General features: G+C 39.2%; 6 protein-coding genes across 7 annotated transcripts; all 6 read left to right on the forward strand.

The window, feature by feature from the left end:
* Nucleotides 1–16,738: 16,738 nt before the first annotated feature.
* hepacamb (hepatic and glial cell adhesion molecule b) lies at nucleotides 16,739–24,612 on the forward strand. 2 transcript variants are annotated; one of them, XM_052106978.1, is made up of 7 exons: nucleotides 16,739–16,910; nucleotides 19,493–19,834; nucleotides 20,608–20,889; nucleotides 21,042–21,135; nucleotides 22,022–22,110; nucleotides 22,664–22,734; nucleotides 23,660–24,612. In XM_052106978.1, exons 1-7 carry the CDS (start codon nucleotides 16,823–16,825, stop codon nucleotides 23,984–23,986), a joined length of 1,293 nt encoding a protein of 430 aa, XP_051962938.1. In that variant the 5' UTR covers nucleotides 16,739–16,822; the 3' UTR covers nucleotides 23,987–24,612. The 2 variants fall into 2 exon arrangements, with proteins under 2 accessions (XP_051962938.1, XP_051962947.1); XM_052106987.1 differs by having other exon boundaries at nucleotides 22,025–22,110.
* Nucleotides 24,613–29,075: 4,463 nt separating this feature from the next.
* Nucleotides 29,076–39,018, forward strand: ccdc15 (coiled-coil domain containing 15). The gene is made up of 10 exons (XM_052108863.1): nucleotides 29,076–29,466; nucleotides 30,406–30,555; nucleotides 30,990–31,163; nucleotides 31,280–31,396; nucleotides 31,475–31,639; nucleotides 32,841–32,948; nucleotides 33,212–33,315; nucleotides 34,323–34,520; nucleotides 34,683–34,831; nucleotides 38,728–39,018. Exons 1-10 carry the CDS (start codon nucleotides 29,269–29,271, stop codon nucleotides 38,826–38,828), a joined length of 1,464 nt encoding a protein of 487 aa, XP_051964823.1. The 5' UTR covers nucleotides 29,076–29,268; the 3' UTR covers nucleotides 38,829–39,018.
* A 2,995-nt stretch (nucleotides 39,019–42,013) lies between these two features.
* slc37a2 (solute carrier family 37 member 2) lies at nucleotides 42,014–54,153 on the forward strand. The gene is made up of 18 exons (XM_052111937.1): nucleotides 42,014–42,596; nucleotides 43,229–43,310; nucleotides 43,497–43,587; nucleotides 43,805–43,883; nucleotides 44,868–45,003; nucleotides 45,455–45,531; nucleotides 46,367–46,533; nucleotides 46,932–46,969; nucleotides 47,891–48,028; nucleotides 48,450–48,540; nucleotides 49,525–49,587; nucleotides 49,714–49,799; nucleotides 50,499–50,547; nucleotides 50,875–50,948; nucleotides 51,137–51,215; nucleotides 51,788–51,885; nucleotides 53,042–53,106; nucleotides 53,738–54,153. Exons 1-18 carry the CDS (start codon nucleotides 42,538–42,540, stop codon nucleotides 53,751–53,753), a joined length of 1,488 nt encoding a protein of 495 aa, XP_051967897.1. The 5' UTR covers nucleotides 42,014–42,537; the 3' UTR covers nucleotides 53,754–54,153.
* A 1,780-nt stretch (nucleotides 54,154–55,933) lies between these two features.
* On the forward strand, nucleotides 55,934–65,458 carry pde9ab (phosphodiesterase 9ab). The gene is made up of 20 exons (XM_052106572.1): nucleotides 55,934–56,008; nucleotides 56,551–56,687; nucleotides 58,376–58,446; nucleotides 58,553–58,630; nucleotides 58,749–58,792; nucleotides 59,122–59,176; nucleotides 59,309–59,379; nucleotides 59,466–59,553; nucleotides 59,918–59,999; nucleotides 60,102–60,176; nucleotides 60,303–60,389; nucleotides 60,504–60,608; nucleotides 60,706–60,788; nucleotides 61,312–61,468; nucleotides 61,690–61,803; nucleotides 61,899–62,003; nucleotides 64,133–64,261; nucleotides 64,351–64,446; nucleotides 64,651–64,720; nucleotides 64,815–65,458. The coding sequence occupies exons 2-19, from the start codon at nucleotides 56,619–56,621 to the stop codon at nucleotides 64,699–64,701; spliced, it is 1,560 nt and encodes a 519-aa protein (XP_051962532.1). The 5' UTR covers nucleotides 55,934–56,008; nucleotides 56,551–56,618; the 3' UTR covers nucleotides 64,702–64,720; nucleotides 64,815–65,458.
* A 5,105-nt stretch (nucleotides 65,459–70,563) lies between these two features.
* Nucleotides 70,564–78,733, forward strand: oafb (OAF homolog b (Drosophila)). Its single transcript, XM_052093258.1, has 4 exons — nucleotides 70,564–70,940; nucleotides 75,355–75,489; nucleotides 76,027–76,207; nucleotides 78,349–78,733. The coding sequence occupies exons 1-4, from the start codon at nucleotides 70,728–70,730 to the stop codon at nucleotides 78,609–78,611; spliced, it is 792 nt and encodes a 263-aa protein (XP_051949218.1). The 5' UTR covers nucleotides 70,564–70,727; the 3' UTR covers nucleotides 78,612–78,733.
* Nucleotides 78,734–78,902: 169 nt separating this feature from the next.
* pou2f3 (POU class 2 homeobox 3) lies at nucleotides 78,903–121,520 on the forward strand. Its single transcript, XM_052093247.1, has 14 exons — nucleotides 78,903–78,966; nucleotides 97,410–97,502; nucleotides 97,900–97,956; nucleotides 99,890–99,924; nucleotides 104,653–104,754; nucleotides 112,851–112,956; nucleotides 113,075–113,163; nucleotides 113,745–113,918; nucleotides 115,471–115,612; nucleotides 116,016–116,149; nucleotides 116,429–116,593; nucleotides 116,721–116,763; nucleotides 116,867–116,981; nucleotides 120,505–121,520. Exons 2-14 carry the CDS (start codon nucleotides 97,484–97,486, stop codon nucleotides 120,542–120,544), a joined length of 1,221 nt encoding a protein of 406 aa, XP_051949207.1. The 5' UTR covers nucleotides 78,903–78,966; nucleotides 97,410–97,483; the 3' UTR covers nucleotides 120,545–121,520.
* The last annotated feature ends 376 nt before the right edge of the window (nucleotides 121,521–121,896 follow it).

Here is a 121,896-nt window from a genome sequence, read left to right on the forward strand (position 1 = left end):
GCACAGTAAGCCGCCACACATTCTGTTCAGCTGCTGTGTGCGGCAATCAGAGCGATTTGGCCATTCACCCTCTAACATTACGCTTCAAAGCGTGGGAAGATATTCCAGGGATATCCGAATGGGTGTTAAGCACAATAAAACAGGGCTATTTGCTACAGTTCGATCGCCGCCCTCCTTGCTTCAGAGCTGCTCGAAACTACTGTGAACACGGAAGCAGCGTGCATGCTTCGCTCAGAAATAGCAAACCTTCTGTGCAAAAGGGCCATAGAGAGAGTGCCGCCTCCCTGAGCTGAAGTCAGGGTTTTACAGCCGTTATTTTCTTGTCCCCAAGAAAGACGGCGGCCTCAGACCCATATTAGATCTCAGGGTTTTGAACAAAGCGCTTGCAAAAGACCGCTCAAAATGCTTACAACCAGCAAACTCCTCGCAAGATGTGCGCCAGGGGGACTGGTTTATTTCTCTCGATCTGAAAAATGCATACTTTCAGATTCAGATAAATCCCCATCACAGGCCATTCTTGAGATTCGCCCGACGGCCAGGTTTATCAATACACCGCCCTTCCGCTCGGCCTGTCCTTAGCACCTCGTACTTTCACGAAGTGCATGGACGCTGGCGCCGCACTCCCTGCGGAGTCAGGGTAATTCTGAACTATTTGGACGATTGGCTGATTTTGGCACAATCACATACGGAGCTTCTGTCTCACAGGACAGTTCTCCTCAGTCATCTGAACAGTTTGGGCCTTGCAGTCAATTGGACCAAGAGCTCACTACAGCCCAGTCAGGCAATTTCCTTCCTTGGAATAGAACTAGACTCAGTGGCAATGACGGCTCGCTTATCTACACAGCTGCGCGCGTGTGCAGCGACTAGCCGCGTCATTTCAGATGAACAGCCTCACACCTCTGAAGAAATTTCAGAGAGTGCTAGGCTACATGGCCTCAGCCGCAGCAGTACTTCAGCTGGGTTTACTGCACATGCTCGCTTCAGCATTGGCTAAACACCCGCTGCCTCGCCGGCTTGGGCCACAGGCCGCCAGCCCATCAAGGTGACTCAGACCTGTATTTCAGCTCTGCAGCCCTGGACAGTGGCCGAATGGTATCAGCGGGAGTGACAATGGGAGCTGTGTCTCGCTGAAAGTCATCTCGACAGACGCGCCCAACACGGGTTGGGGCGCGGTCCGCGAGGGCTCTCCGGTTTTCGCCTATGGTCAGTTCAGGAAAAGCTCCTTCACATAAATTGTCTGGAAATGATAGCGGTCGAGTACGCCGCGGCGCTTTCTCCCGGTCATTCAGGGTCACCACGCCCTGGTCCGCTCGGACAACAGATCTGTGGTATCCTACCTAAACCGCCAGGGCGGTGTCAGATCCAGGAACCTCTTCCATCTGATCTAAACGCATACTGAGTTGGTCCCAGTGCCACCTGCGCCGCTGAGGGCGATGCACGTGCCAGGCCACCTGAACGACGGCCCGACAGACTGTCCAGAGACAATATTCCCCAGGGAATGGTCCCTGCACGCCAAACAGTCCAGACGCTATGGCACCTATTCGGCAGAGCGGAGATAGACCTCTTTGCGCCCAAAGAGAACTCTCACTGCCCAATATTTTTCTCGAAGCGAGGACGCCGCTGGCCCAGGACTGGCCCAGACGCTCGCTTACGCCTTCCCTCCCGCCTCGCTATTGCCACAGGTAATGCAGAGGATCAGGGAAACGGCCACTCGGTGCTCCTCATAGACCCATGTTGGGAGAATCAGACATGGTTCCCGGAGCTTACGCAGCTGTCACTGACAGCCGCGGGCCCATCCCAGTGAGAGCAGATTTCCTCTCAAGCTCAGCGGCACAATCTGGCATCCCCACCCAGAGCGCTGGGCGCTGCATGCGTGGGTGATCAACGACTACCCGCCGCTCTGCCAGAAGGAGTAATAAACACCATCATACACGCAGATCCCCATCCACGCTCAAAGTGTAGGTGGCGGCCGCTGCGGCGTTCGGGCTGAACCCCTGCACGGCCAGTCATGGGGTAAAAACGAGCTGGTCATCCGCTTCCTCAGGGGAGCTAGAAGGATGAACCCCCGCGCTCCCATCGGTTCCTATCTGGGATCTTTCTATAGTTCTCGAAACTATGAAAGCCCCCTTTCGAACCACTTCAATCCGTGGATTTGAAATACCTTTCACTCAAAACCGCTTTTCTGACTGCCCTGTCATCAGTCAAACGTGGGGAGACCTTCACGCTGTCTGTCAGCGCCATGTGTCTTGAGTTTGGACCAAGTGACTCCAAGGTCATTTTAAAGCCTAAACACGGCTATGTTCCCAAGGTGATCGGTACTCCTTTCAGAGCACAGGTCATTTCCTATCGGCGCTGCCAGCACCGATAGCGAACGCGACGCCAATCTCCTTTGCCCAGTCAGAGCACTGAGATTGTATACTGTGCGCCCGCCGCTTCAGACGCTCTGAGCAGCTTTGCTTAGTTCGAGGGCGCACCAAAGGTCTCGCCGCTCGAAACAGACACTATCTAGATGGATAGTGGACGCTATTGCTGCTGCATACGCGTCAAAAGATCTGCCATGCCCGTTGGGCATTAGGGCTCACTCCACTAGAGGCATGGCATCCTCGTGGGCATGGTCCAGCGGGATTTCCATTCACGACATATGTGTGGCAGCGGGATGGACTTCCTCCACCTTTGTCAGATTTTACAATATGGAAGTGCCCGCTCTGCAGGCAAAACTACTAGCGGTTTAATCACGCTACAGCTCCCCTGGTGAGCTGCACTGATGGGACACATTCCACACAGACCAGCACCGCCGCTTTTCGCTCCCTTCCCACTATGTGCTTATGTATTACACAATCAATGACCCGCATTCTTGCCGGCCAAATATTATTTCCCCACTCATAAGGGCTCCCCGGTCCCCCTTAATTCCCTGGGGCTCATACAGTGGATGCTTGATGCGCACGGCGCTGACAATGAGTTCCCGTGAGCGTAAGCTAGCTTACGCTAATAGGAGAGAACCTCTCGTGAAGAGAACGTGATCGGTTACCTAACGTAACCTCGGTTCTCTCTAGATGAGGGAACGAGTATTGCGTAGCCGGCCGTGCTCGCGCCACTAGCTGACTTTTCGCTTCAGTCAATGAAAACCAGGGTTCCAGCCTACGAACTACGCTTATATGCACTCTAGTCACGCCCATTTTGGCGGGCTTTGTTACAGTGAGCGCGCGGACGCCTCTCATTGGATGCGAGTTCGCCCAAGCTCGTCTATAGGCTGCAGCAGTTGCCGCAGAGCAACCTATGAGCTCGCTAGCTAGCCCGCTCAAGGTCTGCAGCCGCCGCGACTGCGTTGATAATGGATACAAAAATTAAGGATAATTTTTTGGCTTCAATATCTCAGAAAAGATGAATCTTTCCGTAGCGTAAGCTAGCTTACGCAATACTCGTTCCCTCATCTAGAGAGAACCGAGATTACGTTAGGTAACGATACGATTTTTGTTATTAGCAATGGAAAGGCAAGGAATGCCTATTCTTGATATAAAAATGTACATTTTAACTAGTAAAAAACAATTACTGACATCTGTAACTGCATTTTTACTAGTACAATTTCACAATGATCTTTCATTCACTCCTATTCAAAACACAATTACAGATATCTATAATTTCTTACAAGTTGAAATTAAAATTTCACATATCAGCAATGTACTACTTACTTGTAAATAAAATATTTATGATGTCAATAATTACACTGTTTCTAATGCAAATGTCCATTCCTGATAACAAAAATGGAATTTCTAATAAAAAATGCTCATTATTTATATCTGGAGATTGATTTTCACTATGTTTCACGATAATTTTAGATATTTGTCATGTGATTGTTACTAGTAAGAAAGCATTTTAAGATGTTGTAAGACTCTTTAATCCATTTCCAGATATCTGAATGACCAAATCTGTTGAAATACATGTAAAGAATGGCAAGCGCTTTTGACTTTTAATCATTTGCAGGATATGAATTGTTGATATCAACAATTCAATTTTCATTAGTTAGAATGCTAATACTTGAAAATATCAGTAATTACATTTGCACTAGTAAAAATTTTAATTGTTGACATAAAAAAGTTATCACTCACAGAACTACACATGAAATCTAAAATGTATTTTCCAATAGTAAAAACTGTAATACTTGATATTTGTAACACAATTTCTACAGATTAAAAAAAATCAATTGCTGATATCGGAATGGATATTACTACTAGCAACAATGTAATTATTGTTATAAAAATATTATTTTTACTAGTAAGAAGTACGTAGCTGACACAGTACTTAATATGAAATTTCAACTAGTGAGCAATTAATTATAGATTGAATAGGAGTGAATGACAGATTATTGAGACATTCTACTAGTGAATTACAGATATGAGTATTTTTTTAATAGTTGACATTCCATTATTAAATAGAGTATTTCTGCAAGTAATGATGTCATTTTTGATATCAAGTGTTTTACTAGTTCTAATATAATAACTGTATTCACTAACACTAATTTATTTGCTGATGTCAAATATTCAGCATTGTAGGTATCTATAATTCATATCCTGCACATGATTAAATTCTGCATTCTTTTCCTTGACATAATGACATATCAAACAAAAAAAAAAAAAAAACTATTTTCTGTGCTTAAAATATTCTACAAGAGCCATTCTCAGAACAGGCAGATAAGGGCAGAGAGTTTGCATCAAAGCAAATCACAACTTAAGGAATTCATCATAGCAACAACTCCAGCATGTCTGAATCCACGAGCTGTAACTGAATCTCCACTCATGCGTGTTTTAGCTATGTATGTATTGAGCTGTGGGATGAGAGCCTTAAGTTGCTTTGGAGCCTCTGAGGCCACTTAACGCCCACGTTTTCTCCCACTCGCGTTGACACGTCCAGGGACTCAGCCGGGGGTGGGAGAGTTATGAAATATGATTTTTACGCAGGTTTCCAATGGCAACGCAGACAAAATCTGCCTCTATGTTGCCTCCTGCTTCTGTAGGTTCATGTGTTTGCTTTTCATCTCTGTTTTGTATTGGTAATTATGCTGTTTGTTTACTACATAAAACATTTAGTTCATCATCATGCTGACATATGAGCTTGTTAATGACAAGAAGTCATTACACATGCACTGACTTATATGATGGAAAATGAATTGATAACATCATTGTCTTAATTACTCCCTTTATACAGGTATATAGTCATTCGTGTGAATTGAGAACATAAATGTGAATTTCACTTTTGATAAATTTCTCTTATCTTGCTTTCCTCTGGAGTGTGTGTGCATATATATATATGTGGAAAGATATTTCCATTTGTTCCTTTAATTAAATGCAGGGCTGTTTCTAGAAGCGGTATAAGCAGCCGTTTAGGGCCCCTGAGCCACCAGGGGACCTTGCAAAGAAAGGTTGTTTATTTATTTTTTTTTAATATACTAAAAGCCTACACCAAGCAGAATTTTGCTTAGGGCCTCCATATGCTCAGATATGGTCCAGATTACAAGACAGCAAATGTGGAAACACTAGCAAGGCTATCCTAGAGAAGGAGGGTCAGATTTGGTGCATTAAAACCAGCGGATGGCAGCACTGTACAAACATGCCCAATGAAACCCAGCTTTATACATTAAATGTTTACATTAATTGCATAAAAACAATTATGCATAATATGACATAAATGACCATAAATGTCTAACCAAAACCGTGACTAAAGCTTTGAAATATAAGACAATGTTAAGCTGTGTTTAATCTGACTGTGTAGATTCAGAACTTTAAATGGGAACAATTACTTCAGTGGTTCTTGGTGGACACAAATAGAGTCGGGCAACTTTTGCGCAGTGTTTAAATTTTTTTTAATATAAATGACAGCATGAAACAAAGGTTTTAAAGGGGTCATGACATGAGGAATACATTTTCCCTTGATCTTTAGGTATTCAAGAGTAATAAAATCATACTGTACGCTTCAGAACCGTTTTTGATGCAATCAAATTTGTCCTGCAAATCAAAACAATTGCCAGGATTTTACAAGATTTAACAGAAATTTCTTACAATAAAATCCTTTTTTCAGTATTTTACTGCAAAATCAATGCAGGCTGGTCATTTTCTGTCACAACACAGAGAAAAAAATACTATTGCACTGCATTATGGGAAAATTGTGTTTCATTTGAAGTGACTTTTATGGTGTTTACTGTTCCATTTGGATGGGACCTTATCTTATTTATATCTATAAATTTCTCCCAGTTGGTGCAATTGTGTTTAAGAACATACTTTATTGTACTATGATGTTATATATGAAGAAAATTAGCCAATTTAGTAGTTGACTTTGTGTCAGAACATCATGTATAAAGTACTCCATATAATGCATTTGAAAGTAAAGAAATATTATCATTTTAAATGAACAATGAGGAAGGGATGTTTGCAAAATTAGGCTATAATATGGTTGGTATTTATCACTTATTAAATTTGATCATGAATTAGCATACAAAACTCAATGATGGTGACAACTAACAATCACTGTAGATAACAAACATAATAGATGATCTGTGATTCTACAATGAAGCACTGCTACATTACAGTAATTTCTTGGTCCTGTTGACTGTGAATTCACAGTAAACAGTTGTCTTTTAATTGTAATACTTGTATTGTAGAAATAATAATTGTAGAAATGCTACTGTATAATATACTGTGAAAGTCATGCAACTAGTAGCCAGGAATTTACTGTAAACTCACACAACCAATTATTTTAAGTGTTTAAAATAAATACAGTTATCTAAAGTTAAGCAAATTATGTATTGGCATTGTGAATAAATAGCATAATATTTCAATAAAAATATGTTTTAAATTCAATTTCCGGTGACTTTGTTCTGTAATGTCTAACCTTCACCTGTTCTTCCTTGTTTTTCAGAGTTTTATTGTACAGCCTAAGACCTGTTGTCAGAACTGAATTCTTCCACTCATTCCAAAACAGAAAGTAAACATGCTAAATAGAGAGCAAAACCTTTCTCGACTACCTACATTTGATCAGTTGGATGACATGTCCTGAAGTGTGACATGTTACACACCACATAAAATCAGGCCTGGCCCACCCAATTATGAATTAGGCCCACCTTGGAAACCCCACCCCCACCCACCCTTCTAACTGTTTGGCCAACCCAATTATGAGTTAGACCCACCTTGGCAACCCCACCCCCACCCACGCTTCTAATTGTTTGGCCCACCCAATTATGAGTTAGGCCCACCTTGGAAACCCCACCCCCACCCACGCTTCTAACTGTTTGGCCCACCCAATAATGGGTTAGACCCACCTTGGCAACCCCACCCACACCCACCCTTCTAACTGTTTGGCCCGCCCAATTATGAGTTAGACCCACCTTGGAAACCCCACCCCCACCCACGCTTCTAACTGTTTGGCCCACCCAGTTATGAGTTAGGCCCACCTTGGAAACCCCACCCATACCCATCCTTCTAACTGTTTGGCCCACCCAATTATGAGTTAGACCCACCTTGGCAAACCCACCCCCACCCACCCACCCTTCTAACTGTTTGGCCCACCCAATTTTGAGTTAGACCCACCTTGGCAAACCCACCCCCACCCACCCTTCTAACTGTTTGGCCCGCCCAATTATGAGTTGGGCCCACCTTGGCAACCCCACCCCCACCCACCCTTCTAACTGTTTGGCCCGCCCAATTATGAGTTAGACCCATCTTGGCAACCCCACCCCCACCCACCCTTCTAACTGTTTGGCCCACCCAATTTTGAGTTAGACCCACCTTGGCAACCCCACCCACCCTTCTAACTGTTTGGCCCGCCCAATTTTGAGTTAGGCCCACCTTTGCAACCCCACCCACCCTTCTAACTGTTTGGCCCACCCAATTTTGAGTTAGGCCCACTTTGGCAACCCCACCCCCACCCATCCTTCTAACTGTTTGGCCCACCCAAAAGGTCCTATGGCAACCTTAGTGCTGGAGCCGGGCCTGTCATTTATGATATTTCATTATTGAAAATGATTTTAGAACAATACATTCAGATTTTATAACCTCATATTTATAGCTAGATTACATTATTTGTATTGAATGTATTTATGAACAAAATATGCATACAAAATATTAGCAGTTTTAAAAGAATAATTTGTTGTCCACTGCATAGCAGGAGAATTGAATTGCAAAAAGGTGATTAAACATGGTAAAAAGTGGAGACCAGTTGCAGCACCTAAAATATAGACATTATAGGCTTATAAAAATAATCTAACATCTTGATGCTGACAAAAGAAAATCCATTCTATTTGTCAAATATTTATTTGTAAACATTATTCTAAAATTTGTTCTAAAAGTAGGTGCCAGGGCGCCATGCCATGTTATGTTTAATAAAGGTGCACTCAGTAATTGTTTTTCACCAATAAAATATGTTGTACACCTTAAAGAATGAATAGTCATTCTGAAACATGTATTTAAGGTTATTCCAGTTATATCAGTAACCTTTTAAAAGCAGATTTATTCTATATATAGAGGGTTCCCTCATGGGGTCTGCCATGTTATGATCGCATGACCAGCTGCATACTACTTGATAAAAGTAAGAGTGAAAGGGTGTAATATCAGGACACTAATTCAGAATGGGATAGTTCACCCAAAAATTTAAATTTCACTCATTCCTTCACCCTTATGCCATCCCAGATATGTTTGACTTTCTGTCTTCTGCTGAACACAAATTAAGATTTTTAGAAGAATATTTCAGCTCTGTAGGTCCATACAATGCAAGAGAATGGTGACCAGAACTTTGAAGGTCGAAAAAGCAGCATAAAGGTAACCCATGCGACTCCAGTGGTTTAATCCATGTCTTCTGAAGTGATGTGACAAGTGTGGGTGAGAAACAGATCAATATTTAAGTCCTTTTTTTCACATTATTTTTGCATATCACCACCTACTGGGCAGGGAGGAGAATTCATAGTAAAAAAGGATTGTTCCTCAGATCTGTTTCTAAAAATCTTTGTTTGTGTTCTGCAGAAGAAAGAAAATCATACACATCTGGGATGGCATGAGGGAGTAAATAATGAGAGAATTTAAATTTATGGGTGAGCTATCCTTTTATTCTGAATTAGTGTCCTGATATAACATGCTTTCACTCATGGATTAAACTAATCATGGCTGACTGTGAGAAGTACATTTCTACAATGACACTGGTAACTGAACACTTCTCGGTTTGAATGATCGTGCATCATGCATAACAAATTACAGAGCGCTGTTAAGGGTTTACAAAGGGTTTTATTAATGACTAATAATAATATTTAATTTAAAATGACAAATATATTGCAAATCATTTAAATGCTTTTAGAACAACATGTATAAAAAGGGTGAATTCATGAAATATCTACAGTAGTGAGCTATTTTACCACACATTCAACATTAAAAATGTACCTTTATGTAAAGTGGACACAAATTAAGATCTTATTAAGGAGCTGCAACATAAGAAACGTTTGGTTACGTATGTAACCTCCGTTCCCCGAGGGAGGGAACGACACGTTGTGTCGGAGAAGCGACACTAGGGGTCTCTCTTGAGCGCCGATATTCACCTCTGACCTATTGAAAGGGCCAATGAGAGTTGGCAGTCAGTATGTGCATACCCCGCCCCCGCATACGGGTATTTAAGCGGGGCAAATACGGAAGTTTAGTCAGGATTTTTCTGAGGAGCCGGAAATGGTCCGGCCACAACAGTGGCTCGGTTCAGCGACATGGCGGAGGAAAGACACAACGTGTCGTTCCCTCCCTCGGGGAACGGAGGTTACATACGTAACCAAACGTTCCCCTTCTACACTAGGGGACCCATTCCAATCTTGCCATGCGCTGAACCGTGTACGTTAACCGCTGATACAGAGGCGGGCAGGGATTTCATCCAGTGCCGCGCATCGTCTGTACCTGGCTGCACGTACCCTTCCCCAATGCCCCATAAGAACATCGGAATCCTTCTAGTTACCCTGGAAGGGGAACAATGCGATGTTTGCCAACATGGGAACGGGCCAGCCTGGCTGGGCCTCTTTTCTCTCTATGTTTCTCGCATAGAGCAATCACGGCCGGGGCCCTTACACGCATATAGGGAAGGGGGTCTTACCCAGACCCTGCGGAGACCACACCTGCCCTTTTTCTCGGGGAGGAAAAGTGGTAGACACGTCACACGGCCGTCTTAGGGCTTGTGTGGAAAGTATGGTGCGGTGGTAGATCCAGCCTCGAAAGGGGGGAGTTGCTACAGCACGGCGACCGGGGCAGCTGTAACTGCCTAAGGGAGACACGGGGGTCCGCTCGTACGGGGACAGAACTGTGGAATTACACACAGGGGGAGTCCGAGCAGGAGGCCTTACCTGCGGAGCACCTATACCAGTACAGGGTAGCCATCAGGGTACCCGCAGTGGCTTGGGTCGGCGAGTTCCTCCGTTGAACCGCGGACCCGGAGGGCTGGGGAGGAATCGACCAGGGTCCCGACTCGGAGTGGGGCACCCTGGGAAGAAGGCGCACTACTTTACCTTGACGTCAGGAAAAGGGCGCTGGCACAAGCGATCCACCTGGCCGGTCGGTCTATGTGTTACCGAGTTCTACGGGCTCGGACCTGACAAAACACGAGACGCAACCGACTCAACGCGGAGGTTGTAAAACCTCGCGAAGGTGTTGGGTGTTGCCCAACCCGTGGCTCTACAGATGTCTGCTAGGGAGGTGCCCTTGGCCAGTGCCCACAAGGACGCAACACCCCTTGTTGAGTGAGCTCGGACCTGCAAGGGTAGGGGCACGGCCTGGGTGTGATAAGCCAGTGTGATGGCGTCGACAACCCAGTGGGCGAGCCTCTGTTTGGAGACGGCATTCCCATGAGGATCAAGTCGTGCTTACCCAAAGACTTGCCGTCTACAGGATCGTGGTGGGCGGCAATGGCGGCAACATACACCTTGAGGGTGGACAGGGACAGCCTCCTGTCCAGCCTCTCCTGTAGGAACAGGAGCACTGACTTGATCGTGCATCTCTGCGGGTCTTGGGTTCGGGAAGAACACCAATCTGCGAACAAGCGCCACTTTAGGGCGTAAAGGTGCCTGGTAGAGGGGGCTCTGGCTTGGTTGATTGTATTCACAACGGTCGCCGGTAAGCCGGCTAGCTCTTCCGCATCCCGTCCAGGGACCAGACGTGGAGGTTCCAGAGGTCTGGGCGCGGGTGCCAGAGCATGCCCCGTCCCTGAGAGAGGAGGTCCTTTCTCAGGGGAATTCGCCAGGGAGGAGCTGTCGCGAGAAGTCTGAGTTCCGAGAACCAAGTCCGAGTGGGCCAGTAGGGGGCCACTAACGTCCTCGTCCTCCCTGACCTTGCACAGCACCGGTGCAAGAAGGCTCACTGGGGGAAATGCGTACTTGCGCAGCCCCGAAGGCCAGCTGTGTGCCAGCGCGTCTGACCTGAGGGGAGCCTCTGTTAGGGCGTACCAGAGCAGGCAGTGGGAGGTTTCCTGGGAGGCAAACAGGTCTACCTGAGCCTTGCCAAACCGTTCCCAAATCAGCTGGGACTTGAGTCACTGCTGGCTCCATAGGAGGAGATGGCGGGCGAGTTGTGACATATGGCGGGAGCATACGCCGAGCATGCTGTCCGATCTCACGAGGACATGTTTGTCCCGAACTAACGGGAGGAACTTCCTGAGAGCAAGAAGGATGGTCAGCAACTCCAGGCAATTGATGTGCCAACGCAGCGGGGCCCCTTTCCAACGGCCCGCTGCTGCATGCCCGTTGCACACGGCACCCCACCCGGACCGGGAAGCGTCGGTTGTGACCAGAACGCGTCAGGACACCTGCTGCAGGGGCACTCCTGCCCGTAAAAAGCAGAGGTCTGTCCAGGGTCAGAGTGTTTTGAGGCAGGCGGGGGTGATCCTTACCCGATGCGTGCCGTGGTGCCATGCTTGTCTCGGGACTCGAGTCTGGAGCCAGTGCTGGAGTGGTCTCATATGCATCAACCCCAGCAGCGCGACCGCCACGGAGGACGCCATATGCCCCAGGAGCCTCTGGAAAAGTTTTAGAGGGACCACTGTGCCTGGCTTGAAGGAAGCGAGGCAGTCCAGCACCGACTGAGCACGCTCGCTCGTGAGACGTGCTGTCATTGAGACTGAGTCTAACTCCAACCCGAGAAAAGAGATGCTCTGAACCAGAGTGAGCTTGCTCTTTTCCCAGTTGACCTGAAGCCCCAAACGGCTGAGGTGCCGGAGCATCTGGTCTCTGTGTGTGCATAGTAACTCTCGAGAGTGTGCTAGGATGAGCCAGTCGTCGAGGTAGTTGAGAATGCGGATGCCGGCTACTCGTAGCGGGGCAAGGGCCGCCTCTGCGACCCTCGTACAGACGCGAGGGGACAGAGACAGGCCGAAGGGGAGGACTTTGTACTGAAACGCCTGGCCGTCGAACGCGAACCGTAAGAAGGGTCGGTGTCGTGGCAGAATTGAGACGTGGAAGTACGCGTCCTTCAGGTCTACCGCTGCGACCCAATCTAGATGCTGAACGCCAGCCAGAATATTTCTCTGTGTGAGCATTTTGAACGGGAGTTTTAACAAGGCCCGATTGAAAACTCGCAGGTCCAGGATTGGTCGTAAGCCGCCGCCTTTCTTGGGTACAATGAAGTAAGGGCTGTAGAAACCCTTCCTCATTTCGGTTGGAGGGATGGGCTCTACACGCCCTTGGCTAAGAGGGTTGCGATTTCGTGCGCAGGGAACTGGCATGCTCGCCATGTACTGCGGAAAGCGGACGCCCTGAAGGGGGGGCCGGAGCTGGGCAAACTGTATTGCGTAACCGAGTCGAATGGTCCGGTGCAGCCAGCGTGATGCGTTGGGAAGCGAAAGCCACGCTTCCCCGCTCTGCGCTAGGGTCACCAAAGGGACGAGTATTTTGGACGTACCCGGCCGGGCCTCGCAGCGGGGCGGAACAGGTAATGCAGCGTCGGGCGGCTTCGTTGCGGCCTGAGGCTGAGGGGCTGAGAATAGACTCAAAGCACTTACCTTGCTCCGCGTGCCCGGCAGGGGGCGGGTTCGTGACTGAGGAGGAGGTCTGATGTTGGCGTGGGCAGGCGGAAGGCGGGATCGCCGCGTCCGGTGTACCAGGACTGTCGTAATCTGAAAGCAGATTGCCGTGAGAACGGCATTTGCGGGCCAGGTGACCCAGAGGCAAAGGAAATAGCTCTTTTATTGAGAATGTGGGTACCACAGCCCCTGTCAGGGGGCCACTAGGGTGGCCATCGTCTGTCCGAGTGCCTGCGCTGTGGCCTTCATCGCTCTCAGGGCGAGGTCGGTCGCTGAACGCAGTTCCTGCAGCACATCAGGATCAGGTCCACCCCCGTGCATGTTTCTGAGAGCTTTGGCCTGGTGGACTTGCAGGAGGGCCATCGCATGCAGGGCGGAGGCAGCGCGTCCAGCCGCACTGTAGGCCTTCGCGTTGAGCGAGGATGTTGTCCAACAGGGCTTGGATGGGAGTACGGGGCAACCACACCAGGAGGTAGGGCTACCGGGGCATAGATGTTACGCAACTGCCCTATCGATCTGGGGAATCGCACCGTATCCGTGGCGCTCTCTGCCGTCGAGGGTGGAGAGAGTGGAGCGGGTGGCACCTAGACGAGCGGAGAGCGGGGCTCTCCACGTAAACGTCAGCTCACCATGCACCTCCGGGAAAAACGGGACCGGGGGGATGCAAGGCCGCGAACGGCGCGCTGCCCCCAGGAACCAATCATCCAACCGCGAAGGCTGTGGGGAGGACGGAGGTTCCAGTCGAACCCCACGCTCACGGCGGCCCGGGAAAGCATGTCGGACATCTGAGCGTCGGCCTCAGCCTGGGCCTGCTGGCCCGAATGCGGCAGTCCAGGGGAGTCCTCGGCATCAGACACCGCACTCTCCGATGCAGCGGCGAGCTCATCTGCTTTGGACTCGGGAGGATAGACGGCCGGGCCGTGAGGCGAGCCGCTATCGCCGCGAGCTTGGACGGGGACCAGCGAGCGTGTCGGGGAACGGGAGGTTCGCGGGAGGATAGATGGCCGGGCCGTGAGGCGAGCCGCTATCGCCGCGAGCTTGGACGGGGACCAGCGAGCGTGTCGGGGAACGGGAGGTTCGCGGGGGGCTACCCGGCGAAACCGCACCCGCTGCCGCCCCCAAATCGCCCCCAGCGCCAACCGCATCGTCCTCAATCCCGTGGGAAGAAGGAGCAATGCGGGGTGCGGCTGGGGTGGCTTGCCTTCTGTTGAAAGCAAGCCGCGACCGCAACGTGGTCATGGTCATGTTCTCGCAGTGAGAACATGAACAATCCACAAACGCCGCCTCGGTGTGATCGCGGCTTCTACCGCATCCAGGAACGACACAGGGGTGGAAGGGCATCTTGAAAAAGACGCGTCCTGAAAAGGACGTTCAACGCCGCTGTGTTTGCTCTTTTAGAGAAATTTGCTCTTTCAGGGAAATTTGCTCTTTTAATACACAGTGTGTGTGTGTGTGTCTGCGCTGTCGAAGCGCTCAGGGGCAACAATGCACGCCGTGCAAAGTAGGAGAAAGCTGCTGTTGTGCGCCGTCAAATCCAACAGCAAGCAGATCGTCAGAGAAACGGGAACGTTCAGGCTTCTGTATTCTCGCAGCAGACTGCAAACAGACCATCGGTTCCGAAGAAATTTTCTGACTAAACTTCTATATTTGCCCCGCTTAAATACCCGTATGCGGGGGCGGGGTATGCAAATACTGACTGCCAACTCTCATTGGCCCTTTTCAATAGGTCAGAGGTGAATATCAGCGCTCAAGAGAGACCCCTAGTGTCGCTCTCTCCACCTTGTGTCATGAGGCTTTATTATATTCTGTGAATGAGCATAAAGACCTGAAAAGTGTTTTTCAGAGGACATTAGGTAATTAGGACTGGGTAAGTTAGGACACCACTCACAGTAGCATCATTGTTTTGACATCAACATGACAAGGAAACTGACAACATTGATATAAACACAAACCAGGATGTAGCAAAATGAAAATCCCTTCTTTTTATCTCACTATAAAAGTCTATATTTGCTGCATTGTGACATAAATGATGTATTATGCACTTTATGATTTTGATTAATATAAAAGTATGAATAAGTGTATTTAGTATTTAGTTATTCAAGTTGTTAACTGCATATTAATGCGATTTAAAATTGTATTTATTAGTTATTAATGAACACCTTTGCAAACCATTAACAAAGGGAACATTCATGTAAAGTGTTAACAATCTATTTATTTGAGACTGCATTAATTAGTCAAAGGAATGTTTATTTCTGAAATGCAATACACAGTCAGGCTGTGAAGCAACAGCCAACAACAATCCACCCCACACACACATATCACCACCATCCCTTACACACACAGACCCATTCTGTGACTTGAAACATGCCATCATGGTGCATTTATTGTGTGAATGTGTGTGCACATGCATGTATGCAGGGTTGAGAAGGTTACTTTAAAATGTATTCCACTACTGATTACAGAATACATGCTGTAAAATGTAATTTGTAACGTATTCCATTAGATTACTCAAGGTCAGTAACGTATTATAAATACTTTGGATTACTTCTTCAGCACTGGCAGATTTTTTCACTTTTTCTGACTATAAACAAGTAAACAATGTAAGAAAATAAACATCACTGTAAAAATGCATTCTTTGAAAAAAGCCTAAATATCTTATGCAGTTTTGCTTCTCAAGAAAATGTATCTTGTTTTCTGGGTTTTTAGATATTATTTAAAGGAAAACAATGTTAAAATTTTATGAAGAATAAAATTTTTGCAGTACACCTTTTCCCTAATATAAAATTTCTCATTAGAGAAAAAAAGAGTATGCTCTAACGTGAATTTTCTTCATAGAGTGTATTATAAAATATAATCGCTCCTGGTAACAGATGCATGTAAAAGCAAGAAATAGCATTTTAGCTTAGCATAAAGCTAAATGTTCACATGACAATTTACAAAAGGTTAACTATTTTTTGCCACTCCAAACTTCAAAACCCCACAGAATGTACACAACAACAACCTTTCTGATTGTATGGGGTTTCTGTTCAAATAGAATGAGGCAGAAAATATATTATTTGTAGCTTTCTATACACTGTTAAAGGCTACATTGATTAGCATTTCCTGTAAAATACCTTAACCATATAAAACATCGGTAAGCCATGTAATCGTGTATTTATTGGATTTATGTTTCATCTGTCAAAGTGTTTCTGTTTTTTGTTAAGTTGTAGAAACATGATGTAGCTCCTCTAAGCTCCCAAGAGAAAGTTCTCCAATGACGTCATATCCACCTTTTCACTCACTCACAACAGTGTGAAATCACTCTGATAAATGACATCAAAAAAATCATAAGAAAGTGTTTCAACGTTGTTCAAAAGCTCCACGGATCACATCATTTATATGGATAAATGTTTGCCAACTGAATAGACTACATTTTAAATTTAAAAAATTCTATAAAAGACAAAGTTATCTCTTCAGTAATTAAAATACTTTTTGAATGTAACTGTATTCTGATTAGCAACTATTTAAATTGTAAATGTAGTGGAATACAGCTACTAATATTTAGCATTTTAAATATGTAATCCTGTTGCATATATTCCGTTACTCCCCAACCCTACATGCCTGTAAGTGTGAGTGCATGCCTGTATGTGTTTGTGTGTGTTTGATGTGTGTGTGTGTGTGTGTGTGTGTGTGTGTGTGTGTGTGCCAGCAGCCATGGCATAGCCCAGCCTCGCGAGGAATGGCAGTACTGAGTTGGAGGACGTGCTCAGAGTGAGAAAATCATGCTAATTGTTTGGGGAAGACTGTGAAAGTTAGACTCAAGATGAAGGCAGAAAAATGGGCTTTCTCTTGGTCAACAGCTGCTATTACAGCACCACTGCTCTTGATCCTTGCCGTTATGATTCACTCAGGTAAGAGTGTAGGGTAACTTTTTATGTTATGAGCACTGTATTGTTGGCTTTGAAGAAGAGCGATGGGGTGGGAGTGGCTGGACATTATACTGTAGAAACATTTGGAGAGCTTCATTATTGTATGTTTTGAATGAAATGTCTCATGCTATTCATGGATTTCAATGTCATTGTATACATGTCAAAGCATATGTCAAGCTGTTGGGGCTTTTGTAATTAATAGGCAGAAGAAAATAACAGTAAAATATGTTTTTATATATATATATATATATATATATTACATATATACATATATAAGTGTGGCTTAAGTGTCCAAATATTTTAGGGGGTGTTGACTTTGTAAATATGGTTATTTAGTCCTAGATATTACATGTATCTAAAATATCAGATATACCACATACAAGACATATTTTGAATATCCAAATGCCATTAGAGTGTGATTATTTTAACCCAGAAAGTTTGATAAGACCTATGATGTGATATTGTGCTTTGAATTGTCTCAATAAAAGGACCAGTATTACTAGTTTAGTGCCTTGCTGGATGCATTCAGCAGAGAGGAGATACAGTAACAGCACTAAGACTATGAGTTACTAGAAGGACTTCATATTGCTGTTTACAGCATAATGAAAACCTAGTAACATCCTCTGCATCATGACTACTTTGGAAGCTGTTTTGTGTTGTACAATTGGCCGATGTTGTCATCAGGAGCCCTGTGTGTCGCTTTTCATCTAATCATACTGATTGTTTGTTGCTCTGTGTGTCCTTTTCATGGGCTGCTAGGAATGAAATTGGGCTAAACAATACAAGCTTTTGTGTGCTCATCTCTGGCAGGCCTTTCGCACTGTAAGCTGTTACCAGGGAGATGGGCTGTTTCCAACAGGCTTGCTCCAGTATCTTTGGTCTGTTAGTTATCAGACAAATGGATAAGGAATCACTACTGCATTACACTGCATTTAATTACATTACATTATTTAAGCTCATTCTGAGATATTGATTACTAATTTCTCTTGTAAAATCCTTACAGATACAAAATTGTGAAGTGGTCAACCAAAATGTTTTGTTTTTGTTTTTTTGGTCAATGCCATTAAATAATAATACATAATACAATTTAATGACAGCAAATGAAATGAGTATAGAACTGATAAAATGTAATAATCAGTTATTCTCGGGGTCCTGGGTAGCTCAGCACGTATTGACACTGACTACCACCCCTGGAGTCATGAGTTAGAATTGAGGGTGTGCTGAGTGACTTCAGCCAGGTCTCCTAAGCAACCAAATTGGCTCAGTTGCTAGGGAGGGTATAGTCACATGGGGTAAACTCCTTGTGGACATAATTAGTGGTTCTCGCTCTCAATGGGGTGTGTGGTAAGTTGTGTGTGGATCACGGAGAGTAGCATGAGCCTCCACATGCTGCGAGTCTCCGCAGTGTCATGCACAACGAGCCACGTGATAAGATGAAGTGGAGGCAACTGAGACTTGTCCTTCACCACCCGGATTGAGGTGAGTAACCGCACCACCATGAGGACCTACTATGTAGTGGGAATTGGGCATTCCAAATTGGGCATTCCAAATTTTAATTAAAAAATTAAAATAATAAAAATGATCAATTATTTTACTTAATATTAACTCAAGTATTCTTAAAAAATACAATAAAATAGAAAGAAAACTAATGTTGTTTGTTATCTATTCAGGGCCCAGGCTGTCAGTAGATTTTGAATGCAAAAAAACACAATCTCTGTAAATCATCCAAACAGATACAGTTAACAGCCAATGACAAGAATCTAAAAATGATTGATTGGAGCTTTACTTCTCTGTTTCTCCTATCAACATGCTTACAGTGTGATCTGAGTCATCTAAAAGGAGCTGTCTAGGAAAAAAAATATTTTGAAGAAGGGTGTTTTGGGATATGCAAATTGTCTGGTATGTACTGTAGGTTTCAGTACTGCCCTGGCGATTGGATCTAGCAAGTATTACTGTGGCTTTTTTATGCAATAGATTACAGTGAAGTCAGAGAATGCAGTGAGAGACCTATTCAAATGAAACAGCTAATTTACACAGACAAGTTAAGTGCAGTCTTTCCTTTGAGTGGGGGAAAATAAATGATAAGGGTAACGCTAAAACAACCAACACTGATTGGCAGTCAATAACAGTACACTACCAGTCAAAATGTTTCTTAGGTCGGACTTACAAAATAATATTGAAGGAATAGTCTGGGTTCAATACAAGTTAAGCTTAAACGTCAGCATTTGAGCAATATTGTTGATTGCCTGAGAAAAGTATTGCAACTCATCCTGCCTTGTCTTTACAAAAAAAAACTAAAATGGAGGATACAGTGAGGCATTTACAATGGAAGTGAATGGGGCCAATATTTGGAGGGTTTAAAGACAGAAATGTGAAGCTTATAATTTTATAAAAGCACTTGCATTAATTCTTCTGGTTTTTGTGCAGTTAGTCCATGGTATGTGTAAATGGTGAGCATTTAAATTTGAAAGTTTAAGGGGTTTTTAACATGTTTAGAACCCATAATATTCCTTCAATCTTATAAATCAATTGTTTTACCTTCGAAGATTGTTGATGTTTCACAGGATGTGTTATGGGGGTGAACATCACCAGTTTGGAGACTGTAATCAGAGGGTCAGTGGGTGGAGAAGCTCTGCTCTCTGTCCGATATTCAAGCACCAGTCTGGATCCTCCTGTCATCAAATGGCAGCTGAAGAGGGACAAACCCATTACAGTGGTCCAGTCTATCGGCACAGAGATCATCGGTAACCTGCGGCCAGAATACAGAGACCGTATCCTTGTTTTTGAAAATGGCACACTGCTGCTCCATAACCTCAGACTGTCTGATGAGGGTACCTATGAAGTGGAGATCTCCATCACCGATGACACCTTCACTGGAGAGGGCAGCATAGAGCTGACGGTTGATGGTAAGATCCTAGGGTTTTTCAACAGGCGAAAGGTTTGGAGAAAACCAGAAATTGTAAAATCGTAATGGGTTAAATGATAAAACAGTGAGTTTGGAGATTATGTATTACTACCCTTACAAAACGGTAATGTCTCCTTATGACAACCTACCATGGTACAGTGATGGTATCAAATAATATGGTATTTTGAGATGTACAGTCGTCCCAAAAGGTATTTTTAAACCTAAGCCACAAATTAAAAATTTACACTATGACCAAAATAATGGGGACACCCAACCACCACATTCATATGTGCTTGTTGAACATTTCCTTTCAAAATCAAGGCATTAAGAAAATGACCCATCTCCAAACTGTTGACTCAGCGCTTGAAGCACACAAATTGCAAGAATGTCATTGTATGGAGTAGCTATAGGAAAGAGAGCTCATAAACAGAAACTACTGGAATAGCCAAACCCATTAATATGAAAGGGGTGTCCATAGACTTTTGATCATATATTGTTTGTGTATTGCATTAGATGACAAAACCAGTGTGGACAACAAACAAATGATACTAGACCTTCTCTCAGAGTTGACTTCTTTTCTGAATCATATTTGTAATAACTTTTGTAATAATTCGTCTCAAGGTGATTTTTAATGGACGTAAGTCAGCACCGTAACAACAGGTGTAGGGTTAAGATTTGCCTGATATAATGCATATATTCATAAAAATTCATTTTCTAATGCAGACTCCACTGATACCCTAAATAATCTGATTCATCCTGATCAATACTTTGCAGAGCCTATCTCAAAGCCATATATTCACATGGTCACCTCCTCTGTTCTGGAACTGACAGAGGATTTCATGCTCAACTGCACTCACGACACAGGAACCAAGACCACCTACAGCTGGACAAAAGGTGGCAAGCCATTACTAAATGAGACTCGCCTGCTCCTGTCCGCTGATCAGAAGGTCTTGAACATCACACGCGTTCAGATGGTTGATGATGATGTCTACAGTTGCATGGTGGAGAACCCTCTTGGTAGCATGAAAAGCCTGCCAGTCAGACTAACAGTTTACAGTAAGAATAAGGAACATTTAATGAATCATTCATTAAAGATACTGTATTGCACATTCAATGTCTTTTTATAAACTTAGCTGGGGTTTTTTTTTTTTTTTTGGTTCATTGATTCCTAAGAATCAAAATGACTGAAAAAATACTCTTGTTTCCAGAAAGGAGTTCCCTTTATATTATACTGTCCACAGTGGGCATCTTTCTCCTCATCACTCTTGTAACTGTGTGTGCTTGCTGGAGGCCATCAAAAAAGTAAGAACCTCTTTTTGTCCTCTCATTCCGTATTCTTTCTTACGTAAAGGAGTAGTTCACCAAAACACATTACACAGAACCATTATCTGGATCTGTATTTGCATCCATTGCAGTGGCATAATTATCTATATTTTTATTTGGATATAACCGGATGTGGGTGGGGCTTAAACTAAATGAAATCATATTAACTTCACAGACTCGTCATTGCATTGTAAATTTAGATATGTTTATTAAAAAACATCGCTTAAACCTTGTGTTTGTTTGATAATAAGTCTAACGAATATTTGTTTCTGCGCTGCGCACCTTAAACGTGGAAGGCCATCTGATTGAATCTTGAAATCATAGTTTGCTTGTAAAGTTTATACTTTATTCATATTGGCTTAACGGGCTTAATGGACATTGCATTGTCATTTTAGATATGTTTATTTAAAACATCGCTCAGTCTAACGATAATTTTTTCTATTATTCTGTAGAATTTGTTATTCGTTTTGAAGTCATTATTTGTGCCTTTCCGTATAAGGTTTTCGGCTTTGGGCATATCGCTGGTCATCTCACATCTCAAAAGACACAAAAAGGGCCATAATGGAACCTTAAAAGTAGTTTACTCATATGACTTTATATTTAAGTCTCCTGAATGTGATTTCTTTTTATAAAGAACATACAGAAAGTCGTTATTCACTGAAAATCTACCCCTCCGTGGCAGCTTTCAAATTGTCCTTTATGCATATTCAAACTTGAGTACCACGTATAAAAACAGCATACAGGTTTGGAACAACATGTGGGTGGGTAAATAATGAAATCATTTTCATTTGAATGGGAACTATTCCTTTATGTTAACATAAATATTGGTATGAATAAACATGTTATTGAAAAATACTTTCATTAGCAGATCAAAAAAGAAGAGGTCCAAAACTATGTTACCAAGATCCATTCCACAAAACCACCACATCATATATCATGACGTTAAGCCAGAGGGTACGTAATCAATTAATTATTCTCTTATTTCAAGACTTTCATGAAAGTTGTCATCCACTGGGCAAATATGCTTACTTGGATCCAACATTTTTGAGAATTTGGGTTCCTTGGGCAATTTAAAGTCAACATGAAATCTAAATGAACCCTCTTTACTCTCATAATATATGTTTCTGGTTGTATTGTAAATGATTCATTGGTACCCCCATGTAATCTTGCATCAAAATATAATGGCTGACGTCATTAAATACTCTTATTTTCCAACCCCTCCCTTCTAACCATCATAAAGAGACAACTTTTCAAAATACAGTCAATATCCAATAGATAAAAGTCCCTACATTGTTAATGTAACATTTTGGGAGTAAAATGGGCTGCAAATGCCATATTTTGTTGACTTTAAACAGCATACTGCACCTCCAGAACCCAATATGAAACATTATTCATTTCATATGGATCTGCCTTCAAAGTGTTGCCCAGAGGACTTTTCATTGGCAATAACATCACAGCATGTTATATGTATACATTGTAATGTGTTGTTGTTCATTTATATATCTAGATGATATCATCCCAATAATGACTGATCATGAGCGTAGGAATCCTGTATCACTCTACATCCTAAAAGAAAAGGTACCTATATTATGATATTATTATTTAGCTCACTCTCACGGCACATCCAAGTTTAAAAATAGACTTACAAAGAGATAAATAGTCCATTACCTCTACAGAGCTGTCTGTGATTCAGAGAGCTAAAGTTGAACCATCTTGGAGAGAGTGCTTCAAAAACAAGGATTTCTTTGTATTTTATATTAGTATTCATGTATTCACCACATATTCCAATATAGAATAGGCTAGGAGATTTGGGGGCATATTTTCACATTATAAGAATGACCAGATGTCTTGACAACACAAAAGTGCCCGATTATAATGAAAGCTTGTAGGCGTGTGCAGACTGTAAATGCATGCACTTTACAACCTTGGGATTCTCTTACTGGTGAGCCAACATGTGAAACATGCTCTTCTAAAGGAAGCTTGTGATTGGTTACAGTGCTCTACCTCAACCAAAAAACACATAGTAATAGAAACCTATAATGCAACAGGAGTAGACCTAAATGTAACGCTGAAAAAAAGAAATTATGATTAGTTAATCACAGCATCCATTTTTATATTATCTTACTAATTTTGCAGCCCTATGACACTGATATTAGATCCAAAGGGTGAATCTTACGAAGAAATGTCTGGGTCATATTTCACCACAAAATCAAAAAGAAAAAAATATTTAATAAATTTTACAAAAGGATTAAAAAGAGTAGACCCTACTTTAGGGTCATTAAGTTTTTTTTTTTTTTTTTTTTTTGCATTGTGACATTATTTTCATCATCAGAATTTTTTTGACAATCAGCATACATAACAGATGCTGTTGAAATGTAGTTCCTGTAACGTAATTTACAATTTAAATAAGTACAGTATCATTTTTCCCCACATTATTCAAATTACAGAGAAATACTTAGTATTTTATATTAATATTCATGTATTCACCACTTGACACCTTCAGGATTCTCCAACTGGTGATCCAACATCAACATGTGAAAGGTGCACCACTAATGGCAGCATCCCTCCAAGCTACAGCAGCTCCATGCCTCCTCCATCCGACGAGCCACCAGCACGCACCTCTCGCAGATACCCTCGCACTCCCACTAAATCTCCCCCGGCACACCGCCGCCGGAGGAAGGGACACAGCCAGAGCCCACCAGCCCCCTCTCCATCTCGTAGCCGAGGCTCCAGTCATTCTTCTCCACCGCCTGTGCCCTCTTCTCCAGCCAGAAAGCCTGAAGATTCATCCACCACTCCACAAGAAAGCAGAGGCTCTCCAAAAACATAGATGCTGATGTACAGACCAAGTCTGGTGAGCCCACATGCTGCAAAGAGACAAATATTGACCTGCACAAATACATTTGCATTAATGTATGTAAATACACAGTAGCCTATATGGTCCAAAGCATTACATTTCAGATTTGTTTTTCTTTGTTGAGACACTTTTTATTCAAATGCACTTTGTGAATGTTCAGTTTATCTAACATGGTAGGGTATGTTCCCTGTCAGAGATGCCTGGGTAATGAAATGTGATTATGTTGGCTTGACAAAGCAATTTTTCAAAATCCTAAACCCCACTCCTAGTGCGTTTAAGCTACATCCACAAAACTCAGAAATCAGCCAGATAACCCTAACAACCATCTAGTAACCACACAGAACACCTTAACAACCAGCTAGCTAGGCCTATATTCCTCAAACCTCAAATCTGTCATCAAATCACCTAATTTGGTGCTTATTCAAACTTCAAAATGTTGTACACTTCCAGGCAAGGCTTTGTCAAGCCAACAGTCAAAGTTTGTCTTGACAAACAAACTTTCCATGTCTGTTTTATTTTGGAAAATGTAAATGACAAGTAGAGTTCAAGAGTTGATCTGTAATGAAGATGGTAAATAAAATCTTGAGAAAGACCTGGAAACTTTCACTCATATGATGCGGTTTTGTGCAATGTTTCTCTCCTGATAATAATCTGGGCATTATGTAACCATGTCTCTCTAACTGAAGTTCATACTGTTCCTGAAAAGGCAGAGACAATGTGCTTGCTGATTCACACAAAACACACAGTGGGCTCCTTGTTAAGCATGGATATGGCCGTAGAGAGCAAGCATTGTCAAGGGTGCAGTCTGTTCTTGTGTTGATTCATACCCATAAATAATTGTATAAATTGAGGATAGAAACACAAATAACACAGTAAAACTGTACATTTTAATCCAGTTCTTTTTTACAACAAAAACAAACAAAAAAGCAACTGGCAGCTATTGTTCCCATAATAATTATATAAAAAATACAGTAAAATGTAAACAACTTTACAGAACAACCTGTACATTTTACAGTTTAAAACTGTTGTAATTTACATACACAAAAAAAAAAAAAAAAAATTTAACCAGTAAACCCAACAGCCCTTTTCTGCTGGGATGTAATTTTGATGCCTGTATATTTTCCGGTGCAGTACCATCGTTTATGTTATAAACAACTTAATATATTATCACATAGTTAATCACATAGTAATTCCAAAAGGGGATATGATGACATGAAGTTCATCAATAGTGTCTCTTCCAGGAGCAATGACCAATAAACATGCTCAGTGTAACTCACATAAACACTAAATACCATCAGGGTAACACATGTAAAATTTAAATAAAACAATAAACATTAAATAAACTACATAAAATAGAACACAGAACACTCTAAAGTACATAACTGATATAAAAAATTATAAGAAGCATATGTATTCCAATAAAATTTAATGAAATGTAATGGGTCACACAATAATTTACTCTAAAAAGTACATGTTTGAAAACATAATATACATTTTTGTCTTTAATTATATTGGAAAATAATACTATTTACACCTAAAAAAAATAATTTTAAAAACATTTTACCATAAAACTACTAAATTGCATTATTACATTACAGCCATGTCTTTTTAAATATATTAAAAATTTTTACCATATATGTTAAGGTAACTACTCACTAACCAATTTACGTTGTTCACAAATGGGTGTGTGCGGGCATGTAAGACGGCCTCTGTAGCACCCCCATTTTCACCTACAGTCACCAAACTTTCATAATTACAGTCATTAGGTCCGCCAAACAAGAAGTTGGTCATTTTTTATTTTTTGGATATTGTAGTCTCTGAACTTTTAAAAACTCCTCCTAGGTGATTCATGTGACTATCCCCACATTTAGACAATATTATGCCAAGATATTGAAGATGCTAAATTGCGAACAGATTTTGATATATGGAATGGTGTTGCCATGGCAAGGCATTAAATTGATGGCGAAAATTTGGAAACAGGAAGTGTCTCATATCTTCTGTGAGCAATGTGCGATTTTTGACTATTTTGGGTCATGCTCATAGCACCACCACCTAGCAGCAGCAAGTGTGGCTCTTAGAACAGACCTTAAAATAGTCTTCTTATATTTACCCTTATTGCTTCAAAATTGTTTAGAATAATGTCAAATGCCAAATACATGTTTCCATCTTAAATTGTTTTCCAAAAACCACTGGGTGGAAATGACCCATGGTGCTTGGGCCCATCATCGCTGCTTGCAGCTATGGTTATTATTATTATTATTCTTTTTTCAAAGTTTTCTGTACTTTGGGGGTGCTTAACATGCGTGAAAACTCTTGACATTTTTCACACACATCAGAGTCGTCTGGCATTAGGGCTGGGCTAAGTTGCAGGTGGGGGCGTGCAGGGGGGTCACTGTAGCATATTGGTAAATATAAAGTTCTCATAAAGCTGAATAAATTTCATATTCACAGTCATTTGCTACGCCCTACAGGAAGTCTGCCATTTTGGATTTTCTGAAAATCACAGGGACTTTACTTTTAAATACTCCTAGGGGATTCATGTGACTGGCACCACATTTGTGCAACATCATGCCAAGACATGTTAGATGATAAATTGTGAACATCCATCCATCCATCCATCGTCAACCGCTTATCCTGTGTACAGGGTCGCGGGGGGCTGGAGCCTATCCCAGCTAACATTGGGCGAAAGGCGGGGGACACCCTGGACAGGTCGCCAGTCCTAAATTGTGAACAGATTTTTGATATTTTGAATGGTGTCGCCATGGCGAAGCAATACATTTGTGGTGAAAAATAGGAAACAGGAAGTGCCTTATATCTTCTGTGTGAATTGTGAGATTTTGATAAATTCAGCTGTATGTTTGGTAATGAGGGTCACAGTCATAGCACCGCAAACTGGCAGCAGGAAGTATGTCACTTTTAACAGACTTTGCAACAACCCTCTTGTGTTTACATGAATTGCCTCAGAATTCTTTAGAATAATGTCAAGGCACTGCTGATGTTAAGGAATATGTTATATCTTAAATAATATAATTATTATTTGACAATGCTTTAATTGTTTGTATTCCTTTCTTTCTATGTTTGGGTGTTTTTGAGGCACTTGGCATGCTTAAAATTTCATGAAATTTTGCGCACACTTCAGAGTCATCGGTCATTAGGACTGTGTGAAAGATCGCACATAGGCATGAACGGGTAGCTCTGTAGTGCCCCCTTTGAAAAGGGCATGTAAAGCTCAGGAGGAAGTCAGACATTTTAGATTTTTTTTATATTTTTTTATAATATACTTTTTTTATATTCCTCTGAGGGTATTCATGAGACTGTCACCACATTTAGACAACATTATGCTAAGACATTGAAGATGATACATGTAACATAATTTTGATGTATATTGAACAGTGTTGCCATGGCAAGGCATTACAGTAATGGTGAAAATGGTAAACAGAAAATGTCTCATATCTTCTGTGGTCAGTGTGTGATTTAGATCAAAATTGAGACGGTGTTTAGTTTTGGGGGCTAATCATATGGATGTGACGGGTCATGGCCATAATACCGTCACCTGGAAGCAGGAAGTGTGGCTTTTACAACAGACTTTGAAATAGTCCACTTATATTTACTCATATTGCTTTGAAATTGTTTAGAATAATGTAAAATGCCAGATGCATGTGTCTGCCTTGCATTGTTTTCCAAAAGCCACCGGGTGGAAATGGACCAGTTGAGCATGGGGCTGTCATCACTGCTTGCTTCCTTTTTAATGTCTCAATATCTTTGCATTAAATTTAGTAATCCAACAGCAGAACAAAAGCTGTAAATATGTCCGTGGCAAATACTGAAAGGGCTTGTATATCTTTTTTTTTTTTTATTAAATTTTTTGGCACTTTTTGGCCTCTCAAGAAACAAAAAAGTTGAAAGACTTTTTCTACAGATTGGGTGAGAGCTTCCCCTCTCTTTTAGACTTTGCATTCAATTTAAAATATAAAACCAAGGTGCAAGACCTTTTCTCATAACTAATGTTTTAAGCTATTTTTGTGTTTACTTCTACTCAACTTGTCCCAGTGTCAGTATCAGAGTGAAGTCAGTTCCCTTCAAATTCACACAAGTATCCTAGCATTGTGGAGTTATGGAATACATGTAACAGGATTAAGTATAAGTATAAGTAATTATATTCCACTACAGTTACAATTTAAATCATCGGTCATTAGAATACAGTTACATTCAAAAAGTATTTTGATTTGCATTTTATTGTTATTTGTTTCATTTAATATTTAGTCCTTTCAGATGGAAAACATTTATACATATAATTGATGCGATCCAAAGTGCATTTGAACAGCACTGAAACACTTTCTTATGATGTGTTACATTCATACGAGCAGACAGAGAAGTAAGTTTGGAGCAGAAGAAATAGAAATAAACCTTGTGTAAATTGTCAGCTTTATGCTAAGCTAAAATGCTATTTCTAGCCATTTTACGTGCACATGTTACCAGACACGATCATATTTTTTTATAAAGAAAACTTTAGATCATAATAAAAAATTCTAGTAGCCTAAGACCTTTGATGTTAGGACAAAAATCGTATTCTTGATAATAATCTTTGTATTGTTTTCCTGTAAAAATATATAATATTCCTTAAAACTATATCAATTAAATTTAGCTTGTTTTAGAAACAAATCCGCATAACATATTTAGTTTTTTCAGAGAATGTATTTTTAACATGTGTATTTTGTCTTACTGTACTGGCAGAGTTTTTATAGTCAAAACAAGTGAAAAAATCTACCAGTGCTGAAGAAGTAATCTAAAGTATTTAGAATACATTACTGACCTTGAGTAATCTAACGGAATACGGTTTAAAACAGGTATAGGATTAAATAATAATAAACGTGGAACAAAAAAGTGCCGGTATTCTTTTCCCCATCGAACTCAAATTGAAAAGCACAGCAGGCGTGGCCAAATTGCTACACCATTTGAATGACGCCCTTTTAGACGAATGAGGTCTTATCATTTTACAAGCAGTAGCCAATTCGAAACGGGCGGGTCTGAAAATGGGTGAGCTTCTTTTAGCGTCATTGACAACGGAGTTACAGGAGTTATTACGCTAGAAAGATGAAAACGTTTTAAATTGCTCTGCATTTCGACGAAACACTCTTGCGTTAGTATAAGAAGCTGTGCTTTTTTTCTCTCAATGGATTGATCTAGTTATGGTCTGTAAACACTAGAGTGACCACTGACTGTGAGTTATCTACAGCAGCGAGTGTTGTGAGAAAATGAATCAACCTAGGACAGCTAGAGAAAATGTCTTCTCTTCGATAGCACAAAGAAACATCGTAAAAGACAATAAAAAGATAACTTCAGGAAACAGAAGAAAGGCCAAACATGTGAAGGTTTTGGCAGAGAGGAATGCGACTGTGGTGCCTGTGGGCGCTTGGGTAGAGAGTGCAGATGAGTGTCAAGAGCATCCCGGGGTAAGATATCGCAATGAGCTGTAACTGAAGCATGGTGCTCACAATGTCAGTTATAGGCCTACTTGCAGTGGTCAACGTCCAAGTCTGAGACCACATTGAAAAATGTAATTTATTTAAACCTGGAAATAAACAAAGAAGTTTTCATATTTGAACACTTTAAATTATAGAAAAGTTCTATTGTAAGATGAAGTAGAAATATTTGGGATGTTTCACTATTTCCATTTGCACTGCACTGTGTCTAGGTCTAATATCAAATTGGTGAGCAAATTTGTAACACTGAGGATATTAAAGGAATATTCCTGGTTCAAAGTTAAGCACAATCAACAACATTTGAGGCATAAGTAATTCACCACAAAAATTAATTTTGACTCGTTCCTACTTTTCTTTAAAAAAGCAATGAGGCTCTTACAGTGGAGGTTAATGGGGGGCCAATCAGTAAACATTAAAATACTCACTGTTTCAAAAGTATAGACACAAGACGTAAACAATATGTGTTAACATGATTTAAGTGTGATAAAATCACTCACTAACCTATTTTGTGTAAAGTTGTAAACACTGTAATTCCACTAAAATGATGATTTAAACAACTTTGCTGCTCAAATAATACACGAGTTTTAACAGAAGAATGAATGTTAGTGCTTTTATAAAATTACAAGCTTCACATTTCTGCCTTTTAAACCCTCCAAAAATTGGCCCCATTCACTACTATTGTAAGTGCCTTACTGAAACTTCACCTGTAACCTTACACTTTGTCACAAATGCTGTCAGTTGAGCTTAACTTAGATTGAACCTGGAATACTAAGTTAACTCCTTTCTACAAAAGGTCAGATTTTTTTTGTTTATTAAAGTAGTAAATTAAAGCATTTTCACTAGTGGTCTCAGACTTTTTTACACTGATGCATGTATGGCGTAGTGTAACTAACCATATGTGTGAGACAGATTCGTGCCGTGCTCACAGAAGAGCTTCTGGAAGAGACCCGACGAGAGAAAGAAGACAGTCTGCGCAGATTCCAGGATGCAGTTCGCAAACGGGTCTCTCAGCAGGCCCGTCTGCGCAAGCAACAGCAGTTGCTGAAATCATACGAGACCGTAAGAAATGTTTGTTAATGGGACAGTTCTGTAATTTACTCACCTTCATGTTGTTTCAAACCCCATATGAATTTCTGTCTTCCATGGGACACAAAAGGAGATGTTAGTCAGTATGACGGTCTCAGTCACCATTCACTTTCATTGCATATGGAAGTGAGTAGTGAATGAGGCTGTTATTCTGCCTATCATCTCCTTTTATGTCCCATGAAAGAAAATTAGAAAAGGTTTTTGGAACAACAAGAGGCTGAGCAAATGATGACGGTACGATTCTTTTAATGAGTAACAGAAGATGGTTTTATTGTTTGATTATCAAACACTATCTTAGATATTTGACTTGCAGGCCAGTGTAATGTCCAAATTTGTCCACTCTCAGAATTTAGCACAGTGATGGCAATCATTGTCGCATTTGTGTGAAGCTATCTTCATTTTTTTAGGTTGAATGCGCGGGTAGAGTATTTCAACAAACCAGCAAAGCAGCCCAGAACCTCACACCTCAAAAAAATCTGTTCCCCTTCTGGGCACATGGGGAGCTAGCTATTTGCAGTCCTAACTCTCGCTGTGCCAGTGATCAGCTGTCGTCTGTCATCTCCAGTCAACATACACATCATGTAGGAGTATTTACTGTGTCACAGTACGAGTCATTTGCATTGACATGGATTAAACTGTATACATGTTTTTGGCAATATCTAGATGTAAAATGCTAATTTCTTGTCACTTTTTCCAGGTCAGCAAAGTCATGAAGCAGGTGAGGCACAGACTAGCTGCCTGTCAAACCATGCAAGATGGAGATGAATTATCACAGCTACCTGGTGGGATATGGAAAATATCGCCAGCAAGGGATGTGAGTCATGCATGATTCATTTTCTGGGACTTTGGCCTGTGTCTTATTTTTAATATATTTGCCTTTTGTTACAAACAGAAACCTGAATCACACATTTCAGGAGATGAGAAGGATTATACTGAAGGTGCAAATGATGCAGGAGAGGAAAATGAGCAGGATGAGTTTCCACTGGCAGGACAACATGATCAGCTTTTTCATTTAAACTGCCAAAGAAACAAAACAGTAACATTTCAGAATGATATGGTGAGACAATCTTCTGTTGGCAAAGTCTACATTTTTTAGCTAATTATAGTGTTTTCTGTCATGAACACTCCAGTGTTCTAGCACGCTGGTCTATAGAATTAATTTAAGATGTATCAGCCTTTAAAGAAATAGTTCAACCAAAAATGTATCTTATAAAACAGTTCTGTCATCATTTACTCACCCTCATGACATCCCAGATGTGTATGACTTTCCTTCATTTGCTGAAGTCAAACAGAGATTTTTGGAAGAATATTTCAGCTCTGTAGGTCCATACAATGCAAGTTAATGGTGGCCAGAACTTTGAAGCTCCAAAAATCATATCAAGGCAGCATAAAATAATCCCTACAACTCCTGTGTGTAAATCCATGTCTTCTGAAGTGAAAAAGGACTTGAATATTGATTTGTTTCTCAACCACACCTATCATATAAATTCTGAAGACATGGATTAAACTACTGGAGTCTTATAGATCACTTTTATGACTCCAGTGGTTTAATCCATGTCTCCTGAAGCAATTTAATCGGTTTTGGGTGAGAACAAAAGGTAACTCCTTTTTCACTATAAATCCTTGTTTCAAGCATGATTACACTTCCTAGCACTATCTAGCGCTCTTCGCATGCTACAAGCACTATGCAAGTGTGAAAGTGGAGATTTATATTAAAAAAGGACTTAAATATAGATTTTTTTTTTTTTTTTCAATCATATCACTTCTGAAGACATGGATTAAACTACTGGAGTTTTATAGATTACTTTTATGCTGCTTTTATTTGCTTTTTGGAGCTTCAAAATTTTGGACCCTGTTGATTTGCATTGTATGGACCTACAGAGCTGAAATTTCCTTCTAAAAATATCTGTTTGTGTTCTGCAGAATGTAAGTCATACACATCTGGGATGGCATGAGGGTGAGAAAAAGATGAGATATTTGTTTTCATTTTGGGGAACTATCTTTTTAATGGTCTTGTAAAAAAAAAACAAATTGTGGTTTGTTGCTTAAATGATCCCTTCTGGTCCAAGCACGCACTTGGCTAGAATATGCTATAATGTGGACTAGACGTTATGCAAACAGTAAAAAGTGTCTTGCTCTGAAGGCTTATCTCAACTTCAAATGTGGCTCGCCATCTGAATCAGATTTTGACACAATATGATGTTTTACAAAACTGCCTTTGATGTTCATGTACTGTATATGTGTTGGTTTGACTTCAGGCAGATGAGAAGAGGTTCAGAGAGCCATATCTAACTGGATCCTGTACAGACTACAGATCTGCCCAAGTGCTGTGGCCACATGAAAATCAGGAAGAGCTAAAGAGGCAGGTAGGGAATCACACCTTATTCAGCTTGGTGTCTCCTCTTTAAACTTTTGTCAGGTAGTCGGTTGTATATTTTCTATTATTAGAGACATGCTAAACTTATTTGAATGAAGAAACAAAGATGTTGATCAATGTTGTCTTCAATGTCTTTACTACTTTGTAAGCATAGTATGCAACTAAAAAGAAAAACAGATTCACATGTATAGTTTTTTTATTTTATTTTTTAAGTTGCACAGTTGTTTTAAAGGACAAACTTCATTGTTTTAGAGGCAGTCTCAGTTCCTCATGCATCGTCGACTCTTTATGGACATTGAGAGAGAGCAAGTGAAGGAGCACCAAAAATACAGGAAACATCTGAAGAAAACTGCTAGGTTGAACCTCACCACATGCTCACGAGACTCTTACATTTACATGTTCCTAAACTGACTGCTACTTAAAAGTCCCAACACTGTCTATTTCCATCCCTTTTCGCATGATTGTTGCTCACTTCTCTTTTGTTTTCTCTTCTGAACTAGTCAGGCTATGATGCACAGAAATTTACTTGACTGGCTAGTTTCTGTAAAATGATTGAGGTCTGAAATACACTACCAATCAAATTTTCGACACACCCACTCATTTACTTTTTTGAATAATAGAAAAGACATCAAAACTGTGAAATAACACAAATGGAAATGTGGAAATTATGTAGTGACCAAAACTGGTATACAAATTAAAACGGATCCATTTGATTAAAAAAAAAAATACATTTAAAGGGAGAATTCCCCCAAAAATGGAAATGCTCTCATTATTTAGTCATGCATCCCAGATGTGTACGACTTTTTTTAAAAGAATATTTCAGCTCTGTAGGTCCATAAAATGCAAATGAATGGGGTCAAAAAAATGCATAAAGTCAGCATAAAAGTAATCCATGTCTCCTGAAGCTCTTTAATCGGTTTTGGGTGAGAACAGAACAAAATGTAACTCCTTCTTCACTATAAATCCTTATTTCAAGCTTGATTACTCTTCCTAGCACCATCTAGTGCTAGTGTAATCAAGTTTAAAATCATGATTGTGCTTAGATAGAGACTGCTATGGCAGGATGTATAGTGAAAAAGGAGTTGTATTATGGTCTGTTCTCACCCAAAAATAGATTGACGACATGGATTGTCGTATGGATTACTTTTATGCTGCATTTATGTGCTTTTTGGAGCTTCAAAGTTCTGATCACCATCCACTTGCATTGTATGGACCTGTTGAGCTGAAATATTCTGAACTATTCCTTTAAGATCATGAGAAACATGAATTCAGTTAAGTGTGTTAAGACTGCCAAGAACTTAATGTTGAGCCTTAAATTATGCCATCTTTGCTTAGAAACGGAGTAATTTTGTGCTGTGTGTAGGATTAAGAATGAAAAAGAACAACTCAGGAAAGCAGAGGAGATGAATATGGAGAGGCAGCGACAGCAGGAAGAACAAATAAAGGGGATGGCTGAGAGGGAGCGTTTGATTTTGGAGCGATTAAGACTAGATGAGGAGGAGGCGGCGGCAGTGGAGGTAGAGAGAAGACACGGGACAAAGAGAATTAAAGAAACTAAAAGGTATATACATTAATCATCCAGTATGAATGATCTTGTTATGAGTATGTTCATCATTGCACTTACCTTACTGTAAACACAGCATCAAATCTGTTGTTCTACATCGTAAACATGATGATTTTTTTTAAATGCTATGATGGCTTCTGTTCTTGTGTTTTTTGACAGGTATGTTGATGCCGTGCAGGCTCTAATAAAAGAGAAACTGGAGAAGGATAAAGTAGAGCTGCCCCCTCTTTGTTGCTGTGGAGATACTTTCTGGGATTCCCATCCTGAGACCTGTGCCAACAACTGCGTCTTCTACAACAATCCAAAAGGTGAATTGCTTGTTGTGGTGGAAATTCTGTAATAAAAGTCTCAGAGACTGAGGTGCCTTTCTAATAAGTATTTAATAAACACACTTGTAAGTGGACTCATTCTCAGGTAATTACTTAGTATATAGTATTAACATTTCTATTACACTTGTTTAGACAAAAATGGCATTCAATTGTTTTTATTTTATTATTAAACATGTATGACATGCAAGAAGAGAGAATTCAGTCGCTCCTTAAAGTTGGGCTCAGTGAGATAATTGCTAAACCTTTAAACCGAAAGAAATGCATGCTTAAAAGTCATGTACACTCACATGAGATGATGACTCTTAGAGAAAAAAGCTGCTTTATTTTGCTGGGTGCACCATTTGAATTCTAGAAAAGTCTTCTAAACTGTGAAATAACACAAATGGAAATGTGGGAATTATGTAGCGACCAAAATTGGTATGAAAACCAAAACTTAAGTGCCTTTAGATTCTTTAGATCAAAAGCTTTTTTTAAAAGGATAGTTCAACCAAAAATGAAAAGGTTCTCTTCATTTATTCGGACTAATGACATCCCAGATGTGTATGACTTTTTTCCTTCTGTTGAATACACAAAGATTTTTAGAATAACATTTCAGCTCTCTATGTCCATAAAATGTTAATTAATGGGGTCAAAAAAATGAAGCTCCAAAAAGCTCATAAATGCAGCATAAAAGTGATCCATAAGACTCCCTGAGCACTGCCATGTTCGATTTACAGTCAGGTCCATAAATATTGGGACATCGACACAATTCTAATCTTTTTGGCTCTATACACCACCACAATGGATTTGAAATGAAACAAACAAGATGTGCTTTAACTGCAGACTTTCAGCTTTAATTTGAGTGTATTTACATCCAAATCAGGTGAACGGTGTAGGAATTACAACAGTTTGTATATGTGCCTCCCACTTTTTAAGGAACCAAAAGTAATGGGACAGATTAACAATCATAAATCAAACTTTCACTTTTTAATACTTGGTTGCAAATCCTTTGCAGTCAATTACAGCCTGAAGTCTGGAACGCATAGACATCACCAGATGCTGGGTTTCATCCCTGGTGATGCTCTGCCAGGCCTCTACTGCAACTGTCTTCAGTTCCTGCTTGTTCTTGGGGCATTTCCCTTCAGTTTTGTCTTCAGCAAGTGAAATGCATGCTCAATCGGATTCAGGTCAGGTGATTGACTTGGCCATTGCATAACATTCCACTTCTTTCCCTTAAAAAACTATTTGGTTGCTTTTGCAGTATGCTTCGGGTTTTTCCATCTGTACTGTGAAGCGCCGTCCAATGAGTTCTGAAGCATTTGGCTGAATATGAGCAGATAATATTGCCCGAAACACTTCAGAATTCATCCTGCTGCTTTTGTCAGCAGTCACATCATCAATAAATACAAGAGAACCAGTTCCATTGGCAGCCATACATGCCCACGCCATGACATTACCACCACCATGCTTCACTGATGAGGTGGTATGCTTTGGATCATGAGCAGTTCCTTTCCTTCTCCATACTCTTCTCGTCCCATCACTCTGGTACAAGTTGATCTTTGTCTCATCTGTCCATAGGATGTTGTTCCAGAACTGTGAAGGCTTTTTTAGATGTTGTTTGGAAAACTCTAATCTGGCCTTCCTTGTTTTGAGGCTCACCAATGGTTTACATCTTGTGGTGAACCCTCTGTATTCACTCTGGTGAAGTCTTCTCTTGATTGTTGACTTTGACACACATACACCTACCTCCTGGAGAGTGTTCTTGATCTGGCCAACTGTTGTGAAGGGTGTTTTCTTCACCAGGGAAAGAATTCGTCGGTCATCCACCATAGTTGTTTTCCGTGGTCTTCCGGGTCTTTTGGTGTTGCTGAGCTCACCGGTGCGTTCTTTCTTTTTAAAAATGTTCCAAACAGTTGATTTGGCCACACCTAATGTTTTTGCTATCTCGCTGATGGGTTTGTTTTGATTTTCAGCCTAATGATGGCTTGCTTCACTGATAGTGACAGCTCTTTGGATCTCATATTGAGAGTTGACAGCAACAGATTCCAAATGCAAATAGCACACTTGAAATGAACTCTGGACCTTTTATCTGCTCCTTGTAAATGGGATAATGAGGGAATAACACACACCTGGCCATGGAACAGCTGAGCAGCCAATTGTCCCATTACTTTTGGTCCCTTAAAAAGTGGGAGGCATACAAACTGTTGTAATTCCTACACCGTTCACCTGATTTGGATGTAAATACCCTCAAATTAAAGCTGAAAGTCTGCAGTTAAAGCACATCATGTTCGTTCATTGTGTCATTTAAAATCCATTGTGGTGGTGTATAGAGCCAAAAAGATTAGAATTGTCGGCCGGCAGAATATTACTCAATTTATCTTAATAAACTCCTGTATCAGAATGCTTTCACTCATGAAATAAATGAATGATGGCTATCTGCGTATATCTAATTTCTTCAATGGCATCAGTAACTGGAAACTTTTGCTCTTGTGTAATGCTGCATTTACACCACTAGGTGTCAGAGCAACATAAACAAAACATACTGAGTGCACTAGGGGTGAGTAAAAAAATAGATTTCCCAATGCATCACAATCTTCATTTGAACAATCTCAATATCGATTCTTAAATCACAAGATCAGTCTTTTACTCTATGAGCAACCCTCCACTACAATGAGTGGAAATAACTTGCATTAGCAACCAAATTTTGTGCTTTGCGACTAAAATGTATTTTGGCAACTGACAGGTAAATGTTAACATTTCACTCAGCAGTAATTGTGTATTATTGTGGTGGAGTATTCAGCATCGACATCTTTTCACATCGTGTTGAGAGTAAAAGTTATTCCGTGTAATGTGTGTCCAAAGAAGAGATCCACGCGACCCATTTGTCATTGAATAATGTCTCTTCAAAAACAACTAAAAAGAAACATTTAATTCTAATCACACATAGGGCAGATGAGATGCACCATTCGAGTCCTCTCTCGTTAACATGCGCTCATTTAAAGACTCCATTTACAGAAATGCCGTCTTTCTTAAAGGGACAGAGCAGGTTTTAACACATGTTCAACCAATCATTGTAAATACCTGTACATAGTACAAATTATGTTATTAAGCCATAAACGTATAGCAAAGAGTTTATATGCAATATCATATTTATTGATTGAATACATGGATTTGTAAATTTTTAAAGCTATAATGTGACCAAAATGATGAAAAACAAATAAAATATAAAGTTATTATTTTTGCAATGTACCTAATTCGAAGGTCCACCTGTATAATTAACAGCATTGGCTGGATGAGTATTCCTTTCAACTGTAAGCAAAGGGGACATAATTACTGAAATATACCCACATTAAGCAATATAGAATCACATTTATGTGGTATTGCGCTCAGATGCCTCACCTACAGTGAAATCTCATTAGTCCAAAATCCTGCTCAACATAATTGTTTACTCCGATACTTTAAATATGTTATGATTGGCTGTGATTTGTGTTGCGTCCAGCAGCATTTTCGCTTTTAGTGTGAACAGGCAAATCATTTTTTGCTGGCACCTTGTCACGTCGCACCTAGTTAGGACACAGTGTTACTCACAGTAGCATGACTTGACAATCAGTACGTGCGGGGTCTCTTTTGTTTTTCCATATTCCATGACATGTCTTAACCTATGAGTATTTTTACAAGACGTTTTGAAGCGGAATCATGGATTTAATTTATCATAGATGCAGCCTTACTTTATAAGAAGAGCAACCAGTTATTCAATCATTTTGAATATTTTCTTGGCCACTTTGCCCTACTTTTCTTACATTGGCCAGGTTTTGTAAATTGAAAAATGTGCACTCAAGCACTTGTTAAATGTATATATTGGTAATATGTTTAATTTTTTTTTTCTCCCCTGGCAGCATATGCTCAAGCTCTGCAGTCTGTCCTGCTAAGCTGTGACATGAAGGAAATGGGTCTTGAACAGTATGCCTCTACGCACATCCATTTTCAAAGGAAATGATTTGTTGTCATCTCTTGAGACATTAATAAAAATTAACACGTTTTAAAATTGGACCGCCACAAGTGTTATATGGCATTTACTTACTGTGTACATGGTGTGACATTTTCTGATTGTTTTTTAAATAAAACAAAATACCTCAATGTGACATTTTTAATGTTTTCCTTAATAAACTTGTATTTGATCTATCTTATAACTGCTGTACATTTTGAGAATAAATCTTATTGAAATGAACTACCATAATAACAGTGTTGGGTGTAATTGGATTACAAAGTAATAAGTTACTGTAATCGAATTACTTTTAGACACAAAATTAGTGTAATGCATTACATGTTTTAATTCTTGTAATCAGATTACTGTTACTGATGTTCAATACAAGTAATTTCTTTTAAGTAAATTACTTGGTTTACAAATTTTTCTAAAATAAATGTACATGTATATATATGTACGTCTGTTTGCGTTTCTGTGACAGCTGAAGAGTGCGACAACGAACAAGAAAGAAAATAGACATTTTGAATTTGAGTAGAAAAACAAATTGAATTGTTTTAGAAAGTAACTTAAAAGTAAATAGTAATGTGATTGCTTTTTCAATGAAATACTCTATAAAGTAATCTGATTGTAATTTTAGAGATGTAGTTAGTCATTTGTAGTGGATTACTTTTTTAGTAATTTACCCAACACTGCAAAATTATCATATAAATGTTTTGCTAGCATTTATTTTTTGTGTGAAAATATGTGGCTTAACCACTGTAACTCACACAATGACTTATTCTCTACATTACATTCATGGACTTCTCTTTTAAATACAAAAACGTTTGACAAGGTTGATTGTTCTTCTCTTGAATGATAGTCAATGTAAACCACACGTTTTGTCCGTAAGTGTCTCTGGAAATAAGGAAGTGTTAATTTCCTTTTCAGACTCAGTCCTAATTTCCAGTCAAAATGTTATTTTAGTTTGAAATATAACATTTTGTAATGGAAACAAGCAGAAAACATACTTTTTTGCACTATATTAGCATGTGCACCTTTTGACATTCAAAAAGTTATTTATTTGTACTTTATTTGTTTTTCAAGCAATGTAATATTGGTGAATTCAACATTTGTTTTTATAGAGCATGTCAAATATGTTCTGAAAATCACACATCTAATACTCTACCCTACATTATATCTATATGCTGCAGAAATAGAATTATGGCAGCATGCTAGTCAGAACGAAGCTTATGGCCTCTGGAACTATTTCACTTGGTGGAAGCATTTTTTATTCTGATTATTAGTATTAATTAATTTATCTTTGTCTTGAACATTGGTGTCTTTTGTCTGCTGTTTTAAACTTTGCCAACGTTTAAAAAAAAAAAGACAATGATCCACATGAGGGCCGGGTGTTACAGTGATTTTAGCACAGTTAAGGAGTGTTTGCCTGTACTAAAATTGTTGCAAATAAAACCTGCAGAATTAAATAGTTATTTACAGTTATTTAAGTAAATAAAGACTCATTTTTATATAAAATATTTGAGTAGTTCCAAATGAATTACTGATTATGTTACATTCAACATAATTAACATTGTCAGAGAAAATAATCTTACATTAATTGCAGTTCCTGCATAACTTTATTTTTATGTTTCAGTGCTATTTCCCCACAGGTTTTACATATGATTCAGTTATTTATAAAATTTAAGAAATTCGGTTTACAGGGGTCCTGGGTAGCTCAGCGAGTATTGATGCTGACTACCACCCCTAGAGTCATGAGTTCGAATCCAGGGTGTGCTAAGCGACTCCAACCAGGTCTTCTAAGCAACCAAATTGGCCCGGGTTGCTAGGGAGGGTAGAGTTACATGGGGTAACCTCCTCGTGGTCGTGATTAGTGGTTCTCGCTCTCAATGAGGTGTGTGGATCTCAGAGGGTAGCATGAGCCTCCACATGCTATGAGTCTCTGTGGTGTCATGCACAATGAGCCATGTGATAAGATTGACTGTCTCAGAAGTGGAGGCAACTGAGACTTGTCCTCCAACACCCGGATTGAGGTAACTGTGCCACCACGAGGACCTACTAAGCAGTGGGAAAAACAAATGAAGAATTGTTCCTCCAATTCACAGAACATGAAGGGTTATTTTGTTTTATTATTTAATAGTGTAGAGCTCTTTTTTGTATTATTTGTATTTTTTACATTTTGTAGAACAATACACATGTAAACCAAAGACATCCACATAGCAGCAGGGGTACAAAGACAAAAAAATATATATATATATATATATATATAATAATATCTTAACAAATTAAATAGTACATTTATATATATTTTTTTTATTATTAAAAAATTTAAGACAAAAGGAAATCAGTTATAAAAACCTTAAAGGGATAGTTCACAAAAATGTTTTAATTCTCTCATAATTTTCTCACCCTCATGTCATCCCAGATATGTGTAACTTTCTTTCTTCTGCAGAACACAAAAGAAAAATATTTCAGCTCTGTAGGTCCATACAATGCAAGTGAATGGGTGCCAAAGTTTTGACACTAAAAAAATAACATTATGGCAGCATAAAAGTAAGACTCCAGTAGTTAAATCCATATCTTAAGAAGCGACATGATAGGTGTGGGTGAGAAACAAGTCGATATTGATGTCCTTTTTCACAATAAACTCTCCTACCTTCACAAGAAGAAGAATGTGAAAGTGAAAGTGGAGATCAACTGAGCAGGGAGGAGAATTTATAGTAAAAAGGTCTTAAATATTGATCTGGCTCTCACACACACCTATCATATCGCTTCAGAAGACATGGATTAAACAACTGGAGTTGTGTGCATTACATTTATGCTGCTTTTATGTGATTTTTGGATCTTCAAGATTTTGGCACCCATTGATTTGCATTATATGGACATACAGAGCTGAAATATTCTTCTTAAAATCTTAATTTGTGTTCAGCAGAAGAAAGTAAATGATGAGATCATTTTCAGCGGGGTGAACTATCCCTTTAAGGATGCATGTAATGTAAATAATAGCATATGTTACTTGCCTGTATGTGTTGCACTACTAGCAGAAGCGCATCTCAATCTCATTTGTTAAGTACGATGTCTATCACAGATATAATTTTAGACTCAAAACATATAAACACATCAGATGTCAGTTGAACACGTGAAGGGTTAATTACAGCTGATGATTGAAGCCCTTGTGACGTAACGTTGCATCACATGTTCACGCCACAGATAATCCACAGTGTTCCGAAGAGTGGAAAACAGGAATGGCGGCGATACACCTTTAACACGTAAAGCTGAAGATCAATGAATGCTCATGTGATGTTGTAGAACAGACAGAAGGGTATTAATAGCCGCCGGCTTTAGACACAGACGCACCACCGCGAAGGCAAACATGGAAATCTTTAGAAATTCAGAGCGCTTGAAAGTTTTTCCAACTCTGGAATTAGGAAATAACAGCACGTCTTAAATGGGAAACTGACACATCTGGATTAGGATTGCCGGCTTCCAACGAACATGGTCACTTGTAGAAATGAACGGGATCGTTAGTTCTGATTTTATCAACTTGTTTCGTTGAATATTTTAATTGTTCTTGATTTGAGGTCGTGGCGAGTGTTGTAGTTTAAAAATTGCGTTTTTAGAACTCTTACTTGAAATGGAATGTTTTATTAAAAATCAATAACGTCGGACAAACTTTACGAAAGCGTTTTTTTGCAAAGATACAAACAAAGTTAAACCTGTAAACATGAGATCTCCATTGGCCCCGGGCATCAAACTCATCACCTCTTTCTCTAGAGACGGCTGGTAAGTAAGCCCATGTTAACATATAACTCATTCTGCATGCTAAATACAACTAATATTGGCTTTGATGCTAGAACAAGAGAAGGTGCTTGACCCTTCATCATGAGGGCTTTTATTTTAGCAGACATGATTTTTGATTATGGTATAGATGTTTAGCACCTCCTAAAATTTGGTCACTGCTCATCTATAATGTTTTCAATCAATGCCAGTTTACATTTCAGCATTTTCAATACACATTCCAGCATATCAAAACCTGTGTGTATATACACAGTCACGTTTACACATTCTCAACCATTGTGGATGTGTTCCAATAATGGGAGATCAGGACTATTGCTTGAAATAAAGTCAGTACTTTGACCTAAATGTTGCTGGTTTCACTTTTGCAAAGTGCATGGAGCATAAGCTCTGTGTGCGTTCCCCGCAGGAAATGTAAAAAGATCATATAGTTGTGTGTTTGTGCTCAGTGAGGCTGTTTTTTCCTGTAAGTCACGTAATGTGGTTTCATTTCTATCACTGGGTGAGTGTTTTATTTAATGCAGCAAATGCCTCCCAAGTTTCTCCAGCTGTAGATTTAGAAGCTCTTGCTCATGCTACTGCAATTTTGACTTTTTTTTTTTTCCTCCCTTTTGATTTAGGTACCGATTCTCTATCCTCATCCTCACATTTGTCTTCTACACCAGCTACCACCTCTCTCGAAAGCCTATCAGTATTGTTAAGGTAATACAAATTCAATGACCTCGAATCTAAACACTAACAGTCTGAGTGATTGCAGCTCTGCCCTGAAAACAGATTTGTTTTGCACGTAAATTACATGATTGCCTGTAATTTCATAGTACATTACGCTCCGTAAGGGGCTGCTTGTGTCAACTTCATTATGATAATTATGTATTTTTGCATTTGCAGAGTCAGCTGCATAGAAACTGCTCTAATGTCATTCATCCAGCAGACCTCAACATTACTGACAATGACACCTGGTGTGATTGGGTCCCTTTTGGTGAGTTTCATTCTTTTTCTCTCACAGTGAGCAGGATGAAGGCGACTGGGTTAAGGAACACAAAACTCCATAAGATGTTGGTTAATGGAGAAAAATATCCTTGAGAGAAACCAGACTCACTGTGGGCCTCACACAAATATCAAATTACACTGAGGTTTCCTAAAAACTCTAGCAGTGTGTTACATCCATTAACTCGTGTCTCTTTTTCTCAATATAGACCAAAACAATTACCTCAATCTGTTTGGAGTGCTGGACAACTGCTTCCTCGTTACATACGCCATCGGCATGTTCTTTAGGTATGATGTTGACGTTTCTTGGTTATGAATGTCACTGTACTAAGATGTTGTTAAAATCACTTCAGAAAAAATCACTTCAGAAAACAAGTCAGGAACCCATTAAAGGGATCGTTCACTCAAAAATGAAAATTCTCTCATCTTTTTCCTCACCCTCATGCCATCCTAGATGTGTATGACTGACTTTCTTCTGCTGAACACAAAGATTTGTAGAAGAATATTTCAGCTCTGTAGGTCCATACAAGTCAACAGGGTTCAAATCTTTGAAGATCAAAAAAGCAGCATAAAAGTAATCTATAATTCTTCAGTGGTTTAATCTATGTCTTCTGAAGTGACATGATAGGTGTGGGGAGAAACGATTTTTTTTTTTTTTTTACCATAAATCTCCACTTTAAAACAGCTCTCTTAAGCGCCTTTTTGTTTTTGTAATTCGCATTCTTCGTCCATATCACCACCTACTGGGCAGGGAGTAGAATGCCTTGTAAAAAAGTACTTTTTGTACTTATATTGTAATATTGACCTGTTTCTCACCCACACCTGTCATATCACTTCAGAAGACATGGATTAAACCACTTATAGATTACTTTTATGCTGATTTTTTTTTTACCTTCAAAGATTTGGTCACCATTCACTTGCATTGTATGGACCTACAGAGCTGAAATATTTTCTAAAAATCTTTGTTAGTCATACACATCTTGGATGGCATGAGGGCGTGTAAATAATGAGAGAATTGTCATTTTTGGGTGAATTATCCCTTTAAATTTGAATAAAATGTCCATAATTTTCTACCGGATTTTACACTTTCCAAATCAGCCATTCGAACATGCGATGACTTTCCGGAGCGGATTTGATTGTAAATGTGTAAAAAGTTCCTTTTTGTGTTATCCTTTACAAAATGTTGAGATGCCTCTAGGCTTTTATTGTCAAATAAACAAAAACTAAAATGTTTGTTGAGGTATAACACCTAGTTGTAAATTGTTCTGACAGTGGGATGTTTGGAGAACGACTGCCCCTGCGCTACTACCTGAGCTCTGGGATGATTCTCAGTGGGCTTTTCACTGCTCTTTTTGGTTTGGGTTTTTACTGGAACATCCACTCACTTTGGTATTACTGCCTTGTTCAGGTAAGATGCATGCCATCATCTGTTCCCAATTTGTGCAACTATAAACCAGTGATTCCTAAAGGATGAGCTGCTCTGCTCAATAAAAACAAAAGACTATAAGGAGATCAGAATTCACCCCCCAAAAAAAAAAACAGAAGTGATTCTTCTCTTGTAACACATTTTACACCAGTAAATAATTCACAAAGTGAAATGTAATAACCCATAATGGATGTGGATAAGTAGAGAAGACTATTGGTATCATGTCTTTTGAAGTTTTCTTTTAGCCCAACATACATATTTATGTCCCCAACTTGTTATTTCACAGTAAAGAGTCACGAGTCATGTTGCTGTTAGTCACATGGCTAGCGCATGACGGCATCAGGAGAGGATTACTTTGCTTCTTGGACATGTCAAGACCATGTGTGAGTCAGGCTCTCTGATTGCCTTATTTTTTTCTGCCCTTCCTTTGCAGGCCTTAAATGGGCTGGTGCAGACTACGGGCTGGCCGGCTGTGGTGGCATGTGTCGGGAACTGGTTTGGGAAGGGAAAGTAAGTGACTGTCATATTCTGTACTGTGTCCACAGTATTTGTGCTGTTGACTGTGCAGAATCGCACGGTCATCATTCATAAACGCAAGTTAACACAGATCTCCACAGAAATCATCCCTAACTATTGGCAGTTTAATATATCTAAAGCCAATTTTCTGTGAAAGAAACGTCATGCTTTGAGATACTGTAATTTAGCGGCACCAGCCACAGTTGACCAGGCACATTCTATTGGTTGCTGTGTTTCCAAGTTCCAAGGTTTGACAAAGGCTTGTTTTAAAAGTTTAAAGGTTGTACAGGCCTACAAACAGATAGAAAGTGCATTGCTAGGGTGTTCCTGCTGGTTGCTAGGCATTACTATGTTGTTCTGGCTAGTTGTTAGGTATTGCTATGGTGTTCTAGATGGTTAGTTTTGACAGTGGGACTTCAAGAATATTCCACAGCAGAGTCTTGGCCTGTTTAAACATTCTGTCAATGCAAGTCTATGGGTTTTGGGGGATTTTCAATTGTCCTTTACGAGAAAATAGTAAATCCGATCAGTTATAAAAGATAGAGCAACCTGAGTCGGAACAGTCTGAAGGTCTGTGCCAAGTGTGGTGGATGTAGCTTGAAAGCTCAAGGAGGAGTTAAAATGGATAATTTTGGTCTTCTACATGTCTGTAGAATAACAATTTATTGGCTTTGTCAAGCCAGTGATTAACCGTGCTCACAGTTTTCATAGTAACATCAAAAAGTTGTATTTCATAAGATGTGTAAAAGCGATTCTCATGACTTGATCCCTTTTGGAATGAAAGAAAAGCACATAGTTGTACTGTCTTCATGATGGTTTTTGCATGCAGGCGTGGATTCATCATGGGCATATGGAACTCTCACACCTCAGTGGGGAACATCCTGGGCTCTCTCATTGCTGGTGCCTATGTGTCGTCCGCGTGGGGCATGTCCTTCATTGTGCCTGGTATTATCATCGCTTCCACTGGTGTCCTCTGCTTTTTGTTCCTGATTGAGAGTAAGTCATGCATGTTAAATCAGAGGAAAGTGGCTTGTTTATGTACTATGCACATTGACTACAAAGAAAGGAATAAAAGGATAAACAAAGGGAAAACAGGAGCAATGATTATTTAAATTAAGTTGCATTATATGCAAAGGTATCAGTATTTCAAAATAGATAGGTTTGTTTTAAATGACATTTAATAACAACTTGTGACATTTATCATCATTATAGAAACTGAACAAATAGTTTCAGATCAGTTAAAGACGGAAGCATAATGAGGAATCTGAAGCAAATACAATTAACATTCACTGCAGTTATGAAAATGATGTCCAGCATTCTTTCTCAAACTCAAATATTTTTAAGAAACCAAGAACGTCCTGTCTTGAACACAACATATGGTTTCTCTTTTTTAGAACCTGAAGATGTAAACTGTACTCCACCTCAACACCACGTGAGTTCACTTGCATCCTTTAGTGATGTCTTTACCACGCAATGTGAAATAGGAGCACACTATGAAATATTACATCAGTACAATATTATACACTTACTGAGAACTTTATTAGGAACACTTTCATCCTAACGCACATGTTGTGCATTCTGAGATGCTGTTCTGCTCACTACGATTGAAAAGAGTGGTTATCTGAGATAAGGTAGCCTTTCTGTCAGCTCAAACCTGTCTGACCAGTCTCCGTTGACCTCTCTCTTCAACAAGGAATTTCCATCTGCAGAACAGCCGCTTACTGGATGTTTTTGTTTTTGGCATCATTCTGAGTAAATCTAGAGACTGTTGTGCGTGAAAATCCCAGGAGATCAGCAGTTACAGAAATACTCAAAACAGCCCATCTGGCACCAACAATCATGCCACGGTCAAAATCACTTGGATCAAAAAATTTCCCCATTCTGATGGTTGATGTGAACATTAACTGAAGCTCCTGACCTGTATCTGCATGATTTTATGCATTGAACTTATGCCACATGATTGGCTGATTAGATAATCGCATGAAAAACTAGGTGTACAGGTGTTCCTCAAAGTGCTCCGTGAGTGTACTTTCGGTTCAATGCATTACCTTTTGCCCTGTCATTTACAATGTGAATTGAGCCAGTAAACGTAACATTAAATCATTCAGTACCCTTTTAGTAAATAACGCTGTTGTTAAATTGCTTGAGAATTCAAAGCAGAAAGGCAACCATTAGAGTTGTAAAAGTCATATCCCAGCAAGAGAGTGCTTCTCTTCTGAATTAATTCTTCAGATCAAACTGATCAAGTGACCCAGTTTACAGTGTTTGACAAATGTGCTCCTGTTCTAATTTTGTTCTTGACAAAACTGACACCGTAAACCATTAAAAGGCTCTCTTGTATTTGTGTGTTTAGGAGAGTGTGGAGCAGGAACCTCTACTGAGGAACTCATCCAGTAACGAGGAGATCTTCAGCAGTCATACATCCACAGTTGTAGAGCCAGTGGAGGACCACATGGAGGCCATCAGCTTCTGTGGAGCACTCAAGATTCCCGTGAGTTGCTTCCTATTCTCACCACTGTTATTCCAATATATTAGCCATTTTACATTGAATTGACCTGATGTGTCTGTAACTCTGGATCAACCTGTTCTATGAAGTCTCTGTGTTTTGGCATTCTCAAACTACCTTCAGCTTTACTCATGTAATGCATGTTTCTTATTGTAAAGTTTTCGGTTAATTAGTTCTCTCTAAAGGTATTTGACTATTTTTAGTCAAGCTATACTCTGTTGGATTTCCTTTTGCTTTTATCAGACAAAACAACACGAGTGAATTATCCTCAGAGAACAGTTACATTAGTAGTGCAGCTTTAGTGTTATCCAAAGTTGACCATAAAATTGCAAGCTACTACAGAGTGCACATTAAGTAGTTATGTTTTTGTGTCATTGTTGGAAAACCTGTTGTTTTTATTATATAGGGTGTGGTGGAGTTCTCCTTGTGTTTGCTCTTTGCCAAGTTGGTCAGCTACACCTTCCTCTACTGGCTTCCTTCATACATCGTTAATGTTGGTAAGAATCTTTATTAGATCGCAATTACTCCAGTCTAGAGGTGGACCGATATATCGGTTTTACAGATTAATTGGTGACGTTGGTCGTCTGATAGTTTTGTTCTTGTTTTATTCCTCTATGTTCCTCTGTTGCTAGCAATGGGGGATTCTACAGTAGGAAACGATTGGTTCTACAGTATTACAGCGGCCTCTAGAGATAAAATACAAATTTGCCGATTGTTGCTTTTTGGAGCTCTGTTATCTGCATAAATCTATACCGATAGTTGCCGATAGTTTTTGTTTTATTTGTCTGTTGCTGGCAATGGAGGATACTGCAGTTAGAAAAGATTGGTTTTACAGTATTACAGCGGCCTCTAGAGATGATATGGAAACTGTGCCAGTAGTTGCTTTTTGGAACCATCGGTTATCTGCATAAATCTATACCGATAGTTTTTCTTTAATTAATTTTTTATTCCTCTGTTGCCACATTGGAGGATTCTACAGTTATAAAAGAAAAATGGTTCTACAGTATAACACTGGCCTCTATAGATAAAATAAAAAAGGTGCCGATTGTTGCTTTTTGCAAACAACTATCGGCTTAAATATAAAAATAGTAAAAAGTAATTGGTTAAAAAAAATAATAATATGTAATGCAGAGCATTGTAACCGGGTCAAGTCTACATCATTTCATAATAAGAGAAAATAATGTAAAAGTCCCATGTTATGTACCAAAGCTTAATTTTTTCTGGTTATTTTTATGATTTTGGTTGAACAATAATCTGCATCTGGGTCTTTATTCATTTTGGACTCTTTTAGTCTGTGCCCGTCATAGTAAGGAAGAAATACGATTTTCTTTTTTAACAATCTATTTTAGCCAATATTAAAAACGAATCGGCCGATTAATCGGTTATCAGCCTTTCCCACCACCAATCCATTATTGGTCGTCATCTGTACTATTACTAATACATTCCAAGAATTTTCAAACTGCTTGTGCTCTCTTTCTCAGCTCATTTTGATCCCAAAGAAGCCGGGGACCTGTCTACATTGTTTGATGTTGGAGGAATTGTGGGTAAGCACATGGACTTAGTAGGTCAGCAAATAAGCTGGTTTGCTTTGTGTTTAACATGTTTATATTCAGGCATGAATCTTAAGGACATGCATTCTCTAAACCGGTGTCTATATTCTTCTCTGTAAGGTGGCATTCTGGCTGGTTTAATATCTGACTACAGTGGAGGCAGAGCCACAACCTGCTGTGCCATGTTGATCATTGCTGCTCCTATGGTAAGTAGCAATCGTAATTATACCTCATTTGTGCTCAGACGTGGCCAACATTATCAACAAAATGCAAGTCTCTATTTCAACACGACTTTGCAGAATGATTTGAATTACAAAGAGTATGTAACAGTGGTATGTGCCAGATAAACACTGCTCTGATTGTGACATTTTATCATCTAACAGATAAGCATGTATTGACTAGATATGGCTCCTTCAGACTGATTTAATGTAGTTATCTGTTTCTGATTGTAGTTTAGCTTAGCTTGACTATACTTTAACTACTTTAAATTATGAGTTGCTATTGTTCCAAAGTACTTCCCCCTACACTGGTTTATTGACCATAAATGTAAGACTTTTGGGTGTTTTAAAGTGCTATATTTATGTCTAGTGGCACTGATTCTATCGGTGAATGTAAGTCATAACAGATTGTGATCCTTCGATTACTTTTTGCCTGCGCAAAGAAAGGAGAAAAACTGGCTATGCTCGCAGACACGAAGTGACCGGATTCCAACGTTAAACAGAAGTGTGCTGATGTGCTTGTCAGTACATCTTGAAGTTTGCTCAGGGTTTTGACAGGCATCTGAAATCTTGAGCACACAACACCCACAAGCTTGAGTTTACCTGTGAATCTGTGTAAACGCCTTAGCAGGTTTCTCTTTACTTTGAGAACTGTTGCTTATTTCATATTTGCTTTTCTTCCTTTAGCTCTTCCTGTACAATAAGATCGGGCAGAACGGCTTGCCCACCACCATCGGTGAGTATAGAGACCCCAAAGATTTCAACAACCATTTATCTCCTAAAACCTGGATTCTGCTGCTGTTCACTAAATTATATTTTCACAGCAGTGTCAAATGTTTACTTTAAGGGGTGATATTAGGCCCCTGGAAATGGAATAAAATGCCATGAAGTCTAGGTTATCAGGTTTAGTTAATATAACATTGCATTTAGCTTGAGCTTGCTTGCATAACAGCTTTTAAAACAGTAATAACTGTGTGGCGTAGCTAAATTGCTACTATTTTGCAATGCATTATTTAGTAAATTAAAGTGCTGCACCGATGTTATGCCCCTGTGTGACCTTTAGGCATGTTGCTGTGGTGTGGTGCTCTCGTGAATGGACCTTACGCCCTCATCACCACCGCTGTGTCCGCTGACCTAGTAAGCATTGTGCACCTTTCCACCATGTGCTCTTCACATGGTCATTTGTGGTCTCAAACAATAAAGGCCCAAAAGAAGATAAGCCTGCACTGACCTCTAACACTTGTTGTCAATAACTGGTCAATAAACACATTTGTGATGCAACAAGCATTATGCGTTGTAAATTTCATAACCATTTTGTTTTTTAGGGCACCCATGAGTGTCTCAGAGGAAACTCGAGAGCACTGTCCACTGTAACAGCCATTATTGACGGCACTGGATCAATAGGTATGCAGGGAATGTGGTATCTTCATGCAATTTACTTGTGTAACAATGTCAAAGGGATTGTTCATTAAAAAACAAATCTAAATGTAATTGTCATTCTAAACCAATACGACTTTCTTCCGGGGAACACAAGAAGAAAAATTGAAGAATGTTGAGTCTGATCTTTCCCATAAAATGAAAGTGAATGGTGACTGAGCTTGTCGGTCCTTAACGTTCTGCCAAACATCTCTTTTTGTATATCACAGAAAGAAAGAAAAAAATGAATAAATAGGGTTTAGAATGACATGAAGGTGAGTAAGTGATGATAACATTTTCATTAAGTCAGAAATTAAATGGTCTTTATTAAAGGTCCAGTTGTAGTCTTGCTATAATATTTGAATATGAAGTTATTTTCCTTGCCATTTGAAAATTGGAACAATGTTTTAATAGGCTGTTGACAGAGTAAATGTGAATGTAACTAAAGAAATTTTGGAAACAAAGATTGGAATACTTTTGTTTTCAGTTTTGTTTATATTGAAAACCTAACACTCTTGTGGATATACTGCATATTGTGTAATATATTTAATGGCCTCTAGGTGCCGCTGTTGGGCCTCTGTTGGCAGGTCTGATCTCTCCCACTGGTTGGAATAATGTTTTCTATATGCTCATCACTGCTGATGTACTGGCCTGTCTGGTGAGACTTCAAAATGTATTCACCTATAATTATAGTTACTGTACATTTTAGTATACACTGGCAGCCAAAAGTTTGGAATAATGTACAGATTTTGCTTTTTCAGAAGGGAATGGGTACTTTAATTCACCAAAGTGGTGTTCAACTGATCTAGAAAATCACTTGCCATTATATCAAACACAGTTGAAAGATATTTGGTTCATTAAATGAACTTAACATTGTCTTTGTGTTTGTTTTTGAGTTGCCACAGTATGCAATATACTGGCATGTCTTGAGGTCAATATTAGGTCAAAAATGAAATATAGCTTGAAATTGCCAAAACAAAACTGAAGATTTCATACAAAGGTGTAACTACAGTCTTCAAAGACAAAGGACAACTGGCTCTAACAAGGACAGAAAGAGATGTGGAAGTTCAGATGTAAAACTAAACAAGAGGATAAGTACATCAGAGTCTCTAGTTTGAGAAATAGACACCTCACATGTCCTCAGCTGACAGCTTCATTGAATTCTACCCGCTCAACACCAGTTTCATGTACAACAGTAAAGAGAAGATTCAGGGGTGCAGACTTATGGGAAGAATTGCAAAGAAAAAGACACTTTTGAAACCGAAAAATAAAAGGTTAGCGTGGGCAAAGAAAATTGGACAACAGATAATTGGAAAAGAGTGTTATGGATCTGAACCCCATTGAGCTTTTGTGGGATCAGCTAGACTGTAAGGTACGTGAGAATTGTCTGATAAGACGGTCACATCTATGGCAAGTGATACAGGAGGTGTGGGGTGAAATGTCACCTGAGTATCTGGACAAATTGACAGAATATCAAGGATCTGCAAAGCTGTCATGCTGCACATGTGGGAGTTTTTGATCAGAAATCTTCGAAGTAGTTTAAGAATTTCTGATTTTTTTTCAAATTGTAATGGTAATTCTTCATTTTATTTATGTCCTGACTATACATTGTGATCAGTTGAATGCCACTTTGGTGAATAAAAGAAGTAATTTCTTTCCATAAGAGCAAAAATCTGTACATTATTCCAAACTTTTGGCTGCCAGTATAGTTTAGTATATTTCAGTATTATAATAAAAATAGTCTTACATTTACATGGTGATAGAATGTTGTTTATTCATTGTCTTTGTCTCCTCCTGTTGTTCTCTTTCTGTAGCTGTTGTCCAGGCTTGTCTATAAGGAGATCAGAGGATGGTGCGGATACACAACAAGAACGAGAGGGTAAACATCCACACTCCTCCTCTATGCATTTATGATGAAATATGTAAGGAGTCCCTCAAATTATACTTATAATTCATACTTAAAAAAGAAAATAAAATGGTGCTCTTAAAGGAATGGTTCACCCTAACAAGAACATTCTATCATAATTTCTCACCCGCATGTTCTACCAAAGTCGTATGACTTACACAAAAGGACATGTTTGGTATTTTTTAAGTGACCTGATTATTTTTAGCACAATCTTCTATAATGAGCCGTCATTGCCTGATGACTTTATTAAGCCTTATTTTTAACCATTGACTTTTGAATTTGCGGATTGATGCTGCTTGATTACCATTATGTGTACTTGATATAAGAGGCAGCCAAAAATCAGATATAAATAGATCATCATGACCAAAAAGAGCTGTAGTTCTTTGATTAATTAGTTGGGCCTTCCTGCCATCAATGTGATTCAGTTGGTTATTTTTGAGCTATTCTAAGAGCTTGCGACTTACCTGGGGATTTGTTCGTTTTCACTGTCTTCCCTAAGCACTGACAGGGATCTGTGTGTTGAGGTGGAAAATAATGAATCAATAGGAAGTGTTTAATTTTGCACCATGGGTTTGCAGTGGTTTCATCTGCGCTTTTATTTCAGGTTCAAAGAGATCTGAGCTGCCCGCAGAACAAGAGAATATCACACCTGTCATGGAAACTTACCTGCAGCGTAACGACAAAAAGGGACCAAGGATTGATTCAACACGCTTGAGCCTTTTTTTTTTGCCTCCGGGGTTATTTTAAATGAAAATTGTAACATGAGACTTTTATACTGACAGTGGAACAAAGCTCAGCTGCTGCTGTGAGGGAGGAGGAGAGTCACACACACCCTCATCCACACAGAACCTGAGTGGGAATCACTAACCTCCTTTCTGTTAAGACAGGATGTTTTTAGTGCCTGATTATTAAAATATGCCATCAGTGCATTTGCCTTTTATCTGATCTGTTTGTCAATGATCATTCAAATATCACACGTGTAATGAACCACACATGTCAATAAAAGCATGTTCATTCTCACTAATTTGTCAGTCTCCATGAAATATAGTGAGTCCAGAAAGTATTTGGACACCGTATTTAACCACAGTGTTTGGACACTTTTTGGAACATGTCCATAATTAGAAGTGAATTAGAGTGAACTTGTGCGAAACTGAATTCACTCATACAAGTTAGTTCTGAGAAACAGAGCAGATGTCACTAATGCAACGACAGTCATACATTATGTCCAAAAGTGTCCATGTACACTGTATGTTTCCCTGTCATTAATGCATCATTAGGTAACAGTATGTAGGTGAATCAGTGTATATTGAGGTCATAATCACACACAAACATTTACACCGCTTCTCAAAGCCCATTCGATATATCCGTATTGATATTCCAAGTTGTTCAGAGCATCCCAAGAGACTGTTGTATTCTCTGAGGCTATATTCTCTGGATGTACAGAAGGATGTTACTGGTAGCTGGTTTTCTAGCTTTAGGGAATAGATCCTATTTAAATGAGAGTGCGTGACAGGCAAAAATACTCATGTCTTCAGATTCACTTCAAATTTAAGTCAAAGTGAAGAAACACCCTGTAATAATTTTGTAGACCGGTTAAGAAGACCAGCTTCACCCTGTAGCTTTGTCTCAGATTTCATGATTCTGAGCATAGTAGCCATGTAATCAAAATAATATGTTACAAAAAAAGAATATATTTTTAATTAAAAATATATATTTTATAGTATTATGTGTTTTAATTTAAAATGCAGATGAGTCTAAGACCACATTGAAATTCTGGGATTCAAAATGTAATTTAAATCTGGAAATAAATAAACACTGTAAAAAAATCTGTAATTTTTATGGTAAAATACTGTTAAAAATGCTACAGAAATAAAACATTAGTTGATTAGGGAATAGTAACTGTAAAATATACTGTAATGTTTTTTAAATATATTTAAAAGACAATCCAGAAGTTTTACCATAAAATGTAATAAAAATGAAAATATTAGATGTAAAAAGTATGATTTTCCTGTATAAGTAATGGTAATATTTTACATAGTTGAACAAGAGAGTGCATGTACCTTTTACAGTAAATTATTTAAAATATTTTTTTCTCATGAGAGAGTTTCCGATATATTTTAACCATGAAGCTTTACAAGTGTTTTTCATAACAGCTCAAAATTTACATTGAATGTGTGTTATTTTGCATTTTGTGCATGTGTGATGTATATAACTTCCAGCATGGCTTGTCATGTCTTATAACCACTTAAACACATCTTTTGGATGATTATAAGATTTTATTTATTTTGTCATTATACTTAAAGCATATCAATTATATTACAGATATATACAGTGTAGTACATTATATCTTCTGCAGATAAAGTTGGATTTTGCTTGTGTTATAATGCATTATACTCTAAGGTATAACAATGAATATGTACGTATTGTAATGTATAACAATTGTGGTTACAATTATTTATGAGAAGTTAAAACATATTATAAGGTGTATTATGAGACATTACAAATGCATTATAAATATGGACTTCATAGAAAGTGTAACTGAAACATGGTCTCTGACTTTTGGACCCAAAAGGTCCTGTATTTGAATACATTATGAATATAATCACTATAACTGCAACGCTTCAACTATGACCCCTGGGAGAATTGTAGAAGTAAGCTCATATAAGTAAGTTTGGATAGTTATTCTAAGTGTCTTGTCAAGGAACAGCGTTATAATGGACAAGCAGTAGATGACATCAAATGCACATTCAACTGTCTGCTGTAACAGTTCCTTGGCAACGCTGGAGAGCAGGGGATGAGTAATTCCTACTTAAAGAGCAGCACAGTGACTCCAGCAGCAGCTCTGAGTGAACAGACACGAATGGCACATGCTCAGGTACTCCAACAGTTTTTATTTTTGTGTTGTCTATATCAATTATTGTTCTACATATAATTGTCTGTTAAAGTGCCATGGATCATTTGCTCCATAAGTCGTACAAGTTAATGTAATACAATCAGCTCTTGCATATGGTTTGTCCTATGTGACTATAAGCAAAATATTCAATGGGGCTTAAAACATTTGAGAACACTAGTGAAAATGCTTCTGTTTTATATTTTAATATGAAACATATAATTACAAATTGAGTGAAAAGAAGAGTTTTATTAACAGCATGCAATCGAGCTGCACAAGTTTGTGTAAAACCTGATGATCCATGTTATCCAGCATGAGTTGTGAATGTTTCAAAGAGCATCTTGTGTGATTCAATGGAAACAATGAGTCAACATGGTTAATGTCATATATAGTGCAGAATCTGAAATATTTTTTAAATGTGTCAAAATCCTAATACTGTCTGTTCATTTTCAGGTTTAAATAATAATAAAAAGATTCAATGTGTTCACCCCATTGTATAAGTTTGTATAATTGTTGTCTTTTTAAAGTGCTCTTTGCTGGTCCAGAGAATGAAGTAGCTATAGACTGAGTATCAGCATCAAAATCAGAAGTCATCATGGGGTCCAGCCCATCATCTCATGCCCCTAAAACTCTTTATCTGGAAGCAGATGGAAAGGTTCAAAAGGTGAGTCCCAAAATTACAAAGCTAAAAGGCTGTTTAAAGGCTGTATACAGGTAACAGGAAGGTTAGGTGATGTTGTACCAAAACAACATGCATTCTAATTGCTGATATGTTGAAGAATTCTCTCATCATTTACTCACCCTCATGCCATCCCAGATGTATGACTTTCTTCTGCAGAACACAAATGAAGATTTTTAGAAGAATATTTCAGTTCTGTAAGTCCATACAATGCAAATTAAAGGTGGCCAGAACTTTGAATCATAAAGAAATCACATAAAGGCAGCATAAAAGTAATCCATAAGACTCCAGTGGATTAATCCATGTCTTCTGAAGTGACTGAGAAACAGATCGACGTTTAATACCTTTTTCACTATAAATCTTCACTTTGAATGTATGTTGTGTTCTGCAGAAGAAGTCACACATCTGGAATGACATGAGGGTGAGTAAATGATGAGAGAATTTTCACTTTTGGGTGAACTATCCCTTTAAGATACATTTTAAAATATATGAATGAATGTCATTGCATCAGAAAAAAATATATCAAACCAAGTGTCATTTATTTTAAAGAAAGATAGCACAAGGACACGTCAAGAAAACGTGTTCACTAAAAGAAATTTGTTAGGTTTAGAGTACTAAAACAATGTATATACTGTTTAAAATTAATTTAATAAAGCATTTGGACACTTTCTGGTTGATGAACATTGACATGCCCATAGTTCATGTGACGAACTACACCTGTTAGGACACCTGAGTAAACTTGAGGAGAACTGACTTCATACAGCCTCTCAAAATCAACTTGGGACCAGCTGATTAAAAGTAATTGCAAAAGTGGCTCAGAGAAGTTAAGTTAAATCTGAGAAAAGCTCTGATATCATTTATTTATAGATGCTACTTAGTTTGATATTTTGTTATCTAATGCAATGGCATTCATGCATATTTAATGTCCAAGTACTTTTCAAGGCCACTGCTGTAAAATGTGGACAAACCGTTCTAGTGTGGTCTATGAAACTTGTATAGGGGCTGTAACTGAAACCAGGAGATTAACCACATCAAAAGGGTGGTCACTTCCCTTCACAAAGGTCAACATGTACCTTTTTAAGGATAACTACTTGTGTTAAAAATACATTGAGAGCCATTGTGTGTGTCAGGTGCCTTTGACACAAACAAGTACATGTGACAAGTGCTAAGGGCAAATCCACATCTTTCCACTTAAGGTGATAGTTCGCCCCAAAATTTTAATTCTCTCATAATTTACTCAATCTCATGTTATCCCAGATGTGTATGAATTTCCTTCATCTGCTGAACACAAACAACAATTTTTAGAAGAATATCTCAGCTCTCAGTAAGTCTATACAATGCAAGTGAATGGTGACCAAAATTGTGAAGCTCCAAAAAGCACATAAAGGCAGCATAAATGTAATCCATAAGACTACAGTATTTCAATCCATATCTTCAGGAGTGATTTGATTGTGGGTGAGATCTGTTTCTTTTTATGCCAGTATTATGCCTCAGTAATCTCCTCACTGGTGTTTCCTAGCAAGGTAAGTCTCTGAGGATAATGCGCTCTTCATTTTTTAAAGGATGATTTGATATTTCTTATTTTTTGCCATCTCATTTATGTAAATATCTTTTAATATAAAATTTTTGTTATGCATTATTATATAATACTTTGAGACTTCTGATGGTTTCAGGTCATTTTCAGTCGACACTGTAGCCCATGTGACATCAGAGAACTTCTTTGTTCATCATCCAGTATTGCCAGGTCAGCATCTTCTCATATATAAATTTAGATTATTAAATTATACCTTAATCTGATTTTAAATTATTTTGCCCCTTATGACTCCAATGTGTTGTGCTCTTATCTCTAGAAACACTGCCATACTTTTGGTTGACATGGAAGGAGCATTGATATCTATCGACCCTACCATGCCTACAAACACTCCAAAGTAAGGATTTTTACATAATTACAATGACTAAAAAAAAATTTTGTTCTAGTTTAGTTGTAATTATTAAAGAATAATCCAGAAGCAGTAATTGCACTACCTTCATTGTCATTATATCTAGCAACTTGTATAAGGTTGTGCCCCATTGCACAAGCCAAGGAGGAGGTATGTATGGAAAGAGTTTGTACTCAACAAATTTGAATTGCATAAAGGAATAGTTCACCCAAAAATGAAAATTCTGTTATCATTTACTCACCCTGATTTCGTTCTTATGTTTTATAAAAATCGTATGGCTTCAGAAGATTTACAATATAGCACACAAGTCATATGGACTGCTTTTATGGTCCTCAAAAGCGCTATTTCAAAAGAAAACTGTAAATAAATTTCATTTTTGTGTGCCATGTCCACAAAAAAAAAAAAATTAAATAGATAGAAAATACAGCAATGGAAAGCATTGTACTGTATCAATAAACACCTTTTCTTCCCCTCAAAAGAGAAGGAAGACATGTTTCATAACGTTCTGTCACAAGTGGCTGAGCAATTCAGCAGGTGAGACAAGTGTCATATCCTGTCACAATGAGTGTGCATTTCTTGAAAATACAAAAGCTGTGATTTAGATCAGTGTGTGGATGCTCGTATTACATTGTGTGTGCATGTTAATGAATGTGACCTGTGTTTCAGGGCCTTCGGGATTAATGGGCTGAAGATGGAGGTGACCACGAGAATGGCCATGCTGGAGAGGAGAGTGGAATGTGAGTGGGGCTAATATATGATGCATGCTTTGACTGCTGCTTGATGTTGTTGTGAGCTAACAGTCTGAATCATTGTATTAAAACAGTAGAGGGGCTGAAAGTTGTGGAGATTGAGAAGTGTAAGAATGATCTGAAGAAACTAAGTGATGAAATTACTTCTAGAGCAAGAGTGAGGTATTAACATCACACTGGTCCTTTAAAACAAATCATTTTTTTGCTTTGTAGCAAATATAAAAATTATTCGATTTTTTTTAATTAAAGGTTAAAATTATATTTTATTTTATTTTATTTCATAAACAAAAATCCTGGCATCACCTTTTGTCCTTAAAAGTGTAATTTTATTTTATTAATTTTATTTTATTTTTATTTTACTGAATACAATCCTGGCCTCTCATTATTCTATCATTGAACAAAGTGTTTTTTTTTTTTTTTTTTTACATTTATACACACATTAGTAATCATTTGATTTTGTGTTTTGTTGAATAATATTGACATCGTCTATATGCCCTCTTTTAATGTTGGTATATTTTATAAACAGAGTGAACTGCAACTGCAAATACAACTTTACTGATGATGAAAAAAATCAGTCTCCCAGACGAGATGTTCCAAGCTACCCAAAAGTACAAAAATAAATATTGGTTTTACTTTTGTTTTAAATATACAAAGTCAAATTAAACCATTAATTAATGCTGGGTTTGTCATTCTCACATGTATACGTGCAGTACACACTTTCTCAGCAAACTATAGAGGCTCTGAAAAAGCCCACCTTTGATGTTTGGCATTGGGAACACAATGAGGTTTGTCATCTTACAATAATACTTCTGTTAAGATAGGTTATGGTTATCAGTACACTAGTTGACATATCAGCTATAAAGGTCATATCATGTTATATAGCTTGTGTATGGATTTAATGTTGTTTACAGATGCTTAGCTGTTTGGAGTACATGTATCATGACCTTGGACTGGTTAAGGAGTTCAACATTAACCCCATAACTCTCAAAAGATGGCTGGTAAGATGACCTTTCCCTGGAAAATACTTGATCTACAGTGGATAGTGGATTTTTGAAAAATAAATCTCTGAAGTATTTCAAAACTGATCTATTGCGTCATTTGCTAATCAATAGCTGGGAATTCAAGAAAATTATCGCAACAACCCTTTCCACAACTTCCGCCATTGCTTTTGTGTAAGCCAGATGATGTACGGAATGGTCCATTTGTGTAACCTTCAGGTGAGGTCATGGTGAAACATTTATTGTTAAGTGTTGTAGACAGTGTGCTCTTGTGTGTATTTGACAGATTAACATGTGATTTGCTTTTGTTCTCTAGGAGAGGCTGACTGTGACAGACATGTGTGTTCTGATGACCGCAGCAGTGTGTCATGACCTCGATCACCCGGGATACAACAACACGTATGTCACTGACATATAACCCCTTTCTGAGATCACCACTTATAACACTTAATGTTATATCACATTGTTTTGCCATTGGCTAGTTGAATATACAATGGCCCTAAAAAGTGTTTGGACACACTTTAAAAAGTTTAACTTTAAATAACAAAAAATCAAATTAAGTGGCATTTATTTTAGATAAAACAAGCATATTTTTTTCAAGCTAAAACTTTCACAATAACACGTTTGTTAGGTTAGAAATGCTTAATATTAGATATAAAATTAAGACAAGTATTTAGACACTTTTTGTTTGTTCGACATGTTCATAAACGGAACTGCAAAAATGTTTAAAAAGGTGATGTTAAGTTTAGCATCATTTGTTTATAATGTACATATATTGTAATTTAATGCAATGAGATTCATACATTTGTGTCTAAATACTATTGGGACTGCTGTAAGTGCATTTTAAAACATTGTTTGTACTGTCCAATCACTGTATCTGTATCTGAGAAAAGTCTTCCGCTTCCTGTCATTCAACAATCAGGTACCAGATTAATGCTCGCACTGACCTGGCAGTGCGCTATAATGACATCTCTCCACTGGAGAACCATCATTGTGCTGTGGCCTTCCAGATCCTCTCAATGCCCGAGTGCAACATATTCACCAACATAGAGCCTGACACCTTCAAACAGATACGACAGGTATACCTCAGACCCCACCCATCCACCTGATGTTTGTGCAAAGTGGTTTCCACAGGTCTTACAGAAGATTTCATTTTTGGTAGCGGTGGTTGCTTAGGCAAGCGTCACTATTACAATTGCTCGTGCTTTGGGTTAGGAATTTTAACAAACCCTAATATTTTGGACAGTTGTATGAAACAAGATCCATAAAAAGCATAGAAATATTTTTGTGTCTCCTTTAGGCAATTATTACTCTTATTTTGGCGACGGATATGACCAGACATGGAGAGATACTGGACTCCTTCAAACAGAGAGTGGACAACTTTGACTTTACCAATGAGGAGCATGTCAAATGTGTATGCGTTTCCTAGCTTTTTCCTCTGGTTTAACAACTATTACTGTTTTAAATGCAGGCTCTTTACTTTACACACAATTCTGTGTCTTTTTGCAGCTGAAGATGGTCTTGATCAAGTGTTGTGACATCTCCAATGAGGTCAGACCTACTGATGTGGCAGAGCCATGGGTGGACTGTCTACTGGAGGAGTACTTTATGCAGGTATGTCCAGAGTGAAATAATTCATTTTATGCTAGTGCACTGAAAATGTATGGGTTAAAGGGACGATTCACCCAAAAATGCTGTTCAAAATCCATATGGCGAACAATCTTCTGTGGAACACAAAAAGAGAACTTTAGCTTGTTGTTGATTCTGCTCTTTACTATACAATGAGTGTGAATGGTGACCAGGGATTGTCACGCTCCAGAAATGACAAAACGCACTCTAAAAGTAGTCCATATGGTTTGTGCGCTGTATTGAAAGTCTTTTCAAGCCATGCAATAGGTTTGATTGAAAAAAAATACCAAAATGTAACTGTTATTCATTAATAATCTTCCGCTGTAGCACTCAAATCTCATTCACGTTTGTGTGTGCAGGTCTGACATCATTGGCTACGTTTACGTGCACATTCATAATGCGATTACAGTGTGATTAATGCAAAACTGTGAATATACTGTAGCTCATATAAACAGAATAATGCAATTATTATATTACGACTATGAAAATAATCAGAGTAATGATAATCGCAGTAATATAAATGGAGTACTCCTCTCTTAATCACTTTATACAAGCATGTATTTGCTTTAATCGCATTTCTTCCACTCTGACCAAAGTGCGCTTGCGCCAGTGCTGCAGACAGATGATGTTACGCTTAAGGATATGTTCGAAAACATCACGAAACAGAAGAAGCTGCACACACTTCTCGGTTTTCCAGCAGTGGTGGTCACCTGCTGCAGAATCTACAGTCCCCCTGCAAAATAAATACATATTTTCCAGCGTTGTGAATGTCTGGTTGCATTCTGAGGTGAATTTTGGTGAGATAGAAATAACATATACCGCAGAATAATGGCAAGGAAACACATCTTTCAAATGAGCTTGTCCTCATGGCCAGAACACAACAACATCCAGCACGTTTATTACTATTCACAACCAAATGACTCTTATGAACGATTCGAAACTGATTCAAAGTGATCCAGCAGATAGAAATAACTTCAATAAATCAGATGGTTTGTAGAAGGAATAACAATTTGATTAATGAAATAAAATCAATTACAACGAAGACTAAATATCTCAATGTTTTTGGCCTGACGGAGAAAACACTCAAACCCTAAAACTGTGTGAACAGTACTATTTAAGATTTTTTTTTTTTTATCATAACCATAACTAATGCTAGCACTTATGTAGGTATCATGAGAGGCAAAACATAGTCACTGAACATTATATAAAAATAAATACTTAATATTCCTGCATATGTTTTGGGAATTATCAAGTACATTGATGACATGAAAGTATAGATAAATTATTACATTTATGTGCATATATGTATATGACTTCTTGGCTGATTAAAATTAATTAATTCCAAGGATAATATCATTTAGGCAAAGTATCAAATAAAGAAAATCATCTGTCCACATGTATCAAAAACAGACAGAGGACAAACAGTGTAGTTTAAAATGACTTAAAAAATGGTTCTTGGAATAAATCGTTCAAAAAGACTAATATTATTATTATTATTAATATAAGACTAATAAACAGACTAACTGTCCTTATGGCAAGTATTTAAAGATACATATTTGCAACAAGATGTTTTTTGTAATAATTATTCATTAATCTTGCAGGTTGCATGAAGTGGTTTGCCCAAATCATGTAAACTTTATCTAATTATTATTATACTCTGATTATTGCAATAATCAGAGTATTTTTGTACATGTAAATGTAGCTATTGATGCCAAACGTCATTGATTCTTTTATTATTTGAGCCTATTTTTAAGATTTACACATTTGAAAAACTAAATTCCATCTAATTGAATTAAATTGCTAAATTAAATAAATAAAATAGATTTTTGTTAAAGATTACTCAGTTCAATATGATGGAATTTTGTTATAAAATGTAAATGCTATGTTTTGTTTTTTTATGCATATTCAAATCGCTAACATATGATTTCAGAAGGCAAGTTATATGGACTACTGTTATGGTACTTTTCGCAGATTTTTAGAGCTTGGCATTCTGACTGACATGAGTGTAAGTAAATGATGACAGATTTAGTAAGAACTTTGAAGATGGAGATGTATGTGCATGAATAATGTAATATAATGTTAATCGTATTTTGACTGCTGGTTTCAAATGGCAGAGTGATCAAGAAAAGTCAGAAGGTCTTCCTGTGGCTCCGTTTATGGATCGTGACAAAGTCACCAAACCAACGGCGCAGATTGGTTTCATTAAGTTCATCCTCATCCCCATGTTTGAGACTGTCATGAAGGTATAGATTCCTGTAATACAGACCGGTTTGTGTATTTTATTTGGAGTTGGAATATGCAATCAAACATCAAGACCCTTGTCTATGTTCAGCTCTTTCCTCAGATCGAGGAGATCATGGTTCAGCCTTTGAGGGACTCTCGTGATCATTATGAAGAGCTAAAGCAGATGGATGATGCCTTGTCAGAGGTAATCAGCCTTACCATTCATAGCACGTCATGGGGCTTTACACATGCAACTAACATTAAAAGTGAATAAGTAATTGTATATATGAACTATGTCGACTGCGATCATGATATACTGTACTTCATGTATCAAGAATGCAAATCAACTCAAATACTTTTCTGCCTTTTATTATTTTGTACCTTGGGTTAATCTGATGTTTGTCCTCAGGTACACAAGAAGAAAACAGAGAGCCTGTCTTTAGGTGGAAAGAAGAATTAGACAACATGTTCCGTTTATGGTATGAATTGCTCAATTCATCTCCTCAAGTACTATTCTTATGAGTCCATTGAGTAGGCCTACCTCATTTTCATCATCCTGTTCTCCTCCTTTAGGTATCCCAGGCTGATTCAGCCCCCAGTCTCCTGAAACTGAGGACCAGAACTGTTTGCGCTCTCCAAGCACCCTATTTTGAAGGAGAGTTTTGGACCCCTTCGGTGTACGTGACGATCGTCCAGAAGAGGAGAACACCAGTAGTAAGGAGAGGAGTCAAGATAACAGACTGTTTCTTTTGCTGGTCTAATTGTTCGTCACAGATATGTTTGCGGCATTGAAATGGAGTGCTTGGCCATCATATTTTATTTTATTAATTTATTTTTTGGTCAAAGGCTTTGGTCAGTGGCATTATTTTTTTATTGTTTTTAACTTAGTATTGAGTGAGATTTGCAGGAATTGATTTTATTGTATTAAATGTGGGTTAGCACTGTCGCCTCACAGCAAGAAGGTCCTGGGTTCGAGTCCTGGCTCAACTAGGGCCTTTCTGAGATTGCATGTTCTCCCTGTGTTTGTGTGGGATTCCCCCAGGTGCTTTCCACAAGTCCAAAAATATGCAGGTTAAGTGAATTGGTGATTCTAAAATTGTCCCGTGTGTGAGTGAGTGTCCCCCAGCCACTGAGGGTTGTGTGAGGAAGGGCATCCAGTGTAGAACTTGTGCCAAATCAAATATATATATACACACACACACACACACACACACACACACACACACATATATATATATATATATATATATATATATATATATATATATATATATATATACATATATATATGTGCAGACTATCATGAAGCTGGACCCTAAGCCTATGTGGGACAAATGCTAGGAAAGATAAGTAATTATCAATAACAAATACTATAATCTTTAAATAATTTAAAGATGATGTTGTTATGTATGATAGTTGGAGAAGAATGTGAGAGTTAACCGCTTTTAAACCCATAAAAAAAAAATATTTGGATGAGAATATAAAATTAAAAAAAAAAAGGTTATTGCCCACTGATATATATCAGTGTTATTGCCTAATTTAATACTAAAACACCCTTGTCCTGAGAACACATATAAATCTTTCAGTTAAAATCGACCTTTTTAATATTGTTGACCCTCATCTTAATGTATACCAGTGTGGTTTTATTGTGTTCACTTGTTTGTCCAATTGCTTCATGTTTCATGTAATGTCACCATCTGTGTCCCTTTTGATCAAGTTGGACCCTGTTAACACCATCTCAGTTTTTCTTGTACTTGTGCAAATGAAGGACATGTGTCTATGCATTTCAGTGGAGAAATAAGTTTATTTGATGATTTACCTGAAATCAGTTATATTCTTCATTATTTAAACTGTGTAATTGTATTACCTAAATCTAAGTCAATTCAATAAAAATTATTAAGTAGAAACAACAACATTTAAATAGAAAATCTGAGCTTATTTAAAGTCAGTCCACTGTCGGTCATCTTCGGGATGCTCTTGGGAGGCTATTTCCAGTCATGAAATTGCAGCTCCTATCTACTTGAATGGAGGAACACTGAAATCTCCAAATTAGTTGGTCTAGATTACAATCAAAGAATATATTTCAAATCAGCAGTAACATCTGTCACACCTGGTATCATAAATTGTGCTTTTGTACCTCAGATTACTCTATAAAACTCTGCTTGTATAGCTAATGCACATGTGTGTTGTTGAGTTGATTGACAGGTGATGTCTGTATCTAAAATGTGATTAGCTCTTTTACATTTAAGACGGGACTTCCTTTCTACATCTGTTGACCCTAGGCTGCTGGGTGTTCATTTTTGCTGTGTCGGATGTGTTGGAGACACATGTTTTTGAGTGCTGGATTTCCACTGTAGGTGAGTGAGACATGAGTGCTTCTCTCTTTTCTTCATTGGATCTGTATGTGACAGTTACTACACAGCTTGAACCGGACATCATTCACAGGATTCATAAGGCTTTAATGCTTCCTGCAATTGGCCAGCGGAGGAAGCAATCTAACGTTTTTCACTTGTAAAAATTACCATTTTCTAATGCCATAATATGGTCTGGTCTGTGTCCTCACAACTGTGTGATAATGTATGTCTTCGTCACAGACACAGCTAATAAAGCACCATTCTGTTTTGTTTATATAGAAAGGGGGGACTTTTAGAAAACATTAGAAAACTACAACATTTAGAAAAATATCCAGTTTTAAGACAGTATTAACTATAGGTCTAAAAATAAAATAAATGTATTAGACAGAAAGTTTGGATAGATATACATCATTATAAGCACAACTTTCTTTTGTGCCGGTGATTCCTAACACATGCCATTGTCTGTCAATCTCAACCACTTGTCTGAATGCCCTATCAGCAGCTAAGGTCTCTGCTCTGAGGGGAACCTCATTTATAGCGACTCCAGAAAGTCTAGGGAACTAAATGAATACATGAGGTTATTATGAGGGTAAATGTCTCTCTGAACCTGCTGAGGTCACAGTCCATAAGTGGCTCAGTGGGAGCTATTTGCATGCCAGATCGTGTTTTTCACAGCTCAGGCCATTCTTTCATGATGTGACGTATTTAGATAGGTAATGCTAACTATGTGAGCTTATGTGAGTTTGTAATGCTCACTAAAACTGTCTTTCAGCAAAACTTAAAAAAATATGGATATAATTGTAATCTAAACATCACAAAAATAACTTTTGCAATAGGTTAATAATCGTGGAATATTTTAATTTTTGTTTCACATTAAAATGTGCTTTTAATTTTTTTTACATTTGCTTTTTCATTTTTTTCACCCAGATTATCAGTGTTATGATTGTGTGGGAAGCAGGAGAAGGCAGTCGGGAGGTTTGGATCCAAATGCGGGTTTTATTAACAAGCTTAAACAAACAAAATAAACAAACACAGGAACAAACGAAAAGTCCACGATGGGAAAAAGTCAAACTCAAACACAAAATAACATCAGGAGAACTCAGGTTGAAAAACATCCACAAAGGGCACGGATGAGCATCAGGGTGAGCATTAACAATGAACATGAAAACGGTAACGATTGACAAAGGAAAGGGAAAACAACAGGGTTTAAATAAACAGACACAATGAAGACAAAACGAGACACAGGTGAGAACAATGATGAGTGCAGGCAGTGAGGGAAGCCGGAAATTGTGGGAATTGTAGTTTTCAACAAGGACAGTGAGACTCGGGGCGGACAACAAGGAAAACATGACATGGAATATGATCCGTGAAGGGTGAAACGGAAAACACGGGGCAGACAACACAGGAACGTGACAATCAGCAACTGAATACTGATTGTGCTCTCAGTAAATATTTATTTCTGTTGCACTGATCGAAATGGCTGGTCGTTTTGTACTATACCTAGAGACACGTATGTGACATGTCAGCCATGATTCATTTATTTTGTGAAAATAACAGTTCTGACAATAATCGTAAAATGAGCAGTACTGAGCAGATCACATGATCTCAACATGGCAGCCTCCATTAAGGCGACCTGCTCCATAGAATATAAAACTGCTTTTATTAGGGTACTGATAAAACTAGTCTTCATCTCATCTACTAACATTCTGATTTCCTTAGACAATTTGCTGATTTTCTGTCAGATGTAGTATCTACTGTAGATAGAGCTTTACTCATTGGTGACTTCAACATTCACATAGATAAAGAAAATGATTCACTGTTATTAGCATTTATCGATTTTCTCAACTCTGTTGGGGTCAGATAAAATGTGACAGGATCTACTCATCATCATAATCATATGCTAGATTTAATTCTGTCACATGGACTTGATGTGGATAATACAGCAATTTTGCTGCAGAGTGATGACATCTCAGATGTCTCAGATGTCTCTTTTGTATGCTGCGCTTATCAAAGATCACTCAGTCTACACCACATTATCGATCGGGTAGATAAATATTATTTTGCCCACAAAAGAAAGCTTCATTAATAACCTTCCAGATTTGTCTTAAAAACACAGTTAACCATTGATTTTTAAAGAACTTGATGTAATCACAGAAAATATAGATACATTCTTCTCTAGCACTCTTGATAGCGTCGCCCCCCCTTCAATTAAAGAAAATTAAAGAGGAAATCCCAGCACCATGATACAATGATCACACTCATGTTCTCAAGAGAGCAGCTTGGAAAACAGAGCACAGAAATTATTTTAAGATTTTTTTTTTACAGATAAAATTGAAATGATCAGAAATAAAATTGGAATTATACAATTCCAATTTGCAGTCTGCTATAGCTCCTCAGAAAACAGTGTCTCATATAATTCCCCACGAGCAACTTCAATCCTTCGATGTCATAGGACAGGAAGAGCTAAACAAATGATCAAAACATCAAAATCAACAACACGTATGCTAGATTCATCACCGACCAAGCTATTAAAAGAGGTGTTTCCAGTAATCTCAGAACCTCTTCTTAAAATTATTAACTCATTATTATCCTTACGCCATGTCCCAAGAAAATGTAAGAGCAGTTATTAAACTGTTATCAAGAAGCTACAGCTTGATCCTGGAGAGTTGGCTAATTATAGACTGATCTCAAATCTTCCATTTATGTTGAAAATACTAGAAAAGGTAGTGTCCTTCCAACTATGCTCATTTTTACAAACAAAAAAAATTACATATGAAGAATTTCAGTCAGGATTTAGGCTCCATCGTAGTACATATTAAATGCACTTATTAAAATTACAAATTACTTTCTCTTATCATCTGATCATGGCTGCTATTTAGCTGACCGTTACCACTTTGTCTGTGTAAACGAGCCTCGTGCCTTGTGGAGTTTTGTGTTCCTTGTCTCAATCACCTTAAGCTTGCTCACTTGGGGTCTAAATATAGATGTAAATATTTGTTATTATTTATTTTAAAGTGCAATTTACAATCATGTTTTTATTTTTATTAGTATACCGCACTATTATGACTCATAAACAGTATAATATTATAGCTTTTTCTGTTAAAGCATAATTTTCTGTAAAGCTGCTTTTAAATGATGTGTGTTGTGAAAAATGCTATACAAATAAAAATGACTTGACTTGAAGACTTACATTGTATGGATTGTATCAACAGAGCTGAAATATTCTTCTAAAATCTTTGATTGAGTTCTGCAGTAGAAAGAAGACATACACATCTGGTATGGCATGAGAGAATTAAAATATTTGGGTGAACTAAGTTTGAATCAACCCCAAATATTGAACATTAGCTAGCAGAGAGAGGCTCCATCTTTTTCCCAGATCAAATGTGAGAAGCCCAAATTAAATATATGATATTCACTAACATGGCCTATCACTCATCAACACTAGAACAAATGTGAAGGTGTGGAATGTGTAGATTTGCAAATCCACTTGAGTAGCGCATGTATCAGGGTGCAGTTTAGTCCAGATAGGCGTCATGTTTCCCCCAATATTTTTAAATTCCGTTCTTTGTCAACAGTTCAGAAGATGGGGGCTACAAGTGGTGTTGGGGGGCAGCCTGCTGCTACGCAATTATAACTTGAGGCTCCCCCTCACTTTTAAAAATGTTTTGTATTGGCGTTTTGGGTTAATTTTGAGTATATAATTTACCTAATCTATTCGTTTGCATTTGTGCCTGACAGCCACATAGCAATACTTGGACAAACATTTTGAGCTCTCACTATACATTGGAAACTATCCTGATCCCAGAGACTCCTCGGCTATTGTCATCCCAGCAAGAGGTTTTAAATGAATAGGCTTGAAGAAAGGCTTGAAAGCTGAGACTGTGTCTTTAAGAAGTGGCCCCCTGTGCGGGGCTGGAACCCGAGGCACTCGAAGACAAATCACTCAAGTTCTGAGGAAGTGACGGGCAGCCGAGGAGCTTTAAGAGTTAATTTGTAGTTTTACGAACAGAAATAAATCTGCTCACATTGTAGGCTTTCAAAAAACGAAACTATCCGTGTATAATTAGCCTGAGTTTCCCGAATTACCACTGATACGATATGTCCCACTGTTGTGTTAAATGAGACTTTTGTAATGTACGCGCGAGCGACTTTGCCGGCGTTTGTGTTGTTTGTGCTGTTATCATCATCGGTAAGTGTTTGCTCAGAGTTGAGGGTTCTTCTTCGTCTCAGTGATGGTCAAATAACGGAGGAGGTTCTAAAAGCGGATAGTGAAAAGGACATCATAACATTGGAGTTCAAGCAGGGAGACGGGACTCTCATCACATTCCTGGCTGATTTTAAACGTGTGAGTAGAAATGCAACATAATTCAATTGTAGTATAAATCATCCACTTTGAAAGCCTCGATGCAGCGCTTCAATCTGTCACAACATCCCAATATAATTGCATCGCTGTGATAAGAAAACACTGTGGCCAATCAGTTTAGTCTCTTTTAAGAGTGCATATAAAATGCCTTTAGAAAATTGTGCACGCGCCATTGAAAAACCACCAAAAAGTTAGTCTACCACTCTTCTCTTTCTCTTTCCCCCCCCCCTTGGAGTACCATTTAAATACTATGGTAGGCTACATGCATATAATTATCATGATGGTATTACCAGTTTATACCACTACTGTATCATGGTACCACCACAGTACTTTTTGTAAGGGAGTCATATCCACAGTTTTCCCTCTTTGTTCATTTACAATTTACAATAGATTGCCTTTTTAAATTATGATTTGTTTTTTTACTATTGTGCATTTGTCACAAAAAAAAAAGTATCACGATATTAAAATGTTTACACAGCATTATGTCTTTATGTATGTCGCTAGTCCTATTATCCAATTTGATCCTCTTCATCCATGGAAATTTGGGTGAAATCAAGCTGCCATTTGCCAGACAGCCATGCAGCCAAAAATCCATTCATGAGGAAATTGCTGTAAAAAGTATCAAAATGCTGTGGTTTGTTAAGGAAAAATTGGTCAGTATTCAAAGCAGCGAAAGAGGCACAGAATAGGATTCATGGCTAATAATGGTATTCAGACAGTGTATTATGAATGTTTTTGCAAACTTTGCAAACTTTTAAGTTTCGTTTTGACTCATCCACTGAGTCACAGCTCATCTTGTTCCTCCATCATCTCTCAATTCTAAAGCTTGGTGTGCATTGTATCTGTTATAAGGTTTATGGAATTAAAGTATTTACTGAGCAAATGCAACTGGCTGTACAGCTCATATCAGATGAAGAGTCCTCCACCAATATGGACAAAGAAATCTGAAGTACTTGGGTTGCAGCCAGTTTTGTTAGGCAGACTACTTGCACAAATATGTTTATGAATTTCCTTTCCAAATACACTCTTATTATACACCACTTTATTAGGAACACATGTACACCTACTTTTTCATGCAGTTATCTAATCATCCAATCGTGTGACAGCACTGCAATGCATACAATCAAGCAGATACTGGTCAGGAGCTTTAGTTAAAGTTCACATCATCCATCAGAATGAGGAAATATGTGATCTCAGTGGTTTGGAGCGTGGCGTGATTGTTGTTCCCAGATGGGCTGATTTGAGTATTTCTGTAACTGCTGATCTCCTTTGATTTTCACACACAACAGTCTCTAGAATTTACTCCGAATGATGCCAAAAACAAAAAACATCCAGTAATTGGCAGTCCTGCAGACAGTAATGCCTTGTTGATGAGAGGGGTCAATAGAGAATGTCCAGACTGGTTTGAGCTGACATAAAGTCTACGGTAACTCTGATAACCGCTCTGTACAATTGTAGTGAGCAGAATAGCATCTCAGAATGCACAACATGTTGAACTTTGAGGCAGATGGACAACAACAGCAGGAGGTTAAATGTTCTGTTGCTGAAATCAGTCTGTGCTTAATGACATTTGCTGGAATGGTTGTTGACCAGTTTCCGGGTTAAATAACCACAGAGTGCCATCAAAAGTGACAGTTCACATGGTGTTACACTTGCCCTGTTCCTACTACTCCAGACTCAAGCTTCATAATAACAGTGAAATACCACTTTGTTTTTTTATTCAGTACAGTTGTATGTAGGGTAGCAAACCCACTGCTTAATCTGAGAAACGCTTATAAGAGAACAAGACGCAATGGCCAAAGACCTCCACGAACTGTAAGGGGCTGTTAACACCAAACGCATTTGCAACCATTAATTTGTTTTTCTATGTAAACCTGCTAGGCGAACGTCTTTGTTTCCATTTGTTTTTGTTTATTCTGCATCTCGTGCATTATTACTGTTTTTTTAGATGCTGTCTCACGTGTCAAACAAACACCACAAGCCATCATTGAAGTGATAGTTTTTATTTCGCCTCTAGAGGCCACTCTTATACTGTATAATGACAGCGGACCCTTCCCAGCCACTCCAGCACTGGACGCACCGGAGAAAAACTATCGGTGTGTTTTTTTTGCAGATAACCGATAATTCCAGAAATCTGTTATCGGTGCCGATTAATCTGCAAAATCTATAATCTCTTGTATCGGTCGACCTCTACATGAAAGCACACACTCAAGATGTGTGAAAGCACCAACTTTAACTAATCTTATCCATCAGGCTCCCTGTTGTCACTGAAGACATTCTCCATGGGACTTCCCACTCCGGCATAGAGTATAATTTGATGTTCTCACAGCATACTTGTCCACCACACACACATTCCTCTGTATTCGCAATAAACCATTGGCTTTTAGCGATGGAATGTCATCTTTTCTGTGATTTAACGTCTCACTGTGTCCTTTCAAACAACAGCCACCAGAGTTTGTCCTCGCAGATCATGGAGGAAATGAGCCTGTTTTATCAGTTATAGCTGTCATGCCAGGAGCTTATACACAGTGGCCATATTCAGTTTGAATGCCATAAGTGCATTTACTGGAATGGGGGTGAATAAAAGCAGTATTGTTGCAGTGAAAGAGAGGCTGTATTCTTGGTTATGTCTATATGGGAGCAGTTGGCCTGCTTTGCTGTGGGTGGGTTAGTTAGTGGGTCAGGGAAAAGTTTAGCGGATGCTCTGGGACGTGGTAAGAGTTTATGCTTGAGTTTCATGTGCTCTGGAGGTCTGGTCTGTTTATAGTATTAAGAGGGCCTCTATTTCCTTTTCATTGTTGGTGATTTGTTTGATAGGGTTGGGATGCCTCCTCCTCTCAGTCAGCTCATTTGTTCACATTGATTATAATTCCACATATTTCTGCTGTTAAGGCAACTGAAAAAAAAAAAGTGCAACATTTTTTTTATTATAAAATAATACATTTCATGAGGATTAGCTTAAAACAAGTAGAAAAAAAAGGCAATGGAACAAGACAAAATACATTGATTTCCAAGATACATTATGAAAATGAGTCCTGAGATTTTGTACAATTTTACTACTTTGCTAAGTGTAGATACATTTTGTGGAAAACAAGGATATTTGTTTTTAATCATAGCTAAATGTATCTTGCTTAAGGACATGTATATATTTTTTTCTTTTGCAGTTTTGCTTCTTAGCTAAATATATCTGAAGTAGGGCTGCAGAATTAATTGAAATAAAATCGAAATCATGAAATTACCTTTTGCTATTAATAAAACAAAAAGGGCTGTGAATTAATTAAATAAATAAATAGTCTGCTCGCGCTGCGTGCTTCAAGTTTTTGTGCGCTTCTCTGTCTTGTCTTTAATTTGTGAGTGCATTATTACTGTATTCTCCATCTCGTGCTCAGATTAACAGATTGCTGTAAGATTGGTTCAGTTTGCTTATGTGTGCTGAGTGCATTATACTAAAAGCGTAATTTTCTAAAATGTGCGCAATTCCAAATACATTTGTCCGCTACAAGTTAATATACAGATAATACACCCCATGGCACAGGGTGTTTGTGAACAGAGGAAGAGATATTAAAATGAGGTTGTGAATTCAGCTACACACAGAAACTCTTTCTGCTGTTATCCGTCAAAATAAAAGCTTGGCGGTTTAGAACAGTTTGGTTTAACTGGAACGTATAGCAATGTCCCGTGCAAGTTAAGATTTTATTCAGAAATATATAACTATTGTATAATAATACTGATAATAAATATAATACTATATCATCACAATATTATTGTATTACAAAAAAAATAATAATAATGACTATGAATTGTGGGGTACAGGTACAGTGGACGGGTACAATATGAACATGAAGAGGACAGTGGGGTTTTTCTTTAATCTCAATTTGTTTCACTGTTTTATTTATTTGTTTAATTAATTACTTACTAGTTTTGTGTTTATCACTGGCCAGTTCAAATATTTTTTTAAATAATCGCAATATGACTTGTTTTTTTGTTGTTGTTGCAATTTTGCTTCTTTGCTAAATGCATAATGCAAGGGTGTGTAGATATGTTTCTGCAAAAGAAGGTTTGTTTTTTTGCATTTTTAAATTTTTCTTCTTCGCTAATTTTATTTTGATATCTTACTATCTTTTAGTGGAAAACTATATATTTTTGTATTATTATTATTATTTTTTTTTTGCAGTACTGTATATTCTGTGCCTGTAAGTCTGTTCTTCTAAAGTTTGGTTAAACAGCTATGCAAATTTGGATTTCCTGAGAAATTTTTGATGTTTATGATAAGGCAAAACATCCACCCCACTCTAGTGAAATCTGATAATGATAGCTTAAAAACATTGTTGTAATGCCTGTTTGTCTTATGTCTGTGTATCTAAGCACACGTTTTATTTGGTTTTGTTTCAAACAGCATGTGAAGATATTTCGTGCACTGGTGCTCGGGGAGCCGGAGAGGGGCCAGACACAGTATCAGGCCCTCTGCTTCATCTCCTGGTTGGATCATGGAGAGCTCATCCCCACTGAAGCCATGGCCAAACTCAGACAGGTATTCACTTTGTTTCAAAAGTACAGCCACAGTACATGGTAACATGAGATGCATAATAAAAATGCTCACAAACTGTCTGTGAAAAGTTTGACCCAAACTTGACCTAAAAAACTTTTCTAAAGCTTGAAAACCAATGTAAAATTTAACACGCAAGGAAACTAGAAACTATTTACATAGAGAAAAGTCCACTCACAGAAATTAACCAGATGTTCATCTACCTAATAGTCCCCCCGTACTTAGACTTTCCTTGTAAGTGCATTGCTATAAACAGGATTTTGTTTGTTTTTATAAATTATGGATTTTTTGACAATATTTTTTGGTTATCATCAGCAGGCCACAGATACTGTCTGTGTCGATACCATTAGAGTCAGTGTGCAAAATGTAACATAAGTATGTCAGTGATGTCTTTGTTGATCTTGTCAGCAGGACAATGAGTATTCAAGAACCATTGATCATCTATTGTCACTATTCTAAGTTTTGTTGTGTTCATATCAAAGTACAAATCTATTTCCTGTGATTATTGTGTGAATCCAACAGAAAAACCCTCATGTGGTGCGGAGTGCAGATGACAGTTGTGGATTGGAACAGCTCAGTATGAACGCAGTGATCAACATGAGTCTTTCCTGGCACCTCAGTACGCACATATCAAATGTGTGCAGGGACGCACGAGACCTCATATACACACGGCAGCAAGATGTCAAACACTGGGTGGACAGAGGTCAGAAAGTCTCTAATTAAAGAAATAATGCAGAGCTCCCAATAAAAAGTCTGTAAACATTAGACATCAACAAATAAATAGTAATCTTGGACATAAAAAATACTTGATTGACACTTTGGACTCGGCTAGGCAAAGCTGAACATGCGATGTCTTATCCAGATTTCATGAGAGTGCAGTTTTCATGCCAGCGCAAAGCACAAGTGGTCATGTGTAGGAGTGTGTGCATATGACATTGCGCATTCATAAATTCAAAACAGTTGTTTTCTATGAATGTACGCACACCGGCACCATCGCTCAGTGTCTGTTGCACTTGTGAACCAGTGAGATGTGCAACGGGGATTGCGAAACACGTTGAATGGGGTGCAGAATTGTCTGTTGCAAAACTCTTATGTCTCGTGATGAAACTAGTTTAAAGCAAACAGCTCCCACATTCTAAACAGCACACACAAAGTGAAAAAACTTTACCATGGATTTACTGCAATAACACTAACTGTACTGTACTATGGTATTTATGGCAGAAAATGTTTCTAAATGTATTTAGACTGCTGTTATTTCATTACAAAAATGACCATAGTTACTAACCATTGTTGTGAGGAGCCATGCATGGTTTTGCCTATGGTGACCATGAACTATGACAAATATCATTGTTAAATCTATGGTGCATTTTCATAATTATGGACCAAGCTATCAGTTTTCCATCTGTGTAAAATCTGCACTCTTGTAATGCTCTCTGATTGTAAGAAAATGTAAGTTGTTATATTTACCTTCAGAAATGACAAGACATGGCTGTAGTTTAATCAGTGTGATACTGTTGTTAATATCATAATTTACATCTGCATCCCAACATCAAAATCAATGCTGTACTGTCAAATGTGCATTACAATGCACATAACATCTAAAATTATTGGTAATTGCATGGGTGCTACCAAAGCAGGTGCTGGTGCCACATTTTCAACGGGCCCTTTGAGGACATTAATAAACCCTGATGTGACCCAGGCTGAAATTGAGTTTGACACCAATTTTAGAATCTATTCTTTGACCAACACTCATTAATACTGTGGTCCAGTGTTGTGGGCTTGCACCACTGCTGAAAAACATCCTAGGGGAAACACTTGACACTAGCACATTCTTATGGCTGTCGTTATTTATATTGACATTGCTTGATAGGGAATAGACTATATAATTGGAAGCAATGGTGCAATAACTAAAGAAAAACCTCAGAATTAAATTGCACTGTATTCAGCCCATTACCGTATTGCGTGCGCAATTTCACCAACCTACTTGCGCCTAGACTTCAAACATGCTTGTACGAAAATTACAAAACTTTACTCACCCTCATGTCATCCGAGATATGTATTACTTCCTTTCTTCTGCTGAACACAAACAAAGATTTTCAGAAGCATATTTCAGCTCTGTGGGCCCATACAATGCAAGTCAACATGGTCCAAAACTTTGAAGCTCAAAAAAGCACAAAAAGCCAGCATAAAAGTAACACTGTGGTTTAACCCATAATCGTTCTCTGATTTCTCTACTGTACCATGGGTAATGTAGTTGTTTACCACGAATTTCACTATCAAACATGATCTTTAAACAATGAAGTTGAAATAATGCAGATGGATGGCTTCAACGGAAGCATATATCAACTGTGAACAACCTTGTGGCAGGGCGGAGGGCGGGGCCGGGTCGTGATTATACACACGAGGCTAATCAAGCCTCCGAGAGGGATAAAGGCAGACTGCGGAGGATTGTGCGGGAGAGAGAGATAGTTTACGGACATGTCCGTCGTGTGTGTTGGTGTCTTCTTTTTTAAGTTTACCAATTAAACTATTATTTACATTGCCAAGCCGGTTCTCGCCGCCTCCTTTCCATTGACTGCTTTACACACCTTTATAAGGTAAAAGATTTATAAGTTATCATTGAAAATCTATTAGTCTGTGGGATAAATGAATGGGATTTTTACTTCCAGAACCAGACTAATGCGCTCTATAGCCATGGAAATTCATGATTAAAAGGTGTGGGAACCTTATGGGCAGAAAAGAACTTGCCACATCATGCATGGTTAGGACATGGTTTAACTATTTCCCTGCTTCTGACTACAACTGCATAATTTGCCTTAGCACTGACTCAATTTATCTTTACAGGGGTCGAGGGCTCAATATTCGAGGTTCTTCCCCAGAGTGTGGATGTGACTGGCTTGCAGAGCTGCAGTTCCCCAGCAGACCCATGGCAGCCCTGCGCCTGCAGTTACAGGTTCAATCTGGAGTGGTTCCCCTGTCAGCTGAAGTACTGTCGGGGTCAGGGTTCCAGCCCGTACAAGTGTGGCATCAAGAGCTGCAGCAAAAGCTACCGATTTGACTTCTACACACCCCATAAACAGCTGTGCCTTTGGGATGACGACACTTAAAAGCACTTGTAAGAAAGAAAAATCTCCTTTCTCAAAATGTTGTTTTCCTGTGTCAATATTTTTACGAGTTACTAAAACAAATCTAGAGTGTATCTATAGTGTCGGTGGTACTGAAAATGTGCTTAAGTTGGCAAGGTTTTTATTTTTACCACATGCAGCTCCGCGTCCACATTCCTGGACATTTTATTTTGGCTTCGCTATATGCAATGCAAATGAATTTAAACTGACTTAATACTGTTCACAACACTCTGGACTGTCATTAAAGGGTTAAACTTCTGGCGCACCGTGACACAACAACATGAGGTCGATTTCCGTGGAGCACTTCTACGGGCGCAAAGCCAAAAACGTGCCTCTGGTAAGAAACCGCTTTAACTTTCATTGAAACCCGTTTGGGTGTAAAGCGCAGCATCTTTATTCAATTCATTCATTTTTCACGTGTCAGTGCGCAGATAAACATGATGTCCACATTCGTGGATTTTGGGACCCTCAAAAGTTTAAAAAACATTAATACACCTGTGGGTCATTTCGCTTTCATTTTAATTTTGTTGTATTTTATTTTGTTATCACTGTACAATACATGAGTAAATGCATTCCTATATATCCACTGTGCATTTACACATTGAGAATCAATAGGTTCATCCAAAAGCTGAAAAATATTGCTTTCAGAGGCTTTATATGGAGTTAGGATGAAAATAAGGTGCATTTCAAAATCTTCTGAGACCATTAACGACAGACAGCACACTGGAGGTTTAGTCATTCACTAAATAGTGACCAAGGGAGCATCCTATTGCTCTCAAAGTCCATTTTTACATTTACATTTAGTAATTTAGCTGACGCTTTTATCCAAAGCGACTGACAAATGAGACGCATAGCAAGCAATTTGTCATACAAAGTTGAACAACATCTGCAGTATAGGACTGCCAAGTTCTCACAGTGGCTGGAATAGTAAAGATACTTGCACAGAAGAAAGAGACAGACATGGATTTTTTTACTTTCTGGACATTAAGTGCAGTTAGTGCGGGTTGGTTAAGTGCTCGCAGAACAGATGTGTTTTCAGCTGGTTCTTGAATGTTGAAAATGTAACAGTAGATCATGTGGAGGCTGGAAGTTCATTCAAACACACAGAACGATCGTGAAAAGACTTTGAGCCTCTTTGTGATGTGACCACCAGGCATCGCTCGCTCATAGACCACAGAGAGCGAGTTTGAGTATAGACCTGTAGAAGTGAACTGAGACCAGACAGGCTGCTGCATTCTGGATCATCTGCAGTCACTTAAAGGAATAGTTCACCCAAAAAAAGAACATTTGCTGATAATTTACTCATCAAAACAGAATTTAAGATTTTTAGGATTTTATTTCAGGCCTCCTCCTCTAAACAATGCTATGCAATACAGCTGATGAATTCAGATATCGACCCTTTGTTTCTTTCGATGGACTGGAAAAAAACAGGGTTAAAATGTCCAATATTTGAGAATGTAGGGATGTGCTGATATCCAGGTTCAGCGCGATAAGCCAGAGCTTCAATCGCTCATGATCATGTACAGGCAATCGATGAAAAGTTTATATTTTCACCTGGCATGTTTTTACTTTGGGGTGTCTGAAGGTTGAAGCATCCAGGATACACATGCCAAACGACCATTTTGAACAATACACTTATTCAAATATAAATCTACATCAAAGACAATTCAACTTTTGTACAGCGCTGCTCCTCTTGTAAATAATGACACACTTCCTGCCTCCTCCTCCACGGGATGCGTGACCTTACCAACAAGCTTACGTCATCCCTATCATGAGCGCGCGTCACAGAGATGTACGGAAGTGAACATTTGTAGTTAATAAGTATATAAGTATTGTTTTTTTAAAAAAAGAATTAATCGTTTGGGTTCAGAAGAACTTTATTTGTCGACTGGATTGTTTTGATGCACTGTAAATATGCATTTTGGAGGGTAAAAAAATGTAGTACATTCACTTGCATTGTTTAAAGGAGGAGCCCTGAAATTAAATCCTAAAAATCTTAAATTCTGTTTTTCATGAAGAAAGAAAGAACGTCAGATAGATCTTGGATGGCCTGAGGGTAAGTTAATTATTAAGAGTAAATTATCAGCAAATTTCCATTTTTGGATGCACTATTACTTTAATTGTGTTAGCTGGAAGGCCAGCCAACAAAGCATTACAGTAGTCCAGTCTTGAAATGACCAGAGCTTGGACCAGGAGCTGTGTTGCATATTCAGACAGGAAAGGTCTGATTTTCCTGATTTAATCCAAACTTCCTATCAAAAGTTCAGTTTCAGGCTGCAGATGATGTTTGGAACACTCAACGTGTTTGGCAGACATGTGACAATGATAATCAGTACATAGATTCAGAATTTATAATGTATACATTTATTTTAACATGGATGGCAGTGATTGGATGATGCTGGACATTACTTGTATCAGAATTAATTATGTTAATTTCTGACGTAATGTCTGTAACATCTCAAAAACATGACCATCACTCCTGGAAACATAATAAACAATTTGACTATATCTTGGTATCATTTAAATTTCACAATTTAGTCCAATGTCCACATATGTGGACATCAATTTTTAGGAAAACTATTTGCTCTAGATTTTAATTTTATTTCAGAAAATGCACACACTCAGCTCAGCATCAGGAGGTTAAAAAATCATGATAAATAGACTGATGTTGTTTGTTATGTTGAGGAACAATTCTGATAAATAGATTATCTTGACTTTTTACATAGACTTTGTCTTAACAGGGAATTGTCCCTAACATAGTGTCTTAGAAGTGTAACATAGTTGACTGCTTACTATGATTGACTACACTGTCAAGTTATTTTCTTTCCTAAAGCATTTCATGGGAAAGAAAGAAAGGATATTTTGTGATGTGTTGTCAAGCCATTTATCTTTTCACTTTTGTACATCACTACAATGGTACCTCAGGGCAGGATATTGTGTTATTGTGTTAAAATCGTAGGATTAGTTCTGCCTTAAGGCAAAATCTTGTAGGTTTTACTTTATGCTGAATTTTGACATATCAAAATATTTTAATGTTAAAGTTTTCGCTTTCCATACAATCCCTAATGTTGAGGAAATAATTCGTAGAAAAGAGAGTTGTTTGAAAAATATTAAAATTCAATTGTAGGAAATGTTTTACTGATGTCTGAATGTGTCTCTTCTAGCTATCCTTTTTGAACGTTAAAGCTGTTAATTCACTTTTTACGCTTTTTTACTATTTTATTTTAAAGTTGAACCTTATTGCCTTCACTTTAAAGCAAACCGTTTATTGTTGTGATTTTGCATTGTCAAATGAGTTTAGCCATGTTGTAATCAACAAAAACAGGAGCAAAATAACTTTGTTTACAATTTACAATATTATAATAATAGGGTAGCATGCAAGCTTTTAAAGTCTATTCAGACTTGGGATTCACATTTTTGCTCCCTCCTCTTGAGGCTGAGAATGTAAAACTTTAACAAAAGGTTTATGTGGCAGCTAAGACAGTGTCTCTGGACATAATGTGATGTCTATTTATTGCAAATGTATTCAATTGATGCCAAATTTCTTACTCTCAGCTAAGCTGCTCTCAATAGCCTTGACCAGTTCTGATTTACATTACAATTGCAACTGTCTTATGAATGGAATGGACTTTTTGTTTTGTGAAATACATTATTGGTGTTTAAGCTCCAGTCTTGGAAGATTAAAGGCTTTGACAACTTTCTGCTGTTTACTTGACAGCAGCCACTATCCTGATATCATTTATTTCTTGAGTATTATTATAATTTTTTGTAATTTCAATTTAAAACAGGCACAGCCAAACATTGATGAAGCAATTGAAGCATTTTACTGTCAGCATCTTACAAAATATGTTATTTATGCAATAAAGTATTTTCCACAAATGAGCATGTGTCTATCAGTGTTTGCATACTTTTGGGGATTTGTGTACAAATTTTATAATCTGACCCTTAAATGTTTCAATTATGTTATGAATAATTATGTTTAATAATGCTTTTAGAATGTGCATTTAATTTTTTCTTTTACAGAAACTGAATACTGCCTTCTAGTGTCAATTCAGTGTAATGCTGAAGCAGAATGGTGTGAATTCAAACTCATCTTGGGACAAGGATAAATATATATATATATATATATATATATATATATATATATATATATATATATATATATATATATAAACATCCAGTATGCCACCAGCAAATGGATCCATTAAAAGGAGACCGGGGCTAGTTGCACTTTTTAATGCAGTGAATATTTCAGTGGTAGGTTTATTTTTGAAAGACACAAACAGTACTTTAAAATCTTGGCTACAAAAAGCTATAAACATTTCTCCAATTATTGCCCATAAAAAGATAAAATTAATTAACCACACACTGAACTACAGGCAGTGCCCAGTGGGAAAACAGCCGAGGGGGACCACAAAATATTTTATGTGAAACAACAAAAATTTTAGAGGACAATATACCCAAAATTTCAAGCCATTGTTTTGGCCAACAAAAATTTTAATTTATCAATTGTATACATTTCTAACGTTCAAAATATGTGACAACTTACCCAAACCTGACATTTGTGAAAAATGTATTTGTCCCAAGAACACCTTCAGAAATTTGACCTTCATTATAATAGTAAATGAATGCAGAGGAGATTGGCGTTAGTTGGCACACATTTTCATACTTTGTTGGATATCTCTCGTGGAACAATTGATACCCCAAGTAGGTGCAAATGAAAGCTAAAGTTCTTGGACAAAAAAAAAAAAACACATTTAATGTCACCAAGTATTTATTGACTTTGTACAGGTTGTAGGGTTGGTTGGCACAGAGCACAACACTTTATTTTAGTCCAGGACAACAGAAAAACATATGTGTCTTCTATCAGTAATATGAGTAATGATTATGTAATTCATATAATTGTATTAATATGATTAGGATTAATATATACATAGTTACAGTTTGGAAATTAACATGAACAATTTTTACTTAAATGGATTGTTCACCCAAAAGTGAAAATTCTCTCTTCATTTACTCACCCTCATGTCATCTCAGATGTGTATGACTTTATTTCTTCTGCTGAACACAGACATAGACTTTCAGAAGTATATTTCAGCTCTGTTGGTCCATACAATGCAAGTGAATGGTGGCCAGAATTTTCAAGCTCCAAAAATCACATAAAGGCAGCATAAAAGTAACCCATACAACTCCAGTGGTTTAATCCTTGTCTTCTGAAGCCATCCAGTTAGTTTTGGGTGAGAACAGACCAAAATGTAACTCCATTTCCACTGTACATCTTGACAACAGTCTTCTAGGTGATTTCAAGTTTGATTGCACTCTGTGCATGCTTAAAGCACTAGGAAGTGTAATTGAGCTTGAAATCATGATCATGGGGGTGGTATGGTGGCTCAGTGGGTAGCACTGTCACCTCACAGCAGGAAGAAGGTCCTCGGTTCGAATCCTGCCTCACCCAGGGCTTTTCTATGTGGAACTTGCATGGAATTTGTCCAGGGTGTTTCTCTGCCTTTGGCCGGAGACAGCTGGGATAGGCTTCAGCACTACCCGTGACCCTACTTAGGACAAGCAGCTACAGAAGAAGGACTGATGGATCGTGATTGTGCCTAGAGACTGCAATGACAAGATCTACAGTGAAAAAGGAGTTATATTTTGGTCTGTTCTCACCCAGAACCAACTGGATCACTTCTGAAGACATGGATTAAACCACTGGAGTTGTATGGATTACTTTTGTGCTCACTTTATGTGCTTTTTGGAGCTTCAAAGTTTTGGTCACAATTCAGATGCATTGTATGGGCCTACAGAGCTGAAATATTCTTCTAAAACTATAAATATATCAATCTTTACTTAAATACATTTGTTTAAAATAAATGTGTTATTCACTTGGCTTGAACCGATATGTATAATACCCCTAATAATAATACAATTCTAACATTTTCATTATTTTTATATATGTGTGTGCATTTAGAGGTATTCATTTGGTAAATAATGTGTATGAAGGCTATGAATTATGATCTACTCTTTTTTTATAACCAGTGAGATAACCCACCCCAAAATCAATGTGCCTACCAACTTCACTCACAATATTTTGATAAATTATGTTAGCCAGCTAGCATATAGCATGGCACAGGCTTACAAATCTTATATCAAAATACAGTTGACACCCATCACTATTAACTAAAATTAATATATTTAAAAAATCTCAGTTTTTGCAGAAGAGTTTAATTTTTGTTTTGGCAGATAAAATGAAAAAGAATCGGTTACCTAACGTAACCTCGGTTCTCTCTAGATGAGGGAACGAGTATTGCGTAAGCTAGCTTACGCTACGGGAAAGATTAATCTTTTCTGAGATATTGAAGCCAAAAAATTATCCTTAATTTTTGTATCCATTGTCAACGCAGTGCGGCAGCTGCAGACCTTGAGCGGGCTAGCTAGCGAGCTCATAGGTTGCTCTGTGGCAACTGCTGCAGCCTATAAACGAGCTTGGGCGAACTCGCATCCAATGAGAGGCGTCCGCGCGCTCACTGCATCAAAGCCCGCCAAAATGGCCGTGACTAGAGTGCATATAAGCGTAGTTCAGTAGGCTGGAACCCTGGTTTTCATTGACTGAAGCGAAAAGTCGCCAGTGGCGCGAAGCACGGCCGGCTACGCAATACTCGTTCCCTCATCTAAAGAGAACCGAGGTTACGTTAGGTAACCGATACGTTCTCTTCACGAGAGGTTCTCTCGTATTGCGTAAGCTAGCTTATGCTACGGAACCCATTGTCAACGCCGTCGCGCCAAGCATTCACTGTATGAGCCCCAGGGAATTAAGGGGGACCGGGGAGCCCTTATGAGTGGGGAAATAATATTTGGCCGGCAAGAATGCAGGTCATTGATTGTGTAATACATAAGCACATAGTGGGAAGGGAACGACAGAGCGGCGGTGCGGTCTGTGTGGAATGTGTCCCATCAGTGCAGCTCACCAGGGGAGCTGTAGCGTATTAAACCGCTAGTAGTTTTGCCTGCAGAGCGGGCACTTCCATATTGTAAAATCTGACAAAGGTGGGGGAAGTCCATCCCGCTGCCACACATATGTCGTGAATGGAAATCCCGCTGGACCATGCCCACGAGGATGCCATGCCTCTAGTGGAGTGAGCCCTAATGCCCAACGGGCATGGCAGGTCTTTTGACGCGTATGCAGCAGCAATAGCGTCCACTATCCATCTAGATAGTGTCTGTTTCGAGGCGCGAGACCTTTGGTGCGCCCTCGAGCGAAACGAAAAGCTGCTCGGAGCGTCTGAAAGCAGCGGAGCGCGCAGTATCACAATCTCAGTGCTCTGACCGGGCAAAGGAGATTGGCGTCGCGTTCAGCTATCGGTGCTGGCAGCGCCGATAGGGAAATGACCTGTGCTCTGAAAGGAGTACCGATCACCTTGGGAACATAGCCGTGTCTAGGCTTTAAAATGACCTTGGAGTCACTTGGTCCAAACTCAAGACACGCAGCGCTGACAGACAGCGCGTGAAGGTCTCCCACACGTTTGACTGATGACAGGGCAGTCAGAAAAGCGGTTTTGAGTGAAAGGTATTTCAAATCCACGGATTGTAGTGGTTCGAAAGGGGGCTTTCATAGTTTCGAGAACCATAGAAAGATCCCAGATAGGAACCGATGGGAGCGCGGGGGTTCATCCTTCTAGCTCCCCTGAGGAAGCGGATGACCAGCTCGTTTTACCCCATGACTGGCCGTGCAGGGGTTCAGCGAGCGCCGCAATGGCCGCCACATACACTTTGAGCGTGGATGGGGATCTGCCCTTATCCAGCAGCTCTTGTAGAAATACGAGCAGCGACGACACCCCACATGTCCGCGGGTCCAGGTCTCTGTCGGTGCACCATTTTGAGAACACAGACCATTTTGACGCATAGAGTCTTCTCGTGGAAGGGGCTCTAGCGTGTATGATGGTGTTTATTACTCCTTCTGGCAGAGCGACGGGTAGTCGTTGATCACCCACGCATGCAGCGCCAGCGCTCTGGGTGGGGATGCCAGATTGTGCCGCTGAGCTTGAGAGAGGAGATCTGCTCTCACTGGGATGGGCCCGCGGCTGTCAGTGACAGCTGCATAAGCTCCGGGAACCATGTCTGATTCTCCCAGCGGGGCTATGAGGAGCACCGGTGGCGCATTTCCCTGATCCTCTGCATTACCTGTGGCAATAGCGAGGCGGGAGGGAAGGCGTAAGCGGGCGTCTGGGCCAGTCCTGGGCCAGCGCGTCCTCGCTTCGAGAAAAATATTGGGCAGTGAGAGTTCTCTTTGGGCGCAAAGAGGTCTATCTCTGCTCTGCCGAATAGGTGCCATAGCGTCTGGACTGTTTGAGCGTGCAGGGACCATTCCCTGGGGAATATTGTCTCTGGACAGTCTGTCCGGGCCGTCGTTCAGGTGGCCTGGCACGTGCGTCGCCCTCAGCGAGCGCAGGTGGCACTGGGACCAACTCAGTATGCGTTTTGTCAGATGGAAGAGGTTCCTGGATCTGACACCGCCCTGACGGTTTAGGTAGGATACCTTCAGACAATCGGTTCAACTCCACGGAGTCTAGTTCTATTCCCAGGAAGGAAATGGTCTGACTGGGCTGTAGTGAGCTCTTGGTCCAATTGACTGCAAGACCCAAACTGTTCAGATGGCTGAGGAGAACTGCTCTGTGAGACAGAAGCTCCATATGTGACTGAGCCATAATCAGCCAGTTGTCCAAATAGTTCAGAATTCGCAAACCCTGACTCCGCGGGGAGTGCGGCGCCGCATCCATGCACTTCGTGAAAGTACGAGGTGCTAAGGACAGGCCGAGCGGAAGGACGGTGTATTGATAAACCTGGCCGTCGGCGAATCTCAAGAATGGCCTGTGACGGGGATTTATCTGAATCTGAAAGTATGCATCTTTCAGATCGAGAGAAATAAACCAGTCCCCTAGGCGCATCATGCGCGAGGAGTTTCCTGATTGTAAGCATTTTGAGCGGTCTTTTGCAAGCACCTTGTTCAAAACCCTGAGATCTAATATGGGTCTGAGGCCGCCGTCTTTCTTGGGAACAGAAGGCTTGCTATTTCTGAACAAAGCATGCACGCTGCTTCCGTGTTCACAGTGGTTTCGAGCAGCTCTGAAGCGAGGCGGCGATCGAACTGTAGCAAATAGCCCTGTTGTATTGTGCTTAACACCCACTTGGATATCCCTGGAATAGCTTCCACGCTTTGAAGCGTAGCAGCTAGAGGGTGAATGGCCAATTCAGCTCTGATTGCCGCACACAGAGCTGAACAAAATGTGTGGCGCGTTTAGTGTGTTCATGCATGATTGCTCGCAGACAGCATGAACAGGCTGTTTTGTGAGTGACTTCCGATTGGAATGAATGGGGAAAGAGTCACATCTGTTACGTGATCGCTAAGCATAGTCATGAGCACGGGACTTACACACAGAGGAATGGTTGCTGGCCGTGTAACAGAGCGGGCAGAGAATGGTAGCGCCTGCGCATTTGTGAGCGCCTTCATTGACTCTGGCGCTTCGGCGGTTACGTAACAGCTTTATGTGGCGTGCTCTGGTGGGGACCACGAGACATGCAGTGCTTGTGTGCAGAAGTGAACACTGGATTGTGGGCACATTTTCTACACATAGGGCTGGTCGTGTGACAGAGCGGGCAGAGAATGGTAGCGCGCGCGCATTTGTGAGCGCCTTCATTGACTCTGGCCTTCGGCGGTTCAGTAACCGCTTTATGAGGCGTGCTCTGATAGGGAGCACGGGATGTGTTATGCTTGTGTGTAGAGGCGAACACTGGGTTGTGGGCACTTTTTCTACACATAAGACATGTTTGCTCTTTACAAGATTTATTTGGATTCGCCGTGAAAGCGGCGTTTGAGTCTGAGCAAGCGGGCAGTGTCACCGGCTTGTTGGCTGCTAAATTCACCACTGTAGTAGCCTGAGAGAAGGGGACTGACAGGGGCAAAGCTTTGGCGGTGGTCGGCGCGGCGGGACTGAGCCGTCGTTTGTTCAACAAAGTTAGGAAGACTTCGGTTGCTCTGGTTTCAGCGTTACCTTACATCGAGGCCAGCGAGGCGGCGGTCTGCGGCGGCTGTCTGAGCCTTGATCGAGGCGGCCGCCCTGTCGGCGCTGAGAAGTCTGAGTTTGTTGAACTGGGGCTGTGAAGAGGCTGCGTGCAGGAGGCTGATCCGCGTGGCGGCCTGCAGAGGAGCTAGCGCGCAGCGGCAGGAAGAGGTTCATGGCTTGGGTGGCTTTCTGGACTTCTGAGAAGCGGTCAACAATGCCACTCACCGCGGAGCCGAAGAGACCGGTCGGAGAAGCGGTGCGTTGAGAGCGTGGAGCGCTCTGCTTCTCCCATGTCGGCTAGTGTTAGCCATAAGTGTCTCTCGGTCACAGTCAGCGAGGCCATGCACTTCCCTAGAGCTTGGGCTGCAGCTTTGGTAGCTGAAGGCGAGGTCTGTCGCGCCGTAGATCAGTAACAGCCTCTGGGTGCCTGCCTTTCTCATCCCACTCCGAAGAAGGTCTGCTTGTAGGATCTGTAAAGCGGCCATTGAGTGCAGAGCAGATGCGGCTTGGCGGCGGCGGAATAGGCAGCGGCCAACATAGGCGGAAGTCGCTCTGCAGGCCTTAGACAGGAGCACAGGCTTGGAGCAGCCATCTCGCGGAGGGCAGACAAAGGTGTGCTGCTACCGAGTCCTCGACCGGGGGATGGAGGAGTAGCCTCTCTCAGTGGCACCGTCCACCGGCCGAGAGAGATGGAGGCGTGGGAGCGGGTCCGTGGCTGAAAAAGGGCGTTCCGCGACTTTGCAAGCTCCGTATGTAATTCCGGCAGGAAGGGGCGGCCGGACGCGGGTGTAAGCGGCGATGGCTTTGAAGAAAGCAGCCGTCGAGTCTGTTGGGTGCCTGCTCAGGGGCGGTGACCACTTTCGAGCCCGAGGCGGTCGGCGGCCTGTGTGAGGCGTGTTAACTCCCGCCGACTCGGCGGGTCCTGCTGGATTCCTGGGCGAGGAGGAGGCTTGGGAGCCTGACCACTCCTCGCTGTCTGAAGCCATGATGGAACAGCGGCCCTTATCCTCCGCCTCGTCATCCGAGATGGCAGCAGTCGCGGCCGCTCGGCGGCAACTGCGGCGTCGAGGCGGGGAGGGTGGCGATGCTTTCGAGGGAGAGGCTCCGGCGAGGCAGTCGCTTCAACCACAGTTTCCGGCAGCCTTTGTGGCGGCGCTTCTTCCTGCTGCGGCTGAAGGTAAGGCGGCGTGGCGGTTTCTGCTTTGACGGCCGAGTCGAGCCGCGAGGGTCGACATCGGTAGCTCCTCGCAGAAATCGCATCCGCCCTCAGTGAGGCGAGCTCTGCGTGCCCCAGTCCCAGGCAGAGGCGCCAGATGATGTGGCGGTCTCCTGTGCTGAGAAGAGCGCGACATGAGGCGCAAGTGGGCGAGGCATCTTGAAAAAGCGCTCGTACTCTTTTGTGAATAGTTACGTGAGAACTAGCTTGCTGAATAAAAGGATACGTCGTCGGATGGCGTAGCTTCGCAGGATGGCTGAAGGTGGCTGAGGCGGCCGGCTTCTTCTAGCGCTGTCCACGCTTGCTTGATGCCCCTCGAGCGGCGGCGGTTTCCAGGTCAGCGATCGCGAAGAGCTTCGCTGAAGAGATGAAAATCAGGGTTCCAGCCTACGAACTACGCTTATATGCACTCTAGTCACGCCCATTTTGGCGGGCTTTGATGCAGTGTGGCGCAGACGCCTCTCATTGGATCGCGAGTTAAGCCCAAGCTCGTCTATAGGCTGCAGCAGTTGCCACAGAGCAACCTATGAGCTCGCTAGCTAGCCCGCTCAAGGTCTGCAGCTGCCGCACTGCTTTGACAATGGATACAAAAATTAAGGATAATTTTTTGCCTTCAATATCTCAGAAAAGATGAATCTTTCCCGTAGCGTAAGCTAGCTTATGCAATACGAGAGAACCTCTCGTAAGAGAACTGTCTTCACTATAATAGTAAGTTATAAAGAAAGTACAAATTTAGATGCTGCAGTTTTGTCAAAATAATTTACAAATTATCAGAAATGAACTCTGTGCCAACTAACCCCGTTGTCCCCTATCCAAGTGTGGTTTTATTGTGTCCACTTGTGCAATACCAAAAATATGATGATATTGGAATTTTATTTCCCTGTCTGTCACTCACTTCGACGTTGTGTCGATGAAGCGACACTAGGGGTCTCTGTTGAGAGCCTCGCGCATCTCTGAACTTGAGAAAAGGCCAATGAGAAATTGGCAGACAGAATTTGCATGTCCTGCCCCCAGACATTCCGGTATAAAGGGAGGGAAATGCATCTGTCCATTCAGAAATTTTCTTTGGATTCCAACTGTTGTGTGATCAGCAAGCTGCATTCACAAGACTGTTCACTGCATCTCTGCAAGAGCGTATGCTGTTGGATCTACGGCGCATATCAGCGGCTTTCTCCTTCTCTGCCCGCTAAGGGAAATGGGCATTCGCATACTCAACTACCTCGGCGACTGGCTCATCCTGGCCCACTCCCGAGTATTACTATGCGCCTACAGGGACCAGGTGCTCAAACATGTCCAGAGGCTCCTGGGGCATATGGCATCCTCCGCGGTGGTCGCGCCGCTGCGGTTGATGCATATGGATCTACGGCGCATATCAGCGGCTTTCTCCTTCTCTGCACAGCAGTGCAGCTTTGCCTCCGAGTGCTTCGACAGTGCTTTTAAAAGAGAATATTTTCCTAAAAGAGTTTATTTCTCTAAAAGAGCGATACACAGCGGTGTTGAATGTCCTTTTCAGGATGCATCTTTATAAAGATGCCCTTCCGCCCCTGTGTATTTCCTGGATGCGGTCGAGTTCTCTCCATTCCTGACGGTCACAGGTGCTGCCTCGTGTGTCTGGGCCATGATCACTCCGAGGCAGCATTTGTGGATGGTTCATGTTCTCACTGCGAGAACCTTACTATGGCAACGTTGCGGTCGTGGCTTTCATTCCTAAAAAGGAACGCCACTCCAGCTGCCCCTTGCATCGCTCCTTCTTCCAACGAAATTGAGGATGACCTGGCTGGCAATGGAGGCGATTTGGGGATGGCAGCGGGCTCAGTTTCGCCGGGTGCATACCTACGAACCACCCGCTCCGTGACATGCTCGTTGACTTCCGCCCGGGCTCGGGGTGACAGCGGCTCGCCTCACGGCCAGTCTGCCTATCCCCTTGAGCCCCCCGAGCTAGATGTTGAGCTTGCCGCTGCATCGGAGAGTGTTCCGGTGTCTGACGTGGGAGACTCGATTGGGCTGCCACCCTCAGGTTGGAACGCCCAGTCAGAGGCTGATGCCCAGATGGCCGACATGCTTGCCTGGGCTGCCGTCAGCATGGGGTTGGACTAGAACCCTCCGCACTCCCTACAGCCTTCGCGGTTGGATGATTTGTTCTTTGGGTCTGGGCCCTGCTCACCGGCATCAAGATTGGTTCAAAGCGGTAGACCTGAAGGATGCGTACTTCCACGTCTCGATCTTGCCTCGACACTGACCCTTTCTACGGTTCGCGTTCGACGGCCAGGCGTATCAGTACAAGGTCCTCCCCTTCGGCATGTCCCTGTCCCTTCATGTCTTCACGAAGGTCGCAGAGGCAGCCCGTGCCCCGCTAAGGGAAGTGGGCATTCGCATACTCAACTACCTCGACGACTGGCTCATCCTGGCCCACTCCTGAGAGTTACTATACGCCCACAGACCTACCAGGTCAACTGGGAAAAGAGCTCGCTCGTTCAGATCATCTCTTTTCTCGGCATGGAGTTAAACTCAGTCTCAAAGGTAGCGTGCCTCACAACCGAGCGTGCGCAGTCAGTGCTGAAATGCCTCACCTTGTTCAAGCCAGGCATGACGGTCCCTTTCAAACATTTCCAGAGGCTCCTGGGGCATATGGCATCCTCCGCACTGGCTCCAGACTCGAGTCCCGAGATGGGCATGGCGCTGCGACACCCCTGCCAAACATTCAAACCCTGGACAGACCTCTGTTTTATATGGACAGACAGGAGTTTGCTTACAGCAGGTGTCCCAACACGTTCTGATCACCACAGATGCCTCCAAACAGGAGTTGGGGCGCCGTGTGAAATGGGCACGCAGACGCTGGCCTCTGGAAAGGGCCCCCACTGCGTTGGCACATCAACTGCCTTGAGTTGCTGGCTGTAATTTTGCCCTACGTAGGTTCCTTCCGCTAATAGCGTGCATAAATTGCCATGGTGGCGTGCACTCCCGTAACATGTCACAACTCGCCCACCATCTCCTCCTTTGGAGCCAACAGCGACTCAGGTCACTACGCACCACTCACATGCCGGGCAGCCTCAGTACGGCAGCGGACATGCTGTCGTGACAAGGGACACTCAGCAGAGAGTGGAGGCTTCACCCCCAGTCAGTCCAGCTGATTTGGGATCGGTTCATCAAGGCACAGGTAGACCTATTCACCTCCCAAGAGACCTCCCATTGCCCGCTCTTGTACTCCCTAATGGAGGCTCCCTTCGGGACAGACGTGCTGGCACACAGCTGGCCCCGGGAGCTGCGCAAGTACGCATTTCCCCCAGTGAGCCTTCTTGCACGGATACTGTGCAAGGTCAGGGAGGACGAGGAACAAATCATTCTGGTGGCCCCCTACTGGCCCACTCAGACTTGGTTCTCGGATCTCGTGCTCCTCGTGACAGCACCTCCCTCGCAAATTCCCCTGAGGAAGGACCTTCTTTCTCAGGGACTGGGCACATTCTGACATCCGCGCCCAGACCTCTGGAACCTCCACGTCTGGCCCCTGGACGGGATGCGGAAGATCTAAGTGGCCTACCACCTGCTTTTATAGACACAATCAACCAAGCCAGAGCTACCTCTACCAGGCAACTTTACGCCCTGAAGTTGCGCTTGTTCGCGAATTGGTGTTCTTCCCTGTCCGAAGACCCGTAGAGATGCACAGTCTGGTCAGTGCTCTCATTCCTGAAGGAGAGGTTGGAGGGGAGGCTGTCCCCTTCCACCTTGAAGGTGTATGTTGCCAACATGACGCAGTAGACGGCAAGACTTTGGGTAATCACGACTTGATTATCAGGTTCCTTAGAGGCACCCGGAGGTTGAACCCTCCCCGGCCAAGCCTGTTCCCCTCCTGTGATCTCTCTTTGTGATGCTTTGGTGGACAGCGGAAAGGGAACGCTGTCTCCAAACAGAGGCTTTCCCACTGGGTGGTTAATGCCATAGCATTGGCCTATCACACCCAGGCCGTGCCTGCCCCCTTGCTGGATCGAGCACACTCAACTCAACACTCAAGATGGCCCCAGCCGCTTTAACTCTATGCAAGAAACATGGAGAGAGAAAAGGCGCGGCTTGCTCCCAGTTTTGGCACGTCACCTTGTTCCCCCCTTCAGGGTGTAGGGAACCAGAAGGTTATGATGATTTTATGGGGTGTTGGGGAAGGGTACGTGCAGTCTGACGTGGCCTGTCACTTTGGTTCAGCACATGGCATGATTAAATATAGACCCCTAGTCTCACTTCTTTGACACAACGTCAAAGTGAGTGACAGATGGGGAGCGTTTAGGTTACTATTGTAACCTTCGTTCCCGATTGGAGGGAACGAGACGTTGTGTCCTCCCGGCCACGACACTGAACCGAGCCCCTGTTACGGCCAAACCTCATTCTCGGCTCCTCAGGGCAAAATCCTGAATGGACAGACGTATGTCCAGGGGCGGGACATGCAAATTCTGTCTTCTAATATCTCATTGGCCTTTTCTCAAGAGCGAGAGAGAGAGAGCGGAGAGAGTGCGATCACCTGTTGCCACTCCCAAGCAGATATGCTGTCAGCGTTCTGAAGGTCATCTTTCTCAGTGGAAAAATTGCATCCAAGCGGGGGTATTTCTCCCTATTTCGTGGTAACCGCGCAAGAGTCGATCACTATAGAAACAACGATGTCCTCCGGCATTTTTAAACAGTGTGTATCCAATGTGGAAACTCAGTAAGCACCTCGAGTTCTGTAATCAAACAGTCCTTCCTGTCTCTCAGCTGCAATGAGCCTTAATCCTGAAATTGTTAATTTAAAGCCATTTAAAACAATGTCCTAGCTTAAGTAATGTAGTGGTAATACGAGCGATCACAGAGCGCTGTTCTATGTAAACAATGACTAATGGATTCACTTTACGTCACCAACTGGCTCATATTACACACAAAAATTATCTTTTGCCACCACCTGCTGGCTAACATATGTAATTTCAAAAATAAAGGCAGTAACTCCTAACAGATATGCACTGCTCTTACGCCTTAGTTTAGAATGGCACGAACACAAGCGGAGTGATACACACAGTGAAGCGTCCGAGTGCAGATCCTGTCAGACCATCAGTGCTCATGGAACGTCTCTCGTCCAGTCAGATTTGAGGTCCGGAACTAACTGTTGTATATACAACAGTTAGTTCCGGTCCTCAAATCTTTAAATTATATTGAGAGTTGGTAAAACCTTAAAAAAGATGAGATAACCATGTGTTATATATTGTTGGAAAGGTCTCAATTAGTTGAGTGCAATGAGCAAATGTGTTTCATTCAGAGGCCAAACTGCAGTGACATTTATTGTATGAAATTCCCACCGACACACAGAAATATAATAAAAAGGAGTGTCTTTTTGTCACATTTTTCCATATTTCTCTCTGGAACAGACATATAACAGTAACTTACAGCAGACTACCCCGATTCAAACGAGCCCAAACACAACATAGAAAGAAAATGGTCCAAATTTTTGTGTGTTAGATACATATGTGAACAAAGAAAATACATATTATTCCAATTGGTTTAAGTACAAAAAACTAATTTTTAATAGTGAGATAAAAAAAAATTCATATGGGTCAAAATGACAGGAACACAACATAAGGGTTAATAATATTTATTATCAGTTAATTGTGCACCATATTTTGTTTATTCATAAATAAGGTTTATCAATGTAAAAACAAATGAATCATCAAATCTCAAAAGTATAATTGGACAAAAATAACTCTTATAATACTTAATAATCATACTTGAGATATATATATATATTAACATATCAATCAAACAGTAAGTAAACCTAGGCTACTATATGCACTAAAAATGCATGCATTATAGTCTAAGGGTCAATTCATGATTACTTTTTGTGCTTAGAATAGTTTATTTATGACTAAATTAATATCCGATTACTATTTTTAAAACATGGATACTTGCATGGTATTTCTGCTTGTGGCACTTCAGTCCTCTGTTGTCATGACAGTCAGCATGTTTATTTATTTATTTTTTTCTTCTGTTGGCTTGCATGAGAATCAACAATCTTTCAAATGTATAACACATTGTATCCCACGATTGTGATTCCTGTGTAAATACATTCATGTCGCCTCTGTGCATTAAAATGTCTGTGTAAATGCACCTTTTCTGACCCCTTTAGCATAAAACTTCACCTAAGTTATAGTCTGCACAAGCTATTTGGACTGACGAGGCCTAAGTCAAGTATTTTGTTGGGGGCAACCAAATCTCTCTTTGAATCATTTTTAAAGATTAGAACTCTATCAAAATGTATATAAGGGTTGGTTTAAGCGGTGTTTTTAAAGATTTCCTGCTTCAGTGGCATACCCAAAATTTAAGACTTACAACTCAACAAAAAACAAGGAGGGCCAAGTATAAGTTTGGTATAATTGAAAAGAAAACTTTTCAAATTTTTTTATGATATAGGTTGATACATTCTGAGACTCTCAGCCTAAGAAACTTCTTAAAATCTGAATGTGTAAATAAGGTGGCTCCGAAAAACTGCTTTTGTTTTGTTCCCAATCATGTCAACTGTGTCTGGGAACATTTATGTATTGATACGACAAAATAATCAAAAGTTATAGCATTACAATATAATTGATCATAATGTCCAAAAATGTGTCCTAAAGCATAATAATTGTACATAAGATCTCATTACACACGCAAACATAACAATGATTAAAGGTTTGCATAGCATGCAGACATCATTTTAATAATGAGATTTCACAGAATGAGTTTCATTCTGCGCCATTTGAGTTATCATTGAGTTTGTGTCGTGTACTTGGCGCCATCTCCTGGTGGCTGTATGTAACATTGTGCTGCGTTGGATTATCTAAATATCATAATGGTCATAATGCCTGCATTCATTGGAAAGTAGAGCTTTTAAGCTTTCAAACGATACCTATTTTGTGTTGATCAAGACTGTCGGGTCAATCTGAGTTTAAAGGGTTAATGCACTATTTTAGAATCACTTTGATCACTTTTACAAAATTCCACAGCAACTGACTTTAGACTATAGAGAAATGATCTATAGTGCAATGAACTATAACATTACTATTTCAGAATAGAGTTGCACACTTTTGTGCTAATAAAGCTGTTTTGGTAAAAGTTTTCAGACATAAGTTGAAACCCATCACATAATACTTCAAGCCCTTTCTCTTAATCTAGTAGAAAACAATTATAATGCCACCATTTACAGTATTCAGAGTGCTACAGTTTATCTGAACAAATACAGTTATGCCATGTTCAATCAAAGACCAGCAAGCATACTTTAAGTTTTCCAGTGCGCACACACTCACTGGCAGCAAGGCACACATGCACTTATTCTCAAGCTTTTCGAAATTTGCTGTCTGCCTATTGTTGCTTTATGCAAAAAGCCTGAGTCTGGATAGGACACACGAGGGCCTTATGCAAATCATTTGTCTATCGGCTTGTGTGGGATACTGAAGTGGTGAATACTCTTCTACTAACCCACTTTGTTAAATGTCTAATTTTCTCTGTACCTATTCCATACAGGTTTACTGAGTTTCTCATTGAAGATTTAAGATAGAAAAGAACAAGGAATATAATCTGGAAAGCAACAGCCGTGGATGTTTTTCTGTTATAAAGGTAAGTGTAGAAGTACTTTTCAAAAGTTCATGGCAATTTCAAAATACTGCTTTGATTCGCAGATGCCTTTTGTCTTCTCAAGTAGTGACCGTTTTGTGGAATCATATTGTTTTGCATCGTACCTGTTCACAGCAGACTATATTGACAGATTTAAATGTTTTTGACTAGAAGAGATTAGGGTGGAGAGACAGAGTGATTGTGGTGAATGGTGAATGGGGATACCCTTGCTCTTATGAATATTACAACAAGTCCTTTACATAAAGGAGACCATTTGAAAGTTGGACACATTAGAATAAACCTCAAGATCATTTTACTGGCTGGGCCATACCATGAACTGCCCCAGTGTCTGCATAAAGTTGTGATCCTGTAGGTAAATCAGCTGTATTTATCATTACAGATATTAAGATGAGCACAGACGCTGTTGAACAGACGGAATCTCAGCATGAACAAGCTGGTAAGGAGCCTTTTCACTCTCGGGAATATTGGGAAATGTTGATATTTCACCTTTGGAATGGTAAAATTTCCTCTTCACAAATGTTTGTGGCATTACAATGTAAATAGCATGTAATATGCACAAAGTTGATTGTTGTTTTTCTACTTGTCCTGTTAAATGCTGTAAAATTAACATCAACTATGTGTAAGTAAACAGCACATTATACTAGGGAAAATGACATTTATAAGGAAAACTCACTTCTGCTAGGTTAAAAGGTTTTGTTTTGTTCTATTAATTATATATACATATATATTATTTAAATATAAATGTATATATATTTGATTTTATATACATCATTGCCACAGATTATTTTCCTTGTTTTCTTTTCTGGTTATTGACCTTTTTTAACTTTATTAAGTATGGTTAATTGTGAAAATGGCTTTTTTATTCAGCTTTACCTGTAGTTGAAATGAGGATCATACATTTCATGAAGTGCCACTGGGCTTTTTTACAACGGTTAGTTTGTGGTTATTACCCAAACTTTAACTCATTGTGTTGATGTGACACTGGTCACGCTCTCAGGCTAGTCTGTGCAAATGGCTTTGTGCCACCTTTAGCATGCGAAATGGAAATCTTACTATTGTTTTTCTACCTTTCATTTTTAATCCCAGATATAATTTCAAAAAGATTAAAAACGGTTGCTACTTTTGTTTCCTAAATTACAGTAAAAGCAGTTGGTTTTAAGATGAGTGTTTAGGTGTGAGATGCATGCAGCTTGATGGATGTGAAGTGTACCAGGATGTATGTGGGGGTTTGTTTGCAGTGAAGCGCTCAGAGCCTTAGGCGATACTGAATCATTGTCCGGTTACAATGGCTTCTGTACGGAACAGTCTTGCCGAAATGAGGAACAATAGAAAAATGAGGATTCAGAGAGAGCAGAGTATTGTCTCTGAATGTTAAATATATATTTCACGTATGTTCTATCACCTTTGTGGTGTGTGTAGTGTTTGGGTATGGATTAGGATTCGGTTTAATCCTATCAGAGATCCTGTCAATTCATGTGATGTCTCCAAATATTTGGATTGCACTAGTGTTGCTCATGTTTACAAATAGGCTTAATACTTGTAAAGCCTAAAACTAATGAAAAGAAATACGTTTTTTATTTTCACAGTCCACGATCAGTAGTTTTATGATGTTTTATTGTTTTGGACATGTAAACAATAATATGTATTATCAGTTCTGCCACATTCTCAACAAATTGGCAAATACAGCACATGACATGTGATGCCCATTATGAGCACAACATTTTGGCACATAATTTGATATGATGTCAATAAAATACAGGACAATTATAATAATATTTACATTTAAAGGTGTGTGTGTGTGTGTGTGTGTGTGTGTGTGTGTGTGTGTGTGTGTGTGTGTGTGTGTGTGTGTGTGTGTGTGTGTGTGTGTGTGTGCGTGTGTGTGTGCGAGGGTAGGAGATGCACCTGGAGGTCTGTAAGTATTCAAATGTGAAGTCCTCTAAAGGTTGCCGTGGAAACCGGCTCATTTGCATGATCTGATGATTTCCATACTGGAAGTTTGGCTCGGGAGAAGAGTAGATTTCCATATTGTGGAATGACTGAGTGCTGTTCTAACCACAGCCTCATAGAGCTCAATTTGAATTTCAAATGAAGTGAGATTACCTGGTATTGATGACATTTGAACCCACTCCTCACCCTCCTTACTCAGTTTAATAGAGCTTTTGGGGATTTGTTTTATGGTATGGCATTATAGGTGATGAAAAGCCACCTTTTCCACCTTAAAAGCTTAAATGAAAACGGAAACATGAAGTAAAATGATTGTCCAAGCAGGCTGATCCAACTTTACACCATCATGTGAGTGGCAGACAAAATGTCAATACATCACTTTCAGTGCGATGCTAAGTGTGATTATTATTGTTTTTTTCTAGATATCGAACAAAACGGCATTGACTTCTCCAGACAAGTAAGTACACACATTTTATACACCTCAAAGAGCCTTTAGAAAGCTTAAAGCAGCCACGACACACTTTTACGAGGAAAAAATACCACAGCACACCACTATAAGGTCACATAGGTACACTCTATGAGGTCACAGGTGGCAAGAGTGCTAATTGGATACTGAAAATACAACAAATTTGCTTCTTTTCTAATTTGTAGATGTTCTTTCAAATTACTTATTGCAATGCCACAACAAATTACAGGAATGCAAACTCATGAAGGGCGAAAAAGGTGAGAGAATCACTGGTCCATGAAAATGTTTTCCAGGGATATTTTTTTAAAGAATAAGCTAAAATCATCAATTCCAACTATTTTAGTGATTTTTAAGTTTATTCAAGTTTACAATTGTGCAGAATTAGCAGCAAAATAAAGAGTATTTTGGTGAGGCTTGCTTCTGTTTCACAAATTTGTTCATTTTTCCCCTCCTGGAAATGTCACTAGGTGGCGACAAATGAGCATCTTATGTGCTGCGAGTAAGTCAGTGAATCATTTTGAGTCGTTCATGACCGAAATCTACCAAGAGACTTTATAGTGTTTAAGCATTAAAAGAACAAAGCAGATCTATAGTCTTCCTTCAGCCTGAGCATTATTTTGCATCCAAAAATAAAACAATAATAGTGAATTTCAAAAACGTCCTTCTCCTTTATTATAACAAATCTACTGACTTCAGTATAAGAATTATAAACACAAAGCAGATCTACGGTTTCATTTTCCTGCAGATTAAAACTGCTGGGCATGACTTTTATCACAAAAGAACACAATAATAAACAAATAATAATAATTTTGAGTTTCAATAATGTTCTTTCGTCATTGTAACGGGTTGAGTCGAGGTGTCAACACTCGATGTTGACACCTCGCTCTTGACCAGCGTCAAGCGCCACATCGCCCTTCACATGACAAGAGTTGCAGAAAGCATCACAGAGGGCCGATTTTACGAGTTTGCCACATAAAAAAGCGGGAGGTGTGCACAATAAACATTGAAAACATGTATTTGGAAGAGAGAAAAAAAGCGTACTAATTTTATTTCACCAAGAAAACGCTTAGACCTAAACATAAACGAGTCATTTTATTACTTTTTGCTTATGATTAGGTCGAAGCTAAATTTAAATTAGTTCAATAACTGGGGTCTCTGATATTCATAAACGATAAGGTAATTTTTAATTATAAGAAATTGTGAGAAATTCAATGTCTCTTCACAAATTTGGACAGTTTTTAAATATTTCTTGTTGCATAGTACTCTCAAAGACATTGTTGGTGAAGCAAAAACTTGCATTAAAAGCACTTTGCTGTAAAATGACGTCACTTCATAGACTTCAATATATTCTGCTGCGCTGACTCGAGTCATGTGAAAGACCATTAATGTGTATAAATATCACATATCAGTCACATTTGCACATTAATTGCACATTAATAGCTCTTCCACCCTTTTCTCTCCTTTATGAACAAGGAAGACAAAAGATTCCGAAGGGAACGATCAACATGCACCTCTCATTCAGTCAGTTGGTACATGTCCCGGGTCATTCAGCTTGTTTACAAATGTTAGTTTCACGAGTGCCTCTTCTCCAGAATTCAAGCTCCATTCCTGTCAGACACAGATTCACTGTGCACGCAGCATGTGATTGGCCGTAGCTACCTTGGTAGGACTGCGGTTGCCAAGCACGCGATTGAATACTGCTGTAATCAATCAAGCAGTAGTCCGACCCACATTCATTTTTTATTTGTTTTTATCTATGCATTTGTTTATTTTGTGGAATTTGATCATTTTCCACAGCACACCTGACAATCTTTTACGGCACACTAGTGTGCCATGGCACAGTGGTAGAGTTACAGTGCCTTAAAGGGATAGTTCACCAAAAATCTAAATTATCTCATTATTTACTCACCCTCGTGTTGTTTCAAACTGATATGACTTTCCTTCTGCTGTGAAACACAAAAGGACATGTTAGGCAAAAAACTTCAGTCACCATCAACATTCATTTTATGAAAGAAATAAAATGCATTGAAAGTGAATGGTGACTGAGGCTAACATTTTACCTGACATCTCCTTTCATGTTCCATGGAAGAAAGAAATGGTAAAAAAGAAATTTACCACAATGGTTATGGGAGAAAAAAGTTCATACAAGTTCAGAACAACATGAGGGTGAGTCATTGATGACTGAACTTACATTTTTGGGTGAACTATCTCTTTAAATGTACCATTTTGGTGTTCAGAGCACTTTTTAGTGTATTGTCACTCAAGGGTTGAATGATAAACAGTCTGAATGACTCTCATTTAAGTACAGATCTTTTGTAATGCTACACAAGACATTTCAGCCATAACAAATATGATTCATCATCTCTTCACATCAGCCTGTCACACGGTATTGTCGTGAGGACAGTGAAAAGTTTTGTGTACAGGAACTAGCTTCAAGCTCATAAGGACATTTGCATACTCCGCCTGTGGGAAGGGAAGGAATGTTTGTTAAAGGCCCTCTCCCATAGAACATGTCAAGCAACCTTACTGGTCTCTGAGTACACACAAAGAGTGCATGTATTCACACACACATATACACGCTTGAGGACCACGACTTGATATTATTTAAGTCACTAACAGTCACTTGATGCATGATATCACTTCTTGTACAATTCGATTCCTGATTCGAAATAATTGCTCAAAGGAGTCGTTTCTTTTGAATCTACAGTGTGAAACGTTCAGTGCTTCCAGTATACAAGTAATCTTGTATTGATGTGCAAGTTATGAATATCCAACTCAAAGTTAAATAAGAACTGCTGAAGTCTCACAAGCCTGAAGTACAACACAAGGCTACAAAACTGTCAACAGTCTAAACTGTCTCTGGAACTGTCACTGTTTATTTAATGATGACCTGTGACTCTATTAAATCAAGCAGTGCCGTTACTAATGAATAGTTGTTCATGTATAATTAAAGATCCAAGAATTTTGTTGTAATAAGTGGAATTTTATAAAATAATAAATAAATTAATGAAATATGCCATCACGTTTCCTGCTGGTTTAGATTTCTTTATTCAAAATAGAGTAAGGATCTATTATTGGATTGTATTTATGTCTCTAAAAAGTCTGCAAACACAGCTTTTACTAGAACTGTATTAAATTAATTTCTGATTTGTTATATCTGCCCTCTAGAAGCCGGAAATGATCTCATTATTTAGTAACAGACAGCAGAAGGTATTAATGCAATAAGAATTGCATTTCTCATTTCTCTTTATTTTGTATTTTTTTTTTTAAAGTACTTAAAGAATTACTGGAATTGTTACTGGAATCGTTAAGGAATTGGAACCAGAATCATATAATTACTTATGATTCCCAACCCTATATGAGACTTGGTGACTTTTCGTCTATTTCATATCAGAACACACACACACACACACACAAACACACACACACACACACACACACACACACACACACACACAAAACTTGTTGATGTGACAGAAAAAAAAAGTTACACTTTTACTCTTCCCGGTCAAAAGTGACCGCCATAGGAAATTAATGGAAAACACTAGAAATCTGATTATTATTTTATGTATTTTTTATTTTTGCATAAAATAAAACATTAAGAGAGCAAAAAACACACACACACAAAGCCTAACTGGTCAGACTATAAAACAAAACAATTCTTTTGAAATTTGTATAAAATAAAACAATCAGCCACAATGCAGAACATACACACCAAAATTAATTGGTAAGACCACAACACATCTACAATGCTGAACATGGGCACACGCACACACACACACACACACACACACACACATTCATCTTGCTACAACCAGGGACAAATAAGGTTATTGCTTGTTTATTTCAGGTAATTTTGGAAGAAGTCTGCACACGTGCGCGCACACACACACAGATCAAAGACATATACAGATCAAAAGGAACGTTTACACTCTTTGTAACACTATGTTCAGGGTTGAATGTAATTATAATGCATTATTGCATAAACTGATAAAAATAACCTCAAACAAACCAAACAAAATGCTAAACTTTGACAAAAGTAGTCTTTGATCATGTTTAAATATATATCTAAATGCAGAACTTGAAAAAATCTAAAAAAAAATACCCTTCTCTTCAACCGTGGATGAATCTGCCACCATCTAGTGTTTATACTTGTAATTTCATCTGGTTTTCATATATTTTAAAAAAAAAAAAGGACCCCACAGTTCGATTCTAGGGACTTTAAGCTTTCACATGGTATATGCTTTATGAGGATTGGTTCAGTATTTGAGAAAATATTCATTAAAGAGTTTTTTATGTCAAGTAAATAAAAACATAATACTCAAAATAAATACCCAAAAACCCACTCAAAATGCACAACTCTGATCCTTTTACATGTTTGAAGTTAGAGTTGTAGAGTTCATAGCAATTAAGAAAATTACACTCTTTTTGTTTCCGGTCACTTTTGACCGGAAACAATTGTAATGTGATTCAATAATGAACAAGGCATAAGGGTTAAATAGAACCGCTCTTATAAGCATCTGATCAGCCGAGCATCAGCTTGACTAGCATGACCCGCCTGAACTGACACTATGCATAATTTTGTTAAATATTTTGCTTGATAAAAAAAATGCCATTAGGTTGGTCATATTTTGCAAATATATTCATACATTTATGTATGTGTGGCTTAATTTTCCAAATGTTTCATGAGTTTAACAAAACCATTTCTTTTATCTTTAGATAAAGACAGAGAACCTGAACGATTCACCGCACTCTGGATCATCACACAAGACATGCCACTTAACTCAGGGATCACCAGTGCCCGGTGGGCAGCTTACTGGGGTATGTCTTGATTAATTTCGCCATAGAGTATCTGAGCTTGGCACACAGATCAAATCTCAAAAAATCAGTCAAGAGCATATCTAGGTTATGTTGACACCCAAAAGTTAAAAGAAAGAACTCATATTTTGCTTTAGGAAAAGGAATTGCAACATTAGTTTCATGACATTTAAGCATATTTCCTACCCCAATCCTCATTACCATAAAGCAAATAATCCAATTCACTGCAAAAGATAATTTTGTAAATGTTGAAGCGAATGCGTCCCCACCAGGGCCGTATCAAGACAGTGTGGTGCCCCTGGGCACTATACCTCTAAAGCCCCCCCCCCAATCAGACAAGACATAATCAAGGTGATTTCTCAAATGTAATTTCCTAACTTGTCGAACTACATACATGTAGGCATATGAGCAGTGAGCACTATATTCAAATGTCTCAATTTATTAATACTACCAGGGTTTCCCGCAGAAAATGTGTTAGTTAAGGTGGTGGTGGTGGTGGGGTACTGAAACTTGAGTCATATCTTTTAAAGATGTATTAGTTTGTCAAGGTAATAACATTACATCTAATATTCCGTCAAAATGTCCAAAGCTTATTACAATCACTGCTTATGGCAGAGCTGACACCTAGCATCGCTACAGGCTATCCTCCTTGGTTTAGAAAAAAACAATTCAAGGGCCCTTCGGTAATTGCACTCTTTTACGAGTGGGCCATTTATGCATATTTTCATGCAGGCTGTCAGACTGTTCCCCTGCAGTCTGTTCCGCAAGTCTGTCTTGATCTATATACATGGAAAGTGAATGAAGTTTAGATTAGCGTCGAGTCGCTCCTTTACTGTCGAGTCGCTCTACTAAAATTCGCGCTGTGAACATAAATCCCGCCTACTTTGATTTGATTGGTCATCTCAAATATTCTGACATTGACGAGCAGTGACAGACCAATGAGGTTCAGATGAACACACACACACACACACACACACACACACACACACACACACACACACACACACACACACACACACACACACACACGCTCGGCGCCGCTGTGGAAGAACGCGCTGATAACAAGACTGAAGCGAACACGAAGGCTTATCACATATTTAAAGATGGAAAGGGAGAAAACAGGACAGAGTAACACGGCGAATATCGCTCATATATATTTTTTTGACGACGTAGTTAAGGCGGCAGGCGTGTGTTGCTTAGGCGGCCGCCTTAGTTTCAAAGTGCTGCGGGAAACCCTGACTACCATTAAAACACATTTGATTTTTAATCAATGTAGAATGTGTAACTTAAAAATAAACAGATTGGTGTGTGTGTGTGTGTGTGTTTGTTGGGTGACAGTTGTAGGTTACAGTTTGACAAGAGTTTAGAGTGTGACAAAAGCACTTTGTTGTGTTTTATTGCGAGTGTACACGAATATAAGTAAACACTTTGCAGTTTGAATGATGTCCTGTATGAACAAAATGACGGAGTATGTTTTTATGTTTGATCGCGCCCACGGTTCTCTCTCTCTCTCACGTCACACACACACACACACACACACACACACACACACACACACACACACACACACAGTTCGATCGCGCCCGCGCCTCTCTCTCTCGCTCTCTCTCTCCACTGATCTATATAATGACATTCTATAATAGATCAGTGTCTCTCACACACACACACACACAGTTCGATCGCGCGCGCGCACACACACACACACAGTTCGATCGCGCCCGCGCCTGTCTCTCTCGCTCTCTCTCTCCACTGATCTATATAATGACATTCTATAATAGATCAGTGTCTCTCTCACACACACACACACACAGTTCGATCGCGCGCACACACAAACACACACACAGTTCGATCGCGCCCGCGCCTGTCTCTCTCGCTCTCTCTCTCCACTGATCTATATAATGACATTCTATAATAGATCAGTGTCTCTCTCACACACACACACAGTTCGATCGCGCGCGCGCACACACACACACACACTCCAGCATTGCAATCTTGATCAGACTGTTCATTATGCGAAATAGAGCGATATGTATCGCTATTTAGTTTTATTTATTTTTATACCGTGTATTCTCCGTGTAAATTCGTGCACCGAGACGTGACGCCCGTCTGTCCATTTTGGATTTTGATTCATTTTCTGTAGCCGTTAAAAAAATGACACATTTGCGCGTACTTGTTGTGGACCAACTCAACTCTGACAGATTGGGGAGGGGGGGAGTGATAGTGGTCATGTAATCTTCATTTATTTATAATTTATTATTATTAGGGCCCAAGCCTTGAAAAGGCAAGGCCCTATTGTTTTCGTTAGGATTATTATTATTATTATTATTATTATTTTTATTTATTTTTTTTACGACTATTGGGGCACTTTTGGGGCTCTTAACGTGCTCAAAAACTCTTGAAACTTTGCACACTGGTCAGAACCCGCGGCCATTAGGGCCGGGCTGAAGATGGTACCCGGGCGTGGCAGGGGGGCTCGACAGCGCCCCCTGAAACAGGGTCCGAAAACTTGGTCCATAAATCAAACACGCTTGCATGTAATAATATGAAACTCGGTACACATATAGATCTCATCGTTTCATATATCCTTCATACTTTTACTTTTTACCCCAGCCCAACAGGAAATCGTCTATTTAGGGTTCTTTGGAAAACACATGCAATGGAATGTGAAATACTCCTCCTAGAGAATTCCACCAATCGCCACGAAACTCGGTCAGCATGAAGTCAAGACATTGAGGATGAAAAATTGACAGCGGATTTTTGATATCTCCAACGGTTTGGCCGTGGCGAGGAAACGAAAATATGGCGCGAAAAGTGAAACAGGAAGTGTGTTATAACTTCTGCATACATTAATTGATCTCGATGAAACTTCAGCGGTGTGTTCGCTGTAAGAGGCCGATCGCATGGATGTGAGTATTGTGAGTCAAAGTTATAGCGCCACCAACTGGCAGAAGGAAGTGTGTCACTTTCAAAATGCTTTGAAATCACCCTCTTATTTTTACCCAATTTACTTAAAACTTTATGTGTATAATGTAAACACACGGCAGATGTAGACGTGTGAAAGGATTATTGATATCTTAAATACTGTGGTCGTGGCAGCGCTTCAAAGTTGAATATTCTTTTTTGATGCGTGGTGCAGGGGCTCAGTAGCGCCACCTGTTGACAAAAGTGGGGTATTGGTTTTATACTTCGACCTAGAGTCACAAAACTCAGGAATTATATTGTTCTCATCGAGCCGGACAACTTTCTAATTTACAGTCATTAGCTCAGACCAACAGAAAGTCAGATATTTTGGTTTGAATGTGGAACACATTGCAAATGAACTTTGAAGCTCCAAAAAGCACACAAAGGAAGCATAAAAGCAAGGAAGTGTGTTATAACTTTTGCATACATTAACTGATCTCGATGAAACTTCAGCTGTGTGTCACATGGATGTGACTACTGTGAGTCAAAGTTATAGCGCCACCAACTGGCAGAAGGAAGTGTGTCACTTTCAAAATGCTTTGAAATCACCCCCTTATGTCTCAATTGAACAAACAGTTGATAAAGAAATCGGGTATCAATATATTGAATTATGAATTATTGCAGTGATCAACTGTGATGTCCGGTTAAGATGAAAATAAACTATCGCTCTGTCTAAGCGATTATCTTTCTGAAACACGTCACAAAAACTTACAGAAACGGATAACACAAACATGATGTTGGAAATATTCACTTATCAGAATAGTTATATTAAACTTTAGTCTATTTCAGTTAAAGCCATTTAAGTTATAAAGCTGTCTCATGTAATTTCTCCTTTAATTCTATAATATAACCACTAGGTGGAGTTCTAAGCCTATTTTCTGTATTCTCGTTGTTTTAACGTATGAAGAAGAATTACATGTTGTTGAGAACGCAGTAAAGTGTGACGCATATTTCGTTCTGTGAGTTTTATGAGTACTCCGAGTCTTTATTAAAACCAACACATGAAACATATGTCTAAAGAAAGTAGGGATGGGCTGATCGATGCTAACGTATCAAAACTTCCGAGTATGATGTTGTTTTAGGGTTGTCTGACTAGAGCTGTCGCGATAGTCAATATATCGACTTATCGCGACGATATATGGAAATGAGCGCGATCATTTTTGGTGCCGCGATATATTGCAACTGATAATTTGTTTTATTATTAAAAATAATAATCAGATTCATTTTTACATTAAAATGAATGTCACCAACATTTTAGTTGATCGCGCTGCCTCTGTCATCTTGTCTGCACTCTGTATCGGAGGCGGGGCTCAGGCAGCGTGTCCACACACACACACACACACACACACAGAGAGAGAGAGAGAGCGGACACCGTCAGGTGAAGAGAAGGCGTGAACCAACTGCATTTTAAAGTGTTCTGTTTCGTGACATCTTCAGCGAGCCAGTTAGGAAGAACGAGTCCAACATGGAATTCATTTCAAAGCCGCAATCTTCAGCTCCGGTGTGGGAACATTTTGGCTTTAAGCCGAACGAGAGAGGAGAGCTAATTAACGTGAACGAGCCGGTATGTCGACTGTGTTTTAAAACAGTAGCAACGAAAAGAGGCAACACAACAAACTTAAAATCGCACCTAAAACATAACCATCCCACCCAGTTTTTCAACCTGGGAACAACAACTGCAGCTGGAGTTGGAGAGGGGCCTTCTTCCAGACAGTTATCTGTTGCAGATGCCTTTTCCCGACAGTGCAAATATAAACGTGACAGCCGAAATGGCGCACACTCACGGATAGCGTAACTCGCTATAAGAAAGACTGTTTAGCACAGCTGGTAACATTGTTACCCCAGTAAGATCCTGCCTTAAGCCCCACAAGGTAAACATGTTGGTGTTCCTTTCTCGGAATCTGCCTAACAATTAAAAAACTAATCTGGCAGCAGAAATGTCCTGTTGATGCATCTGTGCCTTTGTGTGAGACACTTTAAAAGTTTAAATTTACATATTAGCCTACTTTGTTTTGATCTAGTTCTTGATACCTTGCACTTTTTTGTTAACGAAAGTGTATTTATTTACTTGTTTTATTTATTTGGGATATATTTTTTCACATTTCACAATGTCTAAATATTGAATAGAATAAGAATAAAATGTTCTTTGAAACAGTGTACTTGCATTATTATGCTATTATATTGTCATTATGTAATCAGTGGCATAAAATGGTCTGAAAATTACAATAATATCGTTTATCGCAATTAATTTATGTGCAATATATCGCACAACAAAAAGTGACAGCTCTATGTCTGACAGATTATTTTTGCTCGCATCTTCACGAAGGTTTGTCGGTTGTATACAATGTTTGCCTGTTTGAACGTTCAAGCGATTTTACACTATTCAACTCAACAAATGTGAAAACAACTCAAATACATGTTTGCGAGCAGATTGAGTGACACAGCGATCGAGCCGCGTCGTGTCTAACGCTCGCTCGAACGCCTGCTGCTTGCGTCTGAACGGACAATTTCATACAACAAAGTGTAAAAATACATGATATATTGAGGAGTCTGTTATGTCTCACGTGTGTACGTGCACACATAGACATCAAAGGGGGCTTGAGCACCTGCCCTTTTTCTTCCTCGAGAGAAATTAGTGCCCTTTTTTCTGGGGTGTTTATTTTTATTTTTTTAATAAATAAATTAATATATATATTCCTGTTTGCGCACAGCTTCCCTGTCAAACAAATATATTTATTAAATAAAAAATCAAAACATCAGGTCGGTAGATGAGATTTTGTCGTTGCCCGCCCTCCCTCTCTCCCTCCCTCCGCGTCGTGTACAGTGCCTCGACTATACAGCTAATTAGCCAAAAGCAAATATAGTTAACTTGTGTCTTGCTAACATTCATGACTCATGAGCTACTAGCTAATGTAATAGGTTAGCTAAAGTCTAGCTAAGGCAATATATCATGGCCATACAGGCCAATATACTGTACTTATTGGAGACATTACAGGTGAATACAGTCACATTTGTGTGATGTACTTAACATAATGATAAATAATCTTAAGATATTATATCGTATGCTATGTATTGTGAATACACCCATGTTAAACATAAAAATGTACTTCCATTGCATATCATAGGAACACATAAGCGTAAATTATAATTACATTGATAAACCTGTACAAAGACCTCCAGATAAATACTGGCCTTCTGGATTAACACATTTAAGTGCTGCAAAAGATATTGACCTATGACATCCTATGACATAAAAAATTATTCTACATTTGAATTACCTCATAGATGTGACTATTGTGGTTCACGGTCATAGGCCCTGTCCTAAATGGCACACTTCATATGAATTTTCAGTCTTTTGTACTTATTTCATGTGTCCATTAACTCCATGAGACCGTAGGGTGTCTCATTTTGGGTATCAGAAGGGTGCTCACGCATACTTTGTGGTTGATAGGTGCCCTCGATGCGCACTTTTGCAGAGCCCACACTGATGCAAGCTCTACAGCACACACCTTCTTCTCGACAGTCAAAGCGAGGTTATGTTATTGCCCATCGTGCACAGCAACCCTAAAGGCACGGGGGTGGCGGTGCCACCGGCTTGGGCCCGCCATCGCTGCTTGCAGCTATATTTATTATTATTATTGTTAAATTAGTGTCCATAAACAAGTTATGTATGGTCTTTCAAGAATTTCAAGTTAATAATATAACAATTTACGAAAAATATTTTTAAAGCTTGTGTCATGTGGTGCCCCCCTAGTGGTTGTGAATGGTTGGTGCCCCTGGGCACTGGCCCAAGTGCCCTTATGGATAATCCGGCTCTGGTCCCCACCCATGGGCCTGACGACACTTTGCTTACTTTCGTTCACATTTACTACTGTATACAGTATAGTCTACTGTCCAAAAATTTGAATAATGTTGACTGATACATACAGAATTATACATCTGCATATTTTTCAACATTATTAACACTTTTTGACAGTAGAGTACAGTATATAGTAAATGTGAATGAATGTAAGCAAAGTAACCAGTAGCGGCTCTTGGCCACAGATATACTGCAGGCCTGTAGCCAGCCTAGTGGAAGGGGGGGGGGGTGTTCTTTTTTTCTTTTTCTTTTTTTCAAAAAGTGGACCTTTTGCAGCTTTCCCCTCATTTTGTATTTAATTATGAGGTTCAAATACTTAATTTTGGTGACTTTTTATGGATTAGCTTGTCTGCTGGTATTTTAGCATGCTTTTTGATGCACTGAAATATTTAATACAATGTTGTCAAATTGCAGACCAAGTATAACGATATTCCGCGACCATGACGCTGCTGCCTGCTTTCTCTTCCGTCTCTCTTTTCGCCCCATACTCACTATCAAGCTGGATGTCATTGGCCTCGCTGATTTAGCGCGGTAAAGTTTGACGTTCGACATTCGGTTTCGCAGATGTAAGGGACCGTCTAAAAACTCCACTCACTACGCTAAAACATAGGAGATGTCCACTCATTCATTCAATTCACGTGCAAGTTATAAAAAAAAACTGTAAAATAAATTTTCACATTCAGAATGTTCTTATAACATCCCAGAGGACAGACAGACATACTACAAGTGAGATTATTACTGTATGATCAATTATATAAGTACAGTAATACATTTTTGAGGATAGTAGATACTACTTAATTAGTAGTTATAGGAACATTCTGAATGTGAAAATGTATTTTACAGTTTTGTTTTTCATGTATAACTTGCACGTGAATTGAATAATTCTCCTTTGTTTTAGCGTAGTGAGTGGAGTTTTCAGACGGTCCCTTACATCTGCGAAACCGAATGTCGAACGTCAAAATAATTTTACCGCGCTCACAGATTTTGCTGAGTGCATAACGTAAGTTGCTGCGCATGTAACTCCTGTAAAGGATGATATAAATGAATATAAAAAAACTGACTTAAATTCTGGACATTCGGCAGTGAGGGTGGGAGTGTATCTATAGGCTATACGCATTTACACGTTTCCACAGTACTAAAAAACTAAATGTTTTATAATGATAATAATGTTTTATATCACAGCACATTTAAAACAGAAAGTTTCAAGAGCAAAGGCTGTTGAATTTTTCATCATACGAAGAATGTGGTGTAATTGCGGGGGGATGTCTGTTGTTTTTAGGAGCTGTCCTCCCTGCACTCTCTGCCCCAGCTCGTCCTCATGCCTGGATCTCACTTGTCCTCCCCTTCATCATTTCTGCTCTCTCAGGCCCAATCCGGACACCAAGGTCAGTGGATATAACTGATCATATTAGGGTGATCTTGTTTATCATTGTGCTTCATTGACAATCTTTCTTTGTCTGCTTGAACTACAGAAGTGTTTAAATACATTACTGTTTTCCACAGCACTGCTGCAGCCCAATCTGCTTTCCTTGCCACCTCAGTCTCAAACAGGACTCCTACCACACCAGCCCGGACTAGCACTCACTCCTCAGGTAAACTACTGCCTAATGTAATGTTGGATTATTTATTTACAGGTGCAAAGTGTCGTTTCTTGGCAAAAATACTACTTCCCCATCTGCTATTGTGCAGTGAAACATATCTCACGATGTGGTTCTGCTTAAACAAACAGTCCAATGTTGCCATGGAGAGAGTGTTTACATTTTTCAGGGAAATCAATCAAGAAATGTCTTGCTTACACAGTAGTTGTCTCTGCAAATTAAAATGGGATATGAGAAATTATTTTCAAATGCAAATTTCAATTACACGCAGCACCTTTAAATAGCATGTTGAGTAAAGAGTAGTGTTGGTCTTGCTTGCCATGTTTATATGTGCTTTAATACATACTATACCAGTATTCATGGTTCAAAGAACACCATGGTACTATAATCGTGGTAATGTACAAAAATATGCTATAGTACATTTTGTAAGGGCACAAGAAATGAGAAAACAACAAAAGAATGCATCAATAAAAAGATAGAAAAAAACAAATAAACAAAAAGCAGGTTAGTGAACCAAGGAAACTGAAAGAGGTAATGTCTGATTACCCAGACTAATACTTTTACATTTCCACAAGGTGATGGGCAGGACCGGGCTGGCTGGCTCTTCTATGGATGGACATCTGGACATGTCCCACCTACAGGTCCCTAAACATATGGGTTCACAGCAGGACAAGCCCAGTGACCTGGAGGAACTGGAGCAGTTTGCTAAAGCCTTCAAACAGAGGCGCATCAAACTAGGCTTTACTCAGGTAATGCTTTGTTTCTGATTTTAAAAACAGTTTGCTGTATATTTTATAGTTTTGTTCATTTAATTTAATAGTTTTTTATTATATATTATAATAATATTTAAAATATTTATGTTTAATCATTTTAATATTATAAATCATATATACATAATAAAATGTAATATTAATCATTATTATGTATATACTATTATCTATAACTATCAATAATAATTAAATCATTTATAATAATTATTGACTTTTTAAAACATCTAATCTTGAAAATATATATATTTTTTATTTACTCAACGACTGTTATATTTTTAATCATTTAAATATTCATTTTAAATGTAAGTTATTACTTAATATTTGTATTAATTTAATTTAATCATTTTATATTATTGCTATATTATAATAATAATTATTTAAATATCAATTAAATATAATAAACAAATAATATTAAACTAATGAAAAAATGATAATTTTTTATTATGTATATACTATTATCTATAACTATCAATCATTTTGAAATAATATGCAATAATTATTGACTTTTTAAAACATCTAATCTTGAAAATATTTACATTATAATTTACTCAAGGACCGTTATATCTTTAATCATGTTAATATTATTTGTAAATGTATGTTATTACTTTAGATTAAAAAAATTTTTTTTTATATATTATAGCTATATTACAATAATATTTTAAATATCAATCATTTTATATAATATATAAATAATATTTAAATAATGAAATATAATAATGATAATTATTAGTGTTTAGATACATTACCTATTATTATTATTATCAAAAATCAATTAAAATATAATAATTTGCGCTAAACTTTAATTTGTTATAATTTTTAATAATAATTATCTTTTTATCATCTAATATTGAATATTTTAAAATGTATTTACTCAATGACTTTTACGTCTTTAATCATTTAATATAATATCAATTTAAAATGAATGTGGACATTATTCTTTAATCTCTATTAGTAAATTGACAATGCTTTTTGAAAATGAGCAGCTGGTAAGTCTAAAAAGTAATTAATCACTAACTACTAATTACATCTTCTACAGTGAAATTAGATTACTGTACTAATTTCTCTGTCTGAAAAGTAATTGCATTACTAATTACTTTCTAAAAACCTGATCAACCTCTACCAGATGAAGAATACAAGGATAGACATGAAACTGTTCTTTTAATTCTTTCAAATAAACCATGTAAAATAAAATGTTAATGAGCTGGCTAAAGAATTTAAGGGGGCAGCATTAGAAAACGTATATTTTAACATCAGAAGAACATTTTTTATTTAAAATTCAATATTTAATTATATAGAATTGTTCTATTGTCTGTACAGTATTTAACACAATTACATCAGAAGTAATTGTAATTATATTACTTAAGAATAATCCCTTACTTTACTTTTTTCAATGAAAAAGGTAATTTAATTACATCAATGTATTACTTGCAATGCATTACACCCAACACTGCAGCTGCTATTCAACAAGCAGAACTGGAATTCATAGTGGCCTTATATTCACTGCTCAAACTCACCTCTGATGTTTTTCCAGGGTGACGTGGGTCTGGCAATGGGAAAACTGTATGGAAATGACTTCAGTCAGACTACCATCTCACGCTTTGAGGCACTCAACCTGAGTTTTAAAAACATGTGCAAGCTCAAGCCCTTGCTGGAAAAGTGGCTGAGTGATGCAGGTGTGTGCTGCTGCCCTCCTGTGGACACCACTCACTTATTTTAAAGGAACAGTTTAAACAGTTTTTTTCACCCAAAAAGAGAACTCTGACATTATTGACTCACCCTGATGTTGTTGCAAACCTGTTTGACTTTCATGTATGACTCAAACCTGTAACACAAAAGGAGATGTTAGGCAGAATGGTAGAAAAAAAGATGCAATGAAAAAGAATGGTGACTGAGGCTGTCCATCCCTAAAAATTCTGCTAAAGAAATAAAAAGTAATACGGGTTTAGAACAACATGAATGTGAGTAAATGATGACAGAATTGACATTTTTGACCAGACTACAGTTTTCTTTTAATCTTTGGTTATTGGACATCACTGAAATTCCTGTGATATTAAACTGTCATGTCCCACTCCTCAGAGAACTCTCCATCTGATTCAATGACCGGCCCCACCACCTTACCGCCGCTTATGGAGGGTTATGGGAGAAAGAGGAAAAAGAGAACAAGCATCGAAACTAACATCAAGCTTACACTAGAGAAACGCTTCTTAGATGTGAGTTTGCAATTGTTACTTCTCTTATTATGTTCCATTCACTTACAGCACATATGAGTACATATGACAAGCATCGTGTTTTTTTTATTTTTTGCCGGGCGTGACATATTGAGGGGTTCATCTCTTTTTGTTTAAATAACAAATTAGTTTACTGTCATTAACCATGATTTGCTTAGTTGTGATAACTAGTCAGCAGAGGTGTAGTTTCTGGGGGATGAGGGAGGTAAGAGTCCCAGTTTGTTGGCTATGACATAATTGCTCACTTTCAACCCTGTGCAGAACTCGAAGCCAAACTCTGAAGAGATCACACTCATCTCAGAACAGCTGGGCATGGAGAAGGAAGTGGTGCGGGTTTGGTTCTGCAACCGGAGACAGAAGGAGAAGAGGATATACTGTCCAGTCTCCACGTCACCTATGAAGTCTCATAACTACAACCCTCGCCTGGTGAGTCTCAGCAATATGACATACATACAGTACACTGTACATTTTTGAATGAGCTGGATGTCTGTCTGCTGCCTTAAAGGTGTCTACAGTCTACTTTTCCACAAATGTAGTTCCTTTCTTGTTTCAGCCTTCAACTTCCAGATCATTTAGTCCACTTGCTTCTGGAGGTGGTGAGTATCGAGACAATCCACACTGTTGCCAGTTTATGAAACAAATAAGTATTTTGGGGGGCATTTAATATGTTGATGGGTTTACCGAGTATTTCTCCTGCAGTGTCTTCAAGCTCCTCCCCCGGCAGCCCAGGTCGAGGCTCCTCCCCCAACACTCTGTCCACCACATCCTGTCCACTGACATCACAGGGGGTCAACCAGACTTTCAACTCCACAGGGTAAAATACTATCAGACACCATAACTTTAGATTTCCTTTTTCAAATGATAAGATCATTCAGCTGTCAAAACTCTTAAAGGAATAGTTCACTCAATAATGAAATGCATCTACTCATCCTCATGTCGCTCAAAACAGATTATTCACTTTAATAGTTACAGTTTACTTTTGTTGTAAAGATAAAAGGAGTTGACTCTCATTGAATGCAAAAGAGCAGCCTGGACGTTCAGCTAGATCCAACCTGAGTTGGCTCATACAAAAACGTATGACTTTTACTCCCACAGAGAAAAATAAAACGAACCAACTAATAATGCTATAACATATTTTTTCTACATTTAACCCCTAACCGAAACCTATCTATACCCAAACACTAAACCTAATCATGATCTTAATAGGAAAATAACTAGTTTAAAATGTAAAAAGAAGACATCGAGTTTGGAGTGAGACAAGGGAAGTGTATTACAGGTTACTGACATACAATAAAGTGTAGGATAGGAGGCAAGATAAAATGTGTCGCCTGTATTGTATGGATTAGATAATTCTGTTTGTTGACTGGTTTGGTCATTATGAAAATTAAAGTCATACCTTTTCATTGTGAACCATATCTTTCAATTTCCCCATCTTGTACAAATTATTAAGAGTGGTCATATCATATGTTGGCCAGATCAGTGGTTCTGGTGGATGCAGATAGCAGTGAAAAAACAACGCTAAATGCAAACAATAAAATGCAACTAACCAAATATTCACATATAGTTAGCAGCCTGATCTCATGAAAATTGTGTGACAGTGGCATAATTTTGACAAAATGAAATAACATGCTTCATTACATGCTTGGCTGCAGTTTCCCAGTGAAATGTCCAGAGGGGGCGCCAAAAGTGAGTAAATTGGTGCAGTAATCAGACAAGGTTTTTAAGGTGAATATTAGATGGAGGTTTAAATGAGTAAAATGTAACTTCCTAACCTAAAACTTCAGCCTAAACCAAACCAATAGTGTCCTAAAAGCAAATGAGTTTTGAACAAAACAGACATCCTTACCCTAAAGGCCCCAGTACACTTACAAAGTGATTCTTCTTTCTTCGCTCAGAGCCAAAAAGAAGTTCAAAACAGCTGAGCAACGACATAATGTTTGCACACATTCAGACACCCTCCAAACTGCCATTTTGAAGTACATTTAAATATGTTAAAATGTGTTATCAATGACTTCATGAGTAAAATTCACACAAGATTAGTAAAAGATGCTTTTTAACCACTCGATGATGATTTAAAGTAATATATATTCAGTAGAAAATGTGCAATTTGTCTTGTTTACATTCTGAATTCATAGCGCTAATATGCTTACATGCTATACATGGTCATAGGCACCAGTTACACTCTGTTTTTGTAATTTATGATGACACTGATACTACTGCAAAGATTGGTGTATAAAAGAGTGTTAAATGAATGATAAGAGGGACATACCTTACTATGGGCAGATGTGTGAATGGCTTTCGACTGCAGAAGATACATGACTGAAGCAGCATATTAGAGTGAAAAGTCACTTAGGTGTATTAGAGTTAGGTTTTATTTGATTCATTTTGTAGACTTATTAAACAAAAAGAAATGCATGACATGTTCTTGTAAAAGTCTCTACACAAACGATCATACAGATGTAGGTACATTTGCACCAGGTTGCTAGTAACTCTGCCCGCCGGTGTGCTCATGTTGACTGATCTTGACTGACTGTAGTGATGGGTCTTTCATGAACGATTTGTTCATTTTGAATGAATCTTTTATGTGACTCAGAGGAATGAGTAGTCTCAGAGAGTGATTCGTTCATTTTGAATGTACCTTTTATGTGACTCAGAGGAACGAGTAGTCTCAGAGAGTGATTCGTTCATTTTGAATGAATCTTTTATGTGACTCAGAGGAACGAGTAGTCTCAGAGAGTGATTCGTTCATTTTGAATGTATCTTTTATGTGACTCAGAGGAACGAGTAGTCTCAGAGTGTGATTCCTTCATTTTGAATTAATCTTTTATGTGACTCAGAGGAACGAGTAGTCTCAGAGAGTGATTCGTTCATTTTGAATGTATCTTTTATGTGACTCAGAGGAACGAGTAGACTCAGAGAGTGATTCGTTCATTTTGAATGTATCTTTTATGTGACTCAGAGGAACGAGTAGTCTCAGAGAGTGATTCGTTCATTTTGAATGTATCTTTTATGTGACTCAGAGGAACGAGTAGTCTCAGAGAGTGATTCGTTCATTTTGAATGAATCTTTTATGTGACTCAGAGGAACGAGTAGTCTCAGAGTGTGATTCCTTCATTTTGAATTAATCTTTTATGTGACTCAGAGGAACGAGTAGTCTCAGAGAGTGATTCCTTCATTTTGTGTTGGCCTCGCTCTGTTTGTTTGTTACTTGAAAATCGCATAGGCACTGTAAAGGAAACAGAAATGATTAGTTCACCTCTCACATCTTCTGGTCTGAGTCGTTCATTCTTTTGTCACGTGACAAAAGCATTATCAATTTTTCCTTATTGGGACTATAATCAAAGTTTGCGTAACCTGTTGGGGGGATTTGGCTATTGAAAATTTTACATTTGAATTTAATTCTGCTCAAATGAACTAAATGACTCGTATAAAGATTCGTTAATTTTGCTTAACGAGACTCAAAGATTCAAGTCAGTAAAATGTTTCGATCACTAACTGACTGGTCGGGAATTAGTTGGCGGTACAGTGTAGGTAAAGTTTCAGGTCACACCTACCGATGACGTGGACCAATGGCAGTAAGAAGGTGTTTAGCAGCCGACAGGTTTACCTTCAAGATCGACTAGGCGAGCTGTTACAAACAACCGAAACAAACTCTAAAACACCTTTTTGGCAAGATTTTGTTCTTAGGCTATGTTCAGACTGCAGGCAAATCAGATTTTTTCTCAAATCAGATCTTTTCAGGTAGACTGTCCACACTATTAATTGCAAGTGATCAAATCAGATTTGCGTGTTCAGACATAACAAACCTATCTGTATGGGTTGCTTTTGTAATGATGTAGGCATACCCGCGTGACGATGCTTTCAAAACAGATGCGGGAAAAATGGAGGTGCATCATCTCGCTATCCATATAAGCGTTCTGTCCAGTCGCAGTGATGTCAGCATGAACAGGTTGTGTGACCTCATCCTCAAAAAATATGAATAAAACTATGCAAGGTGAAATAAAAACACAGCCCAGACCATGTAACATACCAGTTCACTTGCAAAAAGGATAAACTTGGTTTTTGCTGACCACAATGTGTTTTGTGCAATGAAAGAGCCTGGAGCCATAGAAATTCAAGAGACATTTAGATCCCAAAATTGTCATTTGTCTATTTCCTATTTTAGTGCTCTAAATTCTGATACTATGTTGGGTCAGCTGAGAACCACTGAGCTAGAAAAACTCACAAAGAGCTATCCCTAAAGCTCTCAGTAAATGCCGACAACAATATTACAGCTGCACTTAACATGTAGCCAGTGTCAGTAAAGGTCACATATTAATCATTTTGCTCTTCCTCAGATCCTGGTATCGCTGGAACACCGCATCATACCACCACTGAGCAACGCCGAAGACTAAAGTCCTGAGGCAACAGTCTCTGACTTCATAACTCACCAAACCAGAGAGTTCTCTGTAATAGAAGGGGAAAATATATTTTGAATTGTTTACAACCTGCACTAAACGTGGAGGCAAAACACAGAGAACCACTGCTAAAGTTCAAAGGGCTTGTGAATAGAGCTACAATGTTTATTACCAAAGGGAAAAAAGCACTATGCAATGGCACATTGTTTAGATATGCAATCTTACTACGAAGAAAATTACTGCATTAATGCAGAACTTTTAATGGGTTTTTTGCATTCTGCTTTCATATGTGTGCCAATATTGTTGGAAATGAAGGTTTAAATCTGGCCAATTGTATTGAGAATGATGTGAAAACCTGCACACCAAAAATAACCTTTTTAAGACCATTGATATTTGTATGCATTGTTTACATATTGCTTTATTAGAAACATTTGTCATTATTATTTTCAACAATGCGTAATGCGATAATTTTGTGATGAAGGTGTAAATGACTATTTTAGATACTAGTATGCAGCAATATTCTTGTCAGTTCTTGGCCCTGGTCGAGGTCAAGACTGAAACAGCTGGCTGTAATGTGTGCAGTCATTTTGAAGCAACATATAGGAACCTTTTCTGGTAAAGTTAAACAGGCCTATACAGTTTACAATTTTTAGTATATATTAAGCAAGCACCTAGTTTTGTGTTTGTAAACTTTTTTAAGGATTTCAAGCAGGGACACATTTTTGTATATGCCTGGCATGGAAAATTAGCATTACACAATTTAACATTTCACAATTTTTGCAACGTTGTCCAAAGCATTTGAAGTTTCTTGAATTTTTTGCTTTTATTTCTAATTACTAATATTATCCAAATATTGTTTGTTTGTTTGTTCTTTGCTTTTTTTAATGTGAATAACACTGTTGTATATTTCAGAGCTGGAAAATGTTTTTCACTGTTTGATTGTTATTAAAAATGAGCACTTACATCTGCCACTTTTTACTATTCAATCATGCAGTGCAGAACAACGTTACTTCATACAAAAGTCATGCAATTTTAGTCTTGTTTTCCAGAAAAATATCTAAAAACCTTTAAGATTTACTTTTAAAGCAGAAGGATAAAAGATGTAATATTTTGTCTTCAGAGAATTCATATATATATATATTTAAGCAATATCACACAAGCAAGAGTGCGATATGGTCCTACATCAGCACTGCTGTGATTCGGCCGCAGGCACGAGAGCCGTAGGTAATCACAGCAGTGCTGATTTAGGGCCATATCGCACTCTTGCTTGTGTGATATTGCTTATATACATCCGTTCAATGAACAAGTACATTTGAAAATATTAGGAAAAAC

The sequence above is a fragment of the Xyrauchen texanus genome, chromosome 3 (genome assembly GCF_025860055.1).
Source record: "Xyrauchen texanus isolate HMW12.3.18 chromosome 3, RBS_HiC_50CHRs, whole genome shotgun sequence".
Lineage (NCBI taxonomy): Eukaryota > Metazoa > Chordata > Actinopteri > Cypriniformes > Catostomidae > Xyrauchen > Xyrauchen texanus.

Coding starts and splice junctions, on each gene's coding strand:
- oafb (XM_052093258.1), top strand. CDS start 70,728: ATGTACGCGCGAGCGACTTTGCCGGCGTTTGTGTTGTTTGTGCTGTTA. Junction 75,490..76,026: donor CCATGGCCAAACTCAGACAG/GTATTCACTTTG, acceptor TGAATCCAACAG/AAAAACCCTCATGTGGTGCG. Junction 76,208..78,348: donor CAAACACTGGGTGGACAGAG/GTCAGAAAGTCT, acceptor TTATCTTTACAG/GGGTCGAGGGCTCAATATTC.
- pou2f3 (XM_052093247.1), top strand. Junction 112,957..113,074: donor GGCCCAATCCGGACACCAAG/GTCAGTGGATAT, acceptor TGTTTTCCACAG/CACTGCTGCAGCCCAATCTG. Junction 116,764..116,866: donor TCCACTTGCTTCTGGAGGTG/GTGAGTATCGAG, acceptor TTTCTCCTGCAG/TGTCTTCAAGCTCCTCCCCC.
- ccdc15 (XM_052108863.1), top strand. CDS start 29,269: ATGAATCAACCTAGGACAGCTAGAGAAAATGTCTTCTCTTCGATAGCA. Junction 30,556..30,989: donor TGCTGAAATCATACGAGACC/GTAAGAAATGTT, acceptor TCATTTTTTTAG/GTTGAATGCGCGGGTAGAGT. Junction 31,164..31,279: donor CCAGTCAACATACACATCAT/GTAGGAGTATTT, acceptor CACTTTTTCCAG/GTCAGCAAAGTCATGAAGCA.
- pde9ab (XM_052106572.1), top strand. CDS start 56,619: ATGGGGTCCAGCCCATCATCTCATGCCCCTAAAACTCTTTATCTGGAA. Junction 60,609..60,705: donor TCCATTTGTGTAACCTTCAG/GTGAGGTCATGG, acceptor TTTGTTCTCTAG/GAGAGGCTGACTGTGACAGA. Junction 62,004..64,132: donor TGGAGGAGTACTTTATGCAG/GTATGTCCAGAG, acceptor TTCAAATGGCAG/AGTGATCAAGAAAAGTCAGA.
- hepacamb (XM_052106978.1), top strand. CDS start 16,823: ATGAAGGCAGAAAAATGGGCTTTCTCTTGGTCAACAGCTGCTATTACA. Junction 21,136..22,021: donor TGCTGGAGGCCATCAAAAAA/GTAAGAACCTCT, acceptor TACTTTCATTAG/CAGATCAAAAAAGAAGAGGT. Junction 22,735..23,659: donor TCTACATCCTAAAAGAAAAG/GTACCTATATTA, acceptor TGACACCTTCAG/GATTCTCCAACTGGTGATCC.
- slc37a2 (XM_052111937.1), top strand. CDS start 42,538: ATGAGATCTCCATTGGCCCCGGGCATCAAACTCATCACCTCTTTCTCT. Junction 50,949..51,136: donor CCGCTGTGTCCGCTGACCTA/GTAAGCATTGTG, acceptor TTTGTTTTTTAG/GGCACCCATGAGTGTCTCAG. Junction 51,216..51,787: donor TGACGGCACTGGATCAATAG/GTATGCAGGGAA, acceptor AATGGCCTCTAG/GTGCCGCTGTTGGGCCTCTG.